The sequence below is a fragment of the Vulpes vulpes genome, chromosome 9 (assembly GCF_048418805.1).
Source record: "Vulpes vulpes isolate BD-2025 chromosome 9, VulVul3, whole genome shotgun sequence".
NCBI lineage: Eukaryota > Metazoa > Chordata > Mammalia > Carnivora > Canidae > Vulpes > Vulpes vulpes.
The window spans coordinates 58,094,376-58,224,781 of record NC_132788.1 but is presented as its reverse complement, the minus strand read 5'-3'; the positions used below and the strand labels follow the sequence as shown (position 1 = coordinate 58,224,781).

At 46.6% G+C, this 130,406-nt stretch overlaps 1 protein-coding gene across 3 annotated transcripts; it reads right to left on the bottom strand.

Annotated features, from left to right (window-relative positions):
* Positions 1-9,449: 9,449 nt before the first annotated feature.
* On the bottom strand, positions 9,450-129,631 carry FGD5 (FYVE, RhoGEF and PH domain containing 5). 3 transcript variants are annotated; one of them, XM_072720233.1, is made up of 22 exons: positions 129,479-129,611; positions 127,712-127,854; positions 118,686-121,335; positions 79,398-79,530; positions 63,677-63,735; positions 63,534-63,564; positions 44,736-44,896; positions 44,310-44,466; positions 43,589-43,676; positions 41,817-41,867; positions 41,159-41,217; positions 33,021-33,092; positions 31,720-31,788; positions 27,401-27,484; positions 26,028-26,107; positions 23,841-23,940; positions 23,403-23,540; positions 22,803-22,932; positions 21,872-22,002; positions 16,832-16,960; positions 11,278-11,432; positions 9,450-10,891 (listed from the first exon to the last, which is right to left on the bottom strand). In XM_072720233.1, the coding sequence occupies exons 3-22, from the start codon at positions 121,277-121,279 to the stop codon at positions 10,855-10,857; spliced, it is 4,458 nt and encodes a 1,485-aa protein (XP_072576334.1). In that variant the 5' UTR covers positions 121,280-121,335; positions 127,712-127,854; positions 129,479-129,611; the 3' UTR covers positions 9,450-10,854. The 3 variants fall into 3 exon arrangements, with proteins under 3 accessions (XP_072576334.1, XP_072576332.1, XP_072576333.1); XM_072720231.1 differs by lacking the exon at positions 127,712-127,854 and having other exon boundaries at positions 129,479-129,631; XM_072720232.1 differs by lacking the exon at positions 127,712-127,854 and having other exon boundaries at positions 43,589-43,673; positions 129,479-129,631.
* Positions 129,632-130,406: the final 775 nt, after the last annotated feature.

Below are 130,406 nucleotides of genomic sequence, written 5' to 3'. Positions count from 1 at the left end.
AAATGGGTGGCAAAAGAAAAACAAGACAAGACTTTTTGTTTTGCTTTTTGAAATGCAGCTATTTTTTTAAACTGACCACTACTGAAGATTATTCATTCACAGGGATGGGGGTGTGACAGGAGTGATGATCTATCTGGAAGTATCCAGCTGTTGTGTGTGCTTTATCTTGGCACCTCCCCAGACTGTGAGCTCTCTACGGAACTGTGCCTTGTCCCTCTCTATCTTAGCGCTTAACACAGTACGTAGTAAAGAGTGGGTATTTCAGGGGATCCCTGGGTGGCTCAGCAGTTTAGCATCAGTCTTTGGCCCCAGGGCGTGATCCTGGAGTCCTGGGATCAAGTCCCACATCAGGCTCCCTGCATGGAGCCTGCTTCTTCCTCTGCCTGTGTCTCTGCCTCTCTCTCTCTCTCTCTTTTATAAATAAATAAAAATTAAAAAAAAAAAGTGGGTGTTTAATGAATCAGTGCTTTTCCCATCAACAGTATATGGTGAACAGTATTCATACTATCTTCCCACTTTTAAGATGAACTCAGTTAAAACAAAGTTTGGTGATTTCCCTGAGCTGGGTGGGATGTGAGCTTGGGGCTGTTGGCTCCTTGGACAGTGCTCTGTCCTCTTTGTTCTCTGAGCAGATTGTTTTTTTTTTTTTTTTTTTCCCACAACAGTTAACTAAATAGTCTGTTTTTCAGTCAATTATTAAGTAATTTGTGAGCTCCTTGAGAGCAGGAACTATATCATGGAGTTTCATTTTGTACAAAGCACAGAGTAAACATGTTTTTTGCCATCCAGGGTTATTTAAATGATAAATGTCAATGAAGACCAAATTTTGGTTAAATAATAGTTGTAGATATGCTAAATTTTTCAAGGTACTATTATTAAGCAAAGTTTTTTTTTTTTAACTTGTAAAAATACTGCTTTTGTGGTAGCAGAAATTATGGTTTTCCTTATTTTTGTAGACTAGGAAGACTTATTAATTATCTTCTGAATTTTGTATCAACTTTTCTATAAAAGCTTATGCTCTATACTATGCATAGTAATTTATGAAACTTCTGTTACATCTTTTAGATGATTATGACATGTTTATAAAATAAACTGTTAAACCTCATGTAATTATTAGCCTTATTTTTTAAGAATGTGGAATCTAAACAGATGTAATCAATGAGTACCAGATTGCATGTTCCTTATCATCACACATTATCTTATTTAATCTTCAGAATAACTTTGTGAAGTGGATGGTATTATCTTGTTTTTATAGCTGAAAGAGTTTGAGGCCTTCAACAGGGCAGTGTGACTTCTCCAAAGGCAGGTGGTGGAACATTTATCCATAGTTATTTCTGCTTATTTCTCTTCTTCTGTCCTTGAGGACTTTAGGAAGAAAATCCTCTTCTCTCCAACCTCCGTGATTCTCTGGAAGTTGAGTTCTGTCACTGTAGGCTAGTTGGAGAGGTCTCAGGTTCTGTATACTAGGCCCTTGGAAGAGAAGAGAGACTGAGCTTGTGGTGGACTGGTGGGACTGGAGACACAGGGACACTGTGAGAGTGGGTTCACGAGTTCCTCCAGAATGGCTTTTGCTGGGAGGTTTGCCCTTTTAGTTTCTGTTCTGAGGGTTTCAGGGCCTTGAACGGGTATTATTTCAAAGTAGTATTTGGTATCTTGGTGTATGATGAAAAATTAGATCATCTTCCCTTGATCCCCTGTTTTAGAGTGCAGGTTGCCTAATTTGGAACTCGCAGTCTTGAGATTAGGAGTTCTTTACTAGTCCCGCACCATCACAAGAGCTCATCACTCGAACCTGCTGGCCTTTTATTCTCGAAGTCTAAGTAGTGGCACTCCTTGAGGTTTTTGTTTTTTTAAAGATCTTATTTATGTATTCATGAGAGACACAGAGAGAGAGGCAGAGACACAGGCAGAGGGAGAAGCAGGCTCCATGCAGGGAGCCCGATGTGGGACTCCATCCCAGGACCCAGGAATCATGACCTGAGCCAAAGGCAGACACTCAACCACTGAGCCACCCACGTGTCCCACTCCTTGAGTTTCTTGAAGAGATTATATCAGCCTCACAGCCTATTCATTACAGGCCAGAAAAGGCACCTCAAACACCCAAAGCCAAAAGTCCTTTGGAAAAGCCTTCTGTGCTTTGCTTTGGGTCTTGGCTTTCACCTTGGGGAGGCTCTGGGTCACGTTTGGCTGCTCCTCCACTGTTCTCTAGGTCTTCTTTCTGTCTTGGCTTCCTAACCTTCCAAAGCAACTCTACTAGGTGCCCCTCCCTACCCACCCTTCCTTCCTTCTTCCCTCCCCTCTACTACCTGAGTGATCTGAAACAGCCATTTCTAGGTTTCTTCTGTTAATAAAGTTCTTTAATGGCTTTGCATTGCTTAGGGCTGAAGTGAAAGATGCCTAAAGTGGGGACAGTGTGGGTTGGGTCTGGCAGGTATTCTAAAGCTGGTCAGTAAGCTGAGATAAACCCTATTGATATGTTAACTGTCACGGAGACACCTGGAGAGCTCACTAGACTTAAAGGGACAGCCCCTTCTCAGCATCTGGAATGCAGCCAGAAATGCATATTTCAAGAGAAGCCAGAAACCCAGATTTGCAAATGAAATCTGACTTTCAAATATTGGTAATATACAAATGGAGCAGGCCAAACATTATCTCTTAAACATGGTTCTGGGTCTCAGAACTAGTTTGGGACCTTTGACTAATCACATAAAATCTGAACTGAGCCAGGGCCACTGAAAGGCTGTCACAGTAGGTCTTTTCAGCCCCTTTCAGATTAGAACACCATTCAGTGGTAGTCTTAAAATAAAAACTTGAACTCAGAATTTCAATTCCTTTTATGGAACATACATTTTAATCTGTCATGGAAAGGGAATTTGGCAGTCCTGAGCCCATGTCTCCAGGTTGAATGCCATAGTTCTCATTTTTCCAGAGCACACGTTTACTGTCTCCTGTCAGAGTGGGGAAGGGCAGTCACTTGTCTCTATAGAGTTGGGCTCAGGGGATCTGAGGGTCTCATGACTGCTTACAAAGACTCTCAACTGATCCTCTTGTTGGTTCCACTCTAGCCTTCCCAGACACCCGTGCCTCCAATCTCCAAGCTTCTTGAGAGCAAGGGCTGGTCCTTGTGTCTCACTGGAGTCCCTCCCAGCAGGCACTTCAGTATTAGTTTTCTCTGCTAATTCAGCTGCTGCTGTCCATGCATGTATCCTCCAAAAATGAGTTGACCATTTTGATATCCTGTGCCTTTTCTTTGTCTTTTAGGTTATATCTTTTTATTCATTTACTGTCCTTTTAGTAGGTTTTGGAGAAGAGCCAAGAAATGCATGTTTTCTGGGTATCACTGCGTAACTAACCACATCCCAACTCAATAGCTTAAAAAAACACTTTTTAACATCACCATCTTGCAGTTCTAGGGGGTTGAGATAGGAGGTTCTCTCTGGAGGGCTCTTGTGGTTGCACTCAGAAAGTAGCTGGAGCTAGAGTCCCCAAAACAGGCTTCCTATCCTGTCTAGTGATTGGTGCTGGTTGGCAGTATGGACCCTGACGTGACCTTTCCGTGTGGCCCGGGCCTCCTCACAGCATGCTGGATGCATTCCAGGAGTAGACAAGCAAACAAAGTGGCATCTTATATAGAAGCCACTCCTCTGATACTCCTTGAGCCATCACCCAGGCCTGCCCAGGTTCAAGGCGAGAGGATCGCTTGATGGCAGGAGTGTCTACGTCCCTTCCGTTGGGAGGAAAATGTGCAGGAGGGCATCGACTGTGGCAGCAGTCTCTGACAGAATAGACTCCCATCTCACGTGTTCAGTTCGCCTTTTCAGTGGAAGACCAGAGTGTTCTTCCTAAAACAGATGTCGAAACTGTAGGGTAAGTGTAGTGGCCCTGAGTGGGCTGCCCACAAACAGCCCTTTTTGTCTCTGTTTTTGTGACTTCTTCCATTCACTCTGATAATTCTGACTATCCCATTTCCTGGATATGCCACATGGTATCCTACTCATTCTCACATACTTTACTCCTGCTCTGCCTCCTGGGGCCTTCTAACCTCTTCTCTGTAAGGCCAGCCCTTCTGCAAGGTGGCAAGTCACACCTCCACCCAGTTATTTACTGATCTGCCTCAGGCACAGTCCCTTCACTGCTCTCCATTCTCTCACAGCCCTTTCTCAACCTCTACCTTAGAGAGTGTTTGTACCCAACTTCTCAGGTGGTGACCTCCTGGAGGTAAATAACCCTGTCTCTAGTGCGTAGTGCTGTTAAAATAGCACCTGAGCATTGCAGTGTTCTGAGGTCCCCTAGGGTTCTCCTGGGCTTACGTGCACAACATTCAGCTTTTGCTCTCTCTCCTTCCAGCAGTCAACTGAAAAATTTTACCACCAGGGAACACAATCCCGATCATATTAACCTTTCTTTCCAGCTAATTAACCCTGGAAGGAAATACCATGTATTCTTGAGGCTCTAGGTTTGTTGAGCAAATTTGATTTGTTCGTAGACATTTTGGTTATGACTTAGGTAACCAGTGTTTCTCTGTATTAGGAAGGTGAGTATCCATCAACTGTGCATCAGAGTTTCAATCAGCAGAGCCAGTTTCCAGAATAACTGAAAATTAATCATTTTTCAGCTGAGGATGGCAGTTGAGGGTGCCGGTGGCAGAGTACGGGGTACCCTGGATGTCTTGGCATATTCCAGATTTGCTATTAATGGATTGTGGGGCTTCAGATGAGTTCCAACTCATGAGTCTGTTGGCTCGTAGGTCATTTGAGGCTGCACCACCTACCAGGGTGGAGGAGTGTGGAAGGAAGAAAGTGGAAGCACTCTTCCAAGTGGTAAACTGAGGCATTCATGAGGGTGTTGAACCTCAGAGCTCAAAACTCTTGACCAAATCCCTGAACTAAACATCTAAATCTTACAAACTTTGAATGTGAAATGCACTGTTAAATTTATTTAAAATTTTGATAGGGTTTTTAGCAAATGTTGTATTTATTGTGATTTCACCCCCCAAAGAGAGAACTTGTCAAGAAAACACAATGTTGCATCCTCTGTTAGAAGTCTTATCTCTATGGCCAAAAAAAAAAAAAAAAAAAAAAAAGTCTTCTCTCTATAGCCTTACTAAACAAAGGAGAAAAAGACTGTTCCCTTATAATTTTTCACAAAGAAAGCTTAATAATGTCAAGGGACATATCTGGAAAAAGGAAAGGTTTTAAATGTTATTTAAAAGGCCATTTTGGGGGCACCTGGATCACTCAGTCAGTTGAGTGTCCCAACTCTTGATTTCAGCTCAGGTTATAGTCTCAGGGTCATAGGATGGCCCTGAGTCAGGCTCCATGCTCAGCATGGAGCTAGCAGTTCGCTAGAGAGTCTCTTCTTCCCTCTCTGCCCTCCTCCCACCTGCTCGCACTAACTGTAATAAGTAATAAATCCTTTAAAAAAAAAAAAAAGCCATTTTCTTCACATCTTTTTGTCAAGTAGGGATGTTTTTGATCTTATATGGCAAGGGATGGGCTTGTAGAATGAGACCAATATCTTGATTATTTGTAAAAATGAAAAATCTTTGTTGAGTAGGTGAAAGGTTGAGATTTAAGAGAAATTAGATTGCTGCAGTGAAAACTAATGGTCATTTTCCACTGTGCCCCATAAAATAAGGTTCAGGGTCAGTCACACTGAATGGTATTACAGCTGTATTTTAAAAAGCTGTCTAATTTTATGCCTTTAACAACTTCCATAATTATACATGTTGGAATAATCAAGTCTCATGCTTTGGGGTATAGCCAATTACTGTAGCGATCAAGAGGTAATTTATTTTCTCATGTACGTTGCTCACAGCAGGGCAGCTCCATTATGCATTCATGAATTCTAGTGTGTCTGTTAGGGGTTGTTAAGTGCAGGCCAGTGGATTTGAAGGGCCACAGATTTATTGGAGATGGCAGTTCTTTAAATCCTCATCTTCTCCTTGTATCTGAGACTTTAAAAGGAGTTTTTAGGAATATATAGAATTATTTCCTATGCTTGACCACAAGACAGATTTTTGGATATAGCTGTTGGTGAGCACATTGGACATACAGCCAAATCCTTCCTTTCCTTCCAAGTCTACCTTTGGAGAGAATGTGAACTGCATTTTTGAAGGCGAGATTCTAATTTTGAAGAGAACTTGAGGTCATTTAGGGCAGTTCTCACTTGAGTGGGGAAATCTTTATATAATAAACCAGAATAATAGTCACTGTTGCAAATAAGCTTTGGGAATCCCTGGCATAATAACATGTTTTTATTCCAAAATTCTATGATATTTGCAACTCTCAGCTCCTGGATAATTGTTGTAACTTAAAATTTACACATACCAGTGACAGGAATATGTTACTTAGCTTATAGGTGTCTGGTGCCACATCTATTTCCTGATCAAAACTATTTTTGTAGCTTTACCATGAATTTTATACCTCCCCCCTCCTTGTAGTATTTTTGAAGCATTCAAAAAATAAAACTGGCAGTGTCCTTACATTTGAATGTGTCTTTAGTAAAGTCTTTTGTTTTGGTTCATTATATGCCTAACTGCAACTCTGTGCTCCTTAGTTTTTCCTTACCTGACAGTCTTAAGAAGCTAGAGGTTTAAAAACATTTTGAAAAATAAGTTTTGACCATAATCTAGAAGTATAAATACATTTTACATCAACAATCAGTAAATCCTGTGTACGTACGTGCGCGCGCGCACACACACACACGGTTGAAACCACAATAGTTCTTAAGGACGATGGATACGCCCTGCTGTGTTCTGCTGTCCCTGTGGGGTGGGGTTGTGGGGAGGGAGCTGGTTCTGGTCCACTACATCAATTTCATAATCCACTCCTAGAGTTTAAAAAAAAAATAAGGCTACAGACTTTGTACACTGTGTCTTTTCTTTCTCTTCCCCTCACCCCTTGCTTTCTTAACACGGATTTTATTTTGTACAAGCCTCTCTTTCACTCTTGTGGAAATGCTGCCTTTCTATGCTTGCTCTATTATAACGGTACCCATGAAGGACTATCAGAATGAGGCTTGTTGTCCATCTGTTCTGTCCACACAGGATACCATTTCCTGTACAACATCACCAGATTATCTGTGCAAGGAAGAAACTGAGGCCACATAGAGAACGCGCTCCATGGCCCCCCACACTCCTTGCATTATGTTGATCCAAACCATAGTCTTTTTTCCAAAAGATGTGGTCCAAAGAATGGATTTTGTGGGTAGATCCTCAGCAGCTGTCCTCCCCTCAGCCCCCAGCTGACAGGTCTGTCCCTGAACGTGTGGATCTGGAGCAGCATGGAAGGCCTGCTGGATGCTTCTAAGAAAAAGCGAGTACAGAAAGAGGAGTTAGTCCCCCCTCCCTGGTGCCTGTAAACAGGGGAACCTGTAGCCCAGCCACTAGTGGCAGTCACTCCTCAATCTCTGGAGAACCAGCCCTGGAATCAATCAGGCTGACACTGCACAGCAGATTAGAGAAACCCAAAGAGCTTAGTTCTTAGGGATACTGTCAAAGTCAAACTGCCCTGCTTTTGGACCTCCTTATAGAGCTAATTTCCTGTTTAAACCAATTTGATGTTCGTTTTCTCTTACCTGCTGTTGGAAACAGGCTTCTTAGTGTGGACCCCTCTGTCCTTTCAGCTGACCATCAATATATGGAAGCACAAAAACTCCCCTGATTATAGAAGCCACAAAACATGGGCTGAATCAATTAGAATATTCCAGCATGTTGTTGATTCTGCCTTGTAGCAGAACTCAGTTCCAGCTTGGTCCTGCCACTCCTCAGCCCAGGTGACCTCGGTCCCTACTCAGGGCTTCAGTGTTCAGTGATGGACATTTACACTGTCAGTCAAATGAAAGGCAGGGCTGGATGAAGAACAGACTCGGACCTCATCACCCTTCAGTGGTGGTAGCAGGGCTGTCATCCTGGGCACCAGCCCGCATGGCGTACACTCCAAGACCCACCCGCAGTTACACCCACACATGGGGCCAGGCAGCATCCAAGGGAGACTAAGCGGCCAGCTTGTCTGTCAGCCTGACCACAACTCAAAGCCTACTTCTGAGCTGTGCAAGAGTCATGACCAGGAGCCAGGGACCTGACCAATGTCCCTGGACACTTTGTTTCTAGTGTGCTTTGTGTTAGTGAGCACGGACAGATTTCTTCCGACTAAGACCGATCCAGGTGGGAGAGACATTGTCTGCAGAGAAGGTGCAAAGCCACTAGAAAGCAAGGGCTTGCTTTCAGCGCAACTCCGGTTTCACAAAATTTTACTGATTCTGAAAAGCAGGTGGAGGCCTACCCTACAGAGGTGTTTTCCTGACCCACGTGTGAAGAGCTCAGGGAGAGGTCATTCAAAAGTCGAGGGGGAAATGACCCGATGACCAGAGGGAGCTCAGCCTGCCCCTGCCGGGCCCTCTTTAGGCCTGCTTTCTTGCTTGCAATTACCGTGAATAATAAGGAAGGTCTTCTTGGCATATTGTCTTCATCTTGTCACAGAGCAGGGCCCAGGACTTCGTTCACTTTGTACGATGCAGGCCCATTCCCGTGGGGTTACGGTTTCCAGCCTGCCTTCTTGAGTGTTTGGTTTGTGCTTATCCCTGCACTCTTTGGGAAGCTAGAATGGTCTCCATGTGATGGGTGAAAACACCAAGGCTTGGAGCCCCTGAAGTGAGTGACTTTGCTCAGGGCCTGCATGCTCTTTTTTGTGGGATACAGCTTGGCACAAAACACGGCCCCAGCTGAAGGCACACAGCAGAGGAGCTGCTCTGCCCAGGGAGCAGGTGGGCAAAGCAGATACCATGGAGCCTTGAGGAACATGGTTATGGCATCAAACCTGGCCATTTCTCCAGCCCCGGGGCCCAGTAGAAAGGAGCACCCCTAGGCTAGGTGGGTGCCTTCACCTGAGTTACTCCGAGTAGGCCCCATGAACCTGTAAAACTGGCTGGTCAAAGAGCAGGTCGGGGAAGGAACAGCCAGCAAAATTGGCCAGGAGAAATCTGCTGAAATCGATGAACTGTGGGAAGGACAGGAGAGAAGGAGTTACAGGTAAACCAGATGGGTCCTTGCCCAGTCACACAGGAGCCGTGGAGGATTTTAATGGCCCCTGTCACTTCCTTTTATAAAACTGACCCAGTAGGGTTTATCTATAACTCAGGTGTTTTGTATTAGGGTAAGTACTTGCTGAGAAAAGCTCCATTACCTCTTCTTTTCGGAGCATCAGAAGTAGGATGTTACATGGTACAAGAGGCCTTCGTAATTCTACGCATCTGGAAGCCCAGAGACTGACAGTGGCCAATGGCGCACAGGAGATTGGGGAAACTCCCACTATCTGGTGCTGAGATCTCTCTGTGCTTTTTAAAGGCTCGGAGGCTTGAGGAGCCCCACTTAAATATGTCTGTTGATGAAAATGGTTGCAGTGGAGCTGATCCCTCAAAAATTAATAAAAAGATGTCTCATCACTTAGTTTCAATCATTAATTAAATGTTTAATGCAAACATTTTAAAAGAGAAATTGCAAACTAGAAAAAAAATTCCCCTGAAAATATTTAATGTAAATAACTCCTTGAGATGGTGCTTTTTACAAAGGGTTTGTCAGCAAATGCCTTTTTGTTTAGGAGACAGGACAACAGGAAATGGTATGATTGTTTTCTATTTCAATGAGAGTTAACAAGGAATCCCACCTGGCCCCACCCCTACTCTGCATTCAAACAGACATCTGTGCAGCTTGGTGAGCAGCGGTCCTCAGCGGGAGGTGGCTGGACCCAGGTGCCCAGAGAGTATCTTCAAGCCACTACTTCTGTGCCCTCTCAGTGTCCAGAGCCACTGGCCAAGAACACTCACTAATCCACCTTTGGATTGTTATCTCTTCTATCTCAAGGCTTTGGTAATACAGCCGAAGGATAGCCATATTGGCAACAAGCTCAGGTTCTCAGACATCTAATGCCATCAGCTCATGTTGGGTAAACACAGGAAGGCACACAATAAATTAAAGCAGACCCTCTCTCCTCAGGGGGTTTGTGGTGACCTCCAGGGTGGGGGCTGGGTTAGCCAGCGGCTGAGCTTCCAGCACTGGTGTAGTGTGAGGACCACTCTGGGAAGGAGGGGGTCCTGTATTAATAAGTTGTGTCAGTATACAGGTCTCGTGAGCAAGAGGAGGAGAAAATCCTTGCCTTCTTATCCAGTGCAGTGCGGCCTCCCCAGTAAGGAGCACCCTCTCCTCCGAGTGCTGCTCACTTGCCCACTTGGCAAGGCCCAGCCATGTCTGCACAAATCAACTGTATGTACACCCTTGTTGTGAACTGGCGGCAAATTAGTCCACAGGACTCCCATCTGCTCCTTACTTAAGTGAATCACTTGGAAAACAAAACTAGAGGTTGTAGCTCAGTAAAACAATAAAGTGCTTTCGATGAGGGTAGCTGTTATTTACCAGTTGCTTCTCGTTTCACCTGAGGCACTGACACCAATGCTATGAAAGGTGATAATGTTTACCATAGTAAAAAAAAAAAATTGTAAAAGCCTGTTTCCACTAAAAAGCCTGCATTTCTAAAATGTACTTTTTTTCCTATTGTTTCCATGTCTTCACGTTACTAAACCTGATCTCACTACTGGGTAAGGAAATAGTTTATGCTGGGGTGGGGTGGGGTAGGAGGGTGGAAGACTCGAGAACAGAAAAGGAGCAGTTCATAAATATTCCTTAAGGGTTCCACTTGTGACGGTGAGAGGGGGAGGTTATGGCAAAAAAGATGAGGCCCCGTGCTGAATCCAGATGTGAGTCCTGGTAAGTGGAGACACGGAGACACACAGATTGGCTTCTGGAAGGGTCCATGTTCAACCTAAGACTTTATTCTGAGTCCACATACTTGGTAACTGCTATAACACGCTTGCATCTTCCATGGCCTCGATCCACCTGTAAAACAGAGGAGAGGGAACAATTAAGTGTCACCGCTCTGTGACTCCGGTCAGAGAACTTATAAGTGACCAGGTGGACAAGGTGACTGTTAGCTTGATGTCAGGAACCATGTCATATTCATATGTGTTTCCCTAGCATTTAGCAAAAGGGCTGGAACACAGTGGAAATGTCTGCTGAACCAAGGTGTGCCTGTATGAACGGATCATGATAATCTTTTTTAAAAATCTTACAACCAGGAACAGGTAGTTCCATTGTTCTGCTGTGGCCCAAAGAGATTTGATGAAACAGGATGGCTGGAACAGAGAGAAGCTAAAGCCCTGGGTAGTAACTTGTTTCCTTCTAGAGGGAGAGGCAAGGACATACAGGCCTAGGTATTTGGGTACCTTTGAGCCGAATTGGTATCCTCTGCTTTGAAGCTATAAAATAGGGTTTTCTTATGGTAGAGGTGAAAAATGGGTCCTACTTCACTGCTGCCCTCTTCCTTCTCTGGTGCAATGGTGAAACCGAGCAGGGGCATACTCTCCATGGCCACTGTGTCCTACAGAGGGAAAAAGCGAAAACTGGTATTAAACACGGCACTATACATACAGTCAACTGCTCAGCATTTACCGTTCCGTCCGATTTAAGATACACGAGGAGTCCTTCTGTGTGAGGTATGCTCTGGCAACACTGGAATAACCACTTGCGTACTCTTCTCCCCCACTCCCCGTGAGGACCAGTCATGCAGAGAGAAAGAAACTTAACACTGTCACAGCCTGTTAAGGTCCAGGCATTTGCATCTCCATACTATCTTGTTGAATCTTCACAATAATCATAGAAGGTGTCATGTCACTCCTGTTCTAAGACACTGAGGCTCAGGGAAGGTAAATAACTCCCTCCCTAAGATCACAAAATTTAGTAAGGGGCAGAGAGAATTTGGACTCATGACCACCTTCTAACACTACGTTCTTTCTGCTGACTTGAATCGTCAGTGACTGTTTTCCAGAATTACTTCAGAAAACATACCCCCTGTACTTGTTCCCTCATGCCCTCATCCACTTAGGGTGTCTGTGCTACAAAGTTGCTAACAATTTGATGAGATGTACACAGAGAACATAAGTAGATCTTAAAATCACAGTACTCAGTGGAAAGAGATTTTTGTATATAAAGATATATTTACATGTATTTATGTGAAGATACATCCTTATCAAAAAAAACACTATGAAGCCACACATGAAGAGATACAATTAGTTAAGCAATTAGTTAAGATATAATTAGTTAAGAAGGTGGTGGGAGGGGAATGGGGATAGTTGAGGTTGTGCATAAGATGCAATCAATTTTCAAAGACTGCTGTATCAGGAAAAGCATCTGACAAAACTCAGTATCGATTCATGATTTAAATAAAACCCCTAAGCAAACTAGAAGGGAATTTCCTTAATCTGAGGGCACCTGAAAAATACCTATAGCTAATATCCTACTTAAGAGTGAAATACTGAATGCTTTTCCTATAAGATTGGGAACAAGACAAGAGGGTGTTTGCTCCCAACAATTAAACTCAAAATTGTACTGAAGGTCCTAGCCATTAAGGCAAGAAGAAGAAAAACATAAAGTTCAGAAATAGAAGAAGTTAAACTATCTGTGCCTGCAAAGGATTTGATTATAAAACAACTACTAGAACCAATAACCAATTTAGCAAGGTCATAGGATAATCAGTTTTTTCTATCTGTTTACTACCAGGATACAACTGGAAAATAAATTCCATTCAAAATAGCATGCAAGGGGCAGCCTGGGTGGCTCAGCGGTTTAGCACTGCCTTCAGCCCAGGGCAAGATACTGGAGACCTGGGATTGAGTCCCACATCAGGCTCCCTGCATGGAGCCTGCTTCTCCCTCTGCCTGTGTCTCTCTGCCTCTCTCTCTCTCTCTCTCTCTCTCTCTCTCTCTCTCTGTCTCTCATGAATAAATAAATAATTTAAAAAATAGCATACAAAAAATAAAATAGAGATAAAGTTAACAGAAATGCAAGAACATAAGTATATGACCTCTATATTGAAACTATAACACCTTAAAAGAAAAACTAAAGAATAAGTAAATGAAGATATATGCCACGTTCATAGATTTGAAGATTCAGTATTGTTAAGATACCAACTCTCTCTGAATTGATTCAACAATCCCTGTAATAATCTCAGGTGTGCAGAAATTGACAAGTTTATACGGAAACATAAAAGACCTAGACTACCCCCAAACAATCTTTAAAAAGAACAATGTTGGAGGGGCACCTGGATGGTTCAGTTGGTTATGCATCCAACTGGTGATTTTGGCTCAGGTCGTGATCTCATGGGTCATGGGATTGAGCCCCATGTCAGTGGGGAGTCTGAGATTCTCTCCCTCTGCCCCTCCCCCGAGTCCTGTGAGCATGCACGCTTTCTCTCTTTCAAATAAATAAATAAATAAATCTTAAAAAAAAAAAAAAAGAATAATGTTAGAGGCTTACACAACCGGATTTCAAGACTTACTGTAAAGTTCTAGTGATTAAGGCAGTAAGGTAGTGGCATAAAAATTAAATATATCACTGAAATAGAATAGAAAATTCAGAGATAGCCCCAAATGTATTTAATCATTTGTTACTTAATAAAGACACCAAAATAATCCTATAGGGAAAGGAAAGCCTTTTTCTTTAACAAGTGGTGGTGGAATAACTGGATATCCATACGGAAAAAAATGAACCTCAACCCCTATCTCACACCATACTCAAAATTAATTTTAGATAGACCTGAATGTAAAAGCTAAAACACTGGAGATCTCAGAAAGCAAATACAGGGGAACAACTTTTTGACTTGCAGTAGACAAAAGTTTCTTAAAATATGAAAGGCAATAGTCATAGAGGAAAACGCTAATAAATTAGGTTTTATGTTAAAAAAACTTCTGTTCACCAAAAGAACAGAACAAATTCATTAAGAAAATTCAAAGGTAAGCCACAAAATATTTATTCACAAAACATTTATCTGACAAAAGACTGGTATCCAAGATATGCAAAGAATTTTGTAACTCAGTAATAATAAGACAACTTACTTTTTAAAATGTGCAAGAGATCTGAACAGACATTTCTCAAAGGGAAATACACAAATAGCCAATAAGCACATCAAAAATATTAGTCATGGGACACATGGGTGGCTCAGTGTTTGAGCGCCTGCCTTTGGCTCAGGACATGATCCCAGGGTCCTGGGATCAAGGTTTGCATCGGGCTCCCTGCAGGGAGCCAGCTTCTCCCTCTGCCTGTGTCTCTGTCTCTCTCTGTGTGTCTTTCATGAATGAATAAATAACACCTTTAAAAAATATATTGTTAGTCACTAGGAAAACCTAAATTAAAACCACAATGAGATTCTTAGTAAATTAATGACTGAATACTAAGTGTTAACTAAGATGTGGACCAACCATAACTCTCCCATTTACATACATTGATGAGGGCAGCCTAAGACGGTAGACCACTTTGCAAAAGTTCTGTTAGTTTCTGATAAACCAAACATATACTTTCCTATGATCTAGAAATTCCAATCCTAGGTGTTAACCCAAGTGAAATAAAAACCCATTTTCATATAAAAACCTGTATACAGAAGTTTAAAGTGGTTTTATTCATAATTAACAAAAAAAAAAAAAAAAACAAAACGGAAACAACCCAAACGTCCTTCAATTTGATGAAATAGAACAAACAAATGGTGGTATCAAATGATCACAACATGGAATACTACTCAGCCATAAAAGGGAATGACCTACTGCTGTATTCAAAAACATGTATCTTAAACACATCCTGCTGAGTGGAAGAAGTCACATTTCTATGTGATTCCATTTACATAGAACAAAGATTCTAAAAGAGGTGAAACTAATCTATGTTGGAAAAAATTCAGAACTCTGGGGACAGGAATAAGGTAGGGATACATAGATAAATGATGGGGTCACAGTATAGACAGTGAAAACTGGCTATCCATTTTATCAAACGATTTTTCTTTGATGGAATTTGAAAGCTTAGTCCTTTCTTTTAAAAGCATTTTTTAAAAAAGATTTTATTTATTTATTTCCGAGAAAGAGAAGCAGAGACACAGGCAGAGGGAGAAGCAGGCTCCATGCAAGGAGCCTGATGTGTGACTCGATCTCGGGACACCAGGATCACGCCCTGAGCCCAAGGCAGACGCTCAACTGCTGGGCCACCCAGGCGTCCCTGAAAGCTTAGTCCTATCACTGGTATGGTCTTATTAAGAAATTGTACAAGCTCTTTATGGGAAAAACTACTTTGGAAACATACTTGAAATCCACTTTTTAAAATTAACTTAGGGGGGATCCCTGGGTGGCTCAGAGGTTTGGCGCCTGCCTTCGGCCCCAGGTGTGATCCTGGAGTTCCCGGATCGAGTCCCACATCAGGCTCCCTGCATAGAGCCTGCTTCTCCCTCTGCCCGTGTCTCTGCCTCTCTCTCTCTCTCTCTCTCTCTCTCTCTCTCTCTCTCTCTGTGTCTCTCATGAATAAGTGGACAAAATCTTTAAAAAATAAAAAATAAATAAAAGCAACTTAGGGTGTCACTTCCAACGACAGTCGTTGCTCAGGACCTAGAGACTTTGGGTTTTCCATTCCTAGACAGGATTCACATCTTTGGTGGTTATTTAATCATCACTAACCCTCTTCACTTGTCTAAGCCAGCATTTCTTCTTCCCAAAGAGTAGTCCATGGGGTAGAATAGTTCCGTGAGACACTCCATGAGGAAGGGCCTATGATCAGGCCAACATGGGAAATCTCCACAACACACATGGGTACATTACAAATTCTGAGAAGGACTTCTGTGAGGCACCCACTAACTGCCTACTCAGGGTCCACTCAGAACCCAGTGTTTAGATAACCTCTGTGAGCATCCTGTGTAATACCCACTTAGAAGATGCTACCCTGGGCTGCAGGTAGGCATTTCAGCTTATTCTGGAAAGATCAAATTCTCCTCAGTTCCTCTGTGGGCATGTCAGCAAGGGCTTGACTCACATAGCACTGGAGTTGCACAGGCCCACTGTGGGTCCCGCTGTGGGTCCCTTCTGGCTTCTGGGATTCCCAGAGGGAGTGGCAGGCTGCGACCATCACAGCTGCAGGTCTTTTGTAAGCTTTATACACCCCAAAAGAAAATGTCTCTTCCACCTTTGCCAGCATCCACGGTCAGGGAGGAAGGGCCAACCCTGAGCTGATGCGAATATCCTCCTGGGGTAAAGCACACACCCTCTGCAGCTGGGCAGAGAATACTTAAGTCCCGTTTTCAAAGTGGGTTAGGTGTGGAAGCCTCCAGATGGTGGGGCCTACACATAGACATCTTTCAAACTATCCTCCAGGTTTAGCCTGGGTCAGGACCAGAAAGCTCCCTGCTATATAACCATAGCCCACACGTGTCTACTTTGGCAGGAGGCTTGACTTCCAAGGCCCTCCTACATGTTAGATGTAAAGGTAAGATGCTCTCAAAGAAATAGAAGCTTAAGTTTGATTTAGTAGAAACATTACCATGAAGCAATGTAGTTCCCTGGTAAAGGAAATGCACAGAGCAAAAAAATGTGGTATATTCTTTGTTCCAAACAACTGAGGTGGAGAGCAGAAAGCAGCCTGCTCTTATGGAGTGTCTGGCTTGTGCTAGGTGCGGGCCTATGACATTCAAACACCTGGGTGCACAGGTCTCATGCTGTACTGCCTTACTTCCACAGAGAAATGGTAAGTTCTTTTGACTTGGAACCGAAACATGGTTGTGTATCCACAGCAACACTCAGCACATAGTGCTGCTTGACACAGACTTGAGTGACATGAGAACTGGAACCAGCATCCAGCCTCATACTGCCCTGCAGGTGATGGGGTGTTGTGCACACCCAGATGGACATTCTGAGGTATGAGCTTAACCTGAGGGCCTTCACAGGTGAGAGGAGAGAAAGCACAAACCACCACTACCTCACTGGCCATGTAGGTGTAGAGCACTTTGCCTTTGATGACAAACCAGAGCTTCTTCCAGTGCCTCTTGCCTTTCTTGCACCGGCTGAGATAGCCACTGATGGCGGAGCCCTCTCCAGAGGCGGCCACCTGACAGAAGAGAAGCAGAGCGGTCAGGACACCAGGTGGTAGACATGGTTCAGACAGAGCTAAAATGACAATGCAAACCAGTTGGCAGAGTGTTTATACTACTTTGAAATCTGAAACTCGGATGAGGTCTCAGGATACATCCAGCACCTCAAAAGCAGCAGAACAGTACCAGGCTTTAAGACAGGATTTACTGAATGGACTCAGGAGACCAGGAGTCAAAAACTACCTTCAGGAGTGCCATCCCAAGTGGTGTTTCAGATTCTTGGCTCCCTCTCCCCAGCCCCCAAGGCCTCAAAATATGAAACTGCAGATATCTGGGGGAAAGGTTCCTCCTAAAATTGATTCTTATAAGGGTTAGTATCTATTCTCAAACTATTCCAAAAAATAGAAAAGTAAGGGAACCTTCCAAATTCATTCTATGAGGCCAGCATTAACCCTGATACCAAGCCAACTAAAGACACCACTAAAAAAGAGAACTTCAGGCCAAATATCTCTGATGAACATAGATGCAAAAATCCTCAACAAAATACTAGCAAACCAAATCCAACCATATATTAAAAAAATCATTCACCACAATCAAGTGGGATTTATTCCTGGGATGCAAGGATGGTTCAATATTCACAAATCAATCAATGTGATACATCACATTAAGAAAGAAAGGATAAGAACCAAATAATCATTTCAACAGATGTAGAAAAAGCATTTGACAAAGGACAACATCCATTCATGATAAAAACACTCAAGTAGGTTTAGAGGGAACATACCTCAATATAATAAAGGCCATTTATGAAAAGTGCACAGCTAATATCCTAAATGCAGAAAAACTGACAGCTTTTCCTCTACAGTCAGGGATAAGACAGGGATGTCCACTCTTAACATTTTTATTCAACGTAGTACTGGAAGTCATATCCACAGCAATCAGACAACAAAAAGAAATAAAAGGAATCCAAACTAAGATGCCTGGCGGACTTGGTTGGTGGAGCATGCAACTCTTGATCTCAGGGTCATGACTCTAAGCCCCATGTTGAATGTAGAGATTACTTTTTTTAAAAAAAAGTCCTCCAAATTGGGAAGGAAGAAGTAAAATTTTCACTATTTGCAGATGACATTACACTATATATAGAAAACCCAAGAGACTCCACCAAAATACTGCTAGAACTGATAAACAAATTCAGTAAAATCACAGGATACCAAATCAACATACAGAAATCTGTTGCATTTCTATATGCCAATAATGAAGCAGCAGAAAGAGAAATTAAGGAATCAACCACATTTATGATTGCACCAAAAACAACAAGATACCTAGGAATAAACCTAACTAAAAAGGTGAAAGAAAGATCTGTACTATGAAGAAACACTGATGAAAGAAGTGAAGATGGCATAAAAAGATGGAAAAATATCTCATGCTCATGGATTAGAAGAACAAATATCATTAAAATATCAAATATCTATACTATATATATATCTCTATACTATATTTATATATATACAAATATCTATACTACCCAAAGCAACCTTCACAGTTAATGTAATCCCTGTCAAAGTACTACTAGCATTTTTCACAGAGCTAGAATAGTCCTAAAATTTGTATGGAACCACAGAAGTCCCTAAATAGCCAAAACAACCTTGTAAAAGAAAAGCTGGAGGCATCACAATTCTGGATTTAAAGTTATAGTACAAATCTGAAGTAATCAAAAACAGTGTGGTATTGGCACAAAAACAGACACATATCAATGGAACAGAACCCAGAACCCAGAAATGTACCCACAACTATATGGTCAACTAATCTTCAACAAAGCAGGGAAGAATATCCAATGGGAAAAAGGATGTTTCCTCAATAAATGGTATTGGGAAAACTGGACAGTGACATGCAGAAGAGTGAAACTGGGCCACTTTCTTACACCATACACAAAAATAAATTCAAAATGGATGAAAGACCTAAATGAGAGACAGAAAAACACTTAAAATCCTAGAGGAGAACACAGGCAGCAGCCTCTTTGACATGGGCCATAGCAACTTCTTACTAGATGTGTCTCCTGAGGCAAGGGAAACAAAAGCAAAAATGAACTATTGGGATTTCATCAAAATAAAAAGCTTCTGCAAAGAGAAGGAAACAATCAACAAAACTAAAAGGCAACCTTTAGTATTGGATAAGATATCTGCAAATGATATATCTGATGAGGGGTTAATATACAAAAATACATAAAGCACTTACAAAACTCAACACCTAAAAAACGAAAAATCCAGTAAAGGAATGGGCAGAAGACATGAACAGACATTTCTCCAAAGAAGACACACAGATGGCCAACAGACACATGGAAAGATGATCACATCACTTATCATCAGAGAAATGCAAATCAAAACTGCAGTGAGATACCACCTCACACCTGTCAGAATGGCTAAAATCAACAACATGAGAAACAACAGGTGTTGGTGAGGATGTGGAGTAAGGGGAACCCCTTTGCACTCTGCTGGGTATGTGAACTGGTGCAGCCACTCTGGAAAACTGTGGAGGTTCCTCAAGAAGTTAAAATAACTATCCTATCGTCTAGCAATTTCACTGCTATTTACCCAAAGAATACTAAGATATTAATTCAAAGGGACATATGTATCCCAATGTTTATAGCAGCATTACTGACAATGGCCAAGATATGGAAGCAGCTCAGATGTCGATTGATTGATGGATAAAGAAGAAGCAGTATATACATACAGTGGAATATTACTCAGCCGTAAAAAAGAATGAAATCTTGTCACTTGCAATGACATGGATGGAACTAGAGGGTATTATGCTGAGTAAAATAAGTTGGTCAGAGAAAGATAAATACCACATAATTTAAACTCATATGTGGAATTTAAGAAACAAAACAAATGAACAAAGGGGAAAAAAAAGAGAGACAGAGAGGGAACAAACCAAGAAACAGACTCTTGACTATTGAGAACAAACTGATAGTCACCAAAGGGCAGGTAGACAGGGGATGGGTGAAATACATGATGGGGATTAAGGAGTGCACTGTTGTGATGAGCACCAGGTGTTGTGTGGACGTGCTGACTCACTATATTATACACCTGAAACTAATATAGCACTGTATATTAACTAACTGGAATTTAAATGAAAGCTTGGGAAAAAAACCCCACACATACATGCTCAAAAAATAAATTTGATTCTTACATTTTTAAAATTTTTAAGAAGATTTTACTTATTTGAGAGAGAGAGAGAGCATGAGCACAAGCACGAGCAGGAGGGTGGGGGGCAGAGGGACAGGGAGAGAGAGAATCTCAAGCAGACTCTGCACTGAGTGTAGAGCCCCATGCATGGCTTGATGCAGGGCTCAATCTCGCAATCCTGAATTGTGACCTGAACTGAAACCAAGAGTCACACATTCAGCTGATGAGCTACCTAGGTGCCCCTGATTCTTATACTTTTAAGCTCATCTCTTAGTTTAAGGATGGATCCTCTTTGTAATGTTTACTTAAAAGGTTTTATGATCTTCTTCCTAATGGGGGTGTTAATTCCTATTGTTATTAGTAGATGTGATATTTGTCTGTTGGAGAGTCTTTATGTGGGAGTTCAAAACACAACACAGGTTTAGAGTAATACTAGTCTGGGGTTCCAGGCCAGGTTCTCCCACTTATTTGATCAGCAATGTGTGACCAAATGTGGAATGATAGCTAAGAGAAATTAAGTGTGGAAAAATGTATAGAAGATTCAGTACAACTTCTTATCTTTTGGGTAAAAAATAAAAGGATCAATGAATGTACATCTTTATTATATATATGCAATAAAATTTCTGGAAGGATCCTTAAGAAACTTGATGGTGGTTATCTCTGAGGGTGGGTGAGCCTGGAGGACTTTGGGGAAGGAGAAAAACTCATGTTTCATCAGGTATTCTTTTGTGCTGTTCTTTTTTTTAAGCTTTTGTTTATTCATGAGAGAGAGAGAGAGAGTGAGGCAGAGACACAGGCAGAGGGAGAAGCAGGCTCCATGCAGGGAGCCTGACATGGGACTCGATCCTAGGTCTTCAGCATCAGACCCTGGGCTGAAGTCAGTGCTAAACTGCTGAGCCACCCAGGCTGCCCCTTTTGTGCTGTTTTGAAAAAACATTTTCTTTACCATGTATGTGTTATTCCCAAGCTTTTTAATATGCAAAGGAATTAAGTTAATGAACAGAACTGTACCCCCTTTAAATATTTCATGCCCTAACACTTTTTAAAACCCTTGCCACCTGCTACTCAATAATGAATATTAATGCAGAAACTTGGAAACAGCTGATCACACTTCTTTTGACAGCTTGTATATGCACAGGTACACATTCGTTTGTGGTTGTGTTCAGAATATAGACATATGATCTGACCCTCCATATAGGATGGACTTGACTTCAAACAATTCTGAGGTTTCCTACAAAGAGTCCCATACCCTCTAGGAGGCTCAGCACCTGAGGCCACTTGGGACCTATAGGTTGATTGGTCAGCATAGCTCCGAGGGCCTGCTAGGGAGGGCTAAGGCAGGACTGTGGCTCTTTCAGTCAGAAGAACCCCAGTGATCTGTGCATTGCCCTTGGAGACCAGGTCCAGGCCATGGGACAGTAGAGAAAGTAAGGAGGAAAAAAAGAAAGACTTGGAGGGGAGGGAGGGATGGGAAAGACTTCTAGCACCATCCACATTTCAGGTCTTGCCTTCTGCCACCAAGCAGCCATGTCCTCAGTGATGCCCAGGAGACAAACTCTGAGTCAGTCCTTGTCACTAGAGTGTCTCCCGTTGGGAATTCTCTTTGTCCTGAAGGGCTCAGCCAGGTTGGGGTGGGGGTATGGGTGTGGCATGAGGGGTTCATGGTCCTTCTCTGTCAGTGGACAGAGAAGGACTATGAACCTTCTAAATCCCTTGCCTCCCACACAGGCAGTCCACCTGCCTTACCTCAGTTAGGGCTGAAGGGACCTTCTTCTGCTTCTTGAAGGTCGAGGGGTTGATGCTGTGGAAGACGGATGAGAAGGCACTGCTCGAGAAGCGGGGGGAGGACAAGGGGAAGCTCATGCTCACGGGCCGCTCTGTAACCAAGACAAGCCAGGCAAAGGGAGGTGAGTGTCCACATGGACAGGCATGCACCTTGCTTTGGAATGCCAGTCCCTAAAAAATTAGAGCTCCTAGTACCCTCATGAGATGAGACTCAGCCTCATGATGGGGGTTAGGTGTGACCAGAAAGACAAGCACACTCCCTCTGCTGACACAAAGGCCATGGTGACCAAGAAGAAAGGCTTCTCCTGGGTGCTGGCCATGCCTTCTTCATCTGGGCTGTCCTCCATGATGGCTTCAGGTGGCCTCAGGGAGAAAACTTTGCTTTTAGGCCCAGTAAACACTTGCTGTCCCTTTGGACCAACATTGCCTACACAAAGCCTGTACCCTGAGCACAGTCTCTCAAGGGCCAGCCTGGCTTCCCCAGGCTCTTTTATCAATCAAGAAGCCCTCAGCCCTTGCCTGATCCACAGTTCCTGTGCTGTCTGTCTCAAAATCCTTATCCTGGAAAAGTCCCGCAGAACCTAAGTCTATAGAACATTTTCAAAAAGAGTGCCACCGTGGCAAAGTAAACATGAAGCACCACGCCTGCTTCACAGAGAGGCACAGACCGAGTGCTTCCCAAGCTTAGCTGCCCACAGACCCTTCTTCTGGGAGTGCCAATCGACTTCCCATGGAGTCAACATTTTAGGAAACAGTGCCCCAGGTGTGAGTTTAAACCCCCTTTTCCTCCTCCAGGGCTGCTTTTGTTCTGTGCCTCCCCAGGAAAGTGGCTTCAGGGACCAACCACAGGTCGGTGAGAGGCCTCCCAGAAGAGCAGTGGTCCCCAGGTTACCTCTCATCAAGCCTGGGACATCCCCGCCCCTCTTCTTCAGCTCCCCGTAGCAGCCATCACAGACCTTGGCCATCCGGTCCTTGAGGTACTTCAGAGGGTACTTGTTTCTTGAACAGTTCCGGCACACAATCTGCAAGGCCAGTTGGGGACACATTCTGGAACAGTTCTCACCCTCTGCATGTGCAGAGGGCCAGCGTCCTCTCCCCTCTGCTGGCCACCCCCCTGCCACTTCTCCAGGAACTGTTCTGAGTGCAGGACTGTGCCAGGTCCCCCTGCTTTTCCATCGTAGAGACACAGTTTCTCTGCAAATGTCTTATCAGTTTATCTGATAAGCCCTTAACCAGGACACAATACTTTTTCTCCAAAGACAATAGCCACATGTGCTCTGATTTTCCTTTGGGAATGCACTGGTCTAATAGAACGGGATTTGGAGCCCTGGCTCCAGGCTCTCACTATAATGGGCATCAACAATCCCTATCTGACAGGGTTAGTGTGAAAACACCCTGACCTGGGCTCCACAGCAACTGCTGGGTGCCCCTGAATCCCCACCCCACCCCACACGACCCTATGTACACACTCACCCAGATGAGTGTGACTCACCTTGCCACAGGCATGGCAGTGATGACGCCTCAGGGTGAGGGAGAAGTCACAGCCACAGTTCATGCACATCATAACATGTGTGACAGGCACCAGAGTGGGGGGCCTCTCCCCCAGGCTAACCCCCAGCCTCTCTCGTATCTGGAGCAATGGAATGAGGAGAGCAGTGTGGTCAGGAGATGGCTGGATGGGTGCCCTCTTTCCAGTACAGGGTGTGTACACACACATTCTAATTCTACAACCCCCTCCATCCCACTGCATCCTCCAGAATGCTAACTTTGGGTCAGAAACAGAGCCAACTAGAGGTATTTGGGCTGCACAGTGACTGTGGGGAGTTGGTGGGAGGGGTAGGAGGCGGAACCTGATGGAAGGAGCGGTGGGTACCCAGGGAAACCCAGGGCTGTGAGGCCAGTGTCAAGTGGCTCTAGGGTCCCCACTCACCTCCACACTGTGGTGAAAGGCCGCCAAAGCTTGGGCCTTGTAATCCTCAGGGAGGGCCCTGCTCAGACAGCTGTGCCACTCATCTCGTTCTGCACAGGAGCTGTGGGCAAAAGCTAGTGTGAGCAAGGCATGCAGGCATGCACAGCAGCTTGGCCTCTGTTTCTCAGTGTAGATCAAGTTCCCCCACCTCTCCCCTGGCTGTGCCTCTTGGTGTCTGACATCCCAGCAAGCACCAGCCACCTGTCAGACCAGCCTAGGACTGTACCTCAGTATCTGCCTCTACTAACAGGGTAGCCAGGGCAAGCTAGCTGTCCTCTGGGCCTGCTTCCTTCCCTATAACACGGGACTGTCAGTACCATTCCTCTAACTCCCAGCACTGTTATGTGGAAGAAATGACATGTAGGTTTGTTCATGGTAAAGCACTGTGCAGAAGCAAAGGGCATTTGGGAGGCACAGAGGTTCCCACACTTAGGAGGGACGAGGGGCAGGGTGCCGAGGGCTGTGTACACAGGGATGGGAGGAGTAGGGACAGCTGGAAAAGTTCAACATCCTCGTCTCTCCATCTTCCTCATCATTTTCCTACATAGTTTCCCAGACATTCCCTCACCCAACAAGCTGACTTCCAAATCCCTACTCTGCACCCTGCCCCACAGGTTTCCTGAGTGGTGAGCACGGTCCTGAGGCAGCGGGGTGAAAATTCTCCCAGGGCCCACTAGGTGTCGCTCCCACCCTGCATTAAGTGTGTGGCCTGCCCAGGAAAGCCAGGATAAGGGACCAGATTGGCCAGGGAGGGAGGCACAGGGGGTGATGGGTGACTAGATGCCATCCCCTAAAGGGAGATGTATGGGTGCCCCTGTTCCCTGAAAGCTTCAGCATGAAGTATTTGGGCATGCAGGAAAGTGACTGGCCTGTCAGTGACAGTGGCTCCTCAAGGCCATTGGCCCAAGGACAGTGCCCCTGCCTAGTAGAGATGGACAGCCCCATCTGAAGGGCCGAGTATGGCCACCCACACTGGACAAATAGAAGCCATACCCTTCTCCGGCCTCAGACTTCCCTAGAGATGAGGAGAAAAAACACCATGGAACCCCACCTAGGCATCACCTCCTCCAGGAAGCCTGCCCTTACTTCCCCGATGGGTGGTTGCTCCATGGAATTTTCAAGGTTTCTTCTACCCACTGAGGCCAGTAGACAGCAGTGGATAAGAGCTCTGGCTCACACACTCCTGCATTTGAGCCCCAGTTCCTCCTCACATGGTCATGTGACTTCCCTCTAGGCCTCAACTCCCCAGGCATGGGGGAGGCCTCAAGCTCCACACCCAAGGGTGGCGATGGGATCAAAGGAGCCTGAAACCCAGCAGATGCCCAATGCACATTGCTCTTGTCATCAACACTATTAACTATTACAGCAGTTATGTTCTATGCCCTGCCCTTAATGTGCGCTTCCACTGAGCACACCAAGGTTTAAATCCTGTGTCCTCAGCACAGGACCTAGCACTGAGGAGTGGCTAATACATGCTTGAACAAGTAAACGCAACTACATGAGAGTGTATCAGCGTGTGCACATCCTGTGCCACACCTGGAACGACCTCCTCACACAAACAGTACTGCTGCCACCCCCAGGGTCATGCACCAGCTGAGGGAGGAGACACCTATGCCTTGGGGACCCTGTCCCAGCCCCCACAGTGCCCACAGTGGACCTAGCAGGAACCGTATCTCCCTGGGGTTTGAGCCCAGAGAGCTAGAGCTGGACTTGCCCTGAAGCTCTTTTGCTGCCCAGAGTGAGGTGGGATCCTTGGGTAGCCTAAAGGCCTGGAGAAAACACAGACACTTCTGATAGAAAGGCCACACCTCCAAACCAGGGAAAGGCAAATGATGAATGCTCACTCATTATGTTTTTCTCTTGCTCTCTGGATATGAAAGCCTAAAAGCAGACCACTTTACGAACTAAAGTGCACAGTGTGTTTTTCACTCACCTTAACTTCTTGCATTGCTGTAAAGACCCAATGTTTTACAAACATGAGATACTGTTATTGTTGTATTTAAACACTAGGTTCTAGAACATAAGCCCCTTGACCCAAAACAATACCAAAATAGACATGACACATCCAGCTTGTTATTCCAACCTTTAACACCTATAAAATCCTGCCCCTCCACCCCCCAGGCCCTCCTTCCACCCACCTCCCCATACCTTGCAGACAGAGTCAGGCAGGACTGGGGAGTCTCGATCTTTAGAGCATAGGGCACTTTCTCCATCACAGGGCGACTGACCTGCAAAACCAACAGCAGACTGTCAGGGTAGGACTGGGGAGGGGCAACCACAGACCCCACTCTTCTCTTGGTCTTGCCACCATCCTTCTATGAGCTTGAGTTTCCTCACGGGCAAAGGGTGGTAGACGCTGTGTGCATGTGTGTGCATGGAGGGGGGAGTGCTGGCCCCAACTCCGTGGTCTGTGGGCACCTGCCCACCCCAGGGTGGTGGGTATGTACCCTAAAGAGCGGAAAGCAGGCTCTTTTTTTTTTTTTAAAGATTTACTCATTTATTTATGATAGACATAGAGAGAGAGAGAGGCAGAGACACAGGAGGAGGGAGAAGCAGGCTCCATGCCGGGAGCCTGATGCGGGATTCGATGCGGGACTCGATCCCGGGACTCCAGGATCACGCCCTGGGCCAAAGGCAGGTGCTAAACCACTGAGCCACCCAGGGATCCCCGGAAAGCAGGCTCTTAAGGACATACCTATACACCATGTGCATAGCAGCATTATTTATAATAGCCAAAAGGTGAAAGTAACTCAACTGTCCATCCGTGGAAGAATGGAAAAACAAAATATGGTCTATATGTACAATGGAATATCATTAAGCCATAAACAGGAAGGACATTCTGACACAGGCTGCAACATGGATGCACCTTGAGGACATCCTGCTAGCTGAAATAGGCCAGTCACAAAAAGACAAATACTGCATGATCCTACTTCTATGAATTATCTAGAGCAAATTCCTGGAGACAAAAAGTAGGATGGTAGATGCCAGGGGATGGGGCTGGAGGAATGGGAAATTAGGAAAGAGGTTGGAGTTTTATCTGGGGAGGATTTAAAAAGTTCTAGAAATCACTGGTGGTGATGGTTGCACAACAGGGTAGATACACAACACTGCTGAACTGTATGCTTAAAAATGATGAAAATGGTAAATTGTATGTTACCTGTATTTTACAATTTAAAAAAACTTTATGAAACACCCATTTATTTCCTCCCTCCAAATGTTTCCTTATGCCTCTTCCTCTTTTTAGAAATGTCCTTCCCTTTCCCCTTCCCCATCTGTCCAAATATTATTATCTAGCCTAAGGGATTCAGCTCCCCTCCTCCGGAAAGTCCTCCTTCCCTCTCCCCTCTCCCTGACTACCTATAGCACAAGGCTGCTATAACCCACAATGAAATACTGTTTCCCTGGAGCTGCCTCTTCCTGCTGATCTATGAGCTCCCATAAGTGGGGATGCGGTGGTGTCTTCTCCCCTGAGGTCTCCCTCTGCCCATCCACCCCAGGGTGGCCTAGTACCAGGCATTTACCTTCATGCTGGCCACTGACAACGTGTTCTTCAGCCGGTATTTCCCATCCTTCTGGGGATATGTGTACAGGAGCACATCGCTCATCTGGGGAGAAGGAAACCCCATCAGATGTTTCTTGGCCCCAGAAGGCTGTGTAGGGTATTTGTCTTGGAGGATCACTGAATTCTGGAGAGCAGAGGCATCTTGCCTTTTTCCTCACAGGAAAGCAAAACCACTCTGAGGGAACATGTGAGCCCCCTCCCTGAAATCCCACTCTTAGGTCTATAGTTAAAAGGAATAAATGCAGATGTCCACAAAAAGCCAAGTACAGGAATGTTCATACAGGCTTTATTCATAACAGCCAATAGTGGAAACAACCCAAATGTTACACAACAACAGGTCAATGCATAAATGAACCATGGTACATCCATACTGTGGAGTACTACACAGCAACCAAAAGGAACTGATGGAACACACACAGCATGGATGAATCTCAAAAACATGCTAAGTGAAAGAAGTCAGACACAGAGGAGTATACACTGCTTCACAGCATTTATATGAAGTTCCAAAACAGGTAAAACTAACCTGTAGTGATGGAAATTAGGCCAATGGTCGCTTAGGCAGAGGATGGGGGAAGTGAGTGCTAAGGGGCACAGGGGACCTTTCAGGGGTGGGGGACGGCTAGAAATATTCTATACCTTGACCGAAGCGGTGGTAATACAATGATATATATTAGTCAATGCGTAGGCATGTATACTTAAATTGATGCATTTTACTCTACAAATGGAGCTGCCATAAAGTATAGTTAAGGAAGGGTGATGGGGAGGGACATAGCTCCTTAAGGATAGGGAGCTGCTGAGTCCTGATCACTGGTGTACCTCCAGTGACCACAGTAGGTACTCAATATTTGTTAAATGAGCAATTGAAGCTCCTTGCCCCTATCCAGGGCAGACCAGAAGAACCATAGTGAAAGGCACCTCACTTCCATGGGGGGAGTGTTTCTGTTTGGCTAAAAGGGTTACAGTTTGGAAAAAGGATATCAATCCTCACCCTGCTCTGTAGCATCTATGCGACTGTGGATAAGCTGCCTGACCCCCCCTCCCTGAGCTTCAGCTTCCTCCCAGCAGAGCAGGGAGGGCACTGCTGCCCCTACCTCATCATGGATGCTGAGAAGAATGGACCCCAGTGAGCCCACCATGTGTGGGAGCCAGTATAAAGTAGGGGTGCTGTGAGGACTGAACAGGACGAGGCATCTAAGGAGCCGAAACAGAGCAAGAACTCAGGATTAGCACTTCCTCTCCCCACAGGTAGTCTGCTGTGGGAACAGAATCCTGCCACTAGCTCTTAGGATCCCAACATTGCAGCCACAGTAGCGCAGGACACTTGGTCTGGACACAGAGTTGCTGCATGAGCAAACCTTTCCTCTCTCTGGACCTCACTGTCTCTAAGCAGAGTTGGGGTAAACCAGGGGCCAGCAAACATTTTAATAAAGACCTAGAAAGTAAGTATTTAAGTCTTTGCAGGTCACAGAGTCTCTGTCACAACTATTCAACTCAGCCACTATAATCCAAAAGCATTCACAGACCATCCATGAACGAATGCATGAGACTGTGTTTCAATAGACCTCTAGGACCCCCAGGTCAGAGGAGACTTCAAAGCCTCCTCCAGCTCTTCCCTTCTAATAATGACAAAGAGCTACTGTCCACTGAACATTCACTCTGTACTAGGTGCTGAGGTAAGCACCCTGATCTCAATTCATGCCCCCAACAATCCCATCAGGCAGGCACTATCATTATCATCCTCATTTCACAGAGGGAGAAATTGAGGCACAGAGAGCCTTGACAACCTGCCCAAGGTTACAAAACTTTTAAGTGGCAGAGGCAGTGTCATATGTAAATGAATGCACTTCCAGTATGTTCAGGTGGGGTATGTTGGGGGTGGCCACATGGTAAGTCCTGGCCCCATCTGGGGACAGTGACCAAACCTGGGCACAGAGCCTTGCTCATAAGCCTGCCCATCCTGGGGAATTGGCTTATGTCACTGATCAGAGCAGTCCCAGACCTTGTATGGCTGCCCCTCAAGCACCTGCTGCCATGGCAACTACCATTAGCACCCTGGGGTTTTATGAGTGGTTAGGACCAGGCTGCCTTCCAATTGCCCATAGTTTTCCTTTCCTCTTCAAAGCGGGCAGGAGTTTTCAGACTGATCTGGAGGAAGATAGAGGAATTCTTCATTGAAGAGTGAAGGGGAATCTCTCACAATAATAAGCCACCAGTGGGTGCCCCACCTACCACCTGGGGCCATGGTGGGAACCTCTCTGTAGCATTACCAAAACCCCCGTGCAGTGGTGGGCAGATATCCTTTGTTCTAAAATTAACAATTATTTTATGAAACTGGCACCTTAGGAGGAAGAAAAATTCTTAAGTGTATTCATCATGGCTCTTCCTGGCTCAAGAACCTGTCTCTCTCTACCGGAGGTATTTATGAAGATCCTATACTAATTTAGAGAAAGAATGGGACCCTGGTTCAGCCTGCAGGGAGCTATGGCCTAACAAAAACAAGAGACTAAAAGAGACCCAGGCCTAGCATGGAGATGAGTGAGTGAGAGGCTATGATGAAGGGCCAATTAGATGCTGGAGAGCACATGAGGGAGGGAAAGAGAGAAAGGAGAGGGCAAAGGGGAGGAGAAGAGGGAGGGGGAGGACACTCAGGAAGATCAGGACACTGTGTCTTCCCTGGCACTCAAGGTCCCTGTGAGAGGCAGAGGCACAAGCAGAGCCTGGCCAGAGGAGGTGGCCAGATGGGGAATGGCTAGGGGTTCAAAAGGGAGCTCCCTCTATTCCAGCTGCTGCTTCATTCCCTTCCTTCATAGGCAGGAAGGACAATTATCCGACTCTAAAGACAAGGGCACTGAGACTCAGAGAAGTGATCGATGTGCCATGGGCCTCATAGCCAGTAAGTGTCAGAACTCGGATGTGATCCAGTCTGACTCCAAAGCTCATGCTCCTTTATCACCATCTTGGACCTTATTTTTTCATCCTGAGAAGACATGGTTGTGGGCTCCAACTCTCCCCAGGGCTGTGCTGGAACAGAGGGAGAACCTGTGTCCCATGGGGCCATTGTGAGAGGGAAGGGAAGACACTGTTTCCAAATAAGCTGCTTCTATGTACCTCATTTAATTCCCTAAACCACCTAGTATTTCCACTTTCCTCTTGGAAAAGCCGAGGCTCAGACATGTCTGTGACTTGTCTAAGGGTTTCAGAGGGGCTAAGCGTTGGGTTAGGATCTAACCTGCTCACTCTGGCTCATGACCACATATATCCTAAATTCAAGGCTATCATTTCTTCTCATAGAAGGAGTTTTCAAATATTTAGACTAACACGGAACAAAAGATGGCTTCCGCCTATCTCTCTTTGCTCTTCCTCTTTGTTCCCGTGGCCCTGAGATTCCGTCCATGCCATTCTCATAATTCCATCTTTATGTCAGACTTTGAAGGTTCAGGGGGCAGCATGAGACTTTTCTCTTTATTTCCAGTGCCCAGCACACCAGAGGTGCTCACTTAATATCTGAAACACAGTTCTTAAGACACTTGGAGCCTGTTCATTGTTACTCTGCACACAATTCTAACAAAGTGTAAGGAGGCTGTTGGGGCAGCCACAACTGACAGTAATAAAAAAAAAAAAAAGAAAGCCAATAGTGAATAACAGAGAGAAAATTATACCCAGCAGGTGGGAGAACTTAAAAGGCAAAACAACTTGGAAGTTGTAGGGTTGGGGCAAATTGCTGCTTGTAGCTCAACAGCCACAGAGGTTGATATTACCATGTAACAGGCCTAGGCATTCCCTGGTACCCCAGACTGTGGCTGTAAATCATCAGAACTATTACATTGTACTCTGTCTTGTGCACAGTGGAGAAAGTGCTAGACTGAGGTCACAACCCTGGTTCCCTTCTGGGCCTCTGCCACCAATCTGCTGGGAGATGCAGCCAAGGAAACTCCCCTTCTGGATCTCAGTTTTCTCATGCTTAGATAAGGCAGTCGAACAGTTATATCCAGGGTAAGAACTTCCCAGTGTTAGGATGTTTCAGATGGGGATAGAGGTAATTCAATTTTGGCAAAATTCCATTCAAAATCACTCAAATAATAAATGCAGGAAGGGTTGTGGTTGGCAAGGGTTAAGCTCTCAGCTCTCTGGAAAGCTCAGTTCTGCAGAATGATCCTCATCCTAAATATTTGTCTCTGTTCTAGCAGCCACCCTCTTCCAGCTGTCTTTGAATAATGAGCTAGAAAAACATCATAGAATTGGACAGTCCTGGGGCTTGGCTGGGGGCCAGGTACTTACCAGAAACAGGTGTCGGGGGCGTCTGCTTTTCCCTGTTACTTTCATCAGTGTCCCCTCCTTCAGAAACTCCTGTGGGAAGAGAAGGAGACCTGGAGGGTCAGACTGATGCCCACTGCCATCTTAAAGAAGGATTGGGGAAAGGCTCTGAGTAGGAACCGTTAGTTACGATGCCTCCCAAAGTACCAGAGAATAGCTCATGGGTGAATTCCCAGCTTTAGAGAGATGCCCGTGTTTGCCAGCACAGCTCTGGAGACAGACAACTCTGCTTTTTAGGAACACTCCACCCTGAATTATATACCAAGTCCCAGACACTGTTCTGGCCTTCAAGTGATCCAGACAGTGACTCCTTCCCTGGTTTGCTGTCTTGAGGAGACCTTCAGACTGGACACTCTGAAGGTTTGCTAAAACAGTGGAAGACCTGTGAATAGCTGTTACAGGCTCCTTAATTCTGGAGGATGTTTAAAACAGATGTTTATTCTTTTTAAAATATTTTATTTATTCATGAGAGACACACACAGAGAGAGGCAGAGACACAGGCAGAGAGAGAAGCAGGCTCCATGCAGGGAGCCCAATGCGGGACTTGATCTCAGGACTCCAGGATCATGCCCTGGGCTGAAGGCAGGAGCTAAACCGCCGAGCCACTCAGGCGTCCCTAAAATAATTGTTTAATGTTACCTAAAGTTAAATAAAATAGATGTTTAATAAATATCTACTGAATTGATAATCCTGGGCCAAAACAGTAGGTGTGATTTTATAGAATCTCAGACCAGTGAGATCCCTGCTAATTTTGAATAAAATATCCTGAGCACAACCTCTCATTTGTCTCTTGTCCTTCATGGACCATAGCAGGTAACAAACACATTTTTGACTATTTTTGAGCTGAGTTTTATGTTTTCCATTTGGAAGCTTAAAAGTGGGTAAATTTGTCTCTTGAAGAATATTATTTTTAAGATACTTTGTTGGGGCTCCTGAGAGATGGTTTTCCTGATTTCCCAGCAATGCTGGGCTAAACTAAAAATACTTGGCCATCTCTTCTTCTCAGAGGTGAAAAGAACTACCGGGGACTCTGAACCCAAATGGCGCTGTTCCTTTAAAGATCCTGAAAGTGGAAAACCCCACTGGGAGGCAGCCCATGGGTCTTGTAGCCCAGCAGACCGCCCACCCTCCCTCCTCTGGTAAACAGCACCTGCAGCCAGGCCTGTCTGGGACCAGCCCAGCTGAACAATGGGTCTTATCAGAGCCTCACCCGCCTGCCTAGCAGGCCGCCCTCTGTCCCTGCCCATGGCGGCGGTGGCACTCACCCTTCCTGGCTGGAGGAGATCCCCTTGGCCCCGAACACTGTGCTCAATGTGGACCAGCTTCTGCAGATTTTCCTGTGGGTGGGAGCAGAGTGATGGGGAGATGGTCAGGACCCATGCAGGGGGTCTCATCCCCTTTGCTGGGAGTGTCATTGCTTCTACTTCAGAGGAGGAAAAGGGAGCCCAGAAGGGCCTTGTCCAAAATCTGACCTCTCATCCATGGCAGGGTTGGGACCTGAGCCTGGGTCTGCAGGATGCCAGACCTGTGGGCTGCTCATATTCAAGCTAGTCCCTCTGGGCCTGGGATCTGACACGACCATCTTCTGCGTGCCATGGTGCAAGCCCCCTGCCCTTGCTATGCTATCCGAGAGCCATATTTATCATCAGGCCATGGCCCCTACTCTAAATCTGTGTACCCCATAAAGCCTGGAGCATCCAGACTTCATTAACCCAGAGTAGACAGATGCCCACGACCAGACTGTCTCTCTGGGCTTGCAGCCCAGAATGGGGCCTCTAGATAGTAATCAAGAAAATGTTCTACCTGGGGAAGAAACAGATCTAGGTTCCTTGAAGGAAAAGTAAGTGTGCCTGGGAACTCCTGTTGGTCCCTCACTGGGTTACCGGAATACACAGTGACACACCTCCCTTCCCTCTGCACAGCACCCCCATTATGCTGGAAGTAACCTACCCATGGGGTGGGTGCCCCGTGAAGCCCATGCAGGATCAGGTTCTAAAGTCAACAAATAAGGTGAAAATTGTATATAGGGACATTGCCTTGAAAAGGCTTTTACCCCATCCATAGTTTTAGGCACAAAATCCTGCACGCTAGAAATGTGTGATAATTGTTCCATTTCCACTCGTGATGTAGAATGCTGCACGAGAACAGTGGCCCTAGCCTAACAGTGAGAAAAGGATAATCTACACAATCCTGACTCTTCTTACATCTACTGGAGAGCCGAAGTCACAAGGCAACCAATTGACCCAAGTCCTAAAGATTGACAAGCCCCTTCACAGCGACATAAGGCACGTGTACTGTTGCAACACACAGGAGGAAGAGGCAGCTGCATAAAGGAGGATAAGAAGAAAGCAGATAAAATGTTAATGGATTCTGCAAGGTCAGGTGTGGCCTGATGGGATAGTTTAGAATAAAAGAGAGCCCCAGACTCAAGGCACATCTGCAATCACTGGCAAGCTCTTTTCCAGCAGTTCCCACTAGGTGCTCATAAGGAGGACTAGAGGCAGAGCAGAGGACCAGAAAGGACCCCCCCGCTTGGTGGTGAAGGCATGCTGGCTGCCACTGGGGGGGCTGCCATACAACCCTGCCAACTTCCCCAGTTCCTTCTCTTGTACAAAACCCTCAGCCCCTAAAAGAAGCCAAGAAATCCACTCCCGGAGAACAGGCAAAATGCCACTCAGTGCTTCTGGGGAAAGGGCAGAGGCAAAAGCTGTCTCCCCTAAGAAGAGAGGAGGTGCCCCCTTGGGCCCAGGATTATGCACCAATACAAAGCAGAAACCTGTCCAAGACCTGCCACGGCCACAAGACAGTGTTTGGCTACCATGCAGAGGAGGAGCAGGAACACAGAGAAAGCTTGGCTTGTAGGCCCTGCTGAAGACCGAGGCTTGTCTAGGAGAGCAGAGACTTATGAGCATAGCACTGAGTGACAGGAAACAGCAGTCTACATTTGAGAAGGGGCAAGAGCATAGAGAGAGGCCCCTTCTGTGCTGCAGGGATTGTTAAGAGCTGAAGGTGGGAAGGAAAATGAGAAAAATTCTCTAGCATCTCAGGCCCCACAAACAGCACCAGGTAATAGCAGCCCTCTTCTGAAGGAATGTGAAGTCTAGGCAGCTCTGAAGGTGACACAGCAACAACAAAACCCAAACCCAACTCAACTACTGACTGGACTGACCCAACTCCTACCCCCTACATTAATGACATGATTAAAAAGGAGGCATTCGCACTTCTGGGGTAGATACCATTTCCCTCAGTCTCCACAATTCTTCCAACACATAATATCTGGCATTCAGTCAAAAATTATGAGAGAAACACAAAATAGCAAGAAAGAACTCTAATTAATTTTCAAGAAATAAAGCATTCAACAAAACCAGGAGAGGTGGCACAAATGTTAGTAAAACCATCAGACAGGGACTTTATTTTACTTTATTTTTTTAAAAGATTTTATTTATTTATGAGAGGCAGAGACACAGGCAGAGGGAGGAGGTGGCTCTCTGTGGGGAGCCTGATGTGGGACTTGATCCCAGGACCCCAGGATCATGACCTGTGCCAAAGGGAGATGCTCAACCACTGAGCCACCCAGGTGCCCCAGACAAGGACTTTAGAATAACTATAATTAGTATGTTAAAGGAGCTAGTGAAAAAAGTAGGATGCATGCATGAACAGATGGAGAATTTCCACAGGGATAGAAACTATAAAAGAGAGTCAAATGGAAATGTTAAAAACAAAAAATGTAATATTAGAAATGTAGAATTCCCTTGACAGGCTTAGCAGCAAACTAATCACAGCTGAGGAAAGAATAAATGAACTTGGAGGTAGATAGGTTGCAATTAACAAACTAAAACACAAGGAGAAAAAAGAGTGGGTGTGGGGAGCAGAGCATCTAAAACAATTTTCCAAAATTAATGAATGACAATAGACCCAGGAAGCTTGATAATCACAGCCCCCTAAAAACATACATACTTAGATACCATAGTCAAACTTCTAAAAGTCAAATGTAAAGAGATCTTGAAGGCAGCCAGAACAAAGGGACACACTATGTAAGAGGGATAAATATTAATATTACAGTGGATTTCTTATCGGAAACTATACAGGTCATAAGATAGTGGAATGGCATCTTTAGAAAAAAAAATTGGTCAATCCAGATATTTTCCCCAGGAAAATGTCTTTCAAGAATGAAGGTAAATTGACCAATCAAATAAATGGGCTATGGATGGTGGGACCCAGGTTTCTTAATGCTGGAGTGGAAATTATATAGATAAGCAAGGGGATGAGGCTAGAATGATCCACATGGTAATGATCAGAATTGGGGCTTACTGATAAAGAACTCATACATACTTTAATATGGATACAGATGGTTATGTATAGAAATATTTACAGACATGAGTATACACACAGGTTACTATATAAACACTTAATTTTTTGCTCTGAAAGTAAGAGGAGAGCAGCCCGGGTGGCTCAGCGGTTTAGCGCTGCCTTTGGCCCAGGGCATGACCCTGGGGTCCCGGGATTGAGTCCCACGTCGGGCTCCCTGCATGGAGCCTGCTTCTCCCTCTGCTTTTGTCTCTGTCTCTCTGTGTGTCATGAATAAATAAATAAATAAAATCTTAAAAAAAAAAAAAAAAGAAAGAAAGAAAGAAAGAAAGAAAGAAAGAGGACCTGAAAGATAGGATAGCCTACTTTGTGCCCAGATCTTGGCTTCTAATACCATTATCAGGAACCAGGACTCCTTGGAGAAATGGCTGATTCTAAGTCTGGGGAAGGAAATAAACAAGATAAGCTTGGGACATCTTTGTAGTGCCAGAAAGTAGGAAAGTGCTCAAAAAATAAACAAACAAAACAAAAAATCCCACCCAAATCCATACTGATGGAGGGTACATGGAAAGTACAGAGGAACCAATTGACAGGGCTCCCAATGGCCAAAGCTGCAACAACTTGAGAAATAAATAAAGTGGTAGGAGATCATAATCTAAACATAAAACAAATATCCATGAGCACTTATTTATTTATTTATAAAGATTTTACTTATTCAATTGAGATAGAGAGCATGAGCAGGGGGAAAGATAGAGGGAGAAGCAGACTCCCTGCCGAGCAGGGAGCCCGACTTGGGGCTCGATCCCAGGATCCTGAGATCACGACCTGAGCTGAAGGCAGATGCTTAACTGATTGAGACACCCAGGCACCCCAGCACTTACTGATTTAAATGATTTACTTATGATGAGTAAATATATTAAAAAAAATAAGGAAGAAGAGACAAAGATCCCATGCAGAAGAATTCCAAATAATTTAGGCATCTGCTTGGTCTTCAAGGAGAGGGAATATAACTCCTCACTCCTTAAATGTGGGCTGTGCATAATGACTTTCTTCCAACAAGTATGGACTATGTGGGGAGAAGGGATAACCTTATGAAGTTTAAATAAAATTGGAGAAATCTGACAGACAAAACCTCAGCCAGGTGGTCAAAGTCAACATCAGCACTCCCAAACCATGTTGCCAGTGTGTACCCTCAGTACAATGTCATGAAAGTGGTACTTTACTTCCATGATATTTCTCCCAAAACCTATGAATCCAGTCTGTTCATGAGAAAACTATCAGACAAATTCTTTTTTTTTTTTTCATATACACATATCAGACAAATTCCAATAGGGGGGCATCCTTTAATATACCTGGACCAGTATTCTTCAAATTTATCAAAGTCATCAAAACCAAGGACAGTCTGAGCAACCATTACAGTCAAGAGAGGCCAAAGGAAATATGATGACTAAGTGTGATATACTGGATGGGAACTTGGAACAAACATTAGGCAAAGATTAAGGACATTTCAGTGAACTTTAATAATACCATATCAATACTGGTTCTTTAATGTACCATACTAATACAAAGATGCTAGCTAGTACTAGGGGAAACTGCATGGGATACATGGGAACTTTCTATATTCTCTTTCTCCATTTTTTCTGTAAGTTTAAAATTTTCCTAAAAACTAAACACTGTTCACAAAGTAGGACGGTGATTGCCAGGGGTTGCAGGGAGGGGCTTATAGCATTTAATGGGGATAGTTTCAGTTGGAGATGGTGAAAAAGTTCTGAAGGTGGATGGTGGTGATGGTCACACAACAATGTCAATGTACTTAATGCTGATGAACTGTGCACTTAAAAGTGGTTAAGTTGTCAATTTTATGTAACATGTATTGTAACTCAATAAAAATTTAAGTCTACTTAAAAAACAAACATTAAAAATCGGAGAACCCAGACTTACACCTGTCCTCTCTGTTCTAGAGGGAGACAGTTTACTCTCATGCTATGGGGAAGAGGACAGTCAATGGCCAATTTGATCAAAAGCCTTGAAAGCCTGACCTTACAACTAGATGTGGGATTTTTCTTCTAGGGAATCCTCTGAGGTTTGGTCAGAGTGACTGCAATTAAAAGCAAGGTACATCCACCCTCTGATCTAACCTGTGACCAGTCCTTGAAGGAGCACCCAGGGCTCACAAACCTGGGAGCCAACTCCGAACCTCCATGCCTACATTCATGACATTCCTCATGGCTGGGTCAAGAAAAAAGAAAAAGAAAAACCCAAATGCGAGAGAAAAAAACAAAGGGCCCTTTGTACATTTATGTGTGTCATGTGAGAAAGGAGCAGGTGCCACGCACATGGGCATATGCACATGTTTTCACACAAGAACGTGTGTGAGGTTGCAGGTCTGAACTTGTGAGTGATGTATGCAGCCATGTCTGGCCTAGAGGCTAAGAAAGGTTCAAGTTCAAGCCTCGGTCCCATGCTGAGAGCTGTGTGATCCTGGGTGAAGCAACTTGTCTCTCCAGACCTTAGTTTCCTTGCTTGTGACACTGGGCTGATAATAGTGCCTCTGCTGTTCAGAGGGGAATATTGGCACAATCCCATGCTCAACAGAGGCAGCTATGGTCACCATGAGAAGGATGCTACATGGGAATCTGCTACAGCCTTTCCTAAAATGCTGGAGAAGATGACTTTTCCCACTTCTAAGACGTTCCCATCCCATCTTCACATTGTTCCTATTTATTCCTTGTCTTCCCTCAAGATGTGAGGATCATGGCATAGGAGGGGCTACCCAGGCCCCAGTTCTTAGAGTCACACTTCCCAAAGCTTCTCTCATCACTAACAGTCTTCTGCTAATGGGCTACTCAATGGATTGATAGTTTGGCTTGGCTGCCAGTGCTTTATCCTAGTGAGCTTATCAGGGGCATTTCAGACCAGGTGTCAGGTAGGTATGTGGGCCCCATTTCAGGGTGGTGGGATTTGGCTCTTTCTAGAAACCATATCTCCAGCTTTGCTAACTTTGTGGGGAGTTGTAGCAATGGTCTGATGTGAGCATAAAGGTCACGTGAATGTTGACACCTCCAGGAAGCCTTCTGTGGTTCTTACAACCAGGAAGTACCTCCCTAAAGTACTTCCACTGAATGTAATGTGGAGACACAGAAGGCTTTGTAAAAAAGGGGAATGGCACCATCAGATCTATTTTAACAGGATCACTCTGAATGGAATGGCAAGGCTGGGAGGTGATGAGGCCTGAGGTGGGCAGTGACCATGGGGAGGGAGATGCAGAGCCCCAGCCTGCCCTTTAGCCACTCAAGCCATTGAGCTCTGCCCTGACATTGGGTTTATCTGGACCTGCCTGCCCATGCCCCAGGCAGAGCCCTAGCCTGGTCCCAGCAAGTGTGCAACAGGGGCTGCCAATCCAGGGCAGGCCCCACATGGTGTCCCCAGGCAGCTGGAGATCAGGGCCAGGCTGTGCCAGGCACAGCGTCTAACCCCAGTCTTCGACAAAGCCAGGGGAGTTGGGGTAGAGAGGGGGTCGGCCTGCGGCTACTCCAGCTCCTCCTGCAAGAGGCTGCCGCACATGAGCTCACCCACAGGAGAGAAGACATGGCCCTTCTGACCTAGTTTTCCTTCTTGGAAACAGAGGCATCCCTGGCTGAAGCAGGGTGCAGAGAAGCCAGCCCCTCTGCTGCTATGTCATGATGGGGCATGGGATGCCAAAGCACTTCTGTCTCTGGCCACATTGGAGGAAATTTCACTGTATATATGTATACACTGTATATATGGGATGCTAAAACAACAAAGAACAAGGAGCTCATGAACCCCAGAGCGGGAGGGCAGATGACCTGATGATGACAACGTATCTGATGTACTGATTTTCACACTCACTTGGCTTTAGCCTCCACCCTCAGCACACCCTCTCTTCAGACTCTTGTCCTGCTTCACCTACCCTGCTCCCGTCTTCGGCCAAGCTGGGTGGCTCTCTGAACTCTAATGTGACCTATCCTTCGCCATCTCCATACCTCTGCCCAGGCCAGCCCCTCTTCCTGGCACACCTTTCCTCTCTCTGCTCCCCGTGGGGGCACCTCGCACATCATCACCTCTCATAGCCCTGACTGGGAGAGATGGCTCCATTCTCTGAACCATGTGACATTTTCTCTCTCCCTCACGGTGCTTATCATGTCCACACATTTATCCCTTCACAAGCTGTGATTTCCTCCATGTTGGGATTCATGTCTTAACTCTACCTCCAGTCCCCAACACAAGGCTGACATAGAGTAGGTGTCCAATAGATGTGACTCGCCTCCCCCTTCTGCCTGTGGATGATTCACTATAAGGATGCACAGCAGAGCTGAGCAACCACTCGGCACGTATGCCACCATCACTCCCACCCCTGCTGGTGGAATACATCCCTAATCCATCACCGAACTCTTTCCCACTGGGTGAGGACTCAGCCTCAGAATCCTTCTCAACACAAAGCTCTAGCCTATTTACATCTTAGTGGAGCAGAAAATATGTGGACACAAGTAATCAAGGTAGCCACTTGAACAGAGCTGGTATATGGGATAAAGTTGGCCATGCTTGGCAGAAAGCTAGTAAATACCAGATCAGTGTCCAACAAACAGAGTCACACTCTGGCAGACTGTGTGTGCACTTAGAGCTCATGTATTCTTTTGGATTTTCAAACTTTTGTGAGAAAAACATTTACCTGGCAAACTTGTTAAAAATGCATATCCCTGGACCTTACCCCCAGATATTCTGGCTGAGAAGACCTAAGGTGTGCCGAGGGATTTGTAGCTTACAAGGCACACCAGGTGCTAATGCAGATGGTCCCAGACCACAGTTGGGACATTACTTACCAGATTTGTCAAAGTCTGTAGCCTCCCTCACTATTCTAATGGTGAACCAGAAACCTGGACAGGAACACACAGTACCTGAGGTCACAGCAAGTGTCAGGGCCAGAACCCAATGGCCAAGAACTCTTTGCAAAGTCCTGTGACACAGATGGTTGTCTGTAGCACTCCTAGAAGTGGAGTATCACAAGGCAGACCTGGGCAGGCTGGAGGGGTCCTAGACCTGAACCCCAGAGAAGGAGCCCAGGAAACAGACTTACCCCTTGCTCCATGCTGTCATTGGCACGGTCTGTGACTTTGGAGATGAGGGTCAGTGCACCTGTGGAGGGAGGCAGAGACGATAGTCCCCCTTCTGGGAAGGAGGGCCAGCCCAGCAGCCACCATCCTCGCCTCCTTCGTATCCTCCCCTCTCCCCAACCCACTCCCCAAGATCACTGCAGTTGCAGGGGCCTATGCGTGGGTGGCACCAATTTTTCCCATGGCTGGGTCAGGTCACAGGCCCAACCCTAGCTTTGCTACTACTATCTTAAGTGACCTTGACAGTGATTTGACCACTCTGTGCCTTCGTTTCCTCAGCTGTAAACAGAATATGTTAAAATAGAGACTGCCTTGGCAGGTCATATGAAGGGACAGTCACACAGAATTGGGAGGAAACAGACACTGTGGTGACTTTTTTAGCCCTGGCCCATCTCTGATCACCAAATTCTGATCACTACCCTCTCCTTTGACTAGATGGCAGCCCAACCCAGGGAGTCCCAGGCTTGAGGGGGGCGGGGAAATCATCTCAGAAGCCCCAGAGGTTTCCTGCCCCACAGCACATCCAGCTGCCAGGGAGGGGGCTGTGTCCTGCACCAGAGCTGGGAAACAGGGACCGAAAGAGGAATGTGTCGCCGTCCTCTGGGTTCAGGCTGCACTTACCCTGTGTGTTATCATACTCAGCGGAGTCCGGACAAAGGTTGTTTAAATAGTCTGCAGGGAGAATGAGAGCCAGGGTCAGCTTGCCCCAGGGAAGACTGCCCCTCCTGTCCACAGCAGGAGCCCCCCTCTCCAGACTTGGAAGAAACATGCCAGAAGAATGGGGCATCTACCCTCTTGCCCCTGTTAGTTAGCCTGCGATACCACCACACTAGAACAAAACAGGCCCCCGAGCCATCACCAGCATCACTGCCACCATGGCTAGCTATTCACTCATTCAACGTGGATCTATCCAGCGCTTGCTGTGTGCCTGGAGTTGTGCTATGCCTTCAGGATATGGACACAGACAAGGTGAATCCCTGCCGCTGAGAAGCACACTGTCTTCTAGGGGAACAGATGTGACTATCAACACAGCAGAGTGTGATGTATTAAACCTTTAACACATTTATACCCCAAAGCTCTACATGGGCTGGCCTCTCTCCAGCTACCTCTCCACGTCACTCATTCACTCTGGCAATGCTGGGACTCTTACTATTGCTTGAACATGGCAAGTCTGTAATACCCCCGGGCCTTTGCACTCACTATTCCCTCTATCCAGTATTCTCTTCTTCCAGATTTTTGTAGGGTTCATGTTCTCATTTTGCTGAGATCTCTGTGCAATGTTACCTCCTCAGAGAGGTCCTTCCTGAGTGCTGTATCTAATTCAGAGGCCTATTTACCTCCATCCCCTCAGCCTGCTTTATTTTCTTCAGAGCTCTTATTTCTGACATATATTTTTATTTCCTTCTTAGTTTGTTAGCGTAAAAACTCCACAACATCACAGAGTTTCAGCTGTTTAATTCAGTGCTATATCTCTAGCATCTAGCACAGGGCCTGGTACAGAGTAGATGCTCAATAAACACTTGTTGAATTAGATGAACAAATTCTCTGTCTCCCTGGCTTTAACAGACTTTCCTTATGGCCTGGTCACCACCTGGAATTACATACATATCTCTTTGTGTGGTTGCCTGTCTCCCTCACTGGAACAGCAGTTCTCCAGGCCTGGCATCTTTGTCCATTTGGGAGGCAGTTGGGTAAATGAGTCTGGAGCTCAGGACAGAGGTGTGGTGTTTCTGGGAGGTGGAAGTAGGGGAGGGAATGACTTTCCCTGGGGCAGAGTTTGTAAAGTGGGGAGGAAGGAAAGAGGACCTAGGACTGAGCCCCAAGAAATACTGACATTTACAGAACAGTAGAGGAAGGGAGTTGTCAATACAGATGGGAGAGGGGTAGTAGAGAGGTCGAGGGAGGCAGGGGGAGAGAGTACAGAAGCCTCAGGATGAGATGATTTTGAGAAGCAGGAAGTTGTCAGTGGCTAAGCCATGAGATGGTCAGAGCAGGTTTAAGGCGGCCTTTTTTGGCCACAAGAAGGGACTGGTGATAAGAACAGCTTTAGGGAAATGAAGCACTAACTGAGGAAATGCAGAACAGGGGAAGGTATGAGCTTCTGTGTTTTAGGATGGGAGAGGCTGAAGGAAGACAAAGATGGCCACTGAAGTGAGATTTCCAAGGTGGCAGCAGGGGATCCAAAGCTCAGCTAGAGGGAAAGTGGTGGCACAGTCCAGCCTGTCTGGAGGCGCAGTAGCCAGGAACTGAGAGCAATCCTCCTACTACCCATTCCCACCACAATGGGAGGGGAGGGGGTCATCACACAGCTTGCCAATGTCACCAGCACCCCTTCTTAGGTGCCTTCTTTCCCTGCATCACCTCAGTGTACCTTGACCTCCTGTGGGGCCCACCTGTGAGGAGCACTTGGTACTGGAAGAGGCGCTGAACCACCCGCAGCAGCCGGTGCTTCACGTTCTGGCCACCTCCTTGCTGACTCTGCTGCTCCCAAGAGACAAGGGAGGACAAAACTCCATTAGAGACCCCTGTCTTGAGGTACCAGGCTCATGGAATCTCTCATACACTGTCCCATCCACACTACTTCCTGGCCACACCGAGCTTCTCCCCTCTTTAAAACCAGGTCCCCCTCCTCCAGGAAGGCCTCCCAGATTAGCACCACCCTGCCATGACAGTTCATTCCTTAGCCTCACAGTTAGTGCTACATTCAGTAACATGTATCTACTAGTCCCTGCTTTGCATCTAGTGTCAGTAAAAGAAAAAAGCCCCCATTTTCTGTCTAGTAACTGGGTCCCCAGTTGATGGTCCATTTGTTGGTTACTCTAACAGCTGGGGCCCCAGCTTGCTTTGTGCTTTTCTACTGGGACAGGAGAACAGTCACTAAAACCCTTGCCATGGTGGGGGGTCATAGAGTTGTCATCAATCACCCATCAGGGAATGTTCTCAGTTCTAGGTCTTCCCTCCAGCTGGGCCACCCTTTCCTCCCCCATCCAGGCCCTCCCTTCTGACCTTCAGCCTCAGACCTACCAAGAAGCCCCCCTGGTTTGCAGTAAGCCCTTCCATGCCCACCCCACCCCTGTATATTAGAGCAAGTTCTTAGAGGACCAAGGGACCCACCTCAAACTCACGGACAGCAGCTGCCAGCCGTGGAGAATGCAAGCAGGTCTCACTGAGCAGACTCAGATACCTGTCGAACTGCAGGATGTGAGCAGCATGGTGGTCAAACTCCTGCTCCCGGGCCAGGAAGACATCGGCCACCTTCTGCTGGCCCTCCCTGCAGCCGGGGAGGGGGATGGGACAGGGAGAACTCAGCCTTGGGACCAGCACCGTGGTAAGTGGTGAGAGCTAGAGTCACGTTACTGGGTGGAACCACAGCTTGACCCTCTCGTACTCCCACTCGTTTTACTTTGGGCAAATGACCTAACACCTGTGTCTTGGCTTCCACATCAGTCAAATGAAGACACCATTCCACATGGTGGGGTTTTAACTGCCCCCACCCCCCACTGCAGTGGAAGTAGGGAAAGGAGTCCATGGACAGCTCACCAGTGCAACAGCCTCTCCCCCAGCTCCTCCAGGATTCCCTGATGAAGGTCTCGGATGGCTGGGAGTTCGCTTAGGCCACGCCTCAGCTCTTCCCTGGACAACGTGTCCTTGCCCTCTTGGTCTATTTCATCCAAGGCCCTTGTGACAGCTCCATGGAAATCCTGAAACCCCAAAGGCTTGTTACCCAGTTGACAGGACTGAGCACAAGTTCTCCCTGGCAGCTCCCGAGGGGCTCTGAAGCCCTGGCCTACACACAGATAGCATAGGACCTTAGGCCAGCGTTTCAGACCCCAGTGTTCTCACCTGTAAAATAGGGGTTATAACACATACCTGGTGATCACAGGTAACTGATGCCCCAAAAGCACCCAACACAACTGCTGTTACAGCGGAGGGCTTTAAAGCATGGTCATTCCTGAACTTGGGGCATGCTGTTCTTCTGAAAAGTTGGGTGATTCCCTCTCTGAAGAAATACAAAGTGCTCTACCATTATCTATCTTTGAAAAGGTTCATGTACTGTGTTGCTTTAGAATAAAGTCTAAAGAAATCATAGGCAAACCCTCCATGGCTTATTAAGCAATCACTGAAATTGATGCAGATGGTAACTATGTACAGATATTCATGTCTTAGAGCTAAATCAAGAAAGGATACAAAAGTTGTCTTTCTACCCTAACACAGTCCTATAAAACAGGAACAAAGGAAAAAGTAAAAGGAAATGGAGGGAATGTAAACAGTGGTTGTGCTCAGAGATTAGGAATGACTTTTTTTTTCCTTTGTTTTAATCACTTTAAAAAAATCCAACTAAATTTAATGATTTAAACATTAGGAATGATTTTTTTCTTCTTTGTTTTAATCACTTTAAAAAAATCCAACTAAATTTAGTGAACATTAAAATTATGACAAATACAAGGCCCCCTCCTCATGAAAAAAATTTTTTATCTTCAACTACACCCACTCTTGCAAGAGCCATAGGTCTGTAGTTTTAAATACATGGGATACACTGAGACCACCTCGAATTGTGGAGCGCTGCACATTAGGCAGACATCCCATGAGAGGTCTTGTGGTCCAGCCCAAATTAAGAAGGTCCAATCACTTTTATAGCATTCAGGACAGATGATCACAATGCCTTGTTTGATTGCCTCCCTGATGGAGAACTCATGACTGAGCAAGACAGTTAATTCCACTGCTGAACAGTTTTCATTGCTAGAATGGTCTCTTTACATTGAGATCTGAAAGGACAAAATGCCTGAAAGGATGAGCAGCCCCTCCTCCAGGAAGTCTTTCTGGTCTCCGCTCCCCCCCCCGCCCCCCCCAAGTAAAGGAATGCAGGAGAAGGAGAGGGATAGGCAAAAAAGGCAGGGAGGTAGGACAGGGCCAGATGGGGGGACAAGGGAAGAGAGAAAGAAAAATGAGAAAGCAGAGAAAAAGAGAGAGGGAGAAAGACAGAGGAGAGAGAGGGAGGGCTGGAGGGAAGGAGGGACTGAGGAGAGGGCAGGACCCAGAATGTGAGAGGCAGACACTTTGCTGTGCCCTGCCCCTCCAATATCTGTAAAGATGCTGCCTGTGCCGTCAGGCGGAGGACACAGATGTGCGGGTTACAAAGGTCTCTGCTTCCTGAACACCTCATCCTGTCCGGAGCTGACCTCCTGCTACTGCAACCTGCTCTGCCGGGAATTGGCAGGGAGGACAAGGAGACGGCGGCCTACCCTGGCCTGTGGTTCCAAGGAGGGTGGATGAGCTGGTTCCTCCTAAGGCCAGCCCTCATTAGCCCCAGTCTGGTGCAATTTGAAGGTCTCAGGACACCTCTAGCCCCATCACTGAGGTCAGAAACTTGGGGCTGAGTCTTGAACTAATGAACAGATTCTCTGGCTGAAGGCATGTGTGTCCTTAAGTGGAGGCCACATGCTAGAGCTATAATTAGAAACCAAATCCCATTGTATCTAAGCTATCAGAGCCTTTCCTGAAAGCATGTTTCAGAGGGTGGAGAAAGTGTGAACTACAAGTGAGAAGGAACTAGGGGGAGGTGGTGTTTAATCCTTCTTTCTGCCCATAGCTTGCTCTGAGATCCTGGGGTCGCTCTGAACTGGGAGTAGGGGTTTCTCTACCCAGGGCAGGAGGACCCTCCCACTCTTCCTTATGAGTCTCCATGTTTAGGAGCCAGCCTCCAGTCCTGCAGAGTCTTCTCAGCCCTGGCACCCCAAAGAAAGGAAGAAAACATCCCAATGAGGACAATAATCCCTCTTGCTTGGGCAGTTGATTGACAGAGGATTTTTCACACATTGTCATCGGATCTGCACCAGGTTCAAGCTCAGAGACACCAGAAGAGTAGCTGATGACTGTGGGCAAGCTGTCACTTGTCTGAGCCTCAGTTTCCTCATCTGTAAAGTAGGGATAACAGTATCACTAAGTACAGCATGAGGCTGCTGAGAAGCTCATCCTGATGTTTAAACTGCTTTGTAAACTGTAAAGTGCTATCCTCATGGCAGCTGTGATTATATTTTGGGTATGACATCTTTAGAGCAGGGTCACATCTGTTTTTGTTTCCTGCTGTGTTTCTTAACTCCAACAGAGCATGTGACACAGAGGAGTTTGATAGTACTTGCTGACTACTGACTGACTGAAAGACCTTTATTTAACAGAAAAGGACAATAGGCCATAGGGAGCTAAGATTGCAATTTGGTCACCCTGCTGCCCAGATTACCACAAAAAAGGGAAGAGGGCAAAGGCAAGGGAGAGAAGGAAGGACAAGCAAAGACAAGAGTGATGGCTGCATGTGCACTGCACCCCAGGGAGCTAAAATATTAACTGCTCTGCAAGCTAGTTTCTCATCTGTAATTAATTCTCACTAAATTGACTTAGTCCCAACGGGCAGGATGGCCATCATCAACATGACTCATTTTAAAAACTGGAGCATAATTGGACTCGCCACAAACATCCGTTCTTAAAACTCTTGCATTGCCTGGCAGCGCTGAGTGCCAGCCACACCATCTATCACTCCCTGAAAGATTTCTGCTGTCCTAATAATTCTGGCCATCACTGCACTTGGGGTCTGTCAGACGGAGGAAGAGAGTAGGAGATATCCGGCTCTCATCCCCTTATTCATTCAACAAATATTCTGAGTGTCTGCTCTGCACCAAGCCCTGAGGAGAGAGTGGGAGCAGGAAATGTTGTTATGCCCTCAAAGAGTTTGTAATCTAGGAAAAAGAGAGGAGTAAAAACACAAATTCGATGCAAAGGTATAAGTGTTGTGATGGGGAAAAGCATAGGAGCCACAGTTGGTCATAAGAGGGAGACCTGGCTTACCTCTGGGAAAGCATGCCAGGAAGGCAACACCTCCACTGAAAAAAGAGGGGAGTGTTTCAGGCAGTGGGGACAGCACGTGCAAAGGCCTTGAGGCGGAGGAGGAACTAAATTGAGTGTGTCTTGGGTGTAGCGTGTGTGTGCATGTGAGTGTGTGCACCTTGCAAAAAATGTACAGGATTAGAGTATGATGGCCCTGGAGGATCAGAACAGAGAACCCACCCCACAGGGCCCTGTGGGCTTTTAGAGGCACTTGGTTTTCATCCTGGGATCTCTCTTAGAAAATTTACTTTGTTGGGAGAACAAACTGGAGGTGGCCAGAATGAGAGCAAGACCGTTCCAGTCATCCAGGAGAGAGGCCTAGATGGTGGCCTCCAATGGTGGCCATGGGGATGGAGAGAGGGGACAGACTAGAGATAATAAGGAAAAAGAACTGAGTGGTCTCAATGCCTGCTGGGTCCAGTCCGAACCCCTCTGGGCACCAGAGGCCTTTCTGATCTGGTCTGCCTTCTCACCATACTCATTTCCCAGCTCTCTGTGGAGCTCCCGTTCCAGCCTCAGAGCCTCTAGGTCCCAAGTCAAGGCCTAGAGAACAAAAATGAGTCCCTGTCTACCTGGAGAGTTGTGTGTGACCTTGGGAAAGTCACTTCATCCCTGTGGACCTCAATTTCCCCCTCTGCTAAATGGGGATACAAATTCATGCTTCACAGAGTTTGTATACATTGCCTTCTGTTATGTTTTAGGATGATTTGTTCCTGTGCCTTCCTTCTCCCCTAGACTGAGTTTTACTTATCTCTGTATCCCCAGCACCCAGAGTGGGAGCGCTCCAGGGTGCTCCCAGGGAAAGTGAGCAACACATGACAACACCCAATATGTACCAAAAACTTGCACCATGTTAGCCATGTGTGTTCAACACTGTACATTCACTTTCCCATCTAATCTTCAGAACAACCCTCTCACTTTCACACTAATATTATTTCTATTAGCTGATAAAATAACCAGGCCCAGAGGGGTTAAGTAATTTGCCCAATGTCACCAAGATGGCAAGATTTGAGCCCAAGTCAGATTGACTCCAAAGTCCCAGATCTTTCCATTGCTCCACACTAACCTCACATTTACAAATGGGCCCAGACAGGGGACCTGACTTGCTCAGGTCCAGGAGGTAGACTAGAACCTAGTTCTTCAGAGTGCTGGCCGGGCTTGTGCCCACCCTTGGAAACCCTAAGGCAGTCTGGTGGAGAGGCCCGAGTGTAGGGACTGCTTCTCTGCCTCTGGAGCCCAGACATTTCCCGGAGCTCACATGGTTCTTAGAACCCTGTCTTGGGCTTGTGTGCAGTAGAAGCAGAGACCTCACGTACAGGGGCCTGGTCCCTTGGCCCCTTTCTCTCTTCTCTAAACACACTACTGAGTTTTCTGGGCAACACAGCATCTCTGTTCTCTGGGATCAACAGTTGGTGGGTAACCAGGATTTCCTCCTCCCTGCAAATAGTCAAACCACTGATGTTGCTGCCAAAAGTCAAATAGACTCACTAGGATCCCATCTGGCCAAATACGAATCAACCTCAACCATACCCGCCCAATGTCACAAACACGCACTGGCAGGCCCCGACCTGTTCAGTAGACATGGCTTCACCTGGCCTGGTCAGTCACGGGAGGATATTTTGGAACCCTGAAAATAATTCTATGTAGAGGCACACAAAGACTTTTTTTTTAAGAAGAGAGGAAGTTGGGAGGGGCAAAGGGAGAGAGAATCTTAAGCAGGCTCCATGCCCAGCACAGAGCCCAACACAGGGCTTAATCCCTACAACCCTGAGATCATGACCTAGGGCAAAATCAGGAGTCAGACACTTAAATGACTGAGCCACATGGGTGCCCCTATCCTTTTTTTTTTAGGCTTTTAAAAAAATTTATTTATTCATGAGAGACACACAGAGAGAGGCAGAGACATAGGCAGAGAGAAAGGCCGGCTCTTTGCAATGTGGGACTCGATCCCAGGACCCTGGGATCATGACCTGAGCCAAAGGCAGACAGACACTCAACCACTGAACCACCTAGGCACCTGGCACCCCTAGACTTCTTAAACTGTATTAAAAAAAATGTATGAGCCATTCAGAAAAATAAGTAAATTAGATTTCATGTTAACAGATAAATATGGAAAAAAGGAATTTGGTTGTTCTATGTAACTTTTCCTATTCTTGTCACTTTTCTGTAAAGTTGAATTAGGGGTGACTGGGTGGTGCAGTCAGTTGAGGCACTGACTCTTGGTTTTGACTCATGATCTCAGGGTTGTGAGATCAAGCCCCACACTGGCCTCCATGCTTGGCACTCAGTGTGGAGTCTACTTAAGATTCTCTCTCCTTCTCCCTCTGCTCCTCCCACTGTGCTCTTGCTCTGTCTCTCTCTCTCTAAAATAAATAAATAAATCTTTAAAATAAATAGAATTTTAAAATCACTGAAAAAGAAAGATGTAAAATAATAAAATGCTTAGGAATAAATTTAACAAAAGAAGCATGCAACCTGTACTCTGAAAACAATAAAACATCACTGAAAGAAATTAAAGAAGAGGCATCTGGGTGGCTCAGTCAGTTAAGCATCCAACTTTTGATTTTGGTTCAGGTCATGATGTCAGGGTTGTGAAGCCAAGCCCTGTATCAGGCTCCACACTGGGTGTGGAGCAGGTTTAAGAGTCTCTCTCCTTCTGCCCTTCCCTGCTCTCTAAAAGAAAAGAAATTAAAGGAGACCTATGTAAGTGGAAAGATGTCTCATAATCACAACTTAATACTGTTAGAGGTTAATATTCCCTACAGATTCACCTCAACCCCCATAAAAATCTCAGTTACCTTTTTTTAGAGAAACTGACAAGCTGATTCTAAAATTCACATGGCAGTACAAGGGACCTAGAATAGCCAAAATTATCTTGAAAAAGAAGAACTCACACTTCCTGATTTCAAAACTTATCATAGGGCTATAGGAATCAAGACTGAATGGTATCAGGGTGTCTGGGTGGCTCAGTCAATTAACTGTCCAGCTCTTGATTTCAGCTCAGGCCATGATCTCATGGATTATGAGACTGAGCCCTATGTCAGGTTCCTTACTCAGTGGGGAGTCTACTTGAAGAGTCTCTCTCTCTGCCCCCCCCCCCCGCTTGCTCTCTCTCATTCTCAATAAATAAATCTTAAAAAAAAAAAAGACTGTGTAGTATCAGCATTGGACAGAGATAAAGATCAGTGGAATAGAAATAAGAACCCAGGAATAAACGTTTATGGTCAAGTGATTTTTAACAAGGGTGCCAAGAAAATTCAGTGGGGAAAAAAGCCTTTTCAACAAATGGTGCTGAGATATTTGGATATCCATATTCAAAAGGATGAATCTGGACTCCTTCTTTATACCATACACAAAAATCAACCCAGAAGCAAGTACTTATGTGTAAGAGCTAAAACTATGGAACTCTTTAAAGAAAATATGGGAGTAAATCTTTGTGATCTGGGGCTAGGCAGAGCTTTCCTAGATATGATGCCAAAAGCACAAGCAACAAAAGAAAACAGATAAATTAGATTACAACAAAATTAAAAACTTTTATGCTTCAAAGGACACTATTGAGTGAGTGAACAACGACAACCCACAGAATGAGAGGAAATATTTGCAAATCACAGATCTGATAAGGGACTTGTATATAGAATTACAATGAAAAGATAACCCATTAAAAAATGGGCAATGGATTTGAAGACATTTGTCCAAAGAAAATATACAAATAACCAAGAAGCACATGGAAAGATGTCTGACATCATTAGTCATTAGGGAAATGCAAAATCAAAACCATAGTGAGATCCCACTTTGCACCCATCAGGATGGCTATAATAAAAAAGATAATAACAAGTCCTGCAAGGAGGTGGGAGAAACTGGAACTCTCACACACTACTGGTGGGCATCTAAAATGGTGCAGCCACTTTGGAAAACAACTGGTAATTCCTCAAAAGGTTAAAAAACTACCATATAATCCAGCAACTGCTCTCCTAGGTATATCTCCAAGAGAATGGAAAACATATATTCACACAAGAATTTGTCCGTGAATGATCATAGCAGCATTTTCAGAATAGTCAAAGAGTGAAAAGCACTCAAATGTCCATCAACTAATAAATGGATAAACAGAATGTGGTCTATCTACACAATGGAATGCTGGCCATGAAAAAGGATGAAGTACGGACACATACTGCAATGCAGATGAACCTTGAATACGTTATACTAGGTGAAAGACACCAATGACAAAAGACTACAATTTATATGAAATTTCAAGGACAGGAAAATCTACAGAGATAGAATTCAATAGCTGAGTGCCTAGGGCTGAGGCAGGGTGATGGGGAGTGACAACTCTGGGGTTTGCAGTTTCTTTTTGGGGTGATGAGAATGTGCCAAAATTGATTGTTGTGATGACTACACAACTCTAAACATACAGAAAACCACTGCAGTTTATACTTTAAATGGTTGAATTGTATGGTATGAGATTTATATCTCAACTAAGCTGTTAAAAAATTGAAGAGGGAAGTCACAGATTGGGAGAATATTCACAATATGCATATCTGAAAATAGACTTATGTTCAGAATACTTAAGGAATTCCTACAGACCAGTAAGAAAAAGACAGGCAACCCAATTAAAAGGTAAGCAAAAGCCTTTAAATGAGGATTTCCAAATGGAAATAAATAATAAACAGAGAGATACTCAATTTCATAAACCATCAAGGAAATGCAAGCTAAACCCACGATGAGAAACCACCACGTGATCACCAGAATGGCCACAAGTAAGAAGACTGACAATTCCCGTGTGCTGGCAGCATGAGGAACGTTATTCCCAGATGTTGGGGGTGGAAGTAAATATTGCTTCAACCGCCTTGAAAACCCATTTGGCAGTTCCTAATAAAGCTGAATCTGTGCTTACTCTGTGACCAACAATTCCATTCTAGGCAGATACTGAGGAGAAATGAGTACTCACGTTCCCTAAAGATACATATGAGAGCATTCATAGCAGCTTTAGAATAGCCTGAGCTGGAAACAAGCTAAATATGATCATTAACAGGAGGACAGATATACCAACGGTGGTATATACACACAAAAGAATACTGATAAGTATGAAAACTTGGATGAATCTCACATATTATGTTGGACTAAAGAAGCCAGACACAGAAGAATACATAATTCATGATTCCATTCATATGAGGTCCCATGACAGGCTAAACCAATCGAATATGATGGAAAGCGAAATAGCGGTAACCTCTGGAGGGTGACATGGACTGAGGAGGGGCACAGAGGCATCTGCTGGGATGATGAAAATGTTCTGAGTGGTGGTTACAGTGCACATACACACACATATTAAGGATTTAAGCCCTACCCTTAAGATTCGTGCATTTAACTGTATGTAAGTTACAAAACATTTTTTAAAAAGGAAAACAGCTCTCCGAGGTCCCTGGAAGAAGGAAGACAAGCATTGCTTGTCCCCACTGTGTTTGTGTCTCCTCCAAGCTCTTCATTTCAACTCCCTGGGCCTGGAGTTCATGGTGCTTTAAGAGCCTGTCCAGCCTGCCTCTGCACCTCACTGTTCACTCTGCATACCAGTGCTTCTCCAGGATAAGCATGCTTCACAATCATCTGTGGGACTTACTCGAACCCAGATCACTAGGCCTGCCTCCAGAGCTTCCATTCAGGAGGCTGGGGGTGGGGCTGGATAATTTTCATTTCTCCCATGTTCCAGGTAATGCTGCTGCTGCTGGTCCTGGGTCCACGCTTTGAGCACCACTGCTTTATAGGAATCCTCTTTCCCAGCCTCTGTGTCTTTGTTCTGTGCTTCTGGCATCTGATCCATATCTTGCTCATCTTTTAAAGCTGCTTCAAATGCCACCTCCATCATGAAGCCCTCCTAGGTTATTTCATCAATCAGTCTAGGGGTCTTTCAAGTATCCTACAGTCTCCAGAACTCTGGGGTCACAGCCTGAATGAAACTACCCTGATTTCAGAATGTCTCTGAAGTCTCATATTTTAGCTTAAGAATTAAGGCATATTTTACATTATTCTCTAAAATATATCCATGTGTGATTTAGTTTACTTCAAAATATGTATCTAAAGCAAAGCAGATGCTCTTAGAAAATGTGTTCTGTTTATCCCGTGGCCTTGAGTACTCCTGGACACCTACTACATACCTCGAGGCAGCGCTATGTGTATCCCAGTCTTAAAAAGTAATGGCTTTACAATATTTTGCATTATTAGGCTATATATTTACTCTATATGTTTCTGTTATATTTTCTCCAATTATGCAGAAGCAGATTGTGTCTCATTCACTTTCATTTCACCCTTAAATTGACCCAGCTTTGTTCATAACTGTGAAGTTGTTTTTTTTTAAGATTTTATTTATTTATTCATGAGAGACAGAGAGAGAGACAGAGAGAGGCAGAGACACAGGCAGAGGGAGAAGCAGGCTCCATGCAGGGAGCCTGACATGGGACTCAATCTCAGGTCTCCAGGATCATGTGCTGGGCTGAAGGCAGCGCTAAACCGCTGAGCCACTCAGGCTGTCCATAAGTTATGTTTTTTTAACTCATTTTTTAAACCATATTTTTAAAGCCTTCTTAAATATGTGCTATCTGTGCACAGCCCAAGTTAGGGACTAGAGTTGCAGGGGATGCCTGTCTTGAAGGGGCAAGGAATCATAAAGAACTCATGCTGAAGGGACTTTACAGGATCATCTATCTGTGGGTCTCAAACATTACTGTCCATTAGCATCACCTGGAGGGTTCATTAAAACAGATGGCCAGCCCCTTCCCCCAGGGTTTCTGATTTAGCAGTTGTGGGATGAGGCCCAAGAATACACATTTCTTACAAGTTCCCAGGTGATGCTGGTGCCATTGGTTCGGGGACCACACTGGGAGAACCACTCATTTATTTGACTATTTCTCACACTGTGCTCCATGAAGACCTGGAGGTAAGGGAGGTGGAGGCAGAGCCCAAACTTTGGCCTCCACTCACCTTTGAACCAAAGCATCTCTGTTTTCAGCTACTATTCATATTGGGGGTCTGAGTAAAATTCCATTTGAAGATGAGCTTCCATGGCTAAAAACGTCTGAGTCCCACTGGCCATCTCAGGGTGAGGGATTAAAAGAGACTTTCCAGGGCCACATAGCATTTTTTTCCTGAACTGAATGAAAACATACAGGGAAGAGCCACACACCTGGGGTAGGAACCCCTCTACTAAGAACTCCCCAAAAGTTACTACATTCGTACCTCCCTATAAGAAGAGCTCACCCCCTCCCTGGCAGTTCAGGTGGGGAGAAAGCATATTTTCTCACACTGAACCAAAATCTGTCTCTGAGTCCATAAAGACCAATGAGCTCATTGTCCTGGAAGAGCCCAGCAAAGACTTAAAGACAGAACCCTCCCCACTCAATTAAAAGTTACTTCTTAATGTTGTCCGCAGACAGGGGCTCAAAGATAAAAGTAAGAGACAGACACATAATCTTCCTAGCTCCACACAACTTCCCCAGCATGAGGCCACCTGGGAGTCTGGTCTGGGTTAACCTGCTGGTACCCTGGCATCACCCCCTCCCACCCAACCCACCAGACCAACCTTCCCCCAAACTCCTTCATTGCATCTGCCCTGCTTAAGTCCTCAGGGCTCCCAAATTCCTACACCTCCCTTACGAAAGGCCTTGGGCCATGCTATTCAGGCTCTCCCCAAGACCAGCTCTCTAGCAACTTCCTGTATGCCCCATGCCCCCAAGCCCTCCATTCTGTCCACTTGTTCCTGCTGCTCCCATCCACTGGAAGGTCTGTTCATACTCTCTGTCCATCTCAACATCCTTTCTCCCAGGAAGCCTTCCCTGACTGCATTCCTCCTGTTCACATTGATGCTCCCCTCCTAAGGCCCCTTACACCTACACAGACTGTTCTACTTCCACTTGTTTCCTCCCTTTCTCAGGGCTCTGGAGTCAGATGGCCCTGGCCCTACTTCTTACTAGCTGTGTGACCTTGGGCAAGTCGCTCATCTTCTCTGAGACTCAGTTTTGGACTCATTCAACCATCTGAGAAGTATTTATTGAGCAGAGAGTATGTGTAATTAAATGACAGAACATATGTAAATTGTCAAGCACACAACAGATGGTCAACAGATGCTCACCACCACCCCTCCAATGAGAAGGCAGGGCTGTCTGGGTGAGGAAGGACAGGACTGGGTGGGGGGAAAACTGACAGCACCCAAATTTAGATAAACTCATACATTTGATTCTGAGTCCCTCTAGATTCTACACTTGCCCCAGTCATGTCAGCACCAAGGCCACAGTTGAAGTAAACATGTTTGCAGAGTAAGGGAGGGCTTTTGAGTAAGTGTCCTCTTCCCCCAAGCAGTCTGAGAAATCTGGCTCTGTTCTGGGCACTCCTGACACTCTTTCAGGTGGCTACTTCCACTGAGCAAGGTGGGTAGTGGAGGTGCTATCAGCGGGACAGATTTAGGGAGGATCTGAGAAGCCTCTCCTCTGCCATTCTGTACTGTGTCCTCCTAATACTCCTCCTTTAGTCCCTCTGACCTTTTCACAAAAACCTGCCAGGTGGGGGTCCCTGGGTGGCTCATTGGTTAAGTTCTAACTTTGGCTCAAATCTTGGTCTTAGGGGCCTGAGATCGAGCCCTGGGGCCCGGGATTGAGACCTGTTTCATAGTCCTCATCATCATCACTGTCGTGGACTCCCTACTCAGTGAGGAGCCTGCTTCTCCCTCTCCCTCTCCCTCTCCCTCTGCCCCTCCTCCCACTTGTGCACACTCTCTTTCTCTCTCTCAATTTTTTTTTTCTCAAACAAATTTTTAAAAACCCAAAAACCTGCCAGGCCTCAGGCACCTGAGAGCCCTTTCCCCACTGCCCCCAACTCCCTTAGGGATTTCCCGGCCACTCCCGGGGCTTCAGTTGATATCTCCACACTCCATCACTTCTGGTGCACATCCAGTGCCCAGCTGATCACTGAGATGTCCCTCTCCCACCCCTCACACTTCATAAGACCCACACTAAACTCCTCATCACCCCTGCACCTACTCTGATCCCTCCCAGCACTTGATGCTATGATGAGTCAGCAAGCTGGAAATCTAAGGTCAGTGTGGAACCCTCCCTGCCTCTCCTGCACCCCTCAGCCAGCCAATCACCACCTGCAGCACTCCAGTGACCCCTCCTGTTGGAATCACCCAATGGCCTCCCCAAAGACTTTCTGGGGACCAAACCCACCCCTCGAACATGACTCTCACTCACACACACCCTCCAGCCATGCAGCATTTCTTTCAGTTCCCAAACAGCCAATCTCTGGCCTCCAGACCTTAGCACATGAAGATCCCCTTGCCAGGTACAAGCCTTCCTCACCTGGTCAATTGCTCCTCATCCTTCAGGTCTCAGCTTAGACACGTTTCCTCTGGGAATCCTTCTCCAATCCCCAAAAGCCTGGGATGGGTGCCTCCTCTGAACCTCAGGTTCAGTATGCCCCTACCATCGTACTAACATTGTCCCTTTTTGTGCCTGTCTCCTTCCTAGACTGTCAGTTCTGGAAGGTCAAGGACTCAGTACATAGCACATAAGGAGTGCACAGGAAGTATTTCTAACTGAAGAAGTGGTTCAGACTGCTGGAAGGATTGACCCCACCATCACTCACTCATCAGATATTTACTGAGCCCTAAGGGTGTACCTGGCCTCACAAGACACAGGGAATGGGACCAGTCAAGCTCTTTGTCCTCAAGGAGCTCTGAGTTTAGTGAGGGAGATAAAGCAATAAACAAGTCCCTAAAAATACCCCCAAAATAAATGAAGAAAAGTGGACAGAATGGAAGGGAGAAATAGATACTCAATAATCAATACTCCACTCCCAGTAAGGGACAGAAGGAGGAGACAAAAAGCCAGCAAGGATGTAGAAGACAGCATTGTCAATCAGCCTGATCCAAGTGATCTCTACAGGACAGCCACCAGCTAGAGCAGAAAACACATTCTTTTCAAGCACACACAGAACATTCTCCAGGATATACTATATGCCAGTCATAAAACAAATCTCAAAAAATTTAAAACCACACAAAGTATATTCTCCAACCACTATGGAATTAAAAGTCAGCAACAGGAGGATATTTGGGAAATTCACAAATAGTTAGAAATGGAACAACATAATTTTAAATAACTCATGGGTCAAAGAAGAAATCACAAGGGGAATTAGAAAGTACTTAGAACTGAACAAAAATGAGAATACATCACAAGTAAACAAATACATAAATTAGATGATTTTAGATATGAACAGTTCTGTGAAGAAAATAACATGAAGTGTGAGATGGTGCAGAAGAGGAGGCACAGCTGTGGTTCCTCCCCAGCATTCACATCCTTGCCATGGCCTATCATGGGGAGAACAGATCCCTGTCCTGTGTCTTTGGGCCAGACCATGGCACTTGCTCTGGCCATTGGGATGTAGGCAGAAAGAAGTGATGATGTGCCAGTTGTGAGACTGAATCTCAGAAGTCCTCCAGTGCTTTCTGTTTGGTCTCTGCCTTCGCAATGGGGAGAGCCTTCCTTGGGTGCCTGATGTCCCAGTTGTCCCTGATGTCCCTTGCAAGTAGTAGTGCCCAGTGAGACAGAAGCAGGAGTGGTTGAGTAAAGCTTTCAGAGGCCTGGGAGCATGCTTGCTTTGGCAGCACATATACTAAAATCAGAGGGCTGGAAGCATGACCTTTCAATTTCCCCCCTTTCTTGTTCTTCTTGCCTGGGACCTGAATGTGATGGTTAGAACTGCAACATCCTGTTAGTGAACCATCCTGTGTTCATGAGGAACATCGGAAATGGATGTAACAGAAAGATGAAACTTCGGTCCCTGATACTTTGTGGAGCTGCTAAACTTGACATAGATCTCTTATTTCTGGTCTTATTTCACATGAGAGAATCGCCTTTAAGTTATTTAAGCTATCATAACTGGGTTTTTATTGTTAGCAGTTGAAGACAGTTTTTAACTGACATAGAATGATTAGAAAAGGCTTCTGTAGTAGATTGTATTTTCCCCAAATGGCTCATAACATTATCTCCTATCTCACATGGTCATTATGCAATGTAAGCTTGATATTTCCCCCATTGATGCTGGAAACTATATCTCCTCCCTGTGAACTTGGGTAGACCTTTGTGACTGTCTCCACTAACAAAGTATGGTGGAAGTGGTGCTACGTGACTTGAGGCTAGGTCATAAAAATGCCACGCACTTCCTCCTGGCTCTCTCTTGGGACACTTAGTCTTGGAATCCAGCCACCATGCTGTGAGGAAGCCCAAACTTACCCATGCAGAGGGACCACATGGAGAGGCCACAAGTAAGTGTTCTGGCCAACAGCTCAAACAAGGTCTCAGACAATAGCCAGTATTAACCACCAGCCTGAATGATGAAACTTAGAGTGATTCTAACCCTTGGCCATCAAGTTGCTCTTAGTGTTGAAGTCCTCCCCAGACACTGGGGAGCAGAGACACATTCTCCCCACTTTGCCCTGTCCAAACTCCTGGGCCAAAGAATTTGCAAGTATAATAACATGCTTGTTCTATGCCACTAAGTTTTGGGCACCACTTCTTTGAGCTGACATCAGAATGAGAAGGAGGAACTGGATATTAGATCACAGATAGGACATGCCAGCAGCAGGAAAAGCAAGTGCAAAAGCCATGCAATGGAAATGTATTGTAGTATGTAAAGAAGAGTAAGAAGGTCAGAGTGGCTGGAGCAAACAACAAAAGTGGTAGGAGTCAGTACCAGAAAGGCAGATAGCAATCAAATCAGATGGTATAGGACGTCTTAGAGAAGGGAGCTTCTCTCAGGGAATCAGACGGTGATAACCTCCAGGGTCACCTCTCCTAGTTGGCACACTGGCTTCTGAAAAGGCCTTCAATGCCTTAGCCCAAAAGAGGAACTCATGGTAGGGATTTTCAGCTTTTGCTAGGCAGGGATTGTTTTGTAGATGAATTAGCAGAGCACTGAAGGTGTCCACAGGCCATAGCTGTTCAAGGTCTATAACAAATCACATATAAGAAAAAGCATAAAGCCCATGGCCTGGATTTATGCTTGGTTTTTGGACTAATCATTTGTCTCCCCAATTCCACCTGCAACCTGCCTTTTCAAACTTATCCATGTTCTAACCATGTATGATGATGCATCATTCTCCAGACATATCATGTACCTTCAGGCCTGTGAGCATTTCCATGCTGACCACCTGCCTTATGTACCCTCCTCCACTGGGCTCCTTCAAAGTCCATCTTAGGACACCCCTTCTGCCAATCTTCTTAGATACCCCAAAGGGGAATAAGTCTCTATTTTCCCCATGCTCCTGCAGATTTTGCACAAAACTATAATTGTGCAAATTATACTTACCCCAGATTAGCATAACTGACTGTTTACTTATTTCTCCTCCCTACTTCAACCTTTTCCCCTACAAAAAAGAGACCCATATTCAAAGGCAGATTCTGGGCCTTATTTATCTTTGGGGCTTGAAGGCCCATCTCAGTGCCACAGGCACTGTAAAAATCCTGTGATGTCCCATCCAACAGGAGTAAGCCAGAGGGATACAAGGATGGATGGATGGGTAGATGGGATGGTAGATGGATGGATGGATGCATGCATGCATGCATGCCCGGAAGGGAGGATGGGTGGGCCTCTGAATAGTGGGTGAATTGAGGGTGGTTATGAATGGGAGCACAGATGTACACCAAAGGGGGCACAGATAGATTAAAGGACAGAAGAGTGGTTGAAAAGCTGGCTACATGAGTGGGTGAGAATATGATTATACAGATGGATGGGCAGGGGGATGAACGCATTTATGACTGAGTTCCTGGAAGGATAGAAGGGAGTCCTTAACCCAGAAGTCAGTAAACTTTTTCTGTAAAGGGCCACATAATAAATATTTTAGACTTTGTGGACCACATATAGTCTCAGTCATATCTTCTTCACTTTTTTTTCAAATTATGTATTTGACAAGGGTCTAATATCCAGAATATATTGAAAATTCTTACATCATTTTATTTGAAGTATAGTTGATGCATCTTCTTTGCCATTTTTTAACAAACATTTAAACCATATAGGTGTGCCTGGGTAGCTCAATTGGTTAAGTGGCTAACTTTGGCTCAGGTCATGATCTCAGGGTCCTGGGATGGAGCCCAGTTGAGTCAGGCTCCCTGCTCAGTGGGGAATCTGCTTCTCCCTCTCCCTCTGCTTCTCCTACTCGTGCTCCTTCCCTCAAATAAATAAATACAATCTTAATAAATAAATAAATAAATAAATAAATAAATAAATAAATAAGTAAATAAAATGTATCAAATCCATTCTTAGTTAATAGGATACACAAAAACAGGCTCTTGACCACTAGGATTCAATTTTGGATGATCAGAACTTTTAGTAATCCCTGAGTTAGGTCTATCTACCATTTCACAAGCACAGGGTTGAATTCCCAAACAGAGAAGACCAGGCGCTACCCTACCACCCCTCAAAACAACATAATGGAGCCAGAGACCTTTCTAGCCGGGGAGGTTCAGAATGCATGGTCAGCATTTCCCATCACTGAGCAGTCTTGGAATTTCAATAGCACCAAATTTATAAGGAGGAATTCTGAGAGAGAACATGCCACTTTTTGTAATCAGGAATAGATCCAGATTGGGAGTGGTGGAGAATGTCTCAAACATTACAGGTCTCCTTAAGACTCATGTCCCTGGCTAGGACTTGGGAGTCAAATTGGGGGTCTCCTGCCACTTCTGTCCCCATACACACTGACGTCATAAATGTAGCTCTGGACCACAATTTCCCGAAACTAGCTTATGAGTTGTGACTTTTATGGGCTCTTTTTTTTTTTTTCTCCTCAGGATATTATTATGGATTACCAGCGGTTTCAGCATCTTTCCAACTGGCAGGAAGCAGTGCAAACACAGATGGAAGTTTCCCAGTTAAAACCCTCTTAACAAAGTCATAAAACAAAAAGCCCAGCCTCTCTGTCATGCTGCCAGCTCAGAGGCAAGGGAGAGAGAACTAAAAATGGAAGTGACTCTTCCTGCCCTTCCTAAAGAGATCTTTAAGGTGTAAGAGGGTGGTATATTTCATACCAGAGGGCTTTTGGGTTTCATAATGCACATAAAGCTTTCATTCTAAAGTGCAAAAATGAGGGGCTGGGTGCAGAGACCAGAGTAGTGCTCTGTCTTGCTTCTGGGGACCTGAGAGCCCTTGCTCACACAGCAATGTGACACTAGGGTGATGTCACTGACAAGAACCTCAGCTGGACTCAGCAAGAGGCCGGGCTTGGTGCTGGGTGCTCTGTTGCATCCAGAGAAGTTTTTCCCACAAAGAATTCCAAAGGCAGTTGGGAGATGTAGGGTTAATACATGACAGTGCACTGGGAATATAAGGCACCTGGCTTAGTCACCCTCCTGGGGCTTCCATATCACCACAGACAAAATGTCCAGGGTGGACATTCCCAACTCTGATGTTCTTGGATAGACATGGTGAGCAATGCCCAACAGTGTGCAACCAGATGCTAAACTACTAGGGGACTGGAAATAGCTTAGAGATCTCAAGGAACAGGTGCTCTCAATGTTCCCTCACTTCCGACATCTCTGCTGTACCCTCTTCCCTCACCCCTCTTTATGACTCATCCCAAAAGTCACCACCTCAGGGAAGCCTGTCTAGATTTCCCCAGGTTGTCAGTCCCTTCCCCTGTATTCCAGATGATTACTCATTTTCTAATCTGTGTCCTTCGCTGGCCAGGGAGCTCCTGGGAAAGAGCCTGTCTGATTTGACTTTCTATTTTCCAGCTCTTGTCATAGTAAGTGCTCAAAAATGTTTGTTGAACTGAACTGATCTAACTGCAGAGGAAGACCTTCCAGGCAGTTTTGTGGGTTGTAAAGGGTGGCAGTGCCTGATACCCAGGAAGTCCTCAGGTCTGGCCTCCTTTCCACTGAAAGTCCAGAGGATCTCCTCTCCACTGGCTCAGGTGTCATTGCCCCAGTGCTAGGATGACTAAGAAAGCCTCTCTATACTCAAGCTGTTCTGTCATTGTGCTAACATATGTTAGGGTCCATACAGACCTAAACATACATCACATGTACACACATACACACACACACACACTCATGCACCCATACACATACATACACACACACACCTAAACTCACACACAGAGCAATGACCCAGAACAAAAACTATCCTCCTCCTGCTTTCCTCAGCAAGAGAGCTAAGGAAACTGCAAACACCCTTTCAGAAACCTCAGCACATCCCCCCCATACACATGGGCAGGGAGACATATCCATGGAGAGCATGGTGTTATTCATCCCCTGAAGCACAAGAATCAAGAGACAGATGTCCACGAAAAGCCTTGCTGGACATCTGTCTGCTGCCAAGCCTCTGTTCATCGAAATCACCTGTCTCCTCACTGCTTTTCTGTCTCTTATATCACAGCCTTGTAAAAGGGCAATTAGTTTTGGACAATGGAAATGATTAACTCACCAGATATAAGTGCTGGAGCATCTCCACATATCTGCAGAGGGAAAGAGGGTTGAGTTTGCATTAACTGCCATCCTGTTTAAGCCAGGGAGGGGCGATGTTCTGTGAACAAGCTCAAGGCCACAGGCAGCTGCTTGGGAACTCACGCTTTCTCCGAAGACAGCAGTTCCTGTGCGATGATGTGGGCTCTGGACTGTCCTTCCATCTGCAAGAGGGAAGAGTGATCAGGAGGGACAACACCAATTCAGAGAGGGGAAGGGAGACCCCACCTCCAACAGTGTCAGGTTTACAGAAGGAACTCCAAGTTGTGAAATCTTCAACCTCATGGCTTCCTTTTCTGCCAGTGTGGATATTGAGAGCATCTAACTCAGAAGGTTGTTGAGCTAATGCTCAGCACACTGCCCAAAACATAGTAAGTGCTCAATATGTGGCCACAATCACGACTGTGTGATCTTGGCCTCCATCAACAGGCCTAGCAACCGTGAATAACCTGTGGTTCTTGGCGCACAGGGAGCTCTTTTTGCACGTTCTGTCCCCTTGGTGTCCTTTTCTCCTTCTCTGCCTGGCTATTTCTCAGTTATCCTTCAAGACTTACCATGGTATCTATCACCTCCTCCAAGGAGCCCTTTTGGATCCCCTCCCTGAACCAGCTGGTTCAAGTATCCTTTCTGGGGCATCCTACTCTCGGGATGCCAATTATGTCTCTCCTGGAGGGCAGGAACCATAAACTTCACCCCTGCATGGCCAGTGCCTCACATATAATAGGCTTGCTTTTGTTGACTGAAAGAACTAAATGAGTGAATGAAAGAGAGAATGAGTGTTTGTTCCACTTGGGAAGCACTAACTATCCTGGCTGACCTCAGAAGGTGAGCCATTTAAATCATCTAAGGCCCAACTTCTGTACCTGTAAGATTTGGGAATAACTGAGATGATGTCTATAAACAGGAAGGATGGGTGGGGGCTGAGGCAGACACCTGGCTGGTCCTTTTGCCATAACCAGGCCCCTCCTCTGTGGCCCCGAACCTGCCAGATATCAGACACAGCTGCTGGCTGGGACCCAGAAGAGCAAAGACACTGTGAGGTAGCCTGAAAGAATGGATAGTTGATGACAGAAAAGCGCAGGTAAGGCTAGGGGTGGGGTGGCTATCGGTGGAGCAGAGGGCACTCAGATGGGACACCTGGCTTCTGGTTCCAGCTCCACCACTGCCTTTTGGTATTATGTGCACAAGTCACTTTCTGAGGTTGGGCCTCAGTTTCCCCATGTGTGAATAAAGTAACCTCTAAATTCCCTTCTATCCTGAACCTGTGTGTTATTAAACTCTAGGAGCCAGTGGTCAAGTGAATGATCTACTCTAATGACCAGAAACTATTGCGAGAGCAACTATACAGTGTTATGGTCAAGACCCCAACCCATGGGGTTTCAAAAAAAAAAAAAAAAAGACCCCACCCTAGGTTGTGAAAACAAAAATGTCTCTAGACATTCCCGAATGTCCTCTGCAGTGCAGGTGGGGGCACAATCTTACCCCTGGGTGAGAGCCACTTGGTATAACCTTTCATCTTGCTGTGCTCTTCTTTACAGCAGCCACACTACCTGATGCTATCCTTGCACACAGATGTTCAATCAACATCTGAATAATTGAAATGAGATACTGTGCCCGGCACACAGTAGGCATTCAATAAATGAGTTCCCTTCTCTGGCTGCTTCAACCCTCATAGTTTCTTGGCTAAGAAACACAGTGTTTTTGGAGATTTTGTTCTTGCCAGGGCCACCCAAATAGGGCAGAACTTGGGCCCTCAATCATTCTCCCTCCTGTATCTCACTGCTGCTTCTTGGCGGGCTGTCACAGCATCCATGGAGCAGCAGGGGAAATAGTGAGGCCTGTGGAGGCCTCCAGCCTCACCTGGCCTCCCGCCCTCCCACAGGCGCCGAATCATGACTCACTGTCTGCCTTCTGCCTCTGCAGGGCTAGTGTGGGGCTCTGTGGACAAGAGTAGCTCACTCCTTCCAAGCAGGGGCTCCTGCAGAGTCCCACATGCAAAAAGGCTTTGTAAACAAAACCCTTGCAATGGAAAATATATGCTGCCAGGACAGGCCTTAACAGCTAAGAAACCCTTTGGTTATGCTTCCATCAATAGAATGACTTTGTAAAGGATAGGGGTCAGGAGATTCCCCAGCTCAGGTTCTTCTCCAATAAAATGAAGACAAGATGATCTCCTATCTTCCAGGGGCCTGTGATTCAATTCTCACTTGTTATCCACCATGATGCTGAGAGCCTGTGCTCTGGGATCACAAGTCTTGGGTTCAAATCCCATGTTGCACTCCTTCCTACTCCCATGCCCTTGAACAAGTGATTTCTCTTCTTTGAGCCCCATCTGTAACACAGTGGTAATGATGATGATGATGATGATGATGATGATGATGATACCTACTTAATAATAGAACAGCTAGCATTCATTGAACACTTAGTATGTGCTAAGAACAGCTTTTCACATGTAATCTCACTGAATCCTCCCAACAACCTATAAGCAAGGTACTATTTTTATATCTCCATTTTACAGATGAGTAAACTGAGGCACAGATAAGTCCTATCCTTTGCCCCAAGTAAGTCCTTGGCCACTGCTAGTAAGTGGCAGAGCTCAAATTCAAAACCAGGTAGTCTGGCTTCAACAACTAAGCACTTCACCCAGCAGTGTGTCTGGCACAAAGTAAGCACTTGGTAGATGGCATCTCTGCTCATTATGGATGGCAGGGTTTTTCAAATTGGGAAACACCTATTCTTCACCTGTACTGGAAAGGTGGTAGCAGGAGTCTGGCACTCCAGAAGGACCCAGGATAATCCTGATTCAGTTCTCTCTGGTCTCCAACCCTCAGAGCAGTGCCTACCATGGTACACAGGAAAGAGCTATGCTGGAATTCAGGATGCCCAGACTCACATCCTAGCCAGGCCATAAGTGGCTATCTGGCTGAGGGTAAGCCCCTCTCAGATGCCTCTGCGTCCTCATCCAGAAGACGGGGTCAGCACTCCCACCCTGCAAGGACCAGACGATGAGATGATGGATGGGCATGGTCAGGCTCACCCAACTTTCAGAGTTGTCACCATTATCATTGTTACAATCTCAAAGCTGTGAGGGGCAGACTTCTGGTAGGGCTGGGGCACGGGCCACTCTGCACGTCCTTCCCAACCCCTCCTGCCAGACAGGCAGACTCTGGGTGGAACACACGGGGCTGTCCTGCTTTAGTGACTCTGCTGATGATGGATGTGTCTTCACCAGCCGGACAAGAAGGGGGCCTGGCAGGCCATGTGCCTGAGTCTCTCCTCAAAAGCTGCTACTGGGCGTTGCCCAACCGGGCCATTTAATATAGATGTTTGTTTAACCAGGAAATGAACTCTGAGGTTGACGGCAGTGTCCAGGGACAGACTTCTGGGAACAGGGTTCCTCCCAGGAGTGTGGGGGCTGGGGGCGCCAGGGCCTGCACTATCACATTTCTCAGGCTGACGCTGTGGGTGTTATATCAGGCTGCTGCTGGCCCCTCTGCCCAAGGCCAAAGCAGCTTATCTTCCCTGTTCCCCAGGGCCGCCTAGTCCTGCACTTCCTCCACAGGCCTCAGGCAAACCAGCCGGTCAACCCTGGCTATTCTGGGACCAGGTTGGGAGGGCTAGTCCTTCAGGCTGCCCTCCTGGTAGCAGTCAAAGGAAGAGCTAGGAGTCCTAGTCCTCTGTCTCCATGCCTGTTTCTCCAGCTATTATTATTATTATTTTTAAAGATTTTATTTATTTATTCATGAGAGACACGGGGGAGGGGGCAGAGACACAGGCAGAAGGAGAAGCAGGCTCCATGCAGGGAGCCCGATGTGGGACTTGATCCTGGGTCTCCAGGATCAGACCCTGGGCTGAAGGCAGCGCTAAACTGCTGGGCCACCAGGGCTGCCCTCCTCCAACTATTAAATGTGAGTGCTTAGCTTCCTTCTAGAAGAGTTCTCCAAGTATGGCCTGAGAACCTCTGGGGTTCTAGCTCCCTTTTCTGACTAATCTGTGAAGCTGGCTCAAACAATTCCAACAGACTGAGCACAGAGGCAGCTGGGAGAAGCCAGCTGTCTTCTAGGAAGCTAGACATATGAAAATTTGCAAAAATGGAAACCAATGTCACACTCCTCACTAAGTATTTTTGAAAAGTTATTCTTCATAAAAAAAGGCCATTTATGTTAACATCAATTGGACCTATAATTGTTAATTTTAATTGAATTAAAAGACGTTTAAATTTTTTCTCAGTGTTACTTTTTCATGTAAATACTTACTGATAAAACTCATAGAAACAAAAACTCTTTGGGGTCCTCAATCAGTCTTAGGAGGAGAGAGAGGTGTGAGACCAAAAGGTTTCGAGAACGGCTGTTTTAGAGGCTGTTGCAAGGCTCATACAAGACTGTAGGTGGAAAAGCTCTTCTCGGTGAAGAGCCACAGAGGAGGGAGGTATCAGTATCACTGTTTTATTACTAGTAAATTATTACTACTGTGAGAAGTAATTATTCACAGTAATTATTACTACTGTGAGAAGCCCTCAAAATGGCCCCAAGGAGGCCCAGGAGCCACATGGTCCTTCTCCACAAAGTCCTACTTTGCAAAAGAGGAAGAAACTATCCCCAAAGCTCCTAGTTGCTCACCACCTTCTCTGCTTACAGGCCTCCTGGGTTCATACTTGCCTTTAAACAGCCACCTCTTTCTTTCCACACTTGTCTTTGTCAGTCCCTGGCTAAGCCCCATGTCCTGGCTCAGTTCTCCCTATCCGTGGTTACTGGGGCACTCCACTCTCCACACCAGGACCCTTGGCCTCTTAGCTCCTTGACACCTCCTTCTCAGATGACTTTGGCCCACAGGTATAAACACTCCGCCTCGCCTGGGCCCTCTCCACACTCAGTCCTCGGAAGCGATGAGCTGTCTGGTCCTTATCTTGGAGCTCCTAGCATCCCTCCACCCTCAACTGAACTTGTCTCTTAGCTCTCAGGAGCTCCAGTCTCTCACCTACTCCAATCCATCCTCAGTCATGGAAGCTGCCTTCTGCTGTCACTTGTGGCCCTGAGTGGCTCCTGTGGCTCCCTGGCACTTGCAGAAAGACTTATGATCCACCATGATGCTGAGAGTCTGTGGTCACAAGACTTGAGTTCAAATCCTGGCCTCCACCCCTTCCTACACTTATGCCCTTGAGCAAGTGATTTCTCTTCTCTGAGCCCCATCTGTAACACAGTGGTGGTAATAATAATACCTACTTAATAATAGAACAGCTAGCATTCATTGAACACTTAGTATATGCTAAGAATGGCTCTAAGCTTTTTCCATATATTCTCACTGAATCCTCTCAAAAACCCATGAGCAAGGTACTATTCTTATTACCTCCATTTTACAGATGAGGAAACTGAGGCACAGATAAGTCCTACCCTTTGCCTGTGACTCAGCATAGAGACCATTTCCAGACACCACTCCTGCATTCCTCCATGCCCCATGGAACTCAATTTTACACCTTGTTTTTCCCCATCTCTGGCTCCCACCAGTCCCTATGCCAAAACTTCCCTGCAATCTCCAAAAGTGTCTCTAAGTCACATACTAAACCTGGGTGAGGGCAGGGCACCAAGGTAGGCATCCTGGTGCTCCATCTTTGCCAACCTCCTCAGCCACACATGCCACTGAAAGAAAAATTCATCTGGACACAGGAGGGGCTGCCTTCTTTGGCTGTTTCAAGCCCTGGGGAAATACTGTGAGGGTCCCAGGGAGGGGGCTCTCTGGAGAGTTCTCAGGTCACATCTGGAGAAGGGAGAGTGCTCAGGACTCGCAGGTGGCACCAGACTCCTGGAAAGCACAGTCTCTGAAGTTCCTCCAGGGACCACTGTCACAGACAACGTCCTTCCCCTTGGAATTCAGGTCGGGATTTCCAGCGCAGCTTTCAGTGACCATTGGGAAATTCAGAGACAGGAGCTCAGGGAGACATGGTACATTTCTATTCCAGCCATCACCTGTGCTCCCGCAGGAGGCAGAGAAGGGATAAGGATGGTGAAAGAGATGCAACACCTGCCAGGAGGAGGGCAGGGAGAAGGTGGGACCAAACAGAAGTCCCCCGACTCCCCCAGGACCAAGTGGCTGCCTCCAGTTCATGTTGACACCTGTCTAGTTCTAGTTCCTGAAGTCAGGCTAGTGTGAGTCTGGGTTTAGCCTAGATGCTTTAAAAAACTTTTAGTTTTGGAAGGAATCTTTGGTTCTGGATGCAGTTTGTAATACATTCATATAAATAACATGTTATCTGGGAAGGCCTTGAGTGAGAGACCAGGAAACCTGATTTTTACTCCAGACTTTGCCTCAAACCTGCTGAATAACCTCCAGCAAGCAACGGATTCTCTATGAGCTTTAGTTTTCCTTCCTGTAAGACACAGCAATCCCTTGCATACTGGGACACTATACGCATTGAATAGCAACTCTCAATTTCCCTCTCCCTCAGCCCCTGGCAACCATCATTCCACTCTCTGCTTCAACTGTTCTAGATTCCTCATGGAAATGGAATCATGCAGCATTTGTCCCTCTGCAACTGGCTTACTTCACTTAGCACAATGTCCCTCAGGTTCATCCATGCTGTATCATGTGGTGGGATTTCCTTCCTTTTCAAGGCTGAATAATATTCCATTGTACGAACAGACCCCACTTTGTTTACCCATTCAACTGTCAATGGATATTAAGAGGGTAGATTTCATGTGAAGTGTTCTTACCACAATGAAAAACAAAACAAAACAAAGTGACATCAAAATGCTCCTGTCAGCTTTCTCAGCTTCTAGAATCCTAAGAGAGTGGCCATAACTGCGATTGGCAAGTTCTCAGTTTGAAAGGCCAGTACATTGCTAGTACATGGCTCATATATTTAGTCTTCCTGTCCTCACCATCTCATTTGTGAAGAAAGGACCAGCCATGACCTCAAGAAGCCAGTCAATGGCTGGATTCCATACTGTTTGTGCCTCCTATGTACTCTCCTTCTCCTTTCCACTTAACCACATCCTATTCCCCTTTGTGAAGAACTAAGGCCTCACTTCCTCCTGGAAGCCTCCCTGATTGCCCTGACTCTTAAGACTTGGGCCACTTACACTGTTTGGAGCTTAACTCACACAGTTGAGGACAAAGGGGCTGCCCCACAATTGTTCTATCTCACAAACAGCCATTGTTTATAAATGAGATAAAACATTCAGAAAAGAACATAAAACATGAAGTTAAGGTTTAGAGACTATCATGTCAGCAGCTTTTTCATTTCCCACCTTGGCTGTGAGTGCCCCATGACTGGGCACCCCACTGGCTTTTTTCCTGGCACCTCCAAGGGCTGAGGGTCCTATGAGGGCTTCATATAGACTGGCTGGCTGACGTACACAGGCCAGAGCTCAAACTTCAGTGAACAGACATATACCGCAGGGGATCTAGAGAATCGGCAGATCCTGATGCGGTGAGTCTGGGGAGTGCCTGGGGTGCTGCAGGCCTACATGTCCAACTCTGGACGGCAGGGCTGCACACTAGGTATACAGAGTAGCTGCCACGGAGCCAGGAAGGAGAAAGGAAGGATGAGTGTGATGGTGGCCCCAATCCCATGCTGGGGCCAGGGGCACATGTAGACATAGCAGAGAGGAAAATCAGCCACAGAAGAAGTTCTCTTAGGGTACGGGCACCCTAACTATCTCCACACCCAACCTGTTGGCTCCATCAGGACTCTGAATAAGGGGTGTGGGACATGCAGGTGCCCTGACTGCTTCAGGACCTCTGAGTGACTGTATCTCTCATCCTCCCTCTACTCACATTGCTTTGAAACGTCTCCTGTGTTACTCTGCTGAACTGTCACACCTTCTACATGATTACTGGGGAGCTGGTAAGAAGCTGGGTTGGCTCCCAGCTCAGCCTCTTCACTGTGCAAAGTGAATTATATAGGACCAAACAAGTGTTTTCATTTTACTAAACTGTCACGCATCTAAGTTTGTTTTCCTTACTTGACTGCAGGAACTGAGTCTAATGTATTCATTTATTTATTAGTTTCTTTTTTCAGGGATATTTACTGAGCACTATTTTATGTGCCAGGCAATAAGGACACAAATGTGAACAGAAGTGTGGTCCTGGGGGTACCTGGGTGGCTCAGTCAGTTAAGCTCTGCCTTTGGCTCAGGTCATGACCTTGGGGTCCTGGGATTGAGCCCTGCATTGGGCTCCCTGCTCAGCAGGAAGCCTGCTTCTCCCTCTGTCTCTGCCCCTCCCTGCCCCTGCCCTGACACTCATGAGCTTTCTTTCTCTCAAATACACAAATAAATAAAATCTTTATAGGGATGCCTGGGTGGCTCAGTGGTTGAGCATCTGCCTTTGGCTCAGGCATGATCCCACAGTCCCAGGATGGAGTCCGGCTTCAGGCTCCCTGCGTGGAGCCTGTTTCTCCCTCTGCCTGTGTCTCTGCCTCTCTCTCTCTCTCTCTCTCTGTCTCTCATGAATAAATAAATAAAATCTTTTTTAAAAAGACAAAAAAAAGTCTTTACAAATAAAGAAGTGTGGTCCTGCCCTCTTGGAGCTATTCTTACAGGGAAAGGCAAAGGGAATGCAAGTAAAGCAGAAAAAGAAAGACATAATCACAGCTTGAGATAAGTATGAGGAAGGAAGTAGACAGGAATGCTGTAACCGAGCACTGCAGAATGGGCAGGGGAGACCTCTCTAAGGATGTAGAAGAACCCTTGGCCGGCTCTACAGAGGATGGGAGGAGAGCTTCAGGTGGAGGCAACTGCAAATGCAAAGACCCTGAGCTCAGGTCTGAAGAACAGATGAAACCTGTTTTTGAATCCTTCAGGATGCCTGGCCAAAGGCCTTGGAGTTTGTTGAATTCTTTTTGATCTACGATTAACACATGATAATAGAAGATGAAATGCCAGAGATTTCAAATCTTTATTTTCTTATTATTTTTTAAAAAGATTTTATTTATTTATTCATGAGAGACACACAGAGAGAGAGAGGCAGAGACACAAGCAGAGGGAGAAGCAGGATCCATGCAGGGAGCCCGACATGGGACTCCATCCCGGGTCTCCAGGATCAGGCCCTGGGCTGAAGGCGGCACTAAAGCGTTGAGCCAGCTGGGCTGCCCTGATTTCAAATCTTTAGAATCTAGTGCCAACACCCAAAATGGCAGATACAAGAGGAGAAGCAGGCCGACATGATGGGGAAGATGCAGAGTTCAGCTTTGGATATGCTGAGTTGGAGGCACAGTAAACCCTCCTAGTATTGGGGGATATATCTCAAGACTCCCAGTGGATGCCTAAAACCACAGATAGTTCGCCAAGCCTCACATGTGCATACCTTGGAGATACTGTGGGTCTTTCCAGACCATTATAATAAAGCAAATACCACAGTAAAGCGAGTCAAATACAGTTTTTGGTTTCCCAGTGCATAGAAGTTATATTATACCGTATTCTATTAAGTGTGAGTACCATTACTCTAAAAGACATGTACATACCATAATTAAAAATACTTTGCTACAAAATGTTGAGTTGTAATCACTGATCACAGATCATCATAATCAGCACAATAATGATGAAAAGTTCAAAACACTGTGAGAATTATCAAAATGTGACAGAGACACAAAGTGAATAAACGCTGCTGGAAAAAAATGGTGCCAAAAGACTTGCTCGATGCAGGGTTGTCACAAACCTTCAATTTGTGAAGAATGCAGTATCTGTGAAGTATAATGAAGTGGAGTGTAACAAACAGGGTATGCCTGTTTAAAGTATGCTTTATTTCTAGACATACATACCTATGATAAAGTTTAATTTAAAAAGTGGGCACAGTAAGAGATCACTAATAACTAGTAATAAAACAGAACAATTACAATAATATATTGCAATATAAGTTATGTGAATGTGGTCTCCCTAAAAATACCTTATAGTACTGTACACACACTGGTTGTACTTGTTAGGACAATGAGATGATAAAACGCCTACTACATGATGACATGAAGTGACATAAACAATGTGGGCGCTGTGACATGGTGTTCAGCAACTACTGGCCTTCTGAATATATGTCAGAAGGAGGATCACTTGCTTTAGATCAAGTTGATCACAGGTAACTGAAGCTATAGAAAGCAAAATGCAAATAAGGGCGGGGTGGCAGGGCAAGAGTATCTGTGGGACTTCCAAGAAGGGACCAAAAGGTTATCTGGAGGCTGTAGTGTGGGGCTGCAGAGAGGGGTCAGACCAGGAGGTCAGCTCTGGAGGTCACCTGAGTAGGGCTGGCCGCTGGCCTGGAATGGCCTGCCTGAGCAGAACACAGGATGAGAGATGAGGATGAAGGAGCTCAGGCCTTGGGAAATAGACACCTCATGTAGAAGCATAGAGTTGGACAGTCACAGAAGTAGGGAGAGAACCAGGACAGAAGGTAGCCAGTAAAAACCAAGGGAAGAGGGAGCTCCTCAGGCAAAATAACATTAGAGCCCAGGGTGTGAGGTGGACAGCATGGAGACCCTGGCTTATGGAGTTCAGGGCAATGATGGCAGTCAGGGAGGTGGGGGAGTGGGGAAGACATGACTATGTCTGTGGGCTGAGGGAGGTCCTAATGAACCTCTGCGGCCCATCTCCCTCTCCTGTACTCCAGTCTACAGACCTGGTCTAGCTCTTGAGGCTCATTCTCCACCTTCCCACCTTGGTGCTGCTGTCCTCTGTCCAGACTTCTCTGTCCCTAGACCCTCCCAGTTCTTGTTGGCTCACACCATTCAACTCCCTGCTGAGAGGTTTCCTCCCTGTCACATAAAGGCCTTCTCTAAGAAACTGGAGCCCTCCCACACTGCTGGTGGGAATGTAAGATGAGGCAGATGCTGTGGAAAAAGTATGGCGGTTCCTCAAAAAATTAAAAATAGAATTATCCTATGATTTAGTGACTCTGCTTCGGGGGACATACATAAAAGAACCAGAAGCAATGTCTCAGAGAGACATCTGTACACCATGTTCATAGCAGTATTATTCACAATAGCCAGAAAGTAGAAGCAACCCAAGTATCCATCGATGGATAAACTGACAAAATGTGATATGTACAGTCTTAAGGAGGAGGGAAACTCTGATACAAGCTGCAACATGGATGTACCTCGAGGACACTATGCTCAGTGAAAAAAACTAGTCACAGAAGGACAGATTCCATACAATCCCTGGCCTGTCTTGTGGGCTGCTGTATGTTAAGCCCTTGGAAGGATGCCTGGTACATAGTAGGTGCTCAGTAAGTACTTAGTAAATAAATTTCTGCTGAAGAGGAGGGATGGGGAGAAACTGAGTGAGGATACAGAGAGAAGATGCAGACAGGAGGGAGTTCGTGTTTGCCAGGGGATCAGATTGTTTTCTGGGAAGAACAGGCTGCAGCCTGAGGAAGCTTCTACAGATTTAGGAGGGCCTTCTAGAGACTGGGAGGAGTGAGCACATGCCATGGAGCCAATGGTCAGGGCTGCATAATGAGTTGAGAAGACTGGCATGGAGAAAGCATGTGTTGGCATTTAATCCAGGTGGGGGCCTGGCCTAGTGGAAATAACCAGAGTTCAGGGAGATGATTGAGGGGAGGTGGCAGGTGCAAGGCCTGGGGGCATGAGGCCAGCAAGAAGTCCCAGACTAGGCCAGCTGGACTGTGGGTGTAGCCAGGGAGGGCATCAGGACAGGCCTGTTCCAGAGGACAGGGCAAACTTTTGCCTGGGCTCAAGGGTGGACCCATCAGGGCAGTGTGGTGACAATGGGACTCAGGCAAGGGAGGAGGAGATGAAGGGAGGAGGTGGCTCAGAGAGGCCACCAACTCCTGGGCTGGTCTCCAGGGAGCTGGTATTTAGCTTGAAAAGTCTCAGTCTGAAAACTGGGCTCACTGTCAGGGAGGAGTGACATGCCAGGCAGCCTTTGTCTCCTGTCACAGCTGGATCTATTTTTATGTCCTTCTTGCTCTTCCTTTTTTTTCCTTCTTTCCTTCAACCCACACCCCCTGAATATCTCTGAGTGGAAGAGAGGGAGAAATCTGACAGAGGAGTGGACAGCTGGGCTCAGCTTCCTGGCCTGCTCCAAGTCTCTCTCCTGATGTGGCCACCTCAAAACATCTGGAAGAGTGGAGCTCACCACCTTTCATTTATTTTTACATCAAACTCTAGGAAGGGTGGGGCTCACCCCAAAAATGTTTCCTGGGGCCCCTGGGAAGCAATTCCACTATCACTCACATTTTCCCTAGGTCTGCTCCTTTGAGGGGGCTGGACATGGGAAATCTGGCTCCTTTTCCCCCCTTGATGATAAAGAAGCACAGAGGGGAGAGGTCTTTAACTTTTGGGGAAGGAGAATTTTCTGAGAGGGTGGAAGATGAAAGAATGAGGTGAAGCAAATGTTCTTCTCCCCACTTCCCTGCACCACCAAAACTCCTACAGCAAGAGGAAACCAGGAAAGATTGCTCCCTCTAGGAATCCCCCTTCACATCTCCACCAAGGTCCAACAATTTGGGAACTCTCCTACATTGAGGGCTGCCAGGAGGGAGTGCACCATAATGGCCTCTTGGGGGTCACTGCAGTGGCATGTACAAGATTGAAAATGCACACCTCTCTGACCCACCCATCCCTTTCTGAGATCTACCCTAGAGAAAAGTGTTGTGCATAAGGAGATGTGTGAACAAGTGCACTGCAATACTGTTGGTAGAGCATAAAAATTAGAAACACTATAAATGTTCCTCAGCAGGGGGATGGCAAAATACACAAAGGACAATAAATCCATAAATTGGAATACCATACAGCAGTAAAAAAAAAAAATTAGAATGCTATGTAGCAATGTGTGAAAACCTCTCTAAGATACTAGTGAACACAACCAAGTTATGCCAAGTTTCTTATGGTTTGATATGACTCACACATGAAGAACAACTCCACAAACAATACCATCCATGTCCCACTCGTAACGAATGATACACGTAGATCAATACAGGGAAAAGTTCCTGGAGAGATACACACCAAACTGTGTACCACAGCTGCCTCATGGGGACACAGCGACTGGGAATGAGTACCTCAGGTCATCTAAACCTCACCTGTAATAACTTCATACTTTACAAGGACAATCTAGTAGATCATGCCTCGTGCAATGAAAACTTGATTTTTAAAGGTGATTGCCACTATGGTTCATTATGAAAGCCTCAAGGGCAGAAGGGAACGAATGCTCAGTACATTTGGTAGGTGAGAGGGCTGGGCTCCCGAGGGTCAACTGAACTGCTGTGAGGAGTCTAGACCACACTTCTCCCTCTGTGCTCTCAGAATGACAGGATACTAGTGTCTCCAACCATTGCTCCCTCTGTGAGCCCTGCCTTTGGATGGCCTTTGGTTCTACGTGGCTCTGGCCCCAGGGACACATAAGAAATCCCTGTCCCAGGCAGGAGCTGCCTCAGTTCTGCAACCTTGTCATCATCACTGAACTCTACTGGACCTTGAGCAGATTGCTTCCCTGTCCTACCCACGGTCCCACCCACTCTGACCTTCGTGTGTTCTTTTACTGTGTGCCATGTATTCATCTCCTCAGATTTATTTACTCTCAAAACTAAAGTAGGTACCACTACTGTTTTCCCAATTTTACAGAAGGCGTAACAGAGGAACAGAGTGGTTAAGAAATTGCCCATTTGCTGGTCATTCAGCTAGCAAGTGTCAAAGCTGGGTCTGATCCTCTTGTTGCCTATGCTACCCCCACCTCTTACAAGCTCCTGGGGGTGTCCATGCAGCGGCCTGGAGACCCCAAGGCTGGGAAGCTGACCCGGATGATGAAATGTCCAGGGCCCTAGGACTTCATGTCTTTACAATGGTCCTAAGCAAACAGGACCCTCCATTCTCCCTCTCCCCCCCTGCCTCCCAGACAGGAACAACAGATGGCCATTATGCCCCTACTATGCGGCTGGCACTTTTACATCTGTGCCCTCATTCAACCCTCCCACAGCCTAGTGATTATAAATGCTCTCATTTGAGAGATGGGGAAGTTGAGGTCCTATAATGGGAAGTGACTGGCCAGTGGTAACACAGCTGGAGGAGGAGATGCCGGTGGCTCCAGAGAAAGGTTTAACAGAGAACTCAGAGGCTCTGGTGGGGAGCCATCACTAGGTGTGGGACTCTGAGGTACAGAGAGTTGCACAGGGAGCACCCCACTGCTCTGTCAGCCCTTCAGCTCTTCCCAGCCTGCTACCCAGACCCAACTCCCAGCTTCAAGTGGGAACCAAACCCCAAACAACAACTATCTTTATGCCCCCGGGCTCCGTGACCTTGGGGATGCCCAGAACAGGGCAGAAAAGCTGCAATCATCTCTAACTGGCACCACTAACTCAAAGCTCCTCTCCTTTGCCCTCAAGGAGGCAACAGTTCCTTTTGGAGAGAGAAGAAGAAAGAGGGCTGTGAGAGGAAAACAAACAAACAACCCTGGGCTTGGAGCCAACCAGAACTGATTTTGAGTCCAACCCCTTCAATTACTGGCAGAGTGGCCTTGGGCAAGTTACTTAATTTCTGTGTCCAGGCTACACCACAGGGGAGTGGTATTGACCTGGAACGTGTTGCCAGAAATGAAAGAGGCGTGGATTGCAGTGGGGAGGAGCCAAGTGGGAAAACCCCCTTCCACATTCCCACAGCCCTGGGGAGGCAACTATGAAGACCCTGTGCAGAGAGATAAATGAACTGAAATCAAGGGTGTGAAAACAAAATGAAAGACATGACCATAAAAAAAAAAAAAAAGAAAGAAAGACATGACCATTTATACAAAGCTTGGTAAGTGCTAGGCCCTTACTTCTGCTGAGTGCTTCCACAGAAGCAGTCTTTAATCAATGTGACACATCAACCCCAGCCTTGGAAGGAGAGAATGACAAAGAGTGGGAGACAGACACGGACGTGATGCCTGAAGGAGGCCAGTCAGGGAGGAGGTGCTGCTCCTTGGCCTCCCCAACTACTCCTCTGCAGACAAGGGAGGGATCCAGCAGATGGGCCAGAAATGCCAAGCTGGTCTCAACCTTCCTAGCCTGTCTCCCTGCAGTGGGGGTGTCCCTCTTGGTCTAAATTCCTGGCCCCTGGCACCTCATGGTGTTTCCTGGATGACACAGAGTAACAGCTGTGTGGTCCTGGGCAAGTTCTTCACTTCTCTATATCTGCAAAGGTAAAACACGAGACAAACCCGAGCTCCAAGAAGCATGAATGAAAGGACTAGTAAAATCAGCCAGCAAATGGAAGTGAAGCACAGGCTCTCATGCATCCTGTAGCGAACATATATAATTACCACCATGCCCCGATGCCCATTGAGAGGTCTGGGCCGCCACTGTGACTTGGTCTCTACCCGCAGCAGGCACCCCACTCACTGTCTGCCTCCAGAGAAACAATAGCTCTTCCCTCAGCCCCATCCCCTCAAAGCACTGCGGTATAGGTATGGGAAACCACCTTTCATTCCAAAACTATCTTCACTTAAGGAAACTCATGTGCTTCTCTTAATTCAGCCTCATGAGTCCTACTTCACAGATGAGGACACTGAGGCCCAGAAGCCTGAGGTCATTAGAAACCAGGTTTGTCTTGATTCAAATAATGCTGCTCTATTTCACTTCATCCACAGGAGCTCTGGGAAGCCCCAAACTGCCTCAGACCCAAGAAGTCAGCAGGAGCAGTCATCCTGGCATCACCAACACAGGTCCCTGTGTCTGCCATATGTCTTAAAGTTGTGCCATGACAGTCGCTGTATCCAACTTGGGGCCAGCTATTTGCAAACAACTCCCTCCTCACCAAGAGAGAATGCAGTGGATCCTTCACCATCCTTTCTCAGCCTTTACATCTCTGACTCCCCACAACCCATTGGCCCCTTGCCCAGGGAGGGCCATCCTACCTTGTGGGTGAGGCTGGGGTCTCTCAGAACACTGTCTTCCTCCTCCGAGCTTCCCTGCTCTTCATCCGATGACAAGTCTTCTTTGGGGGCTGCCGCCGAGATGGGACAGACCTTATAGGGTTCCGTGTAGGCGCTAAAGTCAGAGCAGAGCAAAGAGAAGATTAGAGCTCCCTGTCCAGCAAAGGCAAAGTAAATACACCAGGGGCCCTATTAATGCCCCAAACCACTAACGAGTGCTCCGTGTGCAGAGCACTATGCCTGCCCTCCATGGGGACCCAGAACTGAACAAGACACAAGCCAAAACCTCCCTACATGCTCCCATCCTGGCCTCCTTGTAGTTTCCTGAACATGCCATGCTCTTTGCTGCTTATATGCCTTTACAGATGCTAAGACAGGCTTGTCTCTAGGTTGGATATGAGGCAGGCTGTGATGCTAGAGGGTTCACATAAGGACTATGAGGGCAAGAGATGTTCAATTTGATTGGTCCAACAATCTGGACTGGCATGGTAAGGCAGCAGGGTCTGTTCCCAAGGTGGCCATGTCCTCTGGGCCTGAATAAGGGATACAGTGTGGTCTGGGGTTTGCATTCTAGACCCTGGTCCCTGCCTTGTCATCAGCTAGATCATGGACAAGACACAACTCAGGGTATCAGTTTCCACCTAGGGGAATAATGATTCCTATTTCATTTTCTTGGCTGATGCTGTAAGAACCAATGCTTAGAAAACTTGCAATGGTGAGATAACAATCTCATATGTATGTGACTATGACTATGATATAGGCATTGCCATTCATTAGTAAAATATATTTATTCAATACATGTTTATTGATTGCCTGCTTTATGCCAGGCACAGAGCTAGGCAGAGGGTAACACGGTGGCAAAGAAAGTAGATATGGTCCCCGTTTCAAAAAAGGAACCACGAATATATGATCATAAATTATGGTCAGTTAAGGAGAAGAAGGAAGTGCTTTCATGGGGAATAACAAGGGGGAAGTGTTTGGACAGGTCAGGGAGGGCTGCTCTGAGGCTGCGAGCAGAAGGAGGAGCTCTATGACAGCATGGGGAAGTCTCTAGGGGAAGCAGCATGTTAAAGGCATGGAGGCAGCCAAGAGCTTGGCCTGTGACAAACCAACCTGGAGCAGAACCCTCCTTTCTCTGACTTCAAAACTATTCCCACAGAGGAGGTCCTAATCCCATTACAACTTCCTCCTTGCTCTGCTTCCTGCCTTCTTCTCCACCCAGCAGAGTGACTGCTCTACAAGAGGGATCAAGTCATGTCCCTCTCCTACTTGGAAACCTTCAATAGCTCCCTCCTACCATTGGCAATGTGGTCCTAGACAACAACTCACAAAATTTCTCCTCACACTCAAAATCTAGGCATTTGGTCTTATTAAATTCTTTTTCTTTTTTTAAGATGTATTTGTTTGAGAGAGAGAGAGAGAGAGAGAGAGAACAAGCACAAGCAGGCGGGGCAGAGGGAGAAGGAAAGAGAATCTCAAATAAACTCCGTGCTGAGCATAGAGCCTGATGTGGAACTCAACCTCATGGCCCTGAGATCATGACCTGAGCCAAAACCAAGGGCCAGATATTCAACGAACTGCACCACCCAGGCACCCTGGTCTTATTAAATTCTAATCAAATATTTATTTCTGCCCTCTGGGAATGCCACAATGAGGTACTAGAATAATGGATGGATGGATGGATGGATGGATGGATAAACTAGAGGAGAGGAGGGATCACCTATTTGCTAGAGGGGCTGCAATGCTAAGCCCAGACCTCATGTGAGCAGGGACACTGCTCTTATCTCAGGCCCTGAGCCAGGAAGAGAGAAGCACGGTCAGGGAGGGAGCATTAGGATCAGAGAAACTGAGCTGTAGGCTACAGTGAAGCTAGGGGCCATCTTGAAGCTTTTTCTCAACCACCGCAGGAGCCAGATATCTGGGCCAGATACCAGGGATACCTATCTCCAGAACACCTGGAGCCCAGGAAACAAGGGGCTGAGTCAAGAGCAGGACAGGTATCCGGTGGTCCACATTAGGACCATGAGGTCAGACAGATCAGGGACATGGTAGTCTGTTCCAGCCTGGCCTTCTGAGGACAAAATGTGTATATGGCAGAGACTATAGCTCTGTTCTTACATGCAGATGCACAAAGTCCTGACCAGGGCTGAGCCATAATTCACTCTACTATCCAACTGGCTACCCTTATGATCAGACCTCTTTCTTCTTTTTCAGAATTAATTTTGTTGTCCTTTCCTTTCAAACTATGAGAGCAAACAGTGGATTTTGCAGCAAGCCCTCTACCAATGATGAGTAAAAAAGGCATGTGAGTACCTCCCCTTCTAGGACTACCCTATACCTCCTTCAATGTCCCTTTCCACACTGCCAGGGGCCACTGGGGAACACCACATTTGCTTTAGTGAGCTCAGAACCTCCTTCAGGAAAGTGACTGCATGGACCAGTCTCCTAGAGTCCTAGCTTCCTTCCCTCCAGGGCTTCTTGCATCAATTTGCCCCATGGGTGTCCTCAGGGAGTGGAGCCTTTGTCCCCCATCAAGAGGAACGGCTACTTAGGCCCCAGCAGGAGCCATCTGTGCTCTGTGGAAGATAACCAGTAGTGGTGAGGGATAGAGCAGTTGAGTGTGCCCTTGGATGGTTCTTATCAAGGAAAAGAAGGTAGGTGCCAGGCCTTTCCTAAAATGCACTGTGAAGGAGGAAAGGATTCCCAGCCAAACCTCCCACGGGTAAAGGGTGTCACCATTGTCCAGGCAGCAAGCTGGAAATCTCAGAATTTCCTTGGATAGCCAGCTACTACCTGAACACAAAACCTCTCCTGAATTTACCTTTAAGTCTTCCCCAATTCCACTGGCATCTGTGTGATAGCTCTGTGGTCCAAGCCATCTCTTGCCTGGACCTTTGTGACCATTGCTTTCCAGTCCCCCCCTCCACCCTGGCTGGCCTCCAATCTGTTCCCCACCCAGCAGCCAGAGGGAACCTCCTCAAAACCCAATCTGATTGCATCACCCTCTTGCTGGAATTGTTCAGGGATAGTCTGGTGCCAATGGGATTCAGCCCCAACAGCTTAGGCTGTCGAGTAAGGCTCTGTTCAACCTGGCATGTACAAAAGTGGGTGCCCTTGGGCCTTGATGCTGCAGAGAAGTTTGAGGTAGCACTGGACACTACCTCAGTCCAAGCAGATGGTTGAATTCCACAAAAGAGCCATGGTGACACTGGGAAGACACATGGAAGCCAAACCCCTAGGGGAGGAGAGGGCTGGCTCAAGGCCACATGGCAAATCTGGGCCAACACACATTGCCTCAAAGGATGCCTCTCCCTATGTCTGATCCCATTTTAGAGATGTGAAAACAGAGGCCCAGTCAGGTTCTCACAGTGCACTGATGTGTGGAGCTGGGTCTCAGTTTGCCAGGGAAAAGGGGGTCTTTGTTTTTGTTGTTTGTGCTATTATTTTATTTTCCATTTGAGAGGCAGTAGTGTGCAGAGATTGGAGCTCATGTTCTCAAGTCAGACTGCCTGCGTTCAAATTCCATCTCAGCCCAGTACTGGCTGTGTTTAACTTCATTAGGCCTCAGGGGTGCCTAATTCACTGAGCTGCCGGGAGGATTCAATGAGTTACATAATGTAAAACACTTAGAACCCGTGCCCACACATAATAACTCACTAAATGGGAGCTCTCTTCATTACCAGCTGAGCTTTAGCTGCATACAGCTGTTCTACTATTTACCTACTGTGGTCTTTAAGTCAACTCATTTTTAACATTTGCTAACACTATGACCTCATCCCAAGTGATAACGTGCATGAAGTTAGAGTGCGTGACTTCATATAATTATTAATCTATAACAGTTTGACTAACATTATGCTGCTCACCATCAAAGACCCATAGACCTCACAGAGATAATAAATATGGTTAACTCTGACCCACCAACCATCCATACACAACCATCCTCAGCTTTGGCCAGAAATGTGGCTCATGATCTTTTATTCCACTTCTTCTTCTGACTTTTGCTTTCAAGAAAGATCTAGAATGGAAGTCAAAAGATACAAAGGTCTGCGTATTCTGATGATATTTCTAATTTGTTTATTTCACTGTCCTGTTTCGGGATTGTGAGCACAACAAATGGAGATAAACTGTTGTTAAAAATATGCTTTCACATATACAAGAGCAAGTATAATTCAATGCGTTTGCAGATTCAGTGGAAGTTGTAACAACAGCCCTGATCTTGGACAGAAGTCATTCATTTAATAAGCAAAGAAAATATTCTAAAACTACAAGGATCAACAGAGCTGCCCCTCCAGAACCTTCATACTTGCTACCAGATCTTCAAATACAGGGAAGAAAACAGTTCTGAGAAATGTTTTGACAACTTCTACCCAAATGCTCCAACAGGCTCTAGTATAACTTGTGTCCTGTGCAACCACTTCTTCCCTTGGGGAAATAGACTTGGAACCATGACATACCCCATCCATCTCACCAGTCTGTCAACATAAATCTCTGAGACGGGTCCTTTGCAAAGGCTGCGAGGCTCTGTATTTTAAGTTGCATGGTTCCTGTCTATTTGTTTTTTAAGTCATTCAAAAAAAAAAAAAAGGCCCACTAAGACTCTTCTGTGTTTTAGACTCTGAACTATAAGTACTGGTGGTACAGCAGTGAGCAAATAGACATTATCTTTGTTCTGTGGAAAATGCCCATTATAATCGTAACTGAGATGCTATCTTCAGATAGCTTGAGTATAACAATATATTACATATGAGAAAGCCTTTTAAGCCACCCACCTATCCATCTACATACTCTTTCATCCACTCACCCATTCATGCATCCATCCCTCTACCCACCCATTCATCTATCCAACCACCCCATCCACTTAGCCATCCATCCATGCATCCATTTGTCCACCAACCCATCCAGCCATCCTTCTATAACCCATCCAATCATCCCTCACTCACTTATTCAACAAATAGGGATTAGCAGGTACTTGAAGGAGCTAACACACAGGCAGGTTAAAGATGGCTAAAGTACTATCTCTGGCCTCGAAGAAAGTACAGTGCAAAGTACTGGTTAAGAGGGTGGGTTCAGAAGTCAGGCTGATTGGTCTGAATCCCAGCTCTATCATTTCAAGCAAGTTACTTAACCTTTCCGTGCCTTAGTTTTTTGTGTGTGTGCTTGGTTTTAAATCTGTAAATCAAAGGAGATGACACATGCTGGGAAAAATCAGCAAAAAGGCCAGGCAGTCAGGACTGTAAGTTTAGAGACCAAGTGGCCTGGAACGTTGGCATCACATCAGAGGAGACTCCCTGTGTGACTTTAGGCAAGTCACCCAATCTCTCTGTTTGCCATCTGCAAAGTGGGGATGACTACATAGGTTCATTGTGGGATTAAATGAGAACACGATGGGGAAAGCGGCCACTGCCTGGCACTCAGTAGGTCCTTTCTGGCCAGCCCACACAAGGGCCAAGTTCTAAACCCCCAGACTAGTCTCCACAGAGCTGTATCCTCCCTCTGAGTTGACTTGTGTTTTAAAAGGAACACAAATTAAAGCTGCCCAGAGCTCATTACCTTAAATGACCCTCCAAAAGAACACAGTCCTTTCCAGCAGCCTAAAGTCGTAAAAGGACATGTGCATCCACGTGGGGGGACGAACAGTTTGTAACCCAGCCCAGGGCTGTCTAACTCTGCCCATTAAATCCCGTCCTAGTGACACTTGCTGGGAGTCATAAACCCTAAGTACAGCCAAAATGGCTTAATAACTCATAAAAAAGGAACCCTTGCCTCATTGAGAATCTGTCGGCGGGCACTCTGGCCCCAAACTCCATTCTTGCTGGTACAATGATATGTGTGAAGGAGGCCAGATTGCAGATGTAACATCCTTTGGCTCATCTGACACAGGCTGGGACCTCTCTCAAGTTAGCCAGCTCAGCGAGGAGGGGCAGGGGGCTTCAGGGCTGCTCTCTGGGAGATGGAAAACTGGAGATGGAGGAGACAGGATGACTACCCTAATTAGCAGAGCAGCTGGAAGAGCTTAGAAGTGGATGGAGGGAAGGGCTGGCTGCACAATCAGGGATTTCCAAACCCTCAGACATTCAATCCTGCCCCCTGCCTACTCTCCACACCCCCTCACGCCCAGGCACCTTCACAATTCATTTGATCCCTTCAGACCTTCCTCAGCTGGCACCTTCTGCTCTGAGACTTCCTTGTCTCTCAGAATTGACCCCTCCCGTGTCCCCCTTCCTCAAAGGGACATTAAGACTCTCACAGATACAGTAACTGTATCTCAGACTGTACTGTAACTGGGAACCTTCAATCTGATAGAGTGAAAATTGCTTAAGATGGGGGTCAGAGACCCAGGAGTCCTGGATTCACCACGAACCCAATGCATGATCTGGGTTACATGACTGTCAGCGTGGGCCTCAGTTTCCACACCTGCAAAATGGAGGTAGAGAATAAAACACCCAGGCATGTGAAACCATGTACTAAGACCAGACTGCATGCACCCCACAGCTTGAAAGCAGCTGCCTGTCTGTCTCCTCACCACTGGAGTGAATCTCTGCTTTGTTCCCTCTTGGAGGGAATGCATCCTGCACCCAGGGTCAGCCAAGGGATAGAGCTTGTAATGGTTCCCAGAAACATGATTGAAGGAGAGGCTTTTTTAAAAATTCAATTTCCATTTTTTTTTTTTGCTAAGTAAAAACAGAAGTACATCCTTGCTCTTCTATCCTATGTCATCCTTAGCCTTCTTGAAATATAGCATCGATGGTTTTGTAGGAATTTTTCTTGTTAGCTCATTAAGAGATATAATTCACATATCATAAAATTTTGCCCTTTTAAAGTATACAATTTAGTGCTTTTTAGCATATCCACAGAGTTGTACAACCATCATCACTACTCAATTTTAGAACATTTTCATCAACCCCGAAAGAAACCCCATACTATTCAGTAGTCAGTCACTAGGACTGGCCCCCAATTCCAGGCAATCACTAATTTACTGTCTGTCTCTATGAATTTGTCTTATTCTGGACATTTCATATAAATGGAATCCTACAATATTTGTCCTTTTGTGTTGGCGCTTTCATAATGTTTTCAAAGTTCAAACAAGCATGTTTTCAAAGTTCATCCATGTTATAACAGGTGTCAGTACTTTATTCCATTTTATAGCCAAATATTGCACTGTAAGTCTCTACCACATTTTGTTTATCCATTCAACTGTGGATAGACATTTAGATTGCTTCCATTTTTTTACTATTATGAATAGTGCTTCTATGAACATTCATGTGAAAGTTTTTTATGTAGACATATGTTTTCATTTCTCTTGAGTATATATATATAGGAGTAGAACTGCTAGGTCATATGGTAACTCAATGTTTAAGATTTTGAGGAACAGCCAGACTGTTTTTTGGCTGTACCAAAATGTAAAAACATTCCCACTGGCGATGCTGAGGGTTTCAATTTCTCGATATCCTCATCAATACCTGTTATTGTCTGTTTTTTAATTTGAGCCTTCCCAGTGGGTTTGAAGTGGTTTTATACGGATTTTCAAGGAATTTTGTTCTCCTTGATTCCATTTCAGCCTCCTCCTGCTCCAAACATTTTTTTTTCTAGCCAAAGGGGAACATAACTGTAACTATGAAGGCTTTCTTTTCAGATCATCCATGAAGGTTCCGAGGTCCAGGTGGGGGAAAATTAATACTTTGGGAAGATCTGCAGAAGCCTCATAAAATAATAGACTGATATAAAGAGGTAACATACTAGAGAAAAATCATAAGCCAGAACCCCAAACTCAGCAGAGGGATCATCTCTCAGGTTCCAGCTTTGGGAAACAGTCACTACCATCCTGTAACTTTGGGTACCGAGAAAGACAACAGAAGAGTCCTACATTTCCGATCCTTAGCAGCAGCCGCACTGCTAGCACATGGGCCTGGCCTTGCTCTGCCACTGACGTCCTAGCATTTCAGCCATCTCCGGGGCCCCAGCAAAGGATAATGTTAAAGGACACATTTCACCTCCTGAGGGCAGGACCCAGTTCTGCCACTTGTCAGCTCAATGACCCTAGGCCAGTCCCTTAACCTGCCCAGCTTCCTCCTTTGTAGAAAGAAGATGGTAACAGTATTTACCTTCCAGGGTCTAAGAGATGATGTCCGTGAACTGCTCAGCACAATGCCTGGCAGTTTTATTGGCTACAATCACCTGAGCTAAGGGCCAGGGCTGAATTAATCAAGCAGAGTTCTTCAAGTTCATACAGACCTGGGTTCTAGTCCTACCTCTGCCATCAGCTTGCTGTGTGACACTGAGTGGGCCCCTTCCTCTCTCTGGACCTCAGCTTCCTCATCTGTAAAATAAGGGAGTTAGAGGACCTCTGAAGGCCCTTCCCACTGTGATGCTCTGTGACTTTATGTCCAAAGGGCTCATCCACAAAGCTGAGGAACTTCATCCCAGTGATTCTTGCACATGTCTGCCTCCACTAGCCATTACATGCAGCCAAACCACCAACTCACTGGCCCATGCACACCTCTGTACCTTCCCATCACTGTAACTCTTCCAAGGCTGTTCCAGAATTCCTGCCCACCTCTCCTGTACTTGCCACCAGGTCTACATACATACCAGCTCTGCCAGGAAGCCTCTGCATCTCTCTTACTGGACGAGGCTCCCATCACATTTACATTGTGTGACCACAATTATTTATGTTCCCATATTAGCCCCACCATCAGCCAAAGCTCTTTGTGGGAGGGGAATCGTCTGCTTGCTATGCATTCTGTGTCTTCCATGAATGGCACACAGTTGGTACACAACAAACGTGTTAAACGACTGCCTACTCCAACTAATTTATCTGACTTCCCCTTAGCCTGTCAGTGAAGGCTTCCTTAATCCTCCCTATTCAGCAGGCGCTCTACACCTCTGGTAGAAATAGCACCAGCAGGTGCTGCCACCACTGAGAATGCTGTGGCTAGCCAAGTCTTAATGAATAAACAGGCTTTTTTTTTTTCTTTTATGGGTTAGGCCATCATTTCATATTACTTAGAAAATGGCTATGGATAGGTGTTGAACGAGGCATCCTGTGGGGTGGATCTGGTTCAGCCATAGGTGCAATGGATGCCAAGAGACTGGTGGCTAGGATTGCCTCAGTTTCCTCATCTGTAAGATGGGCTCCACGGCAGTCGGTCCTAAGGACACAGCCCAGAACAGAAGGAGACTTGGACACATGGTTCTCCTATCACCTCTTTTCTGGGATTCAGAATAAGTGAGGCCACAGGGGAGGTGGAAAGGAGGGGAGCTGCTGCTGCCACCTCAAACAGCTGGAGAGGATGTAGTGGTTGGAAATTCATGAAGAACACTATAATTTTATAACCGCACACCACATCTGAAGCTGCCAGGAGCTAGGAGAGGGGCCATTTGTGGTTTTTTTGTGTGGTGGTCTGAAAAACAATCCTCTTTTCCCACCCCTCCCTTCCACAAGGGCACAGCTAACCAATAATAACAGGAGTAGCCACAATAGTAGTAGAAGTAGAGCCAGTGACTTGGGGTGCTTACTATGTGCCAGGTACTTTACAAATTCTTCCCAACCACTGTCTCCTGTAGGTTATTACCATGCCCATTTTATAGATGGAGAAACATGCACAGACAGGGTAAGTGCAAAGCTGGGATCTGAACACAGGGAATCAGTTCAGAGCCTGCCTTTAGAACTACTAATCTATGCTGCTTCTACACTGCAGTATCACCAGCTAAGGGTTACTGAGTGGTGTGCTAAACACACCTCATTCATTACCCTATGGATCCTCTCAGCCACTTAGCGAGGCAAGCACTGTTATTTATCTTCCTTCCTTTTCATCTCGAGAAACTGAGGCTCTGTAAGGTTAAATGACTTTCCCAGGGTCCACTCTGCTATTCCCCTTCCACCAACTTCTCCTAGACAGAACCACTGGGGACCTTCAGCTGGACCTATTCATTAGACACATTTGTTCTTCTGGTTCACTGCTGCCTTCTCTGTGCTGGGGAGAAGGCATAAGAATGTACAAGAGGTGCCAGGACACACAGGAGTGTCCACAGCGCAACAACACAAGGAGGGCAGAGGGCAAGGGCCTTTCTGACATGTATAAGCACGTGTGACAAGTCACGTGTGGCCAGTGTGGGACATCTGGATGGGGGACACAGCAGGAATCAATCATACAGAGCCAGACAGAAACAAACACACTAAGGCTCAGACCCAGCAGGGAAGGTGACATAGGCAAGGGAAACAACCCTGGACCCAGACACACACACACACACACACACACACACACACATCACATGACTCATCTTGTGGCCTTGCTGAACTACATCTGTCTCTTTTGTCCCAAACAGGACAGAAGCATTTTCAGAGAAATGCCACCTTTTGCCAAAGGCCTTTAAGATTCTATAAATCTACCTTGCTTCTCTAGGGCAGGGACTGCCTTCCAAGAACAGATGCCCGGGAAATGTCTGCTGACCTGACTCCCTCATACTGGTCAGGACCTAGGGTCAGCGGCAGTCTCTGAACTCAGGTCCAACCTAACCTCCCACTCCAGGAAGCCTTCCCTGATCACTGAGATAGCTCTACTGCAAAACTAATGAAGCTTAAACTTCAACCCCCTCACCGGCAGGGGTCTCTTTCAAGGCTCTATAGATTTAATATTCTTCATTGTATATTCTTTTTCTTATAAAGACTCCACAGATTGCATAAGCTTAACAATCTGCCCCTGCCTGGCCACACCTGCTTATAATAGAGACCCTGCTCCCCTCTATATGCCCCTGTACCAACGGACACCTCAATCTAGCTATGGCATTAGCTTTTCACGTGAATCCCAAACTGTGAGCTCCTTTTTGCCAGCAAGAGTGGTGAATTCTGCATGTAACAGGTGCTCAATTAATACGTGCTGGCTTTCATTGGCTCATGGGGATGAGGGAGAGAACCTCCAGCCACGTTTCTCCGGGCATCCCTGAGCAGGTGTGGATTTGAAACAGTCCAAAATCAGAGCTGCCCTACCCAGCACAAGCACAGCAGCGCACAGTGGATGGAACACCCGCTACTTCCACTGCCTCACCTGACACAATCCACATTTGTTGAAGGTTACCCCAAGCCTGGCACCGGGAACACAGAAGTGAAAGAGATCCTTCATCTGCCCCCAAGGCACTCACATAGCCTAGTAGGAAAGCAGACAGATCAACAGGAGACAAGGTGGTGAGTGCCAGGAGGAAGCAGCACAGAAAGGACCCCTAAACTTCTGTGTGTGTGTGGTGAGGAGGGAATCACAGGGGGGTTCCAGCCCAGGGTGAGACCAGAGAGAGTCTAAAGGTTGAGCAAGAGACAAAGAAAAGAGAGTGGTAGGGAAAATTCCAGGAAGATTTATGCAAAGGCACAGGGGGTAGAAATGTTGGGTCCTGTGTGCAATTATCCATTACTTGGTAAGGAGAGCTGGGAGAAGAGGCTGGCAAGGCCACAGAGCTCTCAAATACAGGGCTAAGGCACCTGAACTGTGTGTTCCAGAGGTAATGGGGAGCCAGAGAGAGGTTTTAGCCAGGGGAAGGACCTGCCTAGTTTTACTCCCTGGAGAGTTCACCCTGGCCACTTGTGAACAACAGTGGGAGACAAGCTGGAAGATGAGAGATGAGAAAAGGCTGGGGGGTGGAGAAGACGGAGGCTCCAAGGTCCTGGGAGATCGGCTCAGGGAGACACAGCTAGCAAGTGGCAGTTCCAAGATTAAATTCAGGTCTCCCGGGATCCCTGGGTGGCGCAGCGGTTTGGCGCCTGCCTTTGGCCCAGGGCGCGATCCTGGAGACCCGGGATCGAATCCCACATCGGGCTCCCGGTGCATGGAGCCTGCTTCTCCCTCTGCCTATGTCTCTGCCTCTTTCTCTCTCTCTGTGACTATCATAAATAAATAAAGATTAAAAAAAAATGTTTAAATTCAGGTCTCCCATCTTTAAATATGATCCTTGTTTCTTAAGTATGAAATCAGATATGTGAAAGCAACACAGTACCCGACACCTGCATGGACTCAATGAATGTTAGTTCCCTTTCCAATCCTTCTTCAGGCTTTAAGAACATAGCCTGTACTCCCAGTATAATCAATAACAGAGAGCATTTTAACAAAATTTCAATTTACACACACTTCTTAAGGAGCACCTCTGTGACATAAGTGAAGCCAATCTGAACTCCCTGGGGAGTTGCAGGGTTGAACGGGGCTGGCCTGTTCTTTCCTCACTGTGCTTCACACAACTGGGCTAGGGCTACACGAAGGCAGTGAGCTTGCTGTATGTATGTTAGAGCTGCCTCAAGTGCCCATTTAACAGGTGGGGAAACTGAGGTCCAGGGCAGGAAAGGCTGAAGGCAGATATCCTGTTACCCAGCTTGATGCTCTTTCCACTGCTCCCAGGAGCCTCCCCCAAGAGGAGGGGGTCAGCTGGCCTGGTGTTTTGGAGGCAGGCAGGGTGCGGCAGTCTTGGAGCAAAGAGGCGAGAGGAGGGGCAGGGTTGCCTGGGAAGTGGGACCTTTCCCTTCAACAACAACAAAAAGTCTCGTCCTTGGGGTAGGAAGAGGGACACCCGCCCTCAGCCCTCCCACTAGCGCCCAGACACATCTTCTGGGCTCCCAGAGGTTGGCTACCCCTCCTCCACCCACCTCCCAGGCCTTGTCCTGCATTTCCTGTAAATACCGACACTTCCTCCCTTGGGAGGGCCTGGCAGTGCTGAGGCCACACCCGGCTGGCCTGCCACACAATGGCTGGTCACTCCACACCCCAGGCTGTCCCTGGGACCCAGAGAAATGCCACCCTTTGCTAGAGCTAGCTAATCCCATGCTCCCAAGGCAAAGGTGGGCAAAGTAAGGTTTGGGCAGGGGGAGAAGTTTGCCCCGCGTTACACAGAGAATCTGCCGCTGAATGCAGGGTCACCCCTCACTCATCTCTTCACTCCAACACCGTCTACACTGTCCGCCATAGGTTAAGTTCTGGAAGTGCAAATGCTGGTTAGGAGCAGACTCTGGAGCCAGGCCCACCTAGGTTTCCAAACCTGGTTCTCTGCCACTCACCAGCTATGTGACCTTGGGCAAGTTTTCTGTCCTCATGTATAAAACTGGGAAAAATAACAATACCAATCTCACTGGGTTATGGTGAGGATTTAGTGAGTTGACATACATAAAAAGCACGTGGGGCAGTGCCTGGAACATAGCTCTATGTTATTGTTGCAGTTTTTAAATGTCCACAGAAAACTCCAACCAGGACAGACCCAGGTCTCCAGGCCACAGCCCAGCGGGGATGCATGTAGGGGTCGGATTTCCAACCTCAAAATAGTCTGGGGTTAGAAGGGTTGTTTGGAGAGTCAGGAGACTTTTGTTTTACCAGTGGCTCACCCTGTGACCTTGAGCAAAACCACTTCCTCCTCGTGCCTCAGTGTCCTCAGCTATGAAACAGTGATCAAAATCCCTGCTCTGCCTAGCTCATGGGTTGTAGGGAGATAAAGGAGAAAACAGGGTAGGAAAGCAAATCGGCATGTTAGGTGTTTAAGGTCAGAGCTGGCATTCCCAAACAAATCAACAATATGCTCAACAATAGTCTTCAACAATATGCTCTGAAAGTCTTTCTTGGTATAGTGTTGATATTATGGCTGCACTGAGAGCCTCCTGTGTCCTGGCCCCTGGGCAAGCAACTACCTGCAATCTCTCATTTACTCCTCAAGACAGGTCCATGAGTGGCATGTTCTCAGCCCATGTCATGGATGATGAAACAGGTTGTAGGGTGCTGGAGTCAGGACTGGAACAGATTTCTCTGACTCCAATGCATGCTGCCTCTAGGAGAGCAGTTCTTCAATATAATACCATAGGCTCCAAGACTGGGCTGTGCAGGATTTCCTTACCCCTGGGCTAAGATCTGCAACTGACTCTACATCTACAACCACCCCTGCATCTTCCATCTTGGGTGATTCTCCCCACAAACCTGTAAAGGCAGGCACTAGCCCCTGGTACGAAGAGGACAAAATGAGGCCTGGAGAGGTAGAGTGGCCTGCCCAGGGCCCCACATTATGAGGGCAGAAATGGAGAGCCAGAAGCTGGATATCCGGCCCCATTCCTAGAACTCTCCCCTTTGCAGGACAACACCTGTTTGTTCCCTGTGTGGGCCTCAGAGGATGCCAAACAGTGGTTCCTGACTCCAGATCCAATGTGGAGGCATGTCAGGACCTGGGATGCCATGCGAGCACTTTTTGGGGCCTGTGGCTGGGTATCTGGAAGTATTTAGGAGCTATGCAGCAAAGCCTGCTTTCTTCTTCTTCTCTCTCTCTCTCTCTTTTTTTTTTTTTTTTTTTTTGCCAGTAATTGCTTTGAAATATGGGTTCTGAGAGTTGGGCTGCAATGCCAGCTGGCACAGCCTTCTTTCCACACGCCCAGGACAGAGACTACAACAATGGAACGCTGGAAAACTGCACATCGTGTGAGCCATTCTGCAAACATTTCTAAATCCATTTCTGAAGGAAAGTGCTGGAAAAGAGGCAAGGAACTGGAAAACGGAACCCTTGATGACAGCGTGGCACCCTCCTCCTCAACCCCATCCTCAGAAATCCTTCAGCAACTCTACCCCCACCCCCAGGGAGGAGCCCCTGAGCCCCTAAACTGGTCAGAACATTTTCCTCCACATGAACATCAGAATGTGCACCCAGGCTCAATTTAAATGAGTTTGTTCACAGCTAGTGATTCAGGAGAAAAGTTTTATGGGAAGCAAGCTGGAAGGAAAGATCATCAACTAGGTAAGAGTTTCATAAAACCAAGTCATCTTTACAGAAATAAGCCATGAGCCTGGCTGGGTTAAGCTCTCACCTCTGTATCTACACCCAGCCCCAAATCTGGCCTCCTAGCAGCCCAGCTCCTCCTCCCTTCAGCCTTGCCCTCTACCACAGGCTACCTGGCCCCTAACTACAGTCTTGGCTGCTCTCCATATTCTATCTAGGATTCATTCAGCCACTAGAGAGGGGAGATGGGGGAACTTTGCTCAGTTCCGCAGGATCCGAACATAAAATGTATTAAGGCAGTTCGCAAATTGTAAAGTCTACAAGACAAAGCATGCTGGGGTGCTCACAGCCCACCCGGACTACGCTGTTTCGGATACAAAGCCACCTTGTAACCCTGCTCCAGGTCTAGTCCCTATCTTGATAAACTCTCTCACATCCAGTTACATTAAACCTACCTGTATCACCTGCTCCCAGATGGTTCAGAAAAACTTCCCAAATCTCCCAGAGCAGGAAAAAAAAACTAACAGATAAAACAACAACAGTGTCAAAGCTTTGCATGGGGAGATGAGAACCCCTTCCCTAGAGGTCCTCAAGCTCTGGCTTGTTGAGAACTAAAGGGTCCAGAGAGGGGCAGGGTGTCCTCATCTCCAAAGTCCCTTCCAAATCCAAATGGACTACCCTCATTAGTTTTAATTCAAACTTCCTAGAGTAAAATAAGTTATGAGTTGATAAGACCAGCAAGTGAGGACGACTTCAGAGTGCAGCCGGCTGAAACCTTTCCCACAGGTTCACCTCAATCCCTATGAGAGAGCAAGAGAGCCCCCGCCTGCCTTCAGAACCCCTACACAGGAAATCACCTGGGATGCAGTGGCACCCAACTTTATTGACATAGAGTTACAGAAAAGGGAAAAACCAAGACCAACCAACCAACCAACCAAAAAACAGAATCTAGAAGCTCTAGGTATTTTCTGAGTGAACTGAGGCAGAATTTCTGAAAACTCTCAAATTCCAGGAGGTGCAGAAGTTAGCACCTGAGATGAAGTAGACACTTGTCAGAAACCCAGGGCAGGGACTTCCCTGAGAACCTTGGGAGGTCATGAGGCACCAGTCATGAACTATTGCCACTGACCAGACCCACGGTATTTAGTTATGAGGAGAGGTAAGGCTTTCCAGGTAGGGAAAACAGCATAAACAAAGCCACGAAGACAGGCCAGTGTGGCCTATTTAGAAGAAACCGGGGTTTCTTTTTTTATTCAAACATGACACTATGCCAGACCTTTATATGCACTGCCCGATTCAGTTCTCCCAAGAAGTCTATGAGATAGAAATTATTAACCCCATTTCACAGATGAGAAAACTGAGGCATAGAGTTAGGACATAACTAAGCCCAAACAACAGGGCTGTTAAACTATGTAGCCAGGGTTTCAAACCAAGTTTCTGTAACTGAAAAGCAAGATGCTTTTATATCTATCTGTCCAGTCTGGCTGTCCTACAAGGGACACTTTCCATATCTCTTCCTCTACACAAATACAGGAATGTCTGCAAGGTCTGAAAGCTGCTACCCCACTGGAATGGACTGATCCCCAGGGCGAGGTGATTTCCCCACACAGCTGGTTAAGAAGCCACACCTGCCTTCCGAATTGTTAGGGGAGTGTTCCTCTCAGGATGAACTGGGGGCAGCTGGGGGTTTTGTTACAAGTACAAATTTCTGGGCCACATCCCAAACCCTGTGGATCAGAATCTCTGGGTGTAGAGCCTGGTAACCTGTATTTTTGATAGTTGGGATTTTTTTTTTTTAAGGCATATTAAGATTTGAGAAATACTGTAGCTAAAAGAGTCAAAGAGACTCAGGTTCAAATCCCAGCTGCCCTAACTGTACAACTCTAGGGAAGCTACTCTTTTTTTCTGAGCCTCAGTTTCTCCATCTATTAGGCAAGAATTCCTTTCCTCCAACCCTCAGAGTTGCTGTGAGGATCAAAGGAAGTTAGAAAACACCTTTTCTTACTAGTGTTTTCATTTTCCTTGGGTAAGTATCTAGTAGTGGAATTACTGAACCACATGGTACTTCTATTTTTATTTTTTTGAGGAATCTCCATGCTGTTTTCCCCCGGTGGTCATGGCAATCTAGCAACCTAAGTGTCCATCAACAGATGAATAGATATAGCAGATGTGATGAATATATACATAGTGAAGTATTACACAGCCATAAAAAAGGATGAAACCTTGCCATTTGTGGCAACATGGATGGAATCAGAGGGTATCATGGTAAGTAAAATAAGTCAGACTGAGAAATATAAATACCATGATTTCACTCACATATGGAGTCTAAAAAATAGAACAAATGAATAAACAAACAAAAAGTAGAATGAGACCTATTAATATAGAGAACAACTGATGGTCACCAGAGGTAAGGAGAGTGGGAGGCATGGGCTTCCAGTTATGAAATGACTCACAGCGATAAAAGGCATAGCACAGAGAATATAGTCGATAGTATTGGTGACAGATGATTAACTACACTTGTGGTGAGCACAGCATAATATGTAGAAACACTGAATCATTATGTAGTCCACCTGAAACTAACATAACATTGTGTGTCAACTATACTTAAAAACAAAAATCTTTTTTAAAGAAAGGAAGTTAGAAAAGCAGAGTTCTAAGTTCCTTCCAGACATGAGACTGGTGTTTTGTCCCTGGAAACTGCTCCTTGATGGGGAGTGGCTGACTGTGACTTCTTCAACGGTAGAGGCGGGATGGGGAGGAGGGCAGGGTGGACTCCCCACATCCCACATCAAGGCGGGGTGAGCTGCATGGCATCCAGAGGGCGCTCTGCACACGACTTACTACAACTTACGACACAGCCCTGGGGCGGAGGATTGCCTGCAACCAGGTTTGACTTTGCAGGTGGCCCCCAAGAGTGCATCTACAGAGGGAAGCGGGAGCCCAGTCACAGATTTCAAGGCTAGAAGGAAAAGACTACAGCAGGCAGGACATCTGGCACAGCACATCAGCCCCATTCTCCACTCAAGCTAAAAACTCACTTTTAGCACATGTAGAGAACAATCTCCACGCTGCAGAGACCCCAAGGGTTCCTAGGCTGTTGAGCATAGTGCAATTCAGTTCAGTATTTACAGAGACCCTGCTCTGTGCCAGGTACTGTGCTAAATGCAGGATCAGGACCCTTTCACGGAGAGCCAGAGTCTAAAAAGGGAAAAAATAAATCAAGCAAAATGTCAAACATGAGGAAAAGGAACTCAATTTAGATTCTCTTTTTCTGGAAGAAATATCAAGTATTCAACTCTCAGGATTTTTAAATTAAGAACAAGAAACCTAAGACTTCATTTGAGAAATATAGCAAACTCTTAAAAATATAATTCTGTCTTCTATTTTAATAGCGGAGAGGAAGATAGTAGGGAAGAAGCACAGCACAGACATGTCACTGAGGCAGTCTGTCTTGGGCAGGATGACACCACGGACAACCGGACCAGCGTTTGACACCACCCTCCTGTCCCACTACCTACCCACTTGTGTGCCCACCCACCACCCACCTCTTCACATCCATACACAGTGCTGAATGAGAAAGACTCCTCTCAGACACTGAAGGATTGGGGCTGAGTGGTGCCTGCTTCCTCGGGAGTCTGTGGTCTGGTGAGGAACAACCACACACTACCATGCACACCGCTACAAAACAGGGGAGGCAGACTTCGCAGGGCCACAGAGATGAACTGTGTGCAAATTTCAGAGGACATCAGAGATATCATTAATTGACAAAAGAAGTAACAGAGGCTTTAAGGAGAAGGTATACTTAAAAGAGGCCAACGTGTGCCCCTGGGAAGGATCTGAACCTGCAGAGAGAGAGAGAGAGAGAGCAGCTGGGCAGAAAGCACCACTGGGGCAAAGGCACAGGAGTTGGACCACTCCGGGTGCATAAGAGTACAAGATAGATTTCCACTTAAGGTACACAGAAAGGAGTAGAGAGGTGCTGGGGTCCTGACAAGTATGCAGGGCTAGAGATGGGCTCTGGGACCCTGCCAGAAAGAGCCGATGGGGGAAGGAAGGGAGCACGGACTTCATGAGCCTCACAGCCAGGTGGGCTTGCTGTGGGCTGGCCTCTGTGACCTGCATACCTGCTCCGGTGATCAGGGAGGAGTCCACTCCTAGAGGAGCTCTTTCCAGCCCCCCAGCAGCAGCTGGTCGCAAGCACTGACTGACGGGGCAAGGGGTGGTTGTGGTCCTGTGGTCTGAGGTTGATGGAGAAGCTCCCCTCACACTCCTTGTAGGGAAATGGTGGAGGGGTCTGGCTGGGAATACCGCTAGTTGGTTCGAGGACAACTTGGCATTTTCAACATGGGGACGTGTAGTTCTATTTCTCTGGGTCCCAGAGAACTGCAGTTGCCCAAGCTGGAATGCCTTTCCAGGAAAAAAGCACACCCAACTTTACTGTCAGGCTGAGCACTGTGCCAAGCAGAAATGGAAGCCAAAACGCCCTGATTTTAGCAACTGCCTGTGTCCTCTTTGGGGGAAAAGGACTGCAGAAAGCCAAGGTCTGGAACCCTGACATACTGTGGGGGTAGGTGTGTGTGTGTGGGGGGGTACATCTAAAACCCCAGAACAAGCACTGTCAAATGACTGGGAGCTATGGGAAGCAGGCAGGTTTGGGGGGCAGGTCCCCATCAACCATACCAGTAAGGTCAGCACTGCCTGGCAATGGTGCTTCCTTTCCACAGGAGATGACTTGGGACCTGGCCCCCCCCCAACCTGTGTCCTCTTTAGATAAGGGAGAAAGGACAATAGTTGGGTTATACCCATGCCTCCTGGCATCTGACTTTTTCTGTATCTTTTCTGAAATCTTATCCTTAAAAAAAAGTCCTCTCTTTAACTAAGCCTATTCATCTCCTCCCTCCCTCCAGTAATCCTTTTTGTGTCTAAGAATGTTGAATTATTCACACCATCCCATCTCCACTAGTCAGCCCTCCATAATTTGATACCAACCAGGGCAGAGTAGTGTTTAACCCAGCGGGCTCCGGGCTCTGCAAATGCATGCACACCCTTGCCCGAACAGAGGCAACTGCTCACCCTGCATACGTTGCCACTGTGATTCCCACTGCCTCTGCTTTTATCAGCAATCTCCATAATTATTCCTCACTGTCCATTCACTATACCACAGTTCCCATTTTAGCGAGATCCACTAAGCAGGCCCAGGTGATGGCTGGCAACTCCTCTGGAGAGCCGTTTGGCAACACAAAACTCCCCTTCCCCTGCTGCCTCTCCTATGGAAATAAACCCAAATGCCAAAAAAACTTTAATTATACATATGTTCACCTGAGCACTCTTTACAATGCAGGAAGATATTATAAATACCCTGAACACACAATGCAAGGGAATGAATATATTAATTTGGGCACAACCACTCAAATGGAATACACACAATCACTTGGTACGGCTCTATCTGCAGAGTCTGGCAAACTGTCTCATAGTAATTTTTATTAATTTAGTAAGTTATTTAATAATACAGACAAATACAGCATGCAGTTAAATAAGATAAACAAAGTAAGAGATTTTATGCACAATATGATTACATCCACATTAAACACACCCTAGATACATTCACACAAGAACAAAATATAACTCAATGCTGGCAGTGATTATGTTAGCATGGTGGGACTGTCTTTTTTTAAATCTTCAGATATATTCATAAATATGTGCAAATGTGTATATAAGTTATTACCTGCAGCATTTTCAGAGGAGCATAAGACTGGAAACAACCTAGATATCCATCAACAGGTGACTAGATATTGGAAATTCTTGCAGTCATTAAAAAGAGAGGTGCAGATCCATATGCTTTGTTAGGAAACAATGTCTAAGGTGACAGGAGCAAGGTCCAGAAAAGCATGTTCAATATGCTCCCATTTCTGTTTAGGAAAAGTCAAGGTTCAGGGGAGGGGTGTGTGTGTGTGTGTGTGTGTGTGTGTGTGTGTCCCTACATGTTTGCACATATGTAAAACATCTGGGAAGGGGCTAAAGAACAGAAATTCAGTGGTCCAAGATTTGATTTTTCCCTGCAGACACCATTTTTGGAATGCATGTTACCTTTTACAAAACATTTTCAAAAGGGTTTTTGAACCAAAATGGACTGGTCAGATTTCTCTCCCACTGGACTATCCCAACAGCATGATTTCCTCCTCTGTGGCCAGAATTCTGGCCCTTGTAGTGACCTCTGTAATCCTGCATCTCTTGTCCTCTAAACACTCATCAATTAATCAGTTAGCAGAATGGGGGTGGGGTGTTCCAAAGGAGAACGTGTCATGGCAGTCAAATATCCTGGGACAGGAGGGCACAGCAGGTGGGCACAGCAGGGCTCAGACCACAAACACAGTCAGTCACTCTCTGCAGAGGTGAGGAGGGCCCTGAGGGGGCTGTTCTGTTGTGTTTTTCCCCCCACAGTTTGGGGAGAGGAGTATGAGGATCCCCAGAAAATCATCTGACTTCATTTTCCATCTTCTCCCTGTTTGAACTTGAATGCCTACTACTGGTTCCATCATTGTATCTTGGGAGCAGATAACTTGTTTCTTTAGTTTCCCAGGTTCACAAAAGGAGAGGAATTATGCCCTAGGATGGATGATAGAGCCTCGTCCATACCCACTTAGATAATTTAGATGATAAGATTTGGGACTTCTGAGCTGATGAGATTCAGATGAAACTTGTTGAGGTGACACTCTAATGGGATAAGATCTTTGGCGACCTTGGAATGCAATAGATTTTGCATTTGGGTGAACATGAATCTTTGGGTGTCAGAGGGGGAACTGTCATAGGCAGAATGATGGCCCTTCAACACGTCCATATCCTAATCCTGAGACCTATGGATATTCTGCATTACATGGCAAAAGAGACCTTGCAGATGTATTTAAGATTAGCAGATGTTATGAGACAGAGATCATCCTGGGTTACCTGGGTGAGCCAATCTAGTCACACTGGTCCTTAAAGAAAACCTTCCTTGCCCAGAGGCAGAAATGCAAAGTGTCAGAAAGACTTTCTTTTTCTTCATTGCTGCAGGGGGCTCCATGAAAAGCATGAGAAAGGATGCAGGCAGCCTCTAGGTGCAAAGATCAGTCCCTCAGCAGGGAAACAGAGTTTTATCCCATATCCTATTATATCAGTCCTACGTGGAACTGAGGTCAGACAATAACCTGAATGCACCTGGAAGTGGATCCTCCCCCAGAGCCTCCAGATAAAAGCCCAGGCCAGAGGATAGCCTAGCTTTTGGCCTTGTGTGACCCTAAGCGGAGTACCCAGCCCAGCCCACTGGACTTCTGACCTACAGAACTGTCAGATTAAAAAATGGATGCTGTTTTAAGCCAGTAAGTGTGTAGTATACTGCTACAGCAGCAATAGAAAAATAATATGTCATCTCAGAAATCACTTCCCTGAACCTTTCATTTTGCAAATGGGGAAAGTGAGGCCCAGAAACTAGAACACATCAAAAAGATTATACAGCAAGAGACACAGAGCCAAAGAGCCCAGATGTTCTGGGCCAATTCTTGCTCTCAGAGGGAGACTCAGAGCTCTAAACCCAAACCCAAACTGTGGAACACAATGAAAACCTTTGTGAATGACCATAACGAATCACTTTAGACATGGTGATTTATAGAGAGCCCTTAAGTAATTCTCAGCCTGCTTCCATCTCTGTGGGAGGACAGTCTACCCAAGGCTGGACTTTATTTATATAAAACCCAGCTGTTCCTCAGGCCAGAGAAATAGGGATGGGATGGGGCAGATGCCAACTCAGATACCACGATTTTGAAAAGCCAAGTCTAGAGAGAAGCCTAGTCCCCCGGCTGAAGTCACCTAAATACATTTTTGCCCAGCAATTACATCTAATTGGCCTATTCAAAGGGAATTAATTTATGCCTGTCACCAGGGCATCATCGATTAGAAGCAACTTGAGAATGAAGCCCCCATGAGCTGAGTAGTTGCCTCTCCAGGGATAATTGGGAGGCAGACAGACCCCAGCCTCAAAGACACTGTTAGATTCACACCTTCCCCTTCTCCTGCTGGGGGAGGGGAGTCTCATATAATCCCAATTTTGATGGAGGCTGAAAAAGGCAGGGAGGGGCTCCACCGAAGGCAGCAGGGACAAGCAGAGACCCAGGTTGGCAGTCTCCACCCCACTGCAGACCTGCACCCTCAGCCATGCTGTCTATCCACTGCATTCCTGACCCTCAAACTGGTGGCTTTACACCCTCAGTGTAATCACTCCCTGCCACATACAGTCTGGCTACTGTGCACCTGCCCACAGTCTTTGTACACTGTGTGCCTTTGTGCATGCCATCGCTTCTGTTTGGAATGCCCTACCCACACTTCTTCACCTTGCAAACTTTTACTCACCCTCCAAGCCCAGCTCAAATGCCCAATCTGAATCCTGCCAACTTCTCAGGGAAGCCTTTTCTTCAATGGATTCGGCTGCTTCTTTTGTGCTTGCTACCAGAATACTGTTTATTTTCCTCTTATACTTATAATTGCACCCACTCAGCTGCTTATGGATCTGCCTGAGGCTGACCTGAGGGCTGAGCTGCAGCTATAGTTCTCAGCTTCTGATCCTATAGGGGCTGGCACTAGCAGATACCCACTGAATGCTCCTTAAACTGATTTGCACATTTCCTTCTAGATGTGAGGCTCAGAAGTGTTTCCCAAGGTCAGAACTGTATGTAGAAAAATCCCAGACTGTCAGGAGCCTAAGAAACTCTGTTGCCTGATCCCTTCATTGCAGAGCTGAGAAAAGGGAGGTCTGGGTCACATGTGATGCCGAAACAGATAAAATGCTGAGTGAGTCTGAAAAGGAAGGAGCTCCCAGGTACGGGGAGGGAGTAAAGCAGTGAATGTGTGGAGTCCAACCTTCCCAGTGGGAAGTGAGGGCTTTGGCCCAATACACCGTGATGTCAAGATGGCCAGCTTGGGCTTCCTGCCTCATCCAGGGCAGGGCCAGCAGGAGAAGAGGCACGGGCTCTGGAGGCCTGAATGCAAACCCAGCTTCTCTTCATACCTGTGTGGCCTCAGGCAAATCACATCCCTGCTCTGAGCCTTGGTTTCCTCATCTGGAAAGATGACTGTACCTTTTCCACAGGGTCCTTCCTGACCTTCTTCCTCTATACGGTTGACTCCTCATTCTACTTCAGGACCAAGCTGGAGTCTCATTTTCTCAGAAGTCTACTCCAGCCACAAATAGAGCACCTGTTAGAAGCTCTTAGAACTGCACTTCTTTGGAACACTCAGCACAGCGGAATTTAAATAATTAACAGTGCAATTAGGCATTTCATAGAAGCCTACCTTGTTTTTCCTATAGTTCCAGTACCCAGAACACTGATGAGGCTTGGGGAGAATCTGTACAAAGTCCTGTTCGGTTGGGGTGTGTCCCTGAGATAACACAGTGCCCTAAAGCCTCCAGAATACAACCACTTATTTAACAATTTTTTTTCAGTTTTTTTTTTATTGGAGTTCAATTTGCCAACATATAGCATAACACCCAGTGGTCATCCTGTCAAGTGCCCCCCTCAGTGTCCGTCACCCAGTCACCCCAACTCCCGCCCACCTCCCTTTCCACTACCCCTTGTTCGTTTCCCAGATTAACAAACTTTTATTGAGCTCATCTGGGTACCAGGCCCCGTGCCTATTGCCAGGGACAAACCAAGGGGTTGTAGGTGCAGAGCCTCAGAGAGGGTCTTAGTGAGGTAAGGGAGACGGTTACATAAACAACATAGGTGAGCAGATTCTACACAGAGGTATGAAGGAGAAAGTAATTGATCTTAGAGTGAGGTCAGCAAGGTGATGTTTACCTGCTGGGGTCTGAAGAACACAAAGAAGACTTTCTATTCCAGAATATTTTCCCAAGCATTTAACACAGTCCCATGTCCATCCTCTTTTGCCCTTACTGTCCTCTCCACCATTTCACTACGTATATATGAAGGTGGCAGCTTATTCAGTGGAAGGAGGAACTGAGGAACCAAGTCCCCTCTCTAGGCCCACTTTTCTCCTCTGTAAAGGTGAGGTGGTTCAGACAGGTTCAGTGGTATCTTAAAGATTTTATTTATCTATTTGAGAGAGAGAGAGAGAGAGAGAGAGAGTGTGTGTGTGTGTGTGTGTGTGTGTGAGTGCACATACCTGTGAGTGGGGAGAGGGCAGAGGGAGAGGGAAAAGAATCATAAGACTCTATGTGCAGAACATGAAGCCTGACATGGGGCTCAATCTCACAACCCTAAGACCATGATCTGAGCCAAAACCAAGAGTCAAACACTTAACCAACTGCACCACCCAGATGCCCCTAGGCTCAATGGTATCTGGAACCTTCCTCCTCAACATTGTGTATAGGGAAGTCAAAGAAAGATGAGAAGTCTGCAGGGGTCATAACACACAAATATCTCTGGCTGGCCTTGGATGGAGACCTCAGGGCCTCCTGGAGGGAGGTAGGGAGTATAAGGTGAAAACGGAAGGGCCTCCTCATTCCAGAGGCTGAGCAGCACCTCAAACTCTGAAGTCCATTAAACCACTGACTCACCCTATGGCTCTGAAGCCAGCCTTGATCTCTGGCCTCAGGCCAGTAAGGCAACTTGGGTTTGGACCAGGGACCTCCCTGGAAACTAGATGCAGCATCTATAAGGAGTGTCCCGGGAGGGGAACAAGGACCCAGAACAATCCCTAGCTGTATGACATCACCCTCCTTTTTTCTGTTATCACGAAGAGCAACTCCAGGTGTGGCCTGGGTCTTGGCCACACCCTAATTCCAGGTCAGTCCTGAGACCCAGTTTTGCTCACCTCCATTCCTCATGGAACACAAGGCTCTGTGGCAGACACTCTTGAGTTCCAGGTCCAACTCTGCCGTTGGCTGGCTATGTGAGCTTGGATGAAATTCTTCCCTTCCTTGGTATTCTCCAAACCCTCAGTCTTAGAGAGCTTCTCCTCCTGCCCATTTTCAGATCCCTTCTTCATAATAGGTAACAATAATAATAATAATATCCATAATTATATTCACTAAGAACCTGCTTCATGCCAGGCCCTGCACCAAGCACCTGGCATGGGTTACTTTAACCTGTCACTATCTATGATCCCCATTTTAGAGCTGAGGAAACTGAGGCATACCCCAGGAAAACAGCTTACCCAAGGCACCAGAGAGTAAGTACTGTGCCTATCTCCTAGTCTTGTTCAGGTGTTTGTTTGCCTACTCCAAATGGTGGCTGTTGTGAGAATCAATGGAGCTAAGAGGCACAGAAAAGCTTTGTATAATGTCAAGTGCAGTGCACAGTTATGCAGCTGCCACATCAAGGTTTCATGACTTTCTGGGTTTTCCATCCCAGCTTTCTGGCCCACAAAAGGAATATCCAAGACAGCCTCTCTGGCAGGGGTTCATCCAGCCCCTTTGCACATACCCACTGCAATAGTGAGTCACTGCCTCCTAAGGTGGAGCAACTCTTGCCAGAAGCAAGAGACCTGCAGAGCTGGGACCTGCCTCCTTGAGCCCCATCACAGGTCCTGACTCTGTGCTCCAGGTTCTCAGACCCTGTCTGTTGCCTCCTCTGCCACAGATGTCTCGGAGCCTCTGTTTTCTCACCTATAATATCAGGCTGATAATCAAGGAGGTAACATATATAAAGTAGTGGAGTGTGCACATATGTATATAAAATACTCTCATACCATGCAATCTGCTGGGTGTTGCTTTCTTACCCCATTCATATCCTTAATTTCACTTCATTCTTGTACACAGAGGGTGAGGAGGTTACTATAATCCAAGAGTTTAAGATTCAATAGCTATATATCTCTAAACTACATCTTAACCTGCTATACCTTCTCCCCCTCAACTGAACAAAAGGCCTATTTTTTTTTTAAGATTTTATTTATTCATGAGAAACACAGAGAGAGAGAGAAAGGCAGAGACACAGGCAGAGGGAGAAGCAGGCTCCATGCAGGGAGCGCGATGTGGGACTTGATCCCAGGTCTCCAGGATCACACTGGAGATCCTGGGCTGAAGGCAGCGCTAAACCGCTGAGCCACCCGGGCTGCCCAAAAGGCCTATTTTTGAAAGACAGACAGAAACCATCTATCCACTTCCCCTAATGTGTCTGGCACAGGATTCTGTAAACTACTGATGAAATCATTGATGAAAACAACTTATAAATATGTATAACCAACAGATCACACTTATTAAAAGAAGACTGCCCAGATCATATGAGATCAAGTGGGGTTTCAGAGTGTTCCTTAGAAACCCCACACTCCTGTGGGTGAGGATTCACAAATGTTTGCTTCCCATTTTGTGGACACAGACATTGCTATGGTGTTAAAAATAACAGCTAAAGTGTACTAGGCATCTAAAAGGCACCCAGGCCCAAGCAACATTCCTTGCAAGTATTAACTAATTCGAACTTCACAACAATCTCTTGAAGTAGGCAATGTCATCTTCCCTGTTTTTACAGATGAGGCAGTTAAAGCACAGAATGGTTAAGAAATCTGCCCAAGGAAACACGGCTAGAAACTGGCAGAGCTGAGATTTGAACCCAGCCATCTGCTCTAGAACACAGGCTCTCAACCCCCCTAATACATCCCTTTGTATAATCATCACCCCTCATTAGGCTGTAAGAGCAGCATTGCAATCCATAACTCCCAGTTTCTAAGATGTCTATTCATCATGATCATCTCATTAACTGATTTCCAATGAAGTATTTAAAAATTTGTACTTTTGAAAGAGAATTACAATAACAAGCCCTTGCCTTCTTTGTTGGAGCTCCAAGTCAGATTTCATTAAAAGGATCCTGCTACAACATAAAGTTTGAAACCCACTGAGATGAAGTCCATGAGGGAACTCCCAAGAAGCATCAAATAACCAGTCTTCCCATCTGCCTCAGTGCAGTTGGGCCTCTGCCTGCAGGAAGAGGACTTCTGTCCTCTCCCAAGGCAGGCCAGAGGACAGGAGCTACACCTCCCCAAGCGCAGCCTTTTCAGCACTTCAGAAGATTCAGATGCAGTGGCAAGGGGCATGAAAAACATGTTTCATTGTACCAGGGGATGTCTTCTGAAACTGGGTCCAGAGCTGATACTGAGTCTTCCCATGGTCTTCTGGGGCCTTTCCGACCTTGGGGCCTGGACAGTTCAGGGACTGCTGAAGCAGTACCTACAGCAGCCCACCTGCTTCCTTAAGACTCTAATCTATCCAGCCAAAAACAATCCCACGAGTTCAGATTGCCTGGCCTCAGCAAGTTACAACAGCCTCGTGACAGATTCTGGTATCCTTCCCAATTGTGTTTAATTACTGATCATGAATGAGAGCTCACTACCTCTCGAATCACTGCTGGACATATCTCTCAGTGTAAAAGTCTGATCATAACAGAGTACAGATTTTAAGATCTCTGTGAGGCAGTGTGTGTGTGTGTGTGTGTGTGTGTGTGTGTGTGTGTTGTCTTATTTTCTTAATTAAAATCATGCAAACAAGTCTGAAATTTCAAGTGCTTGGGTCATGCCTTGACCTGGAGAAACTTCTCTTGGGCTCTAGACCAAACTCATGCACGAAGAGAATGGATCTGTTTACATAGAGACCAGCCACACCATCCCAAAAAACAATCCCAACCCTGAGACATTCATCTTGCAGGAAAATGGCCAAAGACTCAGGCTTCTCCAAGACAGGGAAACACTACAATTCTCAGGGGCAAGCTCAGAATTCCCCAGCACATGGCTCAGCGGCTGCCTTCATCTCTTGGAGCCTGGACAGTCTTGGGGCATTCTCAAAGAGCCAGATGAAACACATTAATTCATCACTCAGAAATTATTATGAGCTTTTTGTCCTGTTGACCTGGAGTACTGTGAGCACGGATGATAAATTCCCCAAGGACCCTTCCTGAGCCTAGCCAGGCGATCTAAGGAAGCGTTAACCTCCAGCATAATATTATGCCTTTGATTATTATTGCACTGATGTGTGCTGTTCCGTCTATATATAGTTTTTACATCATCCCCTGGTCATGTGGATCTAAGCAAGTGGACAGCCATTATAAGCTGTCCATTCTGAACGCCTATAATAAGGACATTTCCGTTCTGAAGATTCATACTCCATTGTGTGACCTCACCTTTGACAGCTGGAGGGCCGATTCCAGTTGGGAAGTTCTCAAAGGGGGTGAACCAGCAAGAGGGAAGAAGCTATACCTAGATAGAGATACCTTCCTTCCTGTCCTAGCTCCGTCACTTAACTAGCTTACAAATCATGTCACCACCCTGAACCTCAGTTTCCTCTTCTATTAAAAAAGTAAAACTGGTTAACTACTGCCAAAGGGACATTAAGCAAATTAAATGAAGCGATGCATATCAAATGACAAAGAACTTCACAGGTAAGATGACAGCACAGGCGTTGGAAACTGCCTGGGTTAAAATTCTGGTTCTGCTGTGACCTTGGGGCCTTAAGTATTGCACCTTAGCTGCCTCATCTGCTAAATATAGATTTTCTTAAAAAGCATCTATGCAGCAGGGTGGTTTTTTGGATTAACTGAGTTAAAACATTCAAGGATCTAAGACAGTGCCTGGCACATAGTGAGCATGCAGTAAAGTCTCACATGCTGTGGGCACAGTAGTGTATATTTGCCTCAGCTCCCAGCAGCAAAGTATAAGACTGACAGTATGATTTTTAAAGACCTGACAAAGCCCATGTATGTACACCATCTCTGACTCCTCAGGATAGCTCAGAGATGAAGGGACCATCATACTATGTGAACAGGTGAGAAAACAGGTGTACATCAGATGACAAGGTAAGGTACAGAGCAGACCTGCACTTATCCTCTCTTCCTGCCATGCCATGCTGCCTCCATGCTTTCGTCATCTGTGCTGCCTGCCTAACTGCCATCAACCACCCTAAGAAACCCTATGCTAGGGGAGCCTGGGTGGCTTAGCGATTTAGCGCTGCCTTCAGCCCAGGGCCTGATCTTTGAGATCCAGGATCAAGTCCCACGTCGGGCTCCCTGCATGGAGCCTGCTTCTCCCTCTGCCTATGTCTCTGCCTCTCTCTCTCTCTCTCTCTTTGTGTGTGTGTGTGTGTCTGATTAAATGAATAAATAAAATATTTTTTAAAAAAAGAAAAAAGAAACCCTATGCCAGGGAGTTCCAGAGTGGTGCGAGCTCTGGTTTATTCTGCTTTCCATGACTGCAGTAGCTGTGGCTTAGAGACCGTCACCCTTCAGAGGACGAAGAAGCTAGGTCCTTTTGCCATGCCTGAATCTCTTGGCCTTGACACACCTTATTGTGGTGGCTTCTTTCCTCCACTCTACCACACATCTGACAATCACTGTGCTAGAGCACCAGCTAATCATGTCACTCTCTTGCTCTACAACCTTCAATAGTTCCATATGGTTCACAGATTAAATCAAGTCACATAGGAAGGACAAGTGCAGGTGGCCCGGGTGGCTCAGTGGTTTAGCGCCGCCTTCAGCCCAGGGTGTGGTCCTGGAGACCTGGGATCGAGTCTCACGTCAGGCTTCCTGCATGGAGCCTGCTTCTCCCTCTGCCTGTGTCTCTGCCTCTCTCTCTTTCTCTGTCTCTCATGAATAAATAAAATCTTAAAAAAAAAAAAAAAAAGGAAAGAAGGACAAGTACAAATGCAACATGTATTCATTCATTTTCAAGAACCTCCCAGCCTTATCACCACACACCCTTCTTCTACCATGGCTGGGCCAGTCCCCTCTCAGTTCCCTGGGCCACTATAGTCTTTGGTAAGGAGCACTCAGAACTGCTAGTCCTGAGCAGTTTCAGAGCAGTCACAGGTGGGAGAGACACCTGAGACCCAGATGCTCAAAATTCACATAGTCAGGAACAGAGCCAGGATCTAAATTCCAACTTGTCTATACTCCCAGAACCATTCTGAAAAGCAAATTATTTGCTGATCTGACCCTAAATGACCAAGTCCTAGGAAATGGTCTGAAGAGTTCAAATAATTTAAACATTTTTGGATCTTAACATTTCTTTCCAATAGTGTCTCATTGAAGTAAAATCTAAATCTTTTACAAAGGCTCCTGCTCACCCCACTCCCATCACTCCCTCTGTTTTGTTCTGCACTCCAGCCATGCTCGCCTCCTGGCCTCTCCAAAAACCTTACCAGGGTCCTCTAGCCTCAGGGTCATTGTCTCTGTTGTTCCCTCTGCCTGGAATGCCCTTCCCCCAATGCCAGTCTGATCACCATTCAGGTTTCACCCAAATATAACCTCCTCAGAGAAGCCTTCCTTGTTATCCTGTCTAAAAAGTCCCTTGGGCAGCCCCGGTGGCGCAGCAGTTTAGCGCCACCTGCAGCCCGGGGTGTGATCCTGGAGACCCGGGATCGAGTCCCACGTCAGGCTCCCTGCAAGGAGCCTGCTTCTCCCTCTGCCTGTCTCTGCCTCTCTCTCTCTCTCTCTCTCTCTCTCTCTCTGTGAATAAATAAATAAATCTTTAAAAAAATAAAAAAGTCCCTTCCACCAGTCACTTTCTATCATGGTACTCTCCCCCGCCCCACAAAATAATCTCATCACAAAAGAATGCTCTTGTTATCTATGATTATCTTATTTACTTCTTAGTCTGTTTACTCTCTTCCTCTCCCTAGTAGAACACCACATGCGCCTGAGCAGGGACCTCATCTGTCTTCTCCCTACTGTATCTGACGCTCAGAGAGCACAGCCCAGCACACAGTAGGCTCTTGATGAAATGGAGAGATGACTGTTCTCTTTGGCTGCATCCTATGCATGATGTGGTCATCCCCCATCCACCGGCAGGGGAGAGTAGGGTCTAATATCTCAAGCACCACCCAAACTCAGGCTGGAACAAAGACTTCACTCCTCCTCTGGGGCTCAGCTGGTCAAGAAGACCTGCTGCTGACATTTTACCAAAAAGCTTGTGCCACAAGACCATCTTCTATTAGTGAGAATTATTTTCACACCTCCCACAGGGGGAAACCTTGATTTTATGAAGGCAAAACCACATTGTGATTAACAGTTAATCAAGATTTCGTCTATCTTATAGCTCTGCAAGGAAAAAAAATAGTTGGCGGCCTTAATATCGTGCTAGTAAATGTTACAGTAAGTGTGTTTCTGACACGATTTTCTTATTAGGGTCCTTCCCTGTAAATTTTATTGCATTTAATTAAAAATTATTGCTAAAAGAAACAGCTGCAGATGGTCTTATTTTAAGTCAGAAAATTAAAAACTGAATATTCTCATCAGTCAATTTCAACAAGAAGCACAGCCGCATGCATTAGGAATGTGATGGTTTTGAGATTATAATAATTTTTATGGCATTTCCAGGTCCTTTCAATGAAACTTAATGAAAGCTCTGCATGAGTTCATTTGTCAAAAACATAATAATAATAGGAAGGCTCCCAGCTTACAGGCAGATATAAAGATACCCATGAATACTATGGCTGGGATGTGCCAAAAATCCAGGCAGGCAGCTCTCAGCACCAATGGAATTAGTCAGCGGGAGGTTTAGTTGCAGCTCTGCCGTGCACCCACCCAAGGATTTATAGCTGAGGCTGTAAATCACCTTTGTATTACAATGATGCATGTATTTCTTGTGGTAGCAAAATAAAAATCAGGCTTCACTCTTTCAGGGAGTCCCCTCAGCAAAATATTTCCTGCATTCTAAGGATGGTGAAGGCACACTAGGGGCTGGGGAGGAAGAAGGGAGATTTTGTGTTGGCTTTAGGAATTCTAGCCGCAGTCGCTGTCCTTGGTCTGGACTGCCTGCACAATTATCTCTCCCAGCTTTATTACTTGGCTTGTGTCCTTTAACTTTTAAGGACTGAATTCTTATTACTTCTTGCTTGTCTTTTACTGGAAACCAACTCAAATCTTTTATTTATTTGGGCCCAAACAGGCTGTAACAAATAAATAAAAGGATGAGGAAAGTATAGGGAACCCCAAGCTAGCTCTGGAGTCAGCACCGGAGGAGTGAGTGGCTGTGTTCATGGTAGCACCCTACTCCTCCCCTTCCTGCTGCTACAGCTCAGTCTGGTCTTCATGCTCTCCAGAGGGGACCACTGCAATGGCCTCTTGACTAGTCTCTCTGCTTCCCCTTTCTTCATCCCTCCACTTCACCCTGCCAACAGAGTGTCCATGCCAATACACCATCTCCATTGTGGGTCTGTCCTGCTGAAATCCCACCACGGTCCCCCTTCTGCCCAGGGGCGATGTACTCAATCATCAAGCTGATATTCGAGGGACTTTTCGGCTGGGTCCCAAATGCCTTCCCAACTTTATCATCCAGACATGTATACTGAGGTCCATTTGAGCACTTCGTGGTCCTTTCTTACCCCCCCCCCCCCCCCAGACTCATGCACAGGCTTGTTATTCCTCCCGGACTGTTTGTCTCCATCATGAACTCCTATTCCTCCCCAAAACCCACCTCAAGTGTCTCCCAGATAGTCCAGGCTTCCCACAGCCCCTTCTCCAGACATGAGGAGCTTCTAGTGAAATCTTTATCACATGGGTTCTAATGACCTCTCCCCATAGCTGGGCTGGAATGCCTTGGGGTGGGAACCTCTAGTACCTAAAACAGTAGCTGATGTTTGGTAGATGCTGAACACGTTAGCTAAGTGAGTGATGAACTAGCTGAGCTGGTGCAACATACTACTCTAAGAACTGAAAATCAGAAAAATGTGGTGAGTTTAGTCCTTAGTCTTTCAACCCAATCTCTTCCATATATTCTCCATGCCTGCCAATGATGTGAGCTGTTTCCCAGAATAAAGATATCAAAGCTCTTCCTGACCAAGATTAAATCATGTTTACTGCAGCTTCACCTGCTTAAACAACAGGCCTGTGTTTCTCCACATGTCCTCACATGTCTCTCCTACCTCCATGTGCCAAGAGCCCACTTTTCCTGCAGTGTCCATGAAGCCATCCTACCCTCCTCTAGACTCCTCCCTTTGGATCCTGAGCATTTTCTACCTTGCATTCCAGGGACTTGGGTAGAAGTCCTCTTGCTATCTTCCAACTATAAGCCCACTGAGGCCAGTGATGGTACCTACCTCCTCCACCTCCCATCCATATTTTACTGGGCATGGTTCCTCAAGAATCAATCATTTCTCAAATGGCCATCATCAGCCAAAATACTGAATTGCCAAGATGTTCCCACTCCTTATCCTCATATGAATGCTGGATAATATGGCCAGTCCACAAACTCTTGAACATGTAATTCAAGCTGCATTCCAACAATGAACAGCTCTGTAAGAACCCTGGGCTAGGAGAAGAGAGTCCCAAAATGCTGGACCTCAGACCTTTCACAGCTTTCCCTGGAAGGCATGAGCACTCATGAGCTGCTGCTCCTGGGTGGGCTGAATCATCTGAAGCTCCCCTAACAAGCAGTACAACCCAAACAGATGGCCTGGTCCGAACACAGAGTTCCTGGTGGCTCTGAGGGAACAGCTGGCCACAGGAGGGTAAGGGTCCCCCACTGTGGCCCTGAAGGAGGGCAAGATGTCTGAGTAGCTCATTAGCAAGTTCCAGGAAAGCTTATCAGCCTTTTTTTATGAGCTGCCAACAGCGCAGCAAACCTACCACCCATCAGAAAGGAAAGTGTCCCTCCACTTTTCCTTGAGCCCTCTGGACCAATAAACAAAGCCAACACTTTCATGGTGACTGTGCTACCCCATTTTCTGCAAAGGAGACACTACAGCTATTGAAGACCACCAAAAAACATGGCATTTTTTTCAACTACAGGAAACAGGTGGTAGTGGAAAAAGTACTGGATTCAGCGTCAGAGAGGCCTGGATTTGAATTTTGGTTTGGCCACTTACTACTTGTGCAACAGAGGACAGTTTATAGCACTTGAAACTAACGTGCCTAACTAATCGTGAATTACAAGTGAAATAACAGCTATAGTCAGAGTCATAGAGATTATGGAAGGATAAAAACTTTGGTCCTGCTGTCCTTGGTGTAAGAGGCTGCTAACAACTCCAAATCACTATTGCTCAGGCTGTTGTCTGCAGCCCTGACCCCAAACCAGGAGGAAGTTAGAGGGAATTCTGACACCACACCCCATAGCTGAAGCTTGCAAATTCATTGTCCCAGTTTTATTGATGTGGAGTCCTGAACACTGAGTCAAATTCATGCAGAACCATCATATGGAGAGAAAGGGAGAGACAGAGAGAGACATCCCCACAAAGGGACCTTTCTCAATCCATACCTCTGGAATCCAATTCAAATCCTGCATCCACCACTATGTGACCTTGACCATATCACTGAATAATAGCTAATACTGATCATTTCACTATGTGTGATATTAACTCCTTCAGTCTTAACAATGTTATAAGGCAAGAACTATTATGATTGCCTATTATGGATAAATCAAGGCATGGGCCTTGTTCCAGGTCACACAGATAGATAGTAAGGGGTGGAGCACAGACTCAAACCCCAGGCAGCCTGGCTAAAGCCCACATGCTGGGACCCTGTACTCTCATAGGCTCTCCCTGGGCTCCATTGTCTTCATCAGTATACATAAAAAGTCACCATAAATGCATCAAGAACAATATGAGGACTGATCATAACAGCTGGAGAGAACAGAGAAAGAAAGAGATGAGAAAAAGCCAGTGTGGCAATATGTAAATGGTAAATCTAGGTGGTGGGCAAATGAACATTCATCACTGTAAACGCTCTTTTAACTTTTCGGTAAGTTTGAATATTTTCATAATGAAAGGGGAAAAGCAGCTTCAGGGATCCGTGTTGATGTATAATGCTGAATGATTAAAGTAGGCTCATCATCACGCAAAACATAAATACACAATTACAGGATTTAAATGAGACACTTATGACAAACTAGTAGTCTATGTAGTGTTCTGCATCAAAGGGATATTTATTGAGTGTTTACAAAGCACCCAGCACTGTGTTGCTGAAGACAAGTGCTTAATAAATGATAATTATTTGACCCTTGTGAAGTTCAAAATCACCAACTTGCATGGAATCATAAAACTCCTGATCATCAGCACACATGTATTAAGCTCCTAGCACATGACCAACATCCTGAGGGGCTATGGGATACTCAAAAGTAAAGACTTGGTTCCCACCAACCAAGAGTCCCAACTAAGGACATTAAACAGCCTATTTGAAAAGTAAATATTAGACTCAATCTCTGGTCCATTTTTTTCTTTTTTGCAAGGGTCAATTCAGGGGAGAAAAGTAGAATGTTCTGGGGATATGCCTTAAACTAAAAGATGATGAAGCTTTTTGTATACCATGGGGAAGATGTACATAAATAACAATTCATACAATTTTATTTTACAAGACAGAGAATTGTTAATAAGATTATTGCGGCTCCTAAAATGTTATTATCTGGGTATATAAATCTCAAAGGAAGTAGTCATATAGAAGAAACTTTACAATCATCCATTAGATCCCGAGCTGCTACTCTGATTTAGGAGTCTCTAAGGGCTCTCTGAATTTTCTATTCTATACATGTTTTTTGAAGGGAGGTGCTTTTAGTGGAAAAAGGGCTTGGATTTAAATAACAGTGAATCACACCAGAGAGAGAGTTATTCCCTTTTCAGTCCTCTTGAATCCTTCTGATTATGCCAAGGAGAAAGTCTCTGTGTGGTGCCAGGACGTCTTTAACACCTCTCCCTGTTTAACAAAGGGACCAGGCTTCCAGCTCCAGCCTTGGCAAGTAATAACCTCAAGCTAGAATTTATCCGTTATTTTCCTTTCCTTTGTATCTTATTTGTACAACTGCCTTCTATTTATGGCAACCAATAGTGTTTTTCCATTTCCCAACCATGACATAAAATTTCCTTTCTAAATATTTTTGAAGTAAAAAAGAGAGGCTGATTGGAAGAAAAACAATAAGTAAGTGATAGTATAGATGGCATAACAGAAATGGCAAAAGTGCTACAGGTAAGGCAAATGGTTGAGGAATACAGATCTGCTCCAATCTTACCATTTTACAGATGAGCAAACTGTAGCTTAGCCTTTTCCAAGATCCCACAGCAAGTCAGTGGCTGAGTGGGCTTTGAACCCACATCGTTCAGGGGTGTTAATATTTATTTTGGCTTCTGTCCCTGATCCTCACACTGAAGCAAGGTGTGGGGCAGGACAAGGAGCGGAAGGAGGAGGCACTGGCTCCCTAGCCTCTTGCCTCATCCTGTCCTGCCCAACCTAAAGCACCCCAGGCACCTCTCGGCACATGTCTCAGATCAGCAGCACCCTGGCCACTAGATTCTCCAAATCCCTGCTCAGGCGAAGAAGAACTAGGACCTCCCCCTCCCGCCACGGCAGTCCCTTGTGCCTCTAAATTTGATGTGTCTGAAGCCTCCCTTGCCCAGACCTGTTCCAGCCCAAAGTGAGGATTTTTCTCCCCCTTTGCTTCCATCTGTTTCATGCAGGAAAACGGAAGAGAGCTTTGCTCACTGATTGATGTCCAAGAGGATGTGGTTCCTGCATGGGAGATTTATCTTGGTCACTCTGAAATAGCATCAGAGTAGGGTAACAGCCCTCTGAGTCTGACAGTCCAGGATACTCAACCATGGCCCCAGGCTGTAGCATCAAATGTGAGAAAATGCAGGGAAAGCACCCAGCACAATGCCTGGCACACAGGAAGCAGTCAATATATGGTAGCATTGACATTTTCTTGGGAAATTTTCCCTTATACTCATGTTAATTTGGATGAAGGGACCTTTATTGGGTTTTGGGCACAGTACAGATCAAGGCAACACAGACTCTGCAAATGGCCAAGCCACCTATGCACTAGACAACTTGGGAGAAGGGGACGCGTTGAATGTGAATGTGGCCCTGGAGCAGTGCAGTGTAGAGTCTGCACAATCAGCTCTGGCATCCCTTAGTGTAAATTCACTAAGAACGCCCGAACCAGGTACCAGGAAATCTTGAGTCCTAGCACTGATTTCTCCACTAAATTGCTTCCCTCTCTGTGCCTCAGTTTCCTCCTCTGTAAGAGGACCAAAGGTTGTCTGGAGTTCCCTCCCAGCTATAATATTCAGCAATTGTACAGAAGCAGATTTCAATTGCTGAAGGGCTGTCATACAAAAGAGGAAATGAGCTCACTTGCCTGGCCTGAGACGGGAAGAGCCAGCATGAGTGAGGTAGGGATATTAAGAGACAGCTTTTGCCTCAGTCAGAAAGGAAATTTTAATCAGAATACCTAGCAACAGATGAGGCAGCTCTGGGAGGTGGTGAGTTCCCTGTGGCTTGAGGAATTCAAGTACAGACTGGGTTAGAGAAAGGCCTATCAGAGTGGGAGCCTTGACCATATGCCCTTTGAGATCCTTTCTAGCAGGGTGATTCTGGTTTCAGAGCTTGGATCTATTTTCATCAATGCTAGGAAGCACTCATCTAGGCCTGGATCTCGTCAAATCCTGCTGATAACTATTAATGCAATGAACTGGTCGGCTGTGCAGCTCTCACCCTCTTAGAGTTTGCACACGTCCACACTCTCCAAATTAAACTCAGTCCCTCCAACAGTGTTAGTGTTTACCCTTGCCCCAGCAAACAAACCGTTTCATTCTGGAAAGAACTAATTAATGGCCTCACCCAGACTTGGGGGAGGGAGAAGATGGAGAACCATGTAAAAAACTCAGGAGAATAAACCACATAAACACTTTTAGCATCTACACTCCAGCGACAGCTCATGCTAATTGCAAATCATCTTATCTATTCATTACTGCAGGCGCCCCGGGAACTCCTAGCAGCAGCAGCTGTGTGTGACTGGGTGAAGTCATTGCACACGAGGGGTCAGAATCAGGATATCCTTTAACCGCCATTTTCACTTGTATTAATTCCTATCAGGCACTCCCAAAGAGAGTCAATGGTTGAGGCTGAACTGCATTGCCTTTAAGTTGCATTCACGAGGTACAAAAACTGCAGGATTTGGCAATTATCCATTTGGAATGATCAATAAGGGCATTCAGTCAGTCTTGGGAAGGTGGGGTCAGAAAATCCCTACTGTTGTCAATAATTTCAGTGTTTCACTCTTATTTCCAAGGTGAATGACTCCAAAAAAAAAAAAAAAAAAAAAAATCAAGTTGGATGTACCTCTTAAAGGCTTCTATTCAGAAATTTAGCTTAAGGCACCCTTAGCTCTTTAAACAATTTAAACAGATTGTCTTTTCTAGTTCCCTTGAATAGAGTGCATATTTACACAGTAAAAGAGTATCAATCTCAATTTAGGGTATTTTCCTGATGGTGAAAGATATTTAGTTTGGCAAGATACCAGGGCCTTCTCTCTTGGTGACTTTCCTGGAGGGAACTAGCAAACCCATCTACCTAGATGAGAAATGTCTCTCAAATAATGGAAATACAAATGCTCACATTTACACTGTATTTGGCATTTTAGACTGATATTCTCACACAGGTGATCATCTCTGATCTCTTCACTCTGCTGTGAGGCAGCAGGAATCCCATTTCACAGATGGGCTCAGAGAGATAAAGCCACTCACCTCCAGTCACACAGCTAGAAATAAACAGAGCCTGGGGCTAGAAAGCAAGTCCATTCTGTCCCCTACATCTAAGCTTGCCTCTCCGATAGTTACATTTGCCCAACAACAAAGAAAATATAATTTCACAGTACCTTTCTGCTTCTTGGTCTGTGCTCTGCTGTTTGCTCTCAAAGGCATTGAAGCTGCTCATGTCCACATAGCCATCATTCTCATTTGCTGTGGACAGGGCTCTGCTCTGATCTTCAAACAGTTTCGTAAATGTCCCAGCCCTCGCAGGCCTCCGCGGCGGAATCTGAATATTTTCATAGTCTGAGTTCATGGCTGGAATGTTCTCATAGTCTGAAGTATCAGCATTGGGGAATGAGATGGACCGTGGCTTGGTCAGGGGCAAGGGCAGAAAGGGGGGCCGAGAGCGGTCTTCGAAGGACTCCACTCTGGACACCGTCCTGCTGAAGGGGACACCTTTCCTCTTTCCATCCCTATAGAAGATGAGGGAGGAAGGGGATTCGGAAGCCCGGAGCTTGCCAGTCCGAGCCTTGAGCTGTGGGGAGTTGCTGAGGCTCCTGCGGTCAATTTCCAGAAGCCTGGCAGGCCCGTGGTAGCTGGATTCTGAAGATGACCTGGAAGACGACACGTTCACATCCACGTGGACTTTGTTCTCTGACTTCTTTTTAAATGTCAGTGCCAGGAACTTCTTGAAGGATGACTTCTTCTTCTTGGTGTACTTGTCTGGGGGCTCAGTCTCAATCAGCAGCGAGGGAGAACTCTTTGTGATGGGCTTTTTGGTGATGCAGGCCAGGTCGAAAGGGGGCGGGATGTCGACCACAGAAGAGGGTGTTGAGGTGCCACTGGAAGGAAGGTGGTTCCTCTGGGAGAAACTCCCAGAGGAGCCAATCACACAGGGCAGAGAAAGGTTGTCATCTTTTCTTTTGATCCTATGATCGTCCAAGCTAGATGCCTCTGACTCCCGGTACAAGGAGACTGGAATCTCTCGGCCTTCCACAGAGAACGATCGAGGGTATAAAGTGAAGGCTCTGGGCTTTGCTGGCAAGGCCCTGCTGGCTTCCAGCGGTTTCCCCTCCAATGACAGAACCATCTTTCTTGCCTCCTTGGTGGCACCTTTTATGCCAATAGCCGAAGAGCCAGCTTCTGGTCCGATTTCTTCTGGGACAGTTTCTGGGACATAGCCAGCCACCTTCCCAGAGTGGGGCCTGGCCCTTGCAATGATGTTCTTCCTATCAGTGGGGACCAGGCCACCCTCAGCATCAGAGTTCATTTCTTCTTTCGTGCCATAAGCACTCAGAGTGTCAGATGCAGCCTGTGTCTCAGGCTCTTCTCCTTCCCCAGGGACAGTCCCTTGGTCCAGGTCAACTCCCATCTCATAGGGGTTGGTGAGTGCATCGTCTCCAGCATCCTCATCCCCTGCCATTACCACCACATCAGGGACAGAGGGGCCCTCCCCAGCGCCATATGAAGCTCTGACAATGGGGTCCTGCTCTGCACATTCTGCAGACTGTGGTTCCTGCTGTGACTCTAAGCCTCCTGCTGACTTAGAAAGAGAAGAGTAGCTCTCGCTACAGAAGGAGGTGCTCTCAGTCGGAAAGAACTCGTAGGGACTTCCTGAGAGTGAAGTCACAAAGTCATCCACACCATCATTCTCAAAAGGAATGATTTGGCAGCTCTCCTCGGCAGGTTCATCCTGCACCGGGTCTCTACCTTCTCGAGGGTCTTCTCCCACCTCCTGGGTGACTGCTGCCATTTCTTCTTGGTCAGTTTTCTCATTTTGGTCAGGTGGCTCATCCTGGTCACCGCTGGCCATGGTATCTTCACACTCCTCCTTGGAGACTTCAGGGTTGACTATAGCCCTCTCTGCCTCCTGGATACTTGAGGCCAAGCCCTCATTCTCTGTGGGTTCCTTGCTGGCATCTTCGGCATCCCCCTCGGGGGGTCTGTCAAAACCCACACATTCATCTGGAGCCCCTAGTTCTGTGTTGGGGGAGCCTTCCTCACCACCCTCCCCTTCCTCCCTGGGTGTCCCAGGGGGCCCAGGCTCCTCGCTGGGAATTGCTGGACCCTCTAAATCAACTTGAGTTAGAATGACATCACTTGGAAGGATTGCCTCTCCATCCCAAGGGCCTCCGTCCTCCAGGTTGTACATGTTGTGCTCTTCCACTAGCTTCTCTTCCTCCTCCCTTGTGAACGTCTGCTCCTCTGCCCCCAGGTCACAGGCACTGTTCTCTACCCCCACATCCTCAGGAGTGGGGGCTGTGCCTCCATCAGCCTCGTCACTTAGCACCCCTTCAGCTGGGGCTGCCAAGTCCTCAGCAGCTCCCATCCCCTCTGGGTCACTCTCCTCGCCTCCCTCCTGGCACTCCTCTTCCCCAGCAGCTGGAGACATCATTACTGCATTCTCTGCAGAGGTGCTATCCCTGGGTTCATCCTCTTTTGGTGGAGCCTTGGGGACCACGATGTAATCCTCATCAGCCTCAGACTCGGAGCACTCCAAGTTGGACCGGTGCTCTTCGTACAGTCCCCTGTCGACGCAGAGCAGTTTCCCGTTGCTGCATTTATTCAAACTGTTGATCACGTACACACTGGCTCTCCACTCACTGGGGGTCGACAGCCTGGGTTTAGGGGCAATGGGGGGTTTTGGCCCCCTTGACATGGAGTTGGGACTGTGAAGACTATCAGGCCGGGGTGATGAAGTAAATTTGGGTGTTGTCATTGGCGTGAGGGGACTGGTAGTCTTTGGCTTGGGAGCAACTGGTGGTTTTGGTGAATCTAAAGGATGAAAATAGAGAAAACAAGGACACAAAAAGTATAGTTACCTTTATTTCCATTCAGGGTCTCCCACTTAGCATTTTCAAGAAAACACTGAAGACAGTTTCCCAACCTCTGTGAGCCCAATCTACTATGTTCTATCTTCGGGTTATATCCTCCACCCCATCTTTAAAATCCCTGGACCTCTACTGATGATGCATCCTGTAAACAAAGTGATGTAAACAAAGATCTTTCTTCTGTACATAGTCCAGCTAACAAAACTCAACTCAATGACATATTCCTCAAATAAAGGTGTCCAGATCATTTTAATCATTCATCCAACAACTATATATTAAATGCTTTGTAGGTGCCAGGTACCCATGAGACAATGCTGAACTTGATAGTCACCATCCCTGCCACCCTCATGGAGCTTATATTCATTCTATAGTTAATTCATTGGATACCTACTATCTATATGCACCAGGAAGAGAAGAATACCTCTGCTGAGTACTTGCAGTTAGGTCGGGGAGACAAGACTAACCGAACAATTGGAGGACAGAGCTGCAGACCCTTGCAATATTATGACTGAATAGCCATTATCTCATTCCCTCAAGAGCAATACACCAAAGGTCTGTGACAGTGATGCATGACTCTTCTAAGGGTCACCTTTGAATTCTACGTGCCTTAAGACTGGTGTCTAGCTAACTGCCCTGCATCCAAATTTCATGGGCACCCAAATTTCATAGGAAAAACTACATGGTATTTTCCAACATGGGTATTTCCAAAAAGTCCCCTCCCTTGTGGATGTGGAGGATCTATCTGACCATGTCAGAATAAAGGATGTGGTACAAACTATACACTGTACAACAGGAGTCAGAGAAGCAAGAGTTACCATGACTAATGAAGACCTCCTGAAGAAGGTGAAATTTCAACTGTATTCTTCAGAATGGGAGGGATCTGGATAAGTGCAAGGGTCAAGAGAATAGCTGCCCACTGCCAAGTTCATCTGTCTTCACAGCATGACTCCATGCCTCCAAGTCCCTGGCCACACTGGGCAGACTAAGGAATGAAGATTTCCAGGAAAGTAACTCCATCCTGACATCTTGGCTTCAAATGCACTGCTTGGCTCCCCACTGCCCATAGATGATGACATACAAATCTCCCCTTGAGCCCCACCCCATCTCCCAATCCCATCCCCCCTAAGGCCTAGGCCTAGGTTTGACACAGAACAGCTTCAGAATGCCAGCCTGGCTCATGACATAAGGGAGATGGAGCAAAGGTCCTAGAGGTCTGTCAGCAAACTCTTCTCCTCCCCATGCATTTGACTCCCAGGTAAACCCCTGTAGCACCTAATCCCAGTCATCTGTAGTCCAGGGCTATCTGGCAGAGATACAATGTGAGCCATGTTATCACATATGTAATTTTTCATTTTCTCATAGCCACATTAAAAAGTAAAAAAGAAGCAGGTGAAATTAATTTTAACAATACTTCCTTTTCAATTCAATATATCCAAGGTATCATCATTTTGGCTATCATCATGTAATCAATGAATCATATCTGGGTCAACATGTCATCAATTTACAAAATTTATTAAGGAAATATTTGACATTCTTTTTTGTACTAAGTCCTTGAAATCTAAAGTGTATTTTATACTTTTCGGCATATCACAATTCAGATTAGCCACATTTCGACTACTCAGTGGCCCCATGTGGATGGTGGCTATATTGCTGGCCAGCATAGTGCTAGCTGGTTTTAATCCATCTCAGTGGGGCTGTTCCACTGGCACCTCAATTTCAATACATCTGAAGCCAAAGTAAGTATCTCCCCTAAACTGGCAGAACTATGTAAAATTTAGCTGAGGAGGCCCCAAAGGAAATTAAAAAGGCCTGGAGTGCAAGAATGTAGGTGCCCATGCACCCTGTTCCTGAAAGGGCTTCATTTCGGAGCCTCATTGTTGCACTTTGCACATAAACCTAATGAACTTAGTGGTCTGGTTTTCTAGTGCACAGCTAACTAGGAGGGGGAAGGACTGGCAGTTAGAACAGGAACACTGCCAGGTGTAAAATGTGGTAGCTGCCAGCAAGAAAAGGAGAAAAGAGACACAGCTGTCAAGACTCTAAAGGTGAAAGCACGCACTGCACCAACCCCTTAACCCACACCTATATCCACCCACATCAACACCCAGGCCAGCTACTGGCATTCAGATAATAACAGAAAGTCTTCAAGATATAAGAGGCCTTCCAACTCCTTGTTTCCATAAGCAAATATACCCTACTTTAGAAAAATACCTGTCCAAATGAGTAAAACACAAAACAAAAAACCAACCACACACAACAATAAAAACTCATCCAACTATGTGGAGTTTAAACAGCTAAGCTTTAGCTAATCTGTCATTGTAGAGTAACAGAGTCTTTGGAGCCTGGCTGATTTGGGTTCAAATCCTGACTCTGCCACTGATAAGCTATGAAACTGAGCCTCAGTTTCTTCATCTGTAAAATAGGTACAATAGTAACACCTGTTCTCAAGAGGTTATAAAGATTAAAGATATATATTAAAAGTGCCCAGCAATAGGCCTTCACGTAGGAGTACTCAATAAAGAGAAGCCATTATTATCTAATAATGTCAGTCTCTGCCTACCCCATATCTTCCTTCTCCTGCTACAAGTCTTCCTTCACACTGATACATAATATTAGCTTCAAGCTCCCAACATCAGGTGTCAGGCACTGGCATGAAATTATTCTTTGGGGGTGAGGACTCTCATTTCTCATCCTTAACGGGTGGTATTTCATGTGAGTGCCATGAGACCTGACAAAGGGACAGATGGGCCATGAAAAACAACCACACCTTGGCTGCATCACCCCCACCCCCACTCCATCCTTCATCCAATCAAGCTATTGATCTGTGGGCGCCAGCTCCTCAAGAAAGGTTACAGTGGGCGTCTGAGGCGTGATCCTGCAAGAAAATGCCTTCCCCACAGGATCCCCTAGGAATGACAAGTATCTAGTGTCCACGTCCTACTTCCAGCTCTGAGGTTCAGGATGTTTCACCTGTATCCCCTCTGTGACCAAAGGATGCCAGAATCAGAAAGGCTCTGACTCCACAGGGAAAGATGAGGAAACTGAGGCACACGGTTCTCAGCAAGTTTGGAGCAGGACCCAGGTAGAATGTGGCCTTCCTGCTTCCCGGTCTAGTCACTTGAACCCTGCCTTCACCCTTTTGCCCTTGAGCTTTCTTCTACAGCAGAAACTCAGGGCTCCCAGCTTCTAGTGAGGCAACTAAGGGTAAAATTCAAGGAAATGGAAGCCAGAGAGACCAGAGACAGCTAGCCAGGTGTCAAATTTACATAAGGCTGAATCCAGAGTTCAGAAGTACTAACTGACCATAAGGTGAATGACTGGCTTCATTTGCTCCCATCCAATTTCTATTAATCAGATTCCATTAAACAGATATTTACTGAGTTCCTACTATGTGATAGGCATCCACTTAGAATCTTTGGACAAATCAATAAACAAAACAAAGACCTTGTCCTTGGTGAACCTTATATTCTAGTAGAGGAAGATAAGCAATAAAAAGGAGAAGCATATTACATTATTGTATGTTAGATGATCATAAAGTCTATGGAAAAAGATCTCTCTTCTTTTTTCTTTTCTTTTCTCTTTCTTTCTTTCTTTCTTTCTTTCTTTCTTTCTTTCTTTCCTCCCTTCTTTCTTTCCTCCCTCCCCCCCCTCTTCTTTCTTTCTCTCTTTCTCTTTCTTTCAATTTTAAACCAGGATAGGCCTCACTGAGAGGACATTAGAGCAAAGACTAGCAAGATGTGAGGGAATGCAGGACTCAGATGATGTGTTCAAGGAGGGCCAGAGTAGTTTGAAGGGAGGGATGAGTGAGCAAGCAACAGGAAGAAGCAGGAGATGAGGTCAGAGAGGTCACAGGGAAGGTGTAGATTATGCAGGGACCCAAGCAGAAGGAAGACATGCATACTCTGGCTCATGTGCTGAAATAAGTTGAAATGGTGTGGATGGATTCAGCGAAACCCATGAGGAGGCACTCGCAATCATCCAGGCAAAAGATGAGATGGTGGAGACTTGGACCAGGTTGGCAGCAGTAGAAGTGGTAAAGAGTCAGATTCCCAATATGAAGACAGAGCTGGCAGGATTTGCTGACAGTATGAATATGGGGTGTAAAAGAAGGAGAGAAGTCAAGGACAACACCAAGGTTTTGAGTCAGAGGAACTGGGAAAGTGAAGTTGCCACCAACTGAATTGGGGAAGGCTGTCGATGCTGGGGAGGAAAATCCAGAATCTCAATTTGCACATGTTAAATCTGAGTTCCCACCACACACTTAGGTGGAGACAGATATCAGGTGCGCTCCTAGATATACCAGCCTGGGTTCTCAGGAGAGGCCTGGCTAGAGGTATCCAGCACAGAGATAGAATTTAAGGCCTGGGCCTGGTGAGATCATCAAGTAAAGGAGTGTGAACAAAGAAAAGAGAAAGGCCCAGGAGGGAGCCCCAGTGGCTCTGAGGTTATGAGAAGGAGCCAGGGAAAGACACCAGGGAGGAAGAAAAAAATAAAGATTGTGTGAGAACTTTGGCTCTGCTCCCTCCCGGCCTTCCTCACAAAAAGGAATCCCACAGAGCCCCTATCCTAAGTACAAGGTTATCTAGGTCCCAGACCAATTCTGCCTAGAGAAGATGGATGGAAGAGGTAGCTTTGGGGTGCATGTGGAAGGACAAGGAGGATTTTCATAATCAAAAAAGAGGCTGGGCATGCCAGATAGAGGGAACAGAATGTGCAAAGGCCCAAAGGCACTTAGATGCAAGCCCTTTGGAAATCTGGTAGAGTCCAGTACAGCAGGGATGGGGGGGGATTACAGGATAAATAAGAGCTGGGGCTTCCTCCTCTGGGTTAAGCTTAACTTTCTGACTAACCGGAACCCAGCATGCTTGGGACTGGTGGAAGTTCTGCTGTCTCCTGAGTTCCCCGGGCTGTGGTGTGAACCTTCCTTCTCCTAGTATCACAGAGTCCAGGGTTCATACTCTCTTTGCCCAAGACCTCTTGGCAATTTGCTGTAGCATAAGGTTAACTCCAATGCAGAACACCCTTTGAGCCAAGATGCCAAGAGTTAACTGACAATGGGGAGAACCACAGTGACAGGAGAAAGAGATTTTTAACAGCCTCTGGTGATAGAAATCATCCCCAGCCAGCCCCCATAACTAGTTTATATTTTCTCCCTCTATTTTAATTAAATAGCTGTCACTCACACATTCATGCTGCGGCTTCCTTGTCAGTTACATAGAGGTTAAATGAGAAGGGATATTGGGAGGAGCACTGGGCTGGGAGTCAGGAACTCTGACCTCCACTCCTGGCTCTGACATTGAACTGGAGGTGTGTGGCCTTGGGCAAGTCCCTTTCCCTCACTGAGCTTTGGTTTCCCTATCTGTAGAGTAAGGGCACTGCAACAAACAGTGAGTGAGAGTGCCTTCTGCTCCAGCCAGCTACAGCGTATTTAAACTCATGGCTCTTCTGGTGTCCCTATATCCCCTTGTTCAGACCCTGAGTCTGTTTCAATTGCAGTTCACTATATTCCCCCTGGAACTCTCGTAGCCATATGTTCCAAGAGTAATTATCTTCCAATTTCACCTTCCAATTGCATCTTAATTTAACTTTCATTCCTGGGTGCCTGCTGGAATGTCCAAGCCAAGCCTGATGATTTCTAATTAGGCTGCTGTTAAGCTAGTCCAGTGATCCACAACAGGGCACATACTGGGAAGACTGCAGGGACAAAGTGAGAAAAGCATGGGCCCCAGGCTCAGATAGACCCGGGCCCCAATCCCTGCTCCAATCCAGATGATGGCACATCATCTGTGTCATCCTGGGCACATCACTTTGGCCTGAGCCTGTTTCTTTCATGGTAAAATGAAATAAATACTTTCTTTTTCCATAAGGCTGTTGAGAAGTTCAAAGGAAGTAAAAGACATACAACAACTAACAAACTCAATTGGCTAAAATCTCTTGTGTACCTACTATGTGTTCAGAAGGTTCTGAAGATGGACAATGTGTGTTTGAAGCCTATCTTGGCTGAGTGACCATAAAGTCGGTGACAATAAAATCCTTGCCACTCAGTTTTCCCATCTATAAAATGGGGATAGTAAGAGCACTTACCTCATAAGGTTACTGTGAAAACTGAACTGAAGTAAAACACTTAAAAGCAGCACCTCATTCGTAATAAGTGACCAATAAATACTAGCTAGCCAGTATTCACTGGTAGCTTATAACATGACAGACACTGTTCCAGACACCTTAGAAGCTTTATTTAATCATTAGAACTCAATGACAAAGATCGTACTATCCCCATTTTTCAGATTAAGAAACTGAGGCACAGAGGTGAAGTAACTAACCTCCTCAAGGTCACATAACGAAGTATATGGTGGTCCCGAAATTCAATCGCATGGAGTCTGTGAACAGCTATGTTACATGATCAGGAAATTCAGAGCATGGCACACAGAAATCATCATGTGAGCTTTCCATCATTGCCATCACACTGAAAAAGTAACCAGGTTTATGCTTGAGGCAAGTTACAGGACGGCTAACCCCAAGAGTAGCAACTGCTAAGGTTTCCTGGGACCAAACCTCCCTCTCAGTTTATTCCGGCTCATTCCATCCCCCAGATTCTTAGAAAAGGGAGGGCTTGCCCAAGCCTCAAGCAGGGAAACGTGGGAAAACTGGAACAGCTCTCACCATTGTTTTAAAGTGAGTTTTATTAGGAGTGTAGGAAAAAGCTAGCCTGGCTCTGTTCAGACTGTGCCAGAAGCAGGCAGGAGGCGAACTTCTTCCTCCCAGGCGTGGCTGGCTGGGCACTGGGACCCTGCTCCAGCCCCTCCCTAAGTGGCACCCCTGCTTCCACCGCCCCCCATGCTGAGACCCAAGCTCCATCACTGTCCAGGCGTCCACATGCCCAGCAGACAACAGGGCCTGGACACAGGAGGGCAGCTGCCCCACTCCCAAGTCCCCGCTTGTCTCCTTTGTCAAATCAGTCCAGCCAAATGTCTCCTGTCTGCACCTCACTCCTAAGACAATGACTTTTTTCATTAAAAAGACTTAAAAAAGAGAAAACCCCACAACACACACAAGGCAGCAGGATATGCTTCTAAGACAGCCAAAATGGTGGCTTCCTGTTTCTTTAGGGATGTGTGTTTTGGAGTATGGCTTCGGACAAGGGTGTGGGTCCGGGAGAGGGCTGCCTTCTGCTCAATTTTCAGACGAAAAGAAAAAAAGAGTGACTATCCCTCCTTGGCAGGGAAATGAAGTTCGCTGAGACTGCAAACTCTTAGAGGGAACTTTCTGCCCTTGGAGTGGATGGAGTCAGGCATCGCCCATCGGGGTCTCAGTCGCTGAATCTGCTAAATGGCACTCCTCAGCAGGGGCTGCTGGCATCCACCGCTGACCGCACTCTGGATTTCCCGCAATCCCTGACCCCGCAGAGTCGGATCCGCCAGGCGGAGACTCGAGGGACGCGGGACGGAGGGAACGCCTGGAGCGCGCTCAGCCTCGGGGGGCGCGTCCGCGGGGCGTCGGGGCTCCTGGGGGAGCCACAAAGAGCGCCCCAGGCCAGGGCGCTGCCGGGGGGGGGGGGGCTGCGCTGCGGGCGCGAATAACGCAGGGCTCTCTCGTCTCCTCGGGGGCTGAGCTCCAAGTCGCGGGGTCCGGGGGGGCAGGAATCCTCTCGAGGGTGCGCCGCCGGGTCCCGAGGGGCCGGGGATGGACCCGGGGTGGGGAAGAGCTCCGGAGGACGCCGGGGCGCAGGAGGGCCTGGCGGGGACCCCGAGGAGCCGGGCTGGGAACTCGGGGCCGCCACCAAGTCGCCTCCGCGGAAGGGGCCCTCCCGGCCGCCGCGCGGTGCCCCGGGGTCGCGGCCAGGGTGCGGCCTCGCCCGCTCCAGAGGCGTCCCTCGGGCCGGGCGTCCCGGACAGGGCCCCGACGATCCTCAGCCTCCCGGGCGAGGGGACGCCGGCCCCGCCCAGGCCCCGGCCGCAGCCCCGCAGAGGGGAAGCCCGGGGGGTGGGGGGGTCCGCGGCTCGCCCCGGCGCCCCGTGGGCCGCACCTTGGGGCGCCCGGCGTGGTCCCCTCGCGCGCGCCTCTGCGCGGAGCCCAGCGGAGCCTCCTACCTGCTCTGTGCATCTTCCAGCCCGCGCAGCCCGGGGCCGCCGTCGGTCAGGCAGTCGGTCGGTCGGTCCCGGCACGAGTCCGCGCGCCGCCTCACTCCATGGCCGCCCCGCGGGGCCCGCACTCCCGGCGCCCGCCCCGCCCCCGGCGCGCGCTGGACTCGGCGCGGCGCGCAGGGCCAGTGGGGGCGCGGGGCGCGGGGCGCGAGCCTGCGGGCGGGGCGCGGGCGGGGGCGCGGGCGGGGGCGCGGGGCGCGGGCGGGGGCGCGGGGGCCGGGGCCGGGGCCGGGGCCGGGGCAGCGCGGGGCGCGTCCGCTCGAGCGTCCACGCGGAATGCCGGGCAAGTGGGGGGCGCGGAGCGCGAGCCTCCGGGGGCGGGGCCGCGGCGGCCGGGGCGGGAGGGGCGGGGCGGGGCGGGGCGGGGAGGGGGCGCGTGGGGCGGCGGCCGGGGCAGCGCGGGGCGCGTCGGCTCCCGCTCCCGCTCCCGCTCCCGCTCCGGCTCCCGCTCCGGCTCCCGCTCCGCACCCGGCTCCGCACCCGGCTCCGCACCCGGCTCCGCGCCCCGCGCGCTGCGCTCTGGACGCCGCGCCTCTGCCGCCGCTGCGCCTCCGCCCCCTCCTAGACGTTTCCTCCCGCTCTGAGGAAGGCTTTTTTTTTCCCCTTTTTGCTCAGTCAGGGATCGCTGGAGACGAGGGGCGAGGCGTCCCCGCGCACATTTAAAGGGGCCGTGGTGACTCGGGCAGCCGCGCGAGGTTCAAGGGACTAGGATCCGTGGAGGGGAAGGAGGGAGCCGGCGAGTGGCCTTCCAGGGACCTCCTAGTGCCCTCGTCCGTGGGACCGAGCATCTCTTCCTTTTCAGCCTTGGGTATGCATTCGGCCCTGTTTCGAGATCAAGCACAGCTCCCAGCTCCTAGATCAAGAACTAGCTCCC

Excerpts from the sequence above, each read along its gene's own strand:
- FGD5 (XM_072720231.1), bottom strand. Across the intron at positions 63,736-79,397 it reads ACCCCAGCCTCACCCACAAG|ATGGAAGGACAGTCCAGAGC; the intron begins GTAGGATGGCCC and ends TCCCTCTTGCAG. Across the intron at positions 44,467-44,735 it reads GGGGAGAGGCTGTTGCACTG|GGAGGGCCAGCAGAAGGTGG; the intron begins GTGAGCTGTCCA and ends CCCCGGCTGCAG.